Below are 144,179 nucleotides of genomic sequence, written 5' to 3'. Positions count from 1 at the left end.
CAGGAAAGCAAGGAACACAAGGACGCATCCATTCAATAATACAGTGTTGGTTCTTAAGCAGAACATGCATGCTGGTTGGGGTGATTTTTGTATGCTTTCCCACCCTGTACAAAAGAGCTCTTAATTTAAACACAAAATGGGAAATCAGAGGGCCTAAGCCTGAGCATCCAGTATGATACCACCTTGTTTACATGAGAAAAAACACAACCGATAGCTCTGTGCTCTCTAAATAAAGAAAGAAATAGATAAAAAACGGCAACGTGTTTTGTGATTCCTTTTGATCGCCAGCTATAAAACTTCACAGGAAGTTTATGCAACCCCCTCTGACTGGACAGATCTTATCTTCCAAATCCTATTAGCCAAGAGACTCGAAAAAGAAAATGTCAGCCTGGCGTTCATTTGGACACAAAGGAATGACTTCTCTGTGGGATAACTTCTGCAATTGGCTTCCTTTATTTCAGTCATAACTGGAACCTTCAAGTTGGCCTGGAGATGTTGTGAAGTGCTGGTAACGTGCTGGGGGTGTCTGTGAGCCCTGCTTAGCATCTCTGGGGAGGAAGGGTACTGGGACACCAGTCCAGTGCTCCCCCAGATCACCTACACCCCACAGAAACCAAAGCCAGCAACAGCATCTGTTTTCTTAGGCATATAATGAGTTTGTCTTCCATGCTCATAACAGCAGGCAGATTTTTCAAGCCACAGACAATAAAGTTATTTTCTTCTCTATTTTGGATAGAGCATATAAACAAAATATTACTTAGAATATACACAGCTCCTTTCATTCTTTCATTCGTGGCCCTCTGTGTGCCTTACAGGTCTGGGTAAATGCCACTGCTGTCTGGCTGCCTGGAACAAAGGCGTTAAGCGGATTTGTGCACGAGGCTGCACATCGCTCCCCTCACAAACAGCGCACAGCTGGGCTCTGCCTGCGAGGCTCTGCTGCCTCCCGTGAGGTTGTGTTTAGGCCCCGCAAGGCAGTCAGGGCCAGCCCAGCTCCAAGGGACATTGGAACTTTTTTTGTTCCTAGAAAACTATTTGTTTGGGCATGGGAACTGCTGAAGTGAGGCTTGCCTTCTAGCTAGCTTCCAGTGCCGCAGAGGAAATGAAAATCAGTGACAGCGGAGTGGCTAGGACAAGCTTGTGCAAAACAAAAGTCATCCAAAACCGTGCAGACAGTTCAAAAATATTTGGTGAGCTTCAGAGAGATTTCTGAGTACCTTAGTGCTTCTTGGGTTCAGCAGCGAAGCGTAGTATGGAGATGGCCAAATGAGCCTTAGCCACAGAACTCAGAACTGAAAGCAGCACAGCCCCAACTGCACAGGGCTTGAGCTATCACAGCTGCATTTTTTCAGGAAAGAAGCCGTGTCTCCACACAGTGCCCCCCTGCGCCATGGGGCTGTGCAGAGCTCTTGGAGTCAGCCCTAGGGCTCTGTGTGCCAAGCTCCATTGTGCAGCACAGACATCCCTGAGCAACACGCTGCAGACCACAGAGGAAGCATGTCCCAGCACTGGGAATTCAGCTCCAAGTGCCTGAGCTCCAGATGAATGCCTTAAAAGCAAGGTCATTCTTCCCCCTCTGGCTCTGTGCATTTTTCCAAAAAGAGGCGGGGAAAGCTGCTGAAGACAGCCCCACATCCATGAAAGGTCTCTCCTCAAACCCTGGTTCAGTCTGCTGGGGAATCACACACCTACCGGTCTCCTCTTCCTCACTAAGAGTAGAAGTCATTATTTAATGAAAAAAAAAATTATATGTATATATATATATATATATATATATATATATATATATATATATATATATAAAGTAGTAATTTTACTTTATTCTCATCAAAACAGATGCTTCAGAGATAACGTTGCCTCTTGCCACTAAAAAGCATAATTTCTTCTTTTAATTACAGTATCTCCCATTTTAGAGACAAAAGAAAGGCAAGAATCAATGCTGTGTGTGGGTTGGTTTTTCTAACATCTAACTGAAAAGGGTGGAACTTGGGAAAGTACCAGTACTTTTCTTCCAAGTCTGGGAAAACTATACAGCTTATACAGGCCAGGACACCGTTATGGATATTTTTTGTTTAAAACACTGGATAAGGTCCATGTAGTCACGTGGTGTTCCCCGTTGCTATATACATTGCTTTAAGGGGACAGACAGCTCCCAGGAACTGCTGCTGCTTGCTGAGGACTGCTGAAACCCTACAACACCAGCTGGGCGGTGGCCATTCAGTGGGCAAAGACTGTGCATCAGAAAGCTTGCAAAAGATCTTGGTACCAGTGAAGAAGTGTTGGCAAAAGCCCTGCTGTAAGTCTAGATTTCTGGCGCAGCCCTGGCCTGTAACGCCACGAGCACTGACCACCACACCAACATCCTTAGCTCAATGCAGGGCCAGACATCTAAAGGCACTGACTATGCCCGATTAACAGCTGAGACTGAGACAGGTAACTTACCCTCGCAGCTGGGTGTGTGCATGCTCGTTGCAAACACAGGTTAGTGCCCATGATGCTGGAAGCAGCCTATGGAAAATCTGAACCATAAGATTCAAACCATTAAGAGAGTGCATTATAGCTTGCTTCGGGGAAAATTCCCCATTCAAGAACAGACATGCTGCTTACAACTTTAGTTTTCTAATTTCCTCATGTGTGAAAGTCTCATCAGTAAATATGAGAGCCATGTGCTTACTGGAAGTACAAAGCAATGCTCTCCATTTGCCAGAAAGATCTGAAAGGGCCTTTTTGCACATATATATGGGTGAAATCCATGCTGTGAAGGAAACAGAGAAGGGACCCAACAAGGAGTCAGAATAATCAAATGCTGTTCTTGATTTTGACCCCATCCAGTTAACTGACTTTGGACAATGTCCTTTACCTAGTAACGCAATACCTCTTTGGCTTTCTGAACCTCTGGCAACTCAGAAGCAAGCGTTACTGGAGCAACACAGTAAACTACAGTCTCACCACAAACTTCAAACAATATACATTGTTCTTCACATTTTACAATTCTGTACATAAATCAACCTCCAAGAAACTGTTTCCAGTTTCTTAACCTGTTCCACATCTATGCATTTTTGATACTCCCTTCAGCCTGGAAAAGGCCAAACACGTAGAAGTTTTCTTTGTCATCCCTACCACTGAAATAGAAACTTGCCTCACAATTTACATGGTCCCGGAACACAACAGAAGTGAATGTAGTCCTGAGGGAATGAAAGATTTAGACCATGTTTTCTCCTGCCTATGCATGAAATTAAATCACAAGTTTGCACCATTTTTCTTAGACAAAGATTTCACCTCTGATCACTCTCTAAAATATTAGTTAGTTACACTGCAAAATTAAAAATAATAATAATAATGTACTGTAGGCCATTTTAAATATCCCCTCCATCCAGTTGCATTCAGAGTAAGCTGTACCGCATCTGTCTTACAAGCACCTCCACAGTGGTTGAAATCATCCTACCTAGACTGGTGTTTTATCACCAATTTCATCTCTGATTTACTATGGTGTGACCTGGAGCAAATAGCAGCAATTCTAGTACCTCACCTCCTTTCGAGAGGCTCCCAAGTGTAGCTAACATGGCTTGCAAACAAACTCCAACCTAGACAATTCTGTGACTCTGTGAAGAAAAAAAAAAAAAAAAAAAAAAAGGTCCCGAAGGCTCTATTCTGTCATTCTGTGAAATGTTCAAAGCAGGATCTTGCATTCCCAGTTCCTAGACATCCAATGACACTCCTGGAAAGCCAGCAAACCAACAAGGTGGAAACGAAGATGTTTCTAAAGCACAATCCCATTTTACATCCATTTGGAATGGTATTTAAAATACTTTAGGAAATTTAACTCTCTGCCGCAATTCAGCATGAGCCACAGGTACCTGAATCTGTTTTCTGTCTCGGTTTTCTCATCTCTGAAGACCTGGTCATTAATGAAGTTTATTAGAAATACTGTTAGTAAATAAATGTATTAAACTTCGTAAGGTGGCCTAAGATTGTTGGAAGGAAAGCACTGCTGTATTAAGAAAGAGGCTGACTACACCCCCTTTTAATTTAACCACTTTCCCACTACTAACCCCATTTAGGAGGCTGTATTAATACAATCCTCAAATATTTTCACTATACAACTATAAAATCACAAGCTGGGCTAGGGAATGGAAAAGAAATGTCATGCACAGCCAGAGAATGAAAGTCAGCTGCCTGAACACTATCTCCTGGATAAAAGAGCAAGCCCATTAACACGCGAGGGTGATAACCCCCCCCCCAACATGCAGCACAGCACCTCTGAAAGCAAAAACAACAACAGCAGGCATTTGAGATGGAGAATGGAGCAGACTGCTATGACTCATATGCTGTATGTCTAGTCAGTGAAAAATCTGGCAGAAGTGTTCTGTTTGACTATGTCTGTACATTCCCAAGAGATTTATAGCTGCTTATTAAATCATCTGTTCCTGTTAAAACCAAAGAAACTGTATATGTTTCACTGGATTTTACATCTGGTAGAAAGACCTATTAACCATTAATACAGAGTAGAGGCTTTTCTATTGGATGAGCCACTCGAAAGCTTTTAAGACCTTATTTGTGACAGGAAGTAAAATCTACCAAGGGATGGGCTGCAGGAGGGGGTCTGAAACCTGCTGCAACAGTGGATGGGTCTCCTTTACTGGCATCTCTGTTCTGCCTCGTTCTTCAAAATCAGGAGGGTCTTTGGAGTGAAAAGTAGTTTCTAATGAGGAAAGAAAAGAAAACAAGTAGTTTCCACAGAGAAAGCAGTCATGCCTTCAAGAAAATGCCTGGCTTGAGACAGGGTTTGTAGAGTAGTTTCACAGAGCACAGTGACACACACACACACACTGTTACAGGGCATCTGTCAAACTGCAAGGAGAGGACAGTGGTATCAACCAACTAACTCTTCTTCACACTAAGCTCAGGAGCTGGAGGGAAAACACCTCTAGCCCTGAAGTTTCACCTTAAAACCCAGTGAAAGGGGTCAATTTCAATCCACTCTGTTAAGCTGAAGCAAGCTGTTTGTTATCTCAAAGTGCTCTGCAGAACATCTCCACCCCTACCCTTCACACACATTCTCCATTGAAAAAAACCTGCACAGACAACACACTTTCCTTCTCCCCTCCCCAGTTCTTACTTTTTGTTCATTTTTCACCCTTGGGCACATCCACAGCTTTGCTGTCTGAGATAGCCATCTCTTAACAGTAGTGTATAAAGATATTATTAAATAGGAGCTATTTTCTGAGGTGTACATGGGCTGAACATTCAGAATGCCTAGAAGGTAGGAAAATTCTACACACTTTATATTAACCCCTTAAAAATAAACAAAAACCTAGGCACATTTGCTAAGCATCTGAGAATGCAGAAATACTGCTTCAGTGCCGAGACTGTAACAGGGATATGCTTTAAAAACGTCCTTCTGGCTCCAACAAATGGTGCATCTAGCTCAAACTCTGCCTTCAAATGCTAGTCAGAGCAAGTCCATGAACCCAGCGGCTTTCTGTCCATTTTCCTTTGTCCATTTGAGACTGCAGGCTGTGGGTAAACAGAGCTGAAAAGCAGCAAGATTTGCAAAATTTTGCTAACAGTGCATTTGTTACTCTCGCTGTACAAATGAAACGTTATTAAGTCTGTAAAGTGAAACATGACAGAAAGCCATGTCTCAACTCCCATACTTAGCATTAAAGTCAGCAACTTGGGAGTTTTGCAGCACAATAATAAAACCAAGACCCATACCAGCTCACGCATAGAGAATGCCCAAAACCCACAAGCAAGGGAGCTGCGCACCACCACCACTGCCCGCGGGTGCGGCTGTGGCAGATTTGCCAGCACACCCTGGATGGGGGGACACAAAACGACGGGTTTTCTGCACATTTCTCTTTCATGTTTTTGAACTGCTGCCTTGTAAAAGTCAGTTTGCTAAAAAACATGACAAGATAATGGTAGGTCCTGCTGGATCTGCACAGCCTATGCTATGCCAAACTGATTTCTGCAGTAAATCATGTGCATTCTCAAAACACGAAGGCAGGGCTGTACAACTCTGGGAACAGCTCTATACCATACATTTATTTTTGTCCAAAATGACAAAAAGTCTGTCTGCCCTTGTTTTTTCTCTTTCTTATCTCTCTGTTGAACTGTCCACAATTTAGCACACTGAATCAATGAAGGAGGAGCAAACATGCATGGTAAATGTGAAATCCCGGGACTCTATGGAAGCCTGAGTCAGCAGAGCTACTCTTGCTAGTAGCAACAACCCACAGCTGCATGGATCCCCACCGTCACTGGTTACTGTGACAGGCAGGAAGCTGACCCTCTGGGGTATCAATTGGTCATTGACAAATTAAGGCTGATTTAGTATTTTTCCTTTTTAAAAAGAAAAAAAAAAAAAAAAAGGGAAACAGACACACAATAAAACAACATTGCACATGGGAGAAAAACAAGCAAACACTGAATTATGTCAATATCTATAATGGGTACAACAATACCACGGCTCAGCCCACTCAGGGTGAGACATGATGACTAAGGCAAACCACCCCAGCAGCACACTGCCCGGCAAGCCTTGGGCTAGTCAGACATTACAAGTCTCAGATGGTAGTGATGGAAAATCAAGGGTGTCATTTGACCCTGAATAATCTTCTCCATATCTTTTGAGTTGGTTCTCCTTCCTTAACGGGAAGGCAGTTAATTAGCATAACTTAACTTTCTTGCTCTGTTTCAACTTTGCCCTCTGCCACACACGCATTCACGCTGGAACGCACAATCAGTGAACTTCGAGCGTACGTGAGCCTGGGACAACTCATCCCCCACCAACACCACAGTATCAGTGGATGTGTCACCCCACTCCCACCCTCAGACACACGTCCCCAGTGATCCAGCCACGTAAAAAGTGTTTTCATAGCATTGCAAAAGAGAGCTTCGCACTGCTAGGGAGGAGGACTGATCGCTGTATTTCATAAGCACAGATAGTGCTGCCCCCTCTCACTGGGGAAAACAGCATACGAGAAGAGTCATGAGAACTACTGCAGCCTTCCAGACCAGCGTGAAACCTGAGTCAGCCCTTAAGCAAGCTGCTGAAATCAATGCTTAGCTTTCAAGCACACGGTCAAATATTTGGCTGAGCTGGGACCATCCTCAAGTGTGGGATGCAGAATCCCACTCGATGGCTGCTCCAATGAGAGGCTACAGAAGTGCTCCTGATATATAATAATGCAGTAATTTATGGGGGCGCATTCTCCCTTAACCAGAACCTCAGACTCATCTGTTCTCCACAAGCAGTTGTTTCATGAGGACTGCTGCTGTGCCCCACATCTGCAAACAGCTGCCAGCCACAATAGGAAATGGTTTACACTGATTGAGTATATTTCTGAAACCCCACCAATTCTGCTCCACAAGAAGAAAAAAATACACCAGTAATAAGAAAACCCAAGAGAATTTGATCATCTTCATTCTGTGCCTTCGCTGAGAAGCAAGGATCTTTGTTTTCTTTTTCAGACCATCCTGTTATTCATGCAGGGAATTACAGAGCTAACCAATTCTATAAATGGCTCTGCCCTGAACCTCATGGTTTAAGTTTAGGTTGAAAGATCATTTACATGTGAAGCATGACTCTTAGGTGGCAAAGGAAAGCCATTCTGATTCCCAACAATTTCATGTTTAGCTTGTTTTAACTGTACTGATCTGCTGCCTCACAAGTCCTTGCTCCTCAAAGTCATTGAGCGGTGGATGTCAGAAGAAAGAGATCCTGGAATCCTTAGTTAGAAAGAAAGGTCACCTACATTTATGTACAAGCACAGAGCTGAGGGCCAGGCGCTCCCACCCCCTTGGCACCCAGCTCACACTGCTCGCCTGTGAGCACCCATCACATCCACACAATTGAAGCCCGTTGCCCCTGGTGAGTGTGTGGGCAGGATAAGCCTTCTAAACCCTAAATTTAAGCACTAATATGGTACTGCTGACCTACCCAAAGTTACACCAAACTCTCAATGCCACGGTACAGGATTATAATACTTACTAATGAGTCGGATTATCTCCTGTAGGGGACTAACGGCCTCCTGATGCCCACACAGCTGTGAGTACTACTTGCAGACTAAGACCACTGATGAAAAAACTGCCAGTAGAAGATTTTTTTCAAACAAAACATATATAAAGGCAAAACAACATTAATCTTATAACCTGAAGGTAATGCAAGGTAAGTTGTGTTAGATGTCTGCAAAGGCACTGCAACTACCAAACAGAGGCAGCTTCATTAAGTAGGCAGTAGCAAGTTTTGAAGTTACTGTTCATGCCTACAATTAGCCAAGGCTTCAGATGCTGAAGTACCTGTTTGAACCTGCCAACTGGTTGCTGAAATGACTGATAAAAAACCTCTATCCACAGACACCTGAAGACAGAAGATTGCTCTTGTCATTAATGAGTCCACAAAAATGCCAACATCATACCAGGGGCTGGGCTCCAAGGCTGACCCGCAGAGCATTCAGCCATGGAAATATAAACACAGCACACTGGTGACCTGCCCTGTTCTAAAGCTGTGATGACACAGTCAAATAACAGGCTGTTGGAAAACCACCACCAGAGTGACCAATTACACCCTTCTCATTTGGTTATTACTGATGCAAAGACCTTCTTCCTGCATGCCTTATTGTCTGAATCCACATGCAACTTTCTATGAACTTTGTATCCTGGAAGGCTTGTTTTTTTGGGGGGTGGTTTTGTTGTTAGGTGTTTGTTTTGTCTCTCTCTCTTTTTTTTTTTTTTTTTTTTTAACAGTTCAGTGCTTTCAACTCCAGCTTGCATTCTACCAAATAAAACTGGGTATCCATTGAAAAGCACATGAAACCTCAAAACACTTTGCTCCAGTTAAAAACTTGGAAAGCAAATTGGCCTAGGCTCATGTGGGTAACTGGCATTAAAAAATAATAATAACAATAAAAAAAATAATAATAAAGAGGACTCTATGCACAATCACATCTGACTTCCCACAAAGTTTGACTTTAGAGCTACAGTTGCAGGCAGGGAGTGCCTGGGCAGCCAACAGCCCCGATCAAATGCCCCTGCTCACCTTCATACCTCAGAGCACTTACTGGAACAGGAGCAAAATGGAGAACATGGTCAGAAAAGATACATTAGACTGAGGCAGGAAAACACTTCCAGCCTGTGAGCTAACGCCTCATTTTAAATGGAAGACAACATCAGTGAGAAATTCTCTCTGAAAAGTTATTCCTCTCCTTTTTGTTTTTTTTCTTCCTCCCTTCTAGTAAAAGTATGCTTTAGACAAATTGTGTACAGTATGTGCATTCTTCCTGCATGGAAATCTTTGCCTGTTATTAAAATCAAATGCAAGACAAACAACAAAATATCCACTTTTGATGGGTCTGCTTGTCATGCCAAGGCCCCCAGCTTCCATTCTCAGGGATTTACTGAAATATTTGTTTAGTTACACAGAACTGGAATTCTGGACTACCAGCTTCTCCCCTGGCAGGATCTTTGGCCTTGCAAGGGGTTGGTAGCAATATTAAATATATTTCCAGTGACATCAGTAGGAAAGTAAATATGCAGTAAATAGTAAGTTATTCAAAGCTATGAGTTTGGCTGTCCCTTGTAGCTACTCATCTGTGTTAAGGACAATGAAAGACATCACCTCATTCCCCCCAGGATACAAGGCGCTGGATCCCTTCCATTCAGGAAATGTCACTTCTTCAACACTCTGCATAGATGCAGTTACTCTCCTGTAGTGCCCATCAACAGCTGGAAGGAAGGCTGAAGCACACTTATCTCCTACTTTCCTACAACACACTAGAAAGTAGACAATGAGAATAAAAAGGAGTTTGTACTACTAGGCTTAAGTATTTCCATGCCTTGAGACAACTTTTTTGAGAAACTTATTTGAGAAAATTATCCAAACAAATAAAAAAAAAATAGGTACAGGTAAATGTTGATCTCCTCCTACTAGCATTGTACATTGCAAGCCTTTGGGACTCACGTTTCCAAGTTTTTCCTCGTAGGTATAAAAGATAAAAAGAGTCAAGATTTTCTAATAATCATTGAACTCCAGGAACCTGGGCCTTAAAAGAGGAAATAAAAAAAAAAAATCACATTGAAATGAAAAAAAATTTTTCCTTCTTTATTCTTGCCAACTCCACCAATTTTATTGTGATTTTTTTTTTTTTTTACATCACCTGCCATCTCCCACACAACCACACTATGTAAGAGTGCACTGTGACAGAACAATCCTCGCTTGAGCTTTAAATGTTCTTAGCCACTGTAATTATACACAGAGCAATCATGAACTGCTTCACTTGCCAGCTAAATACAACAGCATGTGGACCACAACATGGCAGCCCTTAAAGGATGCATAAAGATGAAGAAGAGTGAAAAAATAAATCAGCTAGGCTGGTATTTGAATACTGAAAGGCCAGACCAGCACACTCCAACACCAGTCTCCACATTGCTATATTTAATGACAAAAATGAGAGACTTTTGATAACCATGTGTAGTTTCAATGACAGCTTTCTCTTCCTGACTGAAAGCTGACAACTACTTCTTGCAGGCTGCTGCCAGCATCCTGGGGGCCTGATGAAGCCACAGTCTGCCAGGAGAAACAGGCATTCAGGATGCAACAAACCCCATGTTCTGCAGAGACCCCACATCCAAACTGCTGAGGGTCAGCTCTTCCCTGTCCCACACCTCCTGGGTTTGAGGAACCACAGGAATCCATACCCTAGAAATGGTATTACTGGAGATGAAAATCAAGAACTTAGAAGGTTCTTACATCTTAGAAGGTGCATGAGGTTTCACACCATCAAAACTTACTGGTATCTTCCTGTAGCAAATATCAACATATTAATCTACACATCAGTCTGTCCTTGATAGGTTACAGTTTTTGAGAACATCGACTTTCCAATCACTAGTTCTACTCATAGCCGACTCCACAGTCATTCCTGCACTTATTGTTTCCAAATAAATCATTATGTGCTGCTTATAGTTCAAGCTTCACTTCCCCTAAATATCCCTCTTGACTGCCAAAATGCATGCAACTGAAAGACCTTTCTTCCAGATTAAACTGCAAGCAAGCAAGCTGCTCTATGCTCCTGAACTAAACAACCTGATCAGGACTCTTAAAAATAGCCACACAGAGCCCCCAGAGGTGGCACCTTCAGCCCCAGGGAAGATCCGTGTACATCTCACGATCCCAAGGGACCAGGGCACGTCTGATGTTCCCTTCTCTGGAGAGGCCCCACACTACAGCTGGTGGCTGTGTGAAAGTGCGCTGCCGAGGCACAGATCAGCCTATGAATATTTCTTTTTGGATCTATAGCTCCCTTTGAATTCTCTCATAATTGCACCAGCCTTGCGCACACATGTTCATTGCCTGAGCCGTGGGTGGGAGATGCATCTGGCGCCTGCTCTATGCAAGCCACACAAGGCTGAATTCTCCAGACCACTGAAGACAAATGCAGACCTTTCCACGGGCTTCTCCAAGAGTGGGACCAGACCCACGTTCCTCCATTTTAAAGAGCATCAGGACCATGCTGAATATTTCCAGTCAAACACAGTCAAGCAGGCTAACGCTGCAAGCCTAGGAGAGGAGCCTGCTCAGCAGGGTTTTTCCACAGGCTCGCTAGGCAGAGTTCACTCCCTGTACTCAGCACCAATTTTATTCTGATTGACTTGAGAACAATTTAGACAGAAACTAGCCATGAGCAATCCTAGGCCGGAAATTAGAAGAATATTTCTAACTGGCAATACTAGCAAAATACTCAAATGGCTTTCCAACAAGCAGAACTACAGGGTCAAAGCGGTACCTGCTGTGTCATTTGTAAGGGATACATCCACCTCCCAATAGCAAGGCATCGGCCCTAATGGCCCATGAGGACCCTCCTAGGGTTGCCGACACCTGGGGCACCCCAGCAGGGCTGTAGGGCAGGCAGATCACCTCCCCACAGCAGGAACCTGCTCCCACCACACCCCAAGCCCTTCCTGCCAGCACAGCTTAGGAACACCACACAGCTCGACACCCATCAAGAGGAAACTGGAGCAAAGAGACTCTGTTTTCCGAGGTGTTTGAGCTCATGTTGCTTGGAAATTGCGATCCCTACTAATTTGCTACATGCCAGTGAAGTCAGTGTTGGCACTGGTATTGGGCTGGAAAGGCTGCCCAAAGGGGTGATGCTTGGGTCAGCAGAGCACGCTCCTCCCTCCTCAGCTCTCATCCACAGGCATGCCGCTGCACCTGGGCTTTCAGCAGCTCGATTTAATATTCAAAACAGAACCACATGCTGAACCAGATTTATTTTTATGCTCCTATCTCATGTAGGCAGAATGTCAACTAGCCCTAAAGAAACAGATTTGGGAAAAAAATCTTTTCTCCCACCCTTCCAAATCTTACATTCACTCAAACTCTTTGTTAACATGGCAAGAGTAATGGGATAGCAGGGACTGGTATTAGAGGTGGATTTTGGAGAAAGAAGAAGTATCAGAACATACTTTTCAGAGTCATTCAGCATGTTGCTTTTGACCCATGGAGGAGCTTAAGAAGTAGCAGCTATGCCGGCATTAGAGCAGCTTTGGGGAACTGGGTCACTGCTGTTCCTGATGATTAATTCCAGGCCAAGATACTGATCTGGTTCAGACAAAGTTCAAAACATCCCTGTTTACACAAACAGATGTAGCGAACAGGAAAGACACTCTTGCAAGCTAGCATCTTTCCTTTGAACAGCAATATTGCATCACAGAAAAATATGATTTCCTGCTTACAAAAAGGGTTGATGGTAAATTCAATTATTCACACTTATCGAGGCTCTCAGCTATGTAGATTTTCCTAGATAACCTGAAGTTAAAAAAAAAAAAAAAAAACAGAAAACATATTTTGAGTTTGCTATCCTTGGGGAAACAATTTCCAAAATCTTCTGCCAGTTTCACTAAATGCAACGTGACAGGGAGGTTATCTGCTGCCCCATGGTAAAACTGGAACTTCAACAGAAATCTTTGCTCAGGATGCACAGCAGTCAGTCCTTGTGAGCACTTTGGCCTGACGCTGCTCTGCCTGTTAGGAGCACGCGCTGGAGACGCTGCAAAACGGGAGCCCAGCTTGGGAGCTTTTTTATTTTGGTTTTTGAAGATTCACTCCTCTTCCTTATAAACCATCCAGTTAAATGGAAGAAAAATACTTTCTTTTCTCTACATAGATAGAATGATCTAAACATTTCCATGGGTATTAAAATGGACAAGAATATTGAAGCAAGTTGCACTGCTTTCAACATTTTGTTCATCAAAAAGTAAAGATTTGGTGATACAAAATACATGCTGAAATATTTTACTTGTAAATAATTAAGGACACGTTTTTCCACAGCATTTTCTAAAATGAAGTGTATTAATATTTCTTTTCAAAATTAAAACAGTACTTTGAAGTTTAACTGAAGCTTAATTTCAAAATAATAATAAAAGAGACACAGTAATCCATGTTATAATTCAAGAAGAAAAAAATATACAAATTATACGTTATCCTGAAATGAATCTTCTCTTTTCCAGTTCAGACAGGGAAGCCCCCAAAACATCAGTTAAGTCCTTGCCTCGTAGCAATGTACATGAGTGCTAACCTCACTGCCTTTCCTGTGCTTGGCAGTAATGCACACATGCAGAATCCAAACTCTAACTTTTAAATATAGTATCTTTCTGAAAAACAAAATACCTTATGCAAGTAACGATCTTTTACTTACTCAGTCATGTAAAGAGGCAACACCTTGAATGTTCAAATGAAAGAACCGGTCCATTTGCAGCGATCCATATCCTGCACAGCAAACACCACTTCTCAAAAAAAGAAAAGCCAAAGAGAACCTTGTTCATTAATATAAAACAAACTATACTCCACTTCCCAGGTGGCAACATTGCTATTTCCTATGAGCTTGACCCAAAGATCTACTTATTCAAACCATTAGAACAACAGCCCCCTATCTCAGCAGACTTCAACTCAAAAGCTGCTTTCAGCATTACACACAGTTCTGCACAACAGACTCATGTGACACCAGAGAGTTTCACTGTTGCCTGGTAAACCTGGACAATTCATATTTTCTTGCTGAAGTGTAGATAGTAAAGACTACCACTGATTGTCTTCAGAAATATGTTGTTTCTTCAAATAACCATGCAAAACGTCTTACGGTGTCACTGCCTGAACATTCTGGTTTGTGACATTTTTTCCCACATAAGGTAATGAAGGCACTTTGATCACCAGCCTCTAGAGCCTTGGGTGGTCACCCTGGTCACCTTACCTACAAAATACGTGCTTATTCTCTGTGTGAGGAAAACGAGAGAGGCAGATAGTAATACACAGTAACAGTGGCTGGCATGGGTGCCCTGGGAGTCCAGGGTGAAAATCTTGAGGACGAAGAGATATCTTGTATGTTCTCTCTATAAGAAAGCTTTAAGATTGCAAATTCTGTCTAATGTTGCTTTGTTGCAACACTAAATGCTTGCCCGAAGAACCTAAACTCAATTTCCCCGAATGATGCTCTGTTCTGCAGATAGTGGTACATAATAATTCAAAAGGTCTTTAATGTAATAAAGAAAATACTTTGAGCAATGCTCAGCAACAAGCCCAAGCCATATGGGACTGTAGGTGATATGGATCAGAATCCAGAAGTTTAAATCATTAGATTTCTGGATGTGGTGAAATTAGCCAGGGCCTGTCACTCAAGCAAACCTTCCCACAAGGTTCATAACACAGGAAATGTTGGGGCTAAGAACAACAACAAATGCAAGAAGATAAATATTATCTGAAACTGATCAAGTACTAACCATCTGAGAAAGATTATGTCAGCCTCCCACGTGTGGGTTCTTTATCAAAAAGGGTGCAGTGCTATACTCTCAAATAACAGATGTGAGTGGCACATTGATTTGAATTTAAGATGCGAGCTCTTTGATTACTCTGCTCAGTTTCCTCAGAGGGACAGTGCAAAAGGGTTCCCAGTGCCAGAGGAACTCCTACTGAGGGCTGTTTATACATGGTCCACCTTCCGTATGTAAACAGGATCAAGTGCCTTGCTATAAGCTTTTCCAAGGAAGCAGCACCGTTCAAGAAATAAAATAACTTTTAAGAACCCACAGGTGTTCCCCTAGAGCCCTCTTGCAATCACATCCAAAGCTTTGGATCCCAAAGGTTGAGACATGACTTTGGCACAAAAGCCAGTGAGCTATAAACACAGAGACAATGAGAATGGTGCAAGACCAGGAGCATCTACTATGAGGAAGACTGAGAGATGAGGCACACACCACCTCTGCTTTCAGACCACCTCCCCCTCAAGCAATGATTTAAGAGTGTCTGAATACATTTAGTAATATAGAAACAGCCTGCTCTACTTCAGAATATTCCACAATATTTCCCGTTGTTTTCTGCAGAAATTCTGGTTTGCTGGCTGCAACTAAGGATCTTGGGATTTTGCTCGACACTTATTCTTAACGAAGCATCAGCTTTTCAGGTGCTCCCCTGATACCTCTGACGTTTCCAGTGTCTGTCGAACACCATGTCCCTCAAGTCCCACCTGTCAAAGGTCCATTTGTGCTACAAAGCCACAGGGTGGCTCCAGTTCAGGGGAAATTTGCTGAGGCATTAGCTGTATAGCAGAAAGCTGCGCTGATTGCTTCCCAACATGAAAATGAAGGAGTTTCCTGTCCACATGCATGGGGTTGTTGGAAGTAGTTGCTGTTGAAAGGCAAAAGCTTGCGGTACAATCAGTTCGGTGCCAGTTACACGTGATCATAACTGATGGCCAGGTCCTTCAAGGAGCTTAATTTCTTCAGATCCTCCATCCTCAGGATTTCAATGGGCAATCCCCCAAAAGAACCCACAAATATCCAACCCCACTATGTTTTCTCAGACCCACAGACAAAACAGGTATTTCAGCTGTTTGAGGGCAGCTCCAAAACACTCACCCAGACAAAACTTGAACAGAATAAATACAGCTCACTAGTATGAACACTATTATTTCCAGCTTCACTCAGCATGACACAGCTGCCTGCAGAAAAATCATTTGATTGTTGTGGGGTGCACAAGCCCTAAGGCAAACAGTAACTCCAGGAAGAAAGAAGAGCTGCCAGGCTTCTCTCTCTCTCTTTTTTTCTTTGTTCTAAGCAATGTAGCACATCCTTCAAATACCAGAGACTTGCGTCCTTCTGTCCAAATTAACTTACTTACCAGCTCCTCTGACTTTTGCCTGTAGTCTACCGGCTGTCAGGTTCAACCTCACTAAGAACAGTCGCAATGCTCTCCTCTTCCACCCTGTATAAGCACACCCCCATGCCAAAATGTCACAATTTAAATAATGAAGACAACAGCAGTGTTCTACCTACAGCACAAAATCCTAGTGCTTCTTCAAATTCTGCTCATTTTTCCTTTGGTCCCTGTATTGAGGGCAAGTTTGGGGAACATGTTCCACACAGTAAAGTCTTTCCTACATACTCAAGCATGTGAAATTTTTCTCAAGGCTCTTATTTTGCACCTTTCCTATCTATTTTATACATTTTCCAAGCAAGCATGTTTGTATTCTATCCCCTCTCCCCAATAAAATCTTCAAAATTACTTCATTATCGTTCTTCAACTACTTCTTCATTATTGTTCTACTTCAACTACTTCATTATCATTCTTCAACTACTGTGTTAAAAATATTCTTTCGTCACGGTGATAATACCACAGCTAGAGTACCAATGTGCAGCCCAGTATTTTCCCCTTTGTGAATCTTTCCTCCCTCAATGTGATTAACTTTGTAGAGTCATTGGAGCAGAGAACGATTGCTTTACATTTTCATCAGCACCTAGAATGGCAGACTTTGAGGTGAAAACCAGCATCAGGAGTTTTATGAAAACAGACACAGGAAGTATACGTCTCTGTATCTTCTTGAAGCATCATCCTCTCATGAAATCAAGCATTGAGATTTTCACTGGATTCGTGTTTAAGGATAAGGATGGAAAAAAAGCTATAGCAGGGTTTTGCTCTATCCTCATAGGCACTCTTAGGCCTCATACACAACAGCTGAGACACACTAGCTTTAACCTCCTGAAAACTATTGCTGTTGATGCATTTTCTTCTGACCAGGGAGGTCAGGGATATTTTTTGGCCAAGAACCTTAATGACCTAACAGCACTAGAGGCAAGCTAGAGACAAACCTTTTTCAGCTATTCGTCTGCATTCTTCAGGCATGAGGAAAGAAGAGAAAGCACTGAACTATGTAAAGCTATGAAGAAAAAACAGACATTCCAAGCTACAAAGCTATTCAGGTTAGCATCTCATTTAAGTTCTGGGATATAAACAGTTTCTCATCTATATGTGATAAGGATTCCCATATTTAATTAGATCAATACTCTAATGCTTAGGGCCCAGTCTTCCCAAAACGTTAGAGAACTGCTAGAGGGTTGTATATTGGACCACTTTTTAGCATACATGGATGAAGGTTAACATGTATTTCTCCTCCTCCTGTCCAGCCCTTATATCTGCCTTTTTCCAAAGGAAAAGGTACCTTTGTTATTGCTTCCTCCCATGCACAATTTATGCATGCAGAAAAAAAAAAAAAAAAAAAAAAAAAAAAACAAGAAATCTGGCTCCAAACACTAGCTGGTGCTTGTATACAATGCTGGAATATTAATAAAGGTAATAAAAGTCAGCCAATGGAAAAGACTTCCAAAGATACTGTGGGCTTGCTAGCAAACAGCAAAGCATGGATGGTGGAGGTAGGCACAGAGACAAAATGTAAAGATAAGTAGGAGATGAGGTAAGGGGATGCCATGTCACCCAGACTCCTGTCAGTGCTCTCAGCGAGAGCGATGGGTCTAGATAGACAGACAGGCCTGTTTCCAAGCTAAAATCCCCAAAGTTCCCAGAAGAAGATAGGATCGCGTTTCTCTCTCTTACTCACACATACTTCACAAACCTCCGGAGACTGCTCTGCAAACTGGAACGATAAAACAAAATGTCAAGACAATAAATGGGGCATTGGATCTCTGCTGTTTGTTAGAGGAAGGCCCTTTCTGACTTGAAGGCAGTAACTTATTTTCACTTCATAAACAGCAAAGCAAGGCAGAGTAAGCTTTGTCTTTCAGAATGACCTAAAAGAAGATAAAACAGTACAGCCTTTCTTTCAATTTTTCTCTCAATTTTCATGTCACCTCTTCTTTAGTGTCATAGCATGTACTATTCTTACTTTTTTATAATGAGAGGAAACTCATTACAGTTCAACCTCTGCTCCCAAACTCCTATTAAAATCCTAGAAAGCATGACTGTTGCAAAATATCAGCAGTAAAAGAGTTTATCATTTTTTTCTCATTTACAGAGTAGCATTTAGGTCTACCTTTAGCCTTATTTTCTCTTTTCTTTGAGCAGGAGAAATTCACTATTATTTATCTACAAATTTCATTTTGTTTAGAACTGTAAGCTTAATTTCTAAAAGAAACTAACAGTACTTCTGCAAAAGCAGTAGATCAAAGGACTTGGTAAACTACAGCAAAGTTTCACAGGGGACTCAGAAATCCAGCTGCATCTTTGGTGTAGTAGGCAACTCCAGTTATTGTATGTCATTTTATTTCCCTCTGCTTTGATTTTTTAATCTATGAAATAGAGATACTGGCTAAAGTCATCCAAAAAAAACCATGAAAATCTTCAAAGTTTCATTCTTTGGTTTTATGTAAAGTTTGAATGAACCAAGAACCTTTGTGTTACACACCAAGAATCATGCTGCTGTGTCCATATAAAGCAGTTGCTGGGTGTGTTTCTGCTTCAGTTGGGCCTCCGTCCCCCTCTGACTCTTAAGAAACTCTCCTAGCATAAACGTAATTCCATGAAATATTCAAGACTACCAGAATACCATATTTAAACTGTACTTCATTTAATCAAAATGATTCAATTAGCTTTAGGAGTGGCTTTGATCAGCTTGTAAAGCACTTTGGAGAGTTGCAATGAAAAGCACTGTGTTGGAGCTACGTATGATCACTCGCACAAATACAGACTGAAAACTTTAAGACACGTACAAGGAACATCTGTAAGTTTGTTTTCTGTTGTTGTTTTTGTTGGTTTATTCAAACACTGCTCTAAGTGATGATATTCCACATCGAGGGATTTCAAAGTCTTTACAATTCATAACTAAGGACTTTGCGAAAACTTTGAAAAATAAATAGTGAAAAGTGGGCAGTGACACGAGTAGCTTCATCTACTGCCGAAATACAGCCATCTCTGGAGTGAAGCATAAACCTCATTTAGCATTAAAAAGCCACAGAAGTACAGAGGGAAAAAATGTTAAATGTAAAACAAGTACAAAGGAAAAAATATTATCGTCTCCATTTAGAGCAAGAGGGGAAACTTGTGGAGGCAAAAGTGCAGTTCACCAAACTGGAGTTTAAATAACACCTTGTGCTTGATGCTAAATTGGTCAGAAATACCCATGTTCCCAAATTTGGTAGTCTTCCACGGATGAGTCAAAATCGTTGCATCCAACAAGTCTCTGTAGGGGCTGGTAAGGGGAGAAGAGAGGTTTTTTTGGTTTGATTTGTGAGCTAACTTAATCTGTACTGTTTACAATTGTTTAACAGTGTTGGTGGGCTGAGCTTTTGTTATCTTTAGACGACACTTTAATGTTGCAGGGCAATCGCTATTACATTCTTGTAAGCCCAGAGTGCCTAGAGCAGTTGTTTAAATCTGAGAGCTGCAGAAAGGCAGGAGTGTTAAGTCACTTCACGTCCAGCACCTGATTCACATGTCGTTTGCAGACCATGGTCTCCAACAGAACTGCACTCTCGGCTGCCTGCTGTACCACTGATCGATGTCTTCTCCACCCAGGGGGCAGATGCCATCCACTGAATCACAGAACTATGAGTGCTCTTGGGAGGTCTCCTACCCACACAGAGAGCCTTTCTCAGTGCTGTTTAGCTCATGAGAAAACACTTAGCCAGAAAGTCTTAGAGGACCTTGCAAAAACTAGTTTCACCTCACACGCCTTGCTTTGCCAAACCCACCAGTCCAAATTCAAAGCCAGATTTCACACTGCTTCATATCCTGATGAAAAATTTACATTCTTCTTTAAGCAAAGGTGAAACGCTACAGAGGTGAAACAATACTACTGGGATTTTCTCACCCTTTTACATTCAGCAGAGTAAGAAAAGTTGTGTGAAGCAGGGGAGTAGGGTGCAGGCTACTTTCCTAAATCAGTCCCTCAAACTCTATAGCAGCAAAGGCTGAGTTCAGCCTGACAGTCAGGAAGAGCACTGTAGGTGGTCATCCACAAATTCCATCCAGGAGCACGCTCCTCGCAGTGGAGCAATCCCTCAGGAGCAGCTTTCTAGACAAATGGAGTAGAAACCCACACCATGAAAGGCACTTACAACTGCAGTCCCAAATGAACAGCAAGTGAGCATCTCTCAGCCCTAAAGACAGATATATAACCCTGATCTTGTGAAGTATCAGCCATGGAGGAATGTATGTTTGTCTCTGCTTTTCAGTTCGCTCGGTGTTACTATTGAACATAGCACAGAAAACTATCAGTAGGTCTGATTTCCAAACAGGAAACCGAAGTCCTGGGAAGATCTAATGTCTCTGTCACATTGTCATTGCAGGTTTTCCCCCAACCATTACTTCAATATCCTTGTCTAAGAAGCACGATATCATTATGTTTGTATGCACTTGCATTTTGCTGAGATAAAATAAATATTTATGCAGTCCATGGTTTAAATTTCTATTTCCTCTATTTTAAAAAACATACATTATGAAATGAAAAAGAAAGTTGTTTTTTTTTTTTTTGACTCAAAAAACAGATGTGATTTCAGTCCCAAATATGCAGTTGGCATTTGGCCTGGTGTAAAGGATGTGCTTACACTGCCTGAGGATGGAGCAGCTGTGGGGCCAGGGGGCAGGTCACAAACTGCCTAAACCAAGGACACTTTTCAGGAGTGACTGCCTTGGGCCAGAGAACAGCTCTGAGGGAAACAAGCAGCTTATATACTAAAACCAATCTAGTTTGGTCTCACAACATGCAAGCTGAGAACACTTACAAAATTATCTATCCCTTTAGCATCCCATTTTCCCCCAGCTGAGCTAGAAACCGTCATCCACCCTGGCCTCTTGTTTAAACTATCCCCTGCCACCAGCTAACAAGGAAAGGAGAGTTTCTGGAGTAGCGACAAAGCTAGTATGGTACTGAAAGAAACTGTTGGCAAGCACAATAAAGTGTTGTCATGAAAGATCGGCCAACTCGGCTTGTGTGCCAGGCTCTGTGGAAGTGTCCACATGAAAGTGCAAAAGGACCCAAAAAACTGCTAGGGGAGAAAAACCAGCAGCTCACTTTGCCAGCCTGCATCCCCTTCACAACAGAGAGAAGAAGCTTACAGTTATCCTACTGAGCACAAGTAGAAAGCCACTGCAGAAAGCAAAGCACAGCTGAGGACATAAATAAGACTTCTGTCATCTGCTCCTTTTTTTCTTTTATCCACATAGGAAAAAATATGACCCAGGTGTAATCCATTTACACAGTAAAAAAAAAAAAAAAAAAAAAAAAAACATGTATTTTGCAAAAGATGCAGCTAGGTTTGCTGCAGACATTGCTCTAGCAAGTCAAACTGGAGGCATACGTAAAAAAAAAAAAAAAATATGAAAGTTTCTACAGAATTTAAGGGACTGAGAAAGAAGTAACGGTATGTGAGAGGTTATTACAGAGAAAGTGTTATCTAAAACCCAATTTAACCTGAAAATTTTAGAGCACAATAAATGTGCAGAAGAAACCTATACCCTGTTTCCTATTAGGTAGCTGCCAAACAGATTTGTTACACATTTAATATAGCAGTGAAATAAAGTATTCACAGGGCATGTTCAACTATAAAGGTATCCGTACTGTTTTCTTTAAATGAAAGTGTAACCTGATAGAAGCTACAATTACTGGGCAGTGGGAAATACCATGAGAAAAAGCAAAGTCAGAACTGCTGCTGCATCACAGAAATAATATAACAGTGCCCTTGTGCAGTGCTGCTTTACTAGGCCTATAAAACCTATGTGCTTTGAGCCTCTAAAAAGAGTGTCAAGCTGGCAGCTACTGAATTGCCAGGTGCCTTGGAGGGTCCAGAAACTCTGAGGGAATAGTCTTGAATACTCTTTGCTGGGTCATACATCATTGCTATTCCTTCCCTTCAGGGCTTCACCTCATGTTTTGGCAAAGAAGTGTGGCTGCAGCTGCTTCCAACATCAACACCTTTTCTTTGCTTGGCTAAAGGTGTCAGTGCAGAACAAACATGAGGAATTGCCTGCCCAAGTTCAGAGCTCCCTCAGTCAATCACACTCCTCAGGCTCAATCTTCTGCTCCCTGAAACTTTACAGTAAAACTGAGGGCGATTTCAGGCCACCACATCTTTTCCAGGTTAGGAAAGAAATGCAACAAAATGCAAAATATGAGCATTTGGTAAGTTAAGCTGATTTAACATGCAGATCTCAAGAATATGAGGAGAGACATCAGTTATCCCTTCAAACGCCCAGAAATACAGAGATTGCAGGTAATGAAATGACTTAGACAACCTCCTAGCGAGCCAATAACAAAGCAGGTAGGAGGACACAAGAGGTCTGAAAGCTAGTATCTCTTTACCTGGGGTCAGATCTTTCTACGGACATTGTACTTAATAGTAGGTGCTTCTGGAAAAGTAATCAGTCTCTTCTGAGGAAAGATGAACACACCTTTTTATAGGTGATTATTCCCAGAGTGGGTAAAACTCAATGGGATAAGAACATAAAAACACTGACATCACAAAATAAAGCTATTCTCTTTAATAGCTTTTAGGAAATAGGAAAGCAGGTATTTTGGAGTAACATTGTTTTAACAGAGAGGTACTTTTCTGTTTCAGCAGACATATACTGGCATATATACATGGATAAGCAAATATCTTTAATACAAGGAAAACACTGAAACAGTAAGTTGCTGACTTCTGCTTGCAACACTTGATCATGCTCCTAATGTGAAGATTCTGAGTTCCCTCTGAGAAGAGCATGGGGATGGTTTATTGTTAAACAATTAGGCCAAAGCCACACTGAGGATTTTGGTATCTGGTTCAAACTGACTTTAACGGGAAATGAACATCTAATTCTCATGAGTGACTTAGCAAATCTCAGCAGGGTGGAAAAAAAGACAGAGCATTTTTTAATCTATTTCAATCTAGCCCAGTGAAGGCTTTGTAGAGCTGAGAACCCATAATTAAAAATAGGAAATTGTGAAGATGGAAAAGATCTTTGTCCGTCACCCCCCCACACCCCCCACTCCCTCCCCGCTCAAAATAAGTGTTAGGGATAGCTGAAACATCCATGTACTAACTTGCCTATCAAAGCTACCTCTGTTTACACCAGTAAAAAAGGGGTTTATACCTAATTTAGTCAGCATATAGAAAACACTGCTTGGAATATTTGTGAAATTATATGGCTAGGTTATTATCTTCGGAATAACTGATAAATATAATCCACATAAGAAGTAAGCCTGTGCTGCACATTGATGTACATAAGCACATCTTTGCTTCTTCGTAAAGCTTTATATAGATATACTGGGGGGAGGGTGTTTACATCCAGAATCACTGCTGACTTTTAACCAGAAAGAATGGCTATGACTATCTCAAAATATCAAACATAAGAAGATACAGAACAATGCACACTTTTCAAGAAAAAAAAAAAAAGCAACAACAACAACAAAAAAAACTGTTAATATCATATCTCTATATATCATTTCGTCCATTATTATATGCTTACTACATATCTGACATTAAGAAACATGGTATTAAAAGCCTAAACTATCCTGGCTAGTCTCATCACCTAATCAAACAGATCTTGAAATTAAGTAACCTCACTTTCTAGCTGAAATAACATCATTTCAATAATTGAAGGGCAACAGCATTATTGCCATCTCAAAAGCACTGTTCTGGGTACGTACATGTATTTGCAGTTCAAGATCAAAGAAGATAAGATAGCTTGCTGCACCATATACCTCTAATTTTCTTTAAACTGAAAGTAGAGGGAAAAAGGTTTTTTCTGTTTCTATTATTACCCTCCTGAACTTTCTCTTATGTATTGATACTTCCCTCATCTACCAGGGCTATGTGGGGTCTTTCATTCATTAACACTGCTAAGTGCTTTGAGATTTACAAACGAAAGATACACGCATTGTGTTTTTTAAGAGATGCATGCATTGCATATGTGAAATAGAGTATTTCATAATATTTCTGCCATTTTAAATTGTCTGAATATAGCTTCTGTTGTTTTTTTTATTATTATTGTTAATTGCCCTACTCCATAAACCACTAACCCTAATTTGCTTGAGAAGCCCTCAGAAGCCCTCATCCAGTTTTTGGAAGTTATGGAGGTTAGTCCAATTGTTGTGTATTTGGGGGGGAGAACAAAACAAAACAACAACTAAAAACTTATATATGTCAACAAGTCTTGGATCAAAAAGTCTCACACTGACCACTCAACATTTAACATCATGCTTAACCTCCATTAAAAACTTTCTTCCAAAACAGCTGACATGTACTTGCCTTTTATTATTTGGCTAAGAGGAAGGGAAGAAAGAAAAAGAAAACTGAACTCAGAAGCAATTTGAAAAGTAACAGCCAAAAGTACAGTGCCAGGTGAGCAAGAATTAAGTAGACAGTGCCTACATGCTGGGATAGCTCACCTGGTCCAAATCATACTGCTTTGTGTGGTCTCCACCCCAGCTAACCTTCTGACTACATGTTTTTCTGGGCTGGACGCGCAGACACGGTTGCCAACCTGTTCTGCTGCAAAGCATATGGGAAAGGGAAAAGGAAGTTTTGGTCCAAGACAAAGCAGTAACCCAGCCAGGATTGGATTCCTGCTGTTTTATCCATTATCTGTAGGCTCATGAATATGCATGAGCTTCAAAATTCATTACATATTTTAATTTCTCACATGAATGTGTCACTGAACTTAATCATTCTCTTTCCAGAGCATACCTGCAGCTTGGAAGCTCAGATTCACTTCTACAGGGCAAAAGCCTCTATCAACTCCCAAAATTTAAGAATAGGCCAGATGCTTTCTTCCATCATATCACAGTCTACCCACAGTAGTTCTGGGTCAACGCTAGTATGCCAAAAATTAGTCTCGTTAAACTCATACTCTGCATTATTAAACTGTCTGCTAAAAATAATGACAATAGGTTGAAACATTAAGCTTCAAAAGAGAAGCCAGGTTTACCCAGGGCATAAGGTAAATTCTCTTCTTTCTCCCAGGGTGTGCTGTTATGCTAGTTACTAACCTCTCCAGTGTTTCGGCTGGCAGAAATAGCACAATATATGGCGATCCACCCAACTGAAAGATGAGGCCATCACTTCCCCTCAACCATATATCCTGGTCCCCCTGCCAGGGAGCGATCTAATCTCATGGAGGTGGAGGGATGAACAAACAATGTCTTTTTACACTCTGCTGTTATTCTCTCTCTAAAAAGTGCTTGCCACTGAAAATTTCTCTTGCTGTTTCATTCTGAAGACACCATCTTAACTCCACATCCATCAGCTTTATTAGTTTCTCAAACTCAAAGGTAACTGCCTTGTTGGGGACAACTCGATAGCAAACAACGCCAGAGTTAACGCGGAACCATGGTCAGATCTGTTGTAAGATGCAAAGCACGGGCTGACATCTCTCTTGGTTTTCCAGTAAATACAAATCCGAACATCAGAGAAACTGCCCAAGCAGAGGAATATGTCCCCAGCTGACATCTTGCAGCTCAAAAGAGTTGATGTCAGGGAATATCTATGACAAACATGAAATCCCAATGTTCATAGGTGACTGAAGAATCTGTTACCATTTATCCCCTTCATAGATGCTAACAAACCCCAAGTCAAAGTTTGAATGGGATCCACAAGATCTAGATCACACACCCATATACAGCCTGGATGCAGCACAGCTAGAGGGTATGACACATGCAGGTTGTTAAAGCCTATCTGCTAGGTTTTGAGAGGGAGAATCAAGGAAAAAAAAGCAGAAAGAAGAAAATAAACATGCTAAGAAAGCCAAATTAAAAAGGAATGGTGATTATTTTCCTAGGAGATAGCAGGCAAATTTCCCTGAAGCACAAGGTCTTTTGTATAAAATGGCAAGAGTCTGAGGGTCCTCATCTCTCCTGAATTTACCTTTTACAGAGCGTTACCTGTGTTGTACAAGTTACATGGCCACAGGAAAAGCAGGGCAGTCCAGTGAAGATTCATCCCCAGCTCCCTGTGGCGCTAGATGAGAAGATAGCTCTGTCACCTGGCAATGGTATCTCCCTTTGCCTCCCATGCCTAAGGACATTCCCTGGAGAGAAAGAGCAATTCTTCTGCTGGCTGCTCTGCAACTAGAGCAGCAAAAGCCTCAGGAGGTCCTGCTGCCAAGTTGTTGGCAGACACGAGCAACCAAGGGCAGCTAGGGCAGCCCAGTTGCAGTCACAACCTCCCCGTTCAAACAGAGAGCTGTGTTGTGTGAGATCTTAACCTACACTTCTACGAACAGAAGAACAGAAGCTGGAGCAGCTCTCTCCCAGAGCAGAGGGGCAAGTGGGGTAATCCAACCCCTGCAAGTGAAGCAAAAAGGTAATTTCCAAAGAAGTAGTCCAGGCTGTTATGAATAATGAACAAACACCAAAGAATTACTAAGCAGGTGAAGCACACACAGCAGTGAAATGCTCTGTCCCAACAGCGCAACAAAAAGCTGAAATAGTAGCACACCTTGCACTTTCCCACATATAAAATGGGTGGCTCCTCGACAGGTACAGCAAAGAACAAAAGAATCCTCTTTAATTTTTCATTTAATTTCAGGTAGCAGCACAGCGTGGCTGCCCTTGTGGGCCATCATTCATTGAGCATCCCCTATTGCCTGGGCAACAAGGGGTACAGCGACGGCTCTTCCAAGCCACCCACAATAAGCCAGAGCAACCATCTTGTCAGAGCTGTATAGCTGGGCTTTGAGTGAGAGACCAAAGATCAGAGCAGAGCAAATCATGAAAAATACTTACATGTGGAATCACTCCCTGCAAGGAATACTCTTTAAACATTACGAGAGGTGTGGGATGTTTTCTCAGTCCTACAGGAGAAATAGCAATAGATGCTTCCACACCAGCTACAGTGTGGAACTGCTGCCCAATTTGCCACTTAACAGTGGCAGTAGTCAGAGCCTGCCATCACATCACACAGGTGGTTACTGGTAAGCTCTTGCACTCTGCTGATCTGTCGTACCTTCAAAACCATATTCTCAGTTAATGAAGCTCATTTAAACAACACTGCCTAAGGGGATCTTGTGCGCCTAAAGCCAGGATTAAGAAATGAAACACACTGGAAGCCACAATCATTACAATCTTGTAGCATAAATGAGCACTTTCACACGTGCTGAGTCAATAACCTCCATTTTTCGTTAGCGCACTGTGCCCACTCGGAATGCAGCATGACACCAAGCCAAATATATTTCCCTTTCCAGTGACCTCGAGTGAAAAAATTTCCACCAGGACAAAGGACCAAAATCATACAAACTCCTCAATTATTTCATCCTGCCTTGCAGAAACTGTTTGTACTCCCTCAGAGTAGTAACGATGTTGAAAGCAAAAATGTCAAGAGGCAGATCCATCTCCTGACTTGAAGGACTTCTCAGAACAATGGAACGAGTCCGTGTCTGGAACATCTGCTCCTCACTAAAGCAGGGTTGCGAGATCATCCGGGGCAGCTCTCCTAAAGCACTTTGGTCTCTGCACTAATACTTAAAATAGCAGGCCGAGCAGGGCCCTTGGCACAATGCTAGTCAATCAGCATCTGTCCCCTGTGATTGTGACTGGATGTTGCATGAAGACAACTAATTCTTCTTTGAAGGGGGAAAAAAATGCAAACCATTAACTCAGTGTGACGACCCTGTCAGAATGATTAAATGAATAATAGTATTAGAACTTTGCACAATGAGTGTTTTTAATAACATGGGAGTTAGGGAATAATGTTAAATGTTTCAGCTCAAAGACCTAGTTTCCTGTGTTGGCACCAACACTAACAATAAATGTTCATATATCAAGCATTTCTATGGCTTCATTTTAAAGAGAAATCGGGAGACTGATACACCAAGACCAAGCTGACATCCTGTTTCTGTGCGTGTGAACACAGACGGGGTGCATTTCCGACAAAACCTCACTGCACTGTCAGTGTGTCCTTGAGGACATTTGCACAAATTCACTCAAGTCTCAGCCCCGTTGCTGTGGCTGACAGGCCTTCAGCAGGACTAAATGGCTCAAACGAACACATCTTCAAAAAAATGCTGAAAGGTGGCATTAAAACGAACACCTCTTATCCTATTTTCCTCAACCCCAACGCATCCCCACGGTCAGAAGCTTACAGCAGAGCACATGGACAGCACTGTCCCTGTGAAGCAGCATCCATCTCCCCGAACAGCTCCAACTGAGTACATGCTCCAGAGGGAAAGCAAAGTTAGGTTACTCTACATATGTAATTCAACTAATGCAATCTCCTTCAAAGCTCAGTTGGCTACGGATACAACGTTATTGACCTCAAGTGATGAGCAAGAACTCAGACTGTAATTCTTTGCAACCCAGTCACCTCCATCTATAGTCACAAGCTTTCTGCAACTAAATTATCATTTCAAACTTCAAACCCAAACTGAAAGGCATATCGGAGCCAAGAGGGTGGTTTGGCCATAAGGCGTTAACTTACCAGTTGATCCCTACCTCTACAGCTTGTGGTAACATGGACTCCAGAAAGTTTAATTGATAATGCAGAGCAAAACTCAGAGGCTCAGTCCCTAGCAATTAAAAAACTTCTAATGAAGTGACAGCTGTTCAACACGTAAATGAAGGAAAAGAGGGCTTAAATCTGATTCTCCACGAGCAAACATCACCATTGTTCAAATCTAACCTTATTTGAGCCCGCCTAAAAAGCGAGGACTGGGGAAATGGCAACCATGGAGGGAGGAAGATCTTCGCTGCAGCCGCTCCCTGTTGGGGCAGAGTTCAACAGCAGCCCAGGAGACAAGGACTGACGGAGTCTGTGCTGCCCCTTTGGGGCAGTCCTGTCTGCTCTTCCATGACATTTTGAGTTTGATGTATCTCACCAGCATAAAACATTTCCGTGTGGGGAAAAAAATAAAATAAAAAAAAATACACGACAAGATTTTGCAGTCAGATTAGGGGTAAGAGCGAGAAATACTAACTCTCAAGCTGAGATGCATATACCCAAAAAATACATCCGAAACCCTTCCCAGAAGCGGGAATTTCAGGTCTTGTAGGGTGTGACTCTCCAAGGCCTGCTACAGCCACTTATAACCTCACCAAAGTTCAATGTGACTATGAGTGTTTACAAGCAGAAGGCCTAGGCCAAATTGAGAATGTAAATATTTGGATTCAGTTCCCCAAACTTGCCTCTATCCACACTGCCAACTAAATCCCAACTGCAGACCAAAAAATGCGAAAAGCAGCAGTTGCATGTGCTTTACAGCATGGAGACAAAACTAACACACATGGCATTCAGCATTAAAAAAAAAAGTAGACTAGTATAGCAGTACAGTAGAATAGTAGTAATTCATAATCTAAACTGAACTAATGTTAAACAAGAAATCAACAAAGTTTGGACCAAAACTTGATTTGACTCAGCTATCATTTGATACATTTTGAAGTCTGATCGGTCCAGATTTTGGTTCTCTGCCCTGCAAGATATTTCATTAACCATTATATTAGGTCACTCACAACACACCATGGACGACATGGCGGGTCCAGCACACAGTGGTAGCTTTGACCACGTTCTCTTAAACCATTATACTTCTATTTTCCGGTCAGAGGAGCTGAGGAAAACCTTCAGTGAATCTGAAGTAATTTATTTAGCAACCTCAGTCCCACACTCAGAATTGAATTAGGATCCCAAGCTGGTTGGGGTTCTCAAGCAGCCACAGACTTCTTTCGCCCCAATTCTTTTAGCTATAGGTGAGGATGGCAGCCAGGGATGCGTTCAGGAGAGCTGTGCCAGACACAAATCCCGAGGGGTACATGCTGCTCCCAGCTGCCAGTTCCTAGCCCTTCTCAGAAAGCACTAAATGCTTTTCAGTCCCACATCTCCTCTGCAGACATGGGTTGGGAAGAATCAGAAAGCTAAGCATCTCCCCAAGACCAGGATTTTTTATTTATTTTTTGCATGTGTGAGGTAAGGATTCATGCCTCCTCACTCCCACTACTGTAAACTCACAAGAAGCCCATCCTCTCTCTCTTCAGCTAAGTGGGAAAAGTACAGATCTGGTTCTCTAACTTTATTCAGCTGTGGGAAACTTGGTTTTGCTCTCCAGTTAAAAGCAGGCTCTCCGGCGCACTTAGCAGTGACCTCTCCACAAGGGGCTAGTATCATTTCTTTAAATGCCCCTACACTAAAAATAGTCCTGCTTCCTAAACATGAATGTTTAGCAGTTCCAGGCATTCTGAGATCCTGCATACCACTATTTTTTTTATTATTTTTTTATTTTTTTTTAAACTGGCCACATTTATTTAACCAGCAATTAAAAAAAGGAGGCCCAGCCGCCCCAGTGATTCTTCCCAGAGGGTCTTAGATGTTTATGAAACACAATGAAAACAATAAAGTGGATAAAATCGTGCTATTCCATCAAGTCCTTGGCAAGGCTTCCCAACCAAGAATGAATTGCCATGGTACATTACAGTCAACCGATTACACAATGGTTTGCAGGGTCACCAATAATAAGGGGTCACGCGCTCCTTTAGATGCTACAGTATATGTTAAAAGTCAGCTGCCTAAAGGGAAACTGCAAGGGTTTCTGGCAGCCACAGCACAAAAACGCAGGATCAGAAAGGACAGGAGGTGCCTCTCCTTCCCAGCACTAGGAGAGGCAGTGACTGTGCCGAGCAAGCTGGCTGGGGAAGTTCATCACCCCGAGGAGAGCAGAAGGACGCCAAGCCAAGCAGGATTCCCCTATTTCTGCATACGAGGCGCAGGTGGGAGTTTGCCAGTCTCGCAGGGAGGCCCAGCACCACCCATACTATCACCCCTACCCCAAGGAGCTTCACCACCCGCTCCTCCACACGCCAGGGGGAAACCAGGTCCACTGCAGAAGGAAGATGACAGTTCCCCATCAGTCTGGTCACTCTCAGGAGTGCATAGACTGACACTAGTCCTAAAAGGCACTTGGCTACTTGCTTAGGTATCTTGCTAAAGTAATCATAACTGCTTAAATGTGTTGGTTTTGCTTGTAACAACCGATCTTAGAGCCGGAGGAAAACAAATGCCCAAAGGCATACATCTTTTTCTCACCTTTCAGACTGGTAACAGATTTCTATTTTGCCACCTGCATAACCCAGTCACGAAAATTAATGTGAAATTTTGACATTCCTGAACACGCACAATTTTCTCAAATCTGATCTTAAATGTAAGACACTTACATCTCCTTTTGCTTTGTTAGCTTATCCATGCACCGTATGGACTTTTTTCACCTACTGAACGTACATCAATCACAAATCATCAAAACATCATCCAGTCCTAAAGGATGGTTAACCTCACCCCAACCCACCCTACTCCGCACGAGCAGAAATCAGACGGCAACAACTTCATCCCTTGTTTCCCAAAAGTTTTGGTCATTCCAGGTGGCCTTCGCTGGATTGTGCAGCGTCTGGCTGAAGTTAAAGACGTTAAAGACACTGAATGAAATGAGAAGAAAGACCCATTGCCCCAAACCAGTGCTACAGTGAAACGAGAGGGTAACAAGCGTTACTATCAACCTACTCCACGCTACGCGTCCCGCTCCAGTGTTAAGATCCAGAATACAGCTGAGTGCTAGGGCTGGGGTAAATCTGCGGGAGGAGGCTCTGTCGTGCAGCCGCTGCTCTTTGGGAAAGCAAACGCCGGGTACCCAGCCAGGAGCCGTCCTTGCGCTTTTCCCACCAAGCGACCTGCTGGAGCAGCTCCCCGGGGATCCCGAAACCTCGCACTGGAGCCCGGGCGGCTTCTCCTGCTCCCTGCAGCCTGCGAGCAGAGCCTGCAGCGGGCACGGCGATGGAAGAAAAGCTCCGCAAAGCCCCGCGGCTGCTCTTCTGCCTCCAGACCGGAGCCCTGCACGCCGGGGGCCGTCTCCCCAGCCCGGTCCCAGCACCGCGGTGCCCCCCCCCACCCCGGCTCCCCCCGGCTCTTACCAGGCGCGCAGCGGGGCGGCGGCTCGGAGAGGGCTGGGGGAGGAGGAGGAGGAGGAGGAGGAGGAGGAGGAGGAGGAGGAGGAGGAGGAGGAGGGAAGGGAGCGAGATGGGGATGGAGGGGGGAGAGAGGGAGAGAAGTATGCGCGGGCAGGAAGTGGGGACGGCCGGATTAATGGGAAGCAGGCAGCCAACAAAGAGACCTGCTCCCACAGCACAGCGCAGCCCCGGGCGGCCGAGGGGAGGAGGAGGAGGAGGAGGAGGAGGAGGATAAAGCCGGGGAAGGAGGGAAGCAAGGAAGGAAGGAGGGAGAGAGGGAGGGAAGGAAGAGCGAGCAGCGAGCTTCCTGCGCCCAGCCCGGCGCCCAGGGCGGCTGCTGCCCCTGCAAAACAGGAGGAATGCATCGAAACCTTGATGTTTCGGTGAAGTTTGCGAAGCGGGCGCTGCGCAGGCAAACACCGAGCGGCGACGGCAGCGGCAGCGCGAGAAGGGGACGGGCGGCACGCGGGGTGCACAGCCGGGTGGTTTGGAGGTCTCCTCCAACCCTAGTTGTCTGTGATTGTCTGATTCTCTCTGGTTCTCCCTAATTTTGCACTCCTTGAGCAAAAGGCGAGCTCGCTTTCATTGCTTTGACTGAATCAGAACCAAAACGGCGCTCGGGCAGACACCTCCCTGCACGGCGATGCTTGCCCGCACCCTGCGCAGCGCGCTCAGCCCCAGAGGGCGCTGCCACAGCCACGAAACCACTCGGACACGCCAACAGCGCCTTTACCAAATTTCACCTTTATTCCCCATTTACCACGCCCCCCCCCCCCCCCCCCCCTCCAAGCTGCGGGCGTGGCCGCGGCGCCCCCTAGCGGCGGCGGGCGGAGGGGGGCGCGCGGCGCAGGCGCGCACTGTGACGGCGGCGGCGGGGATGGACGGGGCGCGCGCGGCGCGGACGGCGGGAATGGCGCGCGCCGTGCTGGAGCGGGCGCGGCGGCGGCGGGAAGAGGAGGAGCAGCAGCGGGAGCAGCAGCAGCGGGAGCAGCAGCGGGCGCGGGAGCAGCGGGCGCTGCACCGCCAGCACCCGGCGCGCCTCGGCGCGGCCTTCGCGTCCCTGGGCGGGCTCCTGCAGCGCGCGGCGGCCGAGTGCGAGGTGCGGGGGGCGCGGGGGGCGGCCGGGGCTGCGGCGCGCAAGGCAAAGCGCGGCGTTTTGGGAGTTGGTTTCCTCCGGTCGAAGTCATTTGCTGAGCGCTGCGGGGACTGCAGGTGGCGGCAGAGCCGTATGCAAGTGCTGGACTCACGGCAGGGAAGGGAGATGCAAATTGCCTTTAGTCCGGAGCCCAACAGGAGTGCTCTGCTACTGCTGCGCTTCCCAAAGCTGCTCTGCTACAGGTCGCCAGCCCTGGCAGCACTTAAGCTCCTGCCCCAGCTCTGTTTTCTGTATTAACACGTCCTCTGCTTTTACAGTGCTGTTTCTGCACGCACCCTGCAAAAGCTCTTGCCTCGCATCTACAGCCTATTAAAGACCCATAAACTACAGCTTCTTCCACCTGCTTTGCTTGAAGGGCCCGGTCAGGTAGATGTTTCCAGAGCATTCCTTTTTTTTCAGGACAAAAAAAGCAATTAATATTGCTGCAGCCTTTAAAAGAAGCACGTCATTCAGTGAACACAGCTCTCACCTGAGAGGAGAATCTGACTGCAGCTCATTTGCCTTGTAAGCAGAGAGCCCAAACAAGGAGCATTTCGAGGCTAAGCAGTCCTTAACCCCTCTATTTGCTAGCACAAAGGCAAGAAAATGAGAGCCTTGTGCGGCCTTTAAATAGAAAGAGTGATCTAATTGCAATAATAACCAACTACAGTCCTTGCCCTCAGAGCATTCTGATTCGTGGCTCCCAGTCAGACAACTGTTTGAAAACAAGTGCTGCTCTGAACAGAGAAAAACATAAAGCACACTTCTGTGCTCAGTGTTTTCCTGCGTGCTGTATAGCAATACCAACTCCAGATTGGGCTGTTATCATGAGTTCGGCTCTGAGATGACAGAGTCCCAACACGCTGTGTAGGGAGACGAGTGTCTGAAAACAGAGCTGACAGCTCTGCACCAGAAGGCAGACGTCCTTTAGACATCTGGGTCCTATTTTCATCCTCACGTGAGATTAAGGCAGCTGATTAATACAGAACATCAGTAAATGTGCAGTTCCACCTTTAATTGCAAATGTGGAGTAGTTGTCAGCATGGCTGTGATGCTTCTCCATGTAACATTCTCTGTTCCAATTGCTGTCCAGGAGTACTACAGATGCGTGCCGGCCTGGAGATGCAACGAGCATGAAGTCAAACACATCTGCAGGTACCACAGCAGACAAGCAGGGAAAGAAGGGTTCAAGTCCTCTAAAGAAGAGGTAAGTGGGAATCTGCTTTAATTAAAGGTTATTCCTGCCCTCACCCTGGGAGGACTGTAGTCCATCCAGCATCTGTGACACTCGCTCACGTGAATTGATGTGGTTTGACATCATGGGCACATGAAACCGTGGACTGACCTGAGTCTTCGGCTGGGCAGGGCGGGAGGGCAGAGTACATTCTCGTGGCAACAATCATTTCAGTCATTTTGTGGAGAGGAAACCTTAACAGACCCCTCTCTCAGGGGCTAAATTTGCATTCTGTGAAGTTACCATTAGAAAGCAGCATCTTTTTCTTTCCAGAAAAATGCATCCACAGTAGAATCCAGTCAAGCTACAACTTGCCCTCAGCGCGTAAGTTTACAGAATACTTTGTTTTTTAATTGAGATACAGCATTTCCCTAGCATTTTGCATTGAGCTGGTTAAAACTTACAGTCAGGTGTGGAGATCTTATGATGGCACAGATTAATCAGCAATACGGTCATAATCGTAATGCACGTATAGATGGGCAAAAGAATGGACAGAGCCTTACACAATTAATTATAAACCAGATCATGACGTTCTGGCACATAACTGGTTAAATCTGTTTAATATTTTGGACTGATACAAAACGTCAGAACATTGTGAATAATCTTAGGCTGTTGTGGTTTGCATCAGCAGCAATAATCCAGCAGTCCTCCACTCTCACCTCATTTGTGCTCCCGACACATTCCCAACGCTGAAAAAAGGCAAGCAACACATGCGTGCAGCAGTTGCTTCGCCAGTTATGCTTGGCCCTGATACAGTCTTTCTGAAGACTCCTGTTCGCCCAGGAGAAGAAACCCTGATTTTTCAAAGCCAAACACCTCACCAAATCAATTTTGGGAACTTCTAAGCCACAAAAGATGAGAAACACGGAAATCTATACCACAGCACAAATTGATGAGAGTATCCTGGTGTATAGATGACTTCCACGTTTATGTTCAAAATTGTTTAGGTTGACAGCTTTCAGTTTTCTGAGGGAGAAAGTATAGCATGTTGATTATTTCACAGAATCACAGAATTGCCTAGATTGGAAGAGACCTCAAGATCATTGAGTCCAACCTCTGACCTAACACTAACAAGTCCTCCACTAAACCATATCGCTAATTTTCAATTTCCATTGATTTAATCAATAGATTAAATACCTTGACATTCACTAATTTTTGTGTTAATAGAAACATTTTGCAGTTTGGTCTGTGTACTGCTTGTGTACTTTGAAAAAACTTAATGTTTATGTAGCAGATTAAGTATTTTCACCCAAATTCAAAATTTATATTTTTATGGGAAATTCAAGATATCTAATGACATTTGTTTATTCTCCGCTCCCCACCCCTACAGACCAGGAAAGCTTCCAAAGACATCTACATTGAAGTTTCTCCTGGCACCTATTCTATCACAGCAACCTCCGAGGACATGGTGAAACAAACCCACGTGGTGGACATCAGTGCAGGACAAAGTATTGATTTAACTTTTGTTCTATGACGTTTGCTGGCGATCATGGGAATAAAATACTAGGGTTTTTTTAAAGCATGTAATGAACTATGCATTACTTGTTCATGTTAGCACTTTAATAGTATCCTCTTCTTGGGGACTATATTTTTATGGCCTGTATATCTGTTTTCTACTTAATGCGGCTATATACAGCATACTTTGTACGCTGATTTTATAAATATTTGTGCATTGTTTGCCTTAATTCCAATTATGTGACTGTGTAATTCCAGGCTCCTCCATTTTAAACAATTAAAGATACAATCAGTGGAATAAATACACGCTTTAGTCTTTGTGGTGACAGTTTATATTACTCTCAGACAGGAAGTCCATGTCACATTCATGGCCACGAAGAGCAGGATCCCTGTGGTGTGAATATAGATGTACGTACTAGCTTCTGTGGGCTGGCTCTGATTTTACAGCTGCTGCACCTCTGGCTCAAAATGCATCTCATCTGTGTACTTATTATTCTGATAAAGAAATAAAATGCCAATTAAATTAACTATCTAGGACCCCAGCTAAGGAAGGTGCTTGAATATGTCAGATGCTTTCACCGGCAGAAGCTACTGACTTCAAATCCCGTCTCTTCGCTGGCTCTTACCTAGGCTAAATACCGCTGCCTTTTTCAGTAGAAGGTATGATAACATGGACTGTCTCCTAGTTCCTGCAGGGGAAAAGTACTGCTGAGCGCCTGCATGTTGCAGTTCATTTCCAAATTCATATTCTTTAAACATGAACAATCCCACTAACGCAACTCACTGGGTGACCTCCGACAGATCAGATTCCAGAGTTAGAATTAGTAGCATGATCTGTATAGATCTGTTATCTTTCTGTAGCTGATGGTTTACACTGTTTCAGTTGTAAACTAGTTTCAGTTAATCTTGGAGGAGAATATCAAGTTCTGTGGCTTAAATGCCAAATCTCTGAGAATCTTGCTGTCTCTATCTTCATATCCTTTACTTTCTCTTCTGCTTTAATCCTGAAAAAAATATTGTTGGCTGTCAGCTTGTGTCGTTTCTCTATTCCTTCTGGCTTCCTACAAAGAGAATTTGCTATGCTGAATTCTTCTGGCTATCTCCAGAGGACTGTAGATAAATTGGAGGTTTAACAGACTCTTGCTTTGCATCTATTCAGGCTTTTAGTGCTAATAGTAGTTTACCTGATCTCTCCAGAACTGTAAAGATTTCACATCCAAATAATTAGGGACTTAATATAATACAAGCCTAACCCTAAAGAATGAGAATGCTGAAATTCCATGTAGGTAGAAATAATTTTTCAGTTATTAAAATAATAGTTATCCATATTCTATAGAGCAAGTGCTTAAATCAAAACTTTTATTTGCTCAATAAATGTAACACTGCTATAGTGTAAGCAGTTTACCTGAAATTTCAGCTCTTGAACTTCATCAGCTGTACATTTATTTACTGGATGCTGATTTATCACGTCTCTCTCTGCTTTGTTGTAAGCGAGCTCTTTGCTGTTTTTTTCTCTGTCCTCTTCTGTATCGTTGAGCTTGTCCCCCCCTGTGCAAGTTGTTTTGTGTTTATCATCACTCTGTCTTCTTTCTCACTCTTTTATATCTTTGTTTTCCTGACGCCACAAAACCTTCCTCCTGGAAGACAGAAAACAAATCCCTTGGTAGTCTATTTTTTAAAAAATAAGCAGCATCAGTGTGCCTGTAACTTCGGCTTTCCTGGCTCTAAGATAGATATACCTCTGCCTCATGTAGCTTGTAGAAATGGTATCATTTCTGTAATAGCACAAACTTCACTGTTGAAATACAAAAGTGTTACAGTAAGACCAAAGGGTTTTCAGGAGCTGTTAAGCTTTGACTAAACTTTGCTCCTTTGGAAGTTAGAGGAGTTTGGTTTTTTTTTTTGACTACAGAGGGAGGGCATTAGCCCAGCAGACAGCATCTCTTGGAAGCCTAGTCTCCAGCTTCACTTGTTTGTTGCAACTTCCTTTTGATGCAGTAAGACAAAATTCTGCTTCAGCTATCTCAAGGAGTAGCAATGCAACTTCTAGCAACGTAACGTATCTTAAAAAACAGTAAAGGCTATTTTACAGGAATAAAAGTATGCCATCATACTCTGTATTACCAAGTTGTGTCCACTATTGTGATTCATGCTGCTGGTTTTGAGCTAGAATGAAGCCACTCTGGTTTCTTTCTGGTTTTACCAAAGGGCAAAGCATGTCACTACTGCACAAATATGACATCTGACTACCACAGAGCATGTCTGTCTGGAGTTCTCTACTGGCATTAAAATTCCAAATTCCTAGGAAATTAATTACAAAAGTGTATAATGTGTGTATATTATGATTGTTTAAATAATAAAATATGAAAAATGCAGTTAAGTAGTAGGCTTCCACTAAAAATTACTGCATAAAACATTGAGAAAACAAAGTACATCCCAGTGTATTCTCTGCTCACTAAGACATGTCATTAACAGATTGATCTCCTCCTAATCATGCCACTTTATTATGTTTAAATTACAGTAGCATTTTATTTAAGTACATTTTTAAGTCCTTAAGTATTTTTATTAAGTACATAAGTATTTTTTTTTATTTTTTTTGAGTACATTTTATTTCTGATTATTTGTACCAATGGTGCTCATGTGCAGAGCAGTGTTTCTGTTCATCCTGCCGTTTCTTCACCTTCGCCTTCTTCCTGAAAGCTTTTTTATTCCTCTTCTCTGCCTGCTTTGTTTGTTATTCATGTTCTAACTGATTTTTTTTCTAAGTTTTTCTAAAGCAGGAGGGGACCACTGTAGAAAGAAACCAAGCCTAAAAAAAAAAGACTGTTGGTCCTTTGTCCCTTTGTCTTAGTTGTGATACAGTTTGCTCATTCTGTATCCACTACCTTTACAGTAGTAACTGGCCGTTTAAACTGCCTGCTTGTGAGGAAGTTACTTGCGAAGACTGTTTAAAATACTGATTTTTATCTTTCTGAGACAGAGATCATGAGTAACAGAATTTGACTAGAAGAGCCCAGCACTCTTCCGGATTGAATCCAGGAGTTATTGTACACAAGCTATCTTTTCTTGTGCTTTCACACTGAAGGTCAGAACTGTCCATTTTCAGGGACACTCCCATCAGCTGGGGCAACACGGAACATGTCCACAACAGAGATGGCTTTGGATTCCAGCTTGCCCTTTGTACATGTGCTGCTGCAGCTGGGGGGAGTAATATTGTATCTTAGCCTCATGAACAGTGAAACCAGAACTAAAGCTCTGAACATTCATTCAAGAAGAGAGGGAAACATACTTTACTAAACCTGAAAGAATTCTTTCAGGTGATTATTCTGCACAGATTAGCTGTGCAGGTTAAGGAACATATTAGCATCAAAAAAAGTCATAGGAAAATGCTGGGGAAGAAACTCAACGAGAGGTATCTGTGCTTCCACATGAGATTCAGTGTTCTGGTAGTTTTCCATTAGACAAGTTACCAAAAGAAGAGCTAACGTGCAAGAGGAGGGAGAAGAAACGTTGCAAAGGAGGGAATTTTGGATCAGAGGCTGATATGCAAAACGTATGATCCTTATTATCAACCACAGGCTAAGTGACTGCCCATACGAAGGGGGCACAGAGCACACTGGTTATTTCCCTCCTGCTGCTTCTTCCCTTTAAGGGTGTTAAAAAGTACCTGCATTGCTGGGTTGGGACTTGCATTGGCTCCTTTTCCAGTACTTCCACTTGGGTCCTGCAGCTTCTTCTAACCTGGGCTTCTGATGATGGCTGGAGTCTGTGTTAACAACACTGTTCACAACATCACTCTTAGCAGGGAATGACTCCAGATCACGCTCTGAATCAGAAGGGGAAGAAGCTGCCACAGCTGCTGATTCTCCTTGTTTCACACCTTCCAGTTCTAAACCACGTGGAAAGGATTTGCTGCTGGGCTCCACCTCGTCAGGTTTTCTCTGAAAGACCAGGGACCTGGGTGGAAGAGGCCACCAGGCATCAGAACAGGGACGGCAGCAGCAGATGCACCTGACACAGGCTGATGAACAGCACGTACAACCACAATGATAGGGGAAAAGTGGCCAGCAGGGTGGGCAGAGCAAGCTGTGCTTAGCAAAACCATGTACAGCACAAACAGAAATCAGGGCCGTTTTAGGACTGCAGGAAAAAACACAAGAACTAGTGTCAGGACTTGCTCTGGGCCTTAACCTGCTGGTGAAGGGCATGTGGATCATCTCCACGATTCTCCCACACAGGCTAGGAGGGATCCACAGAGCTACACCTAGAGGGAGTTTCACTGTCTTGTCATTCCAGAACTGGACCGTAATTTCTTCATCTTCTGAGGCTGTTGAGAGAAAAGGCAAGCAGCCGTAAGCAGCTGTTCTGCCTAGGGTGCACACACACAGCTCAGGCTTTGCAGCTTTATGCATGCTTTCTCCTCATGCCAGTGGCAGGACCAGCTATCGCCCCTTACTGTGACAACTCATCATAACTTTGTGGCATGTAGAGTGGGCAGCTGGGGGCACCGTCAGCATGGCAAGGGGCCTGACTGCATCTTTCCTTCCAGTTTTCCATCAAATGAGCACTTAAATGTTGGCTGAGTTACCTTTGTTGTTGCTGCCAAAGATAGCAGTAACACACTGAGGACATTTTACCAGGATTTTGAGAAGTCAGCAGAGCCTGTCAGGCATGGGAGAATGACCGAGCTGTTGAAATGCCATGCTTGGGTGGTAAGATCACCCTCAGGATGTACCATTCAGCACAGGCATGAGCACTCTAGCACAGATGGATGCTTCCTGAGAGTTACCACATTTAGATCTCTCAGGAAAATGCCATTGTCCTTCACACAACAGACACAGCCTTGTCTGAGCATACAGGAAATAACCCATCAGTGGATACGGAAGGTGACATTTTTATGGGTCACAACCTCCTTAGGGTCAGACCGGCGAGGTTACATACAGATCCCAGCAGCTCCATCACCTCCTGGAAGCCAAAACCAGTGCTAAACTACAGCGTGCCCTCAGTTCTCTGTCAGTACCACCACAACAGAGTTTATCCCAACAGTCTCGCCTGTGTTCCCAAGCAGCAAGCAAGATAAGGGCAGAATCTTTCTTACCTCGTACGGGGTCCCTTGTCTCAATGCCCGTGAGGACAGTTCCTGGGCCATACCTCCCCATATCTGGTTCCCAAGGCGCCAGCACTTTGTCTCCAGGGAGTAAGGAGTGCTTCATACCATTTGTGTACTCCAGGATGTCATCCTTCACTGTTTTTTGCAGGCAGACTGGATGCCTTCCTTGTGACCGAAATGGCTCAGCAAACTCTACCAGGAACACTCCTCTTTCATTCTGTTAGCAGGAACAAAACAGTTCCTCTGAAACACACACTGAGGTGCGTCAGGTCACACAACCTGCGTCAGCAGCCTTCCTGTGGCTAGGTCGGAGCACCAAGCAAGCCTGAACTTGGGCACGGTTTTAATTCTGAATTTAGACAGACACAGAAAGGGCCAGGAGGCTCACTAGAAAGCAGGCTGAGGGAAGCACATGTACAGATTCACTGCAGCTAGGACCTGTATCCCATCCCTGCCAAAAACCCTATAGAGGCAGAACACAACTGGATTTCACAAACCACACTCTGCACACACCGGGGCCAGTGAAGCTGCTCAGACCTGTTCCTCATGCACGCCCAAGTCCTTCCTCGTTATGTACATTAACTCACTGCTTCTTTGGGAAGTTGTTGGAAATTTTGATTTTCTTGTCAGCTGAGGCCGGTCAAGACACTTCCCATCAACAACGAAACGAGGCACTTCCTTGTTCTTGAGAAAGAACAGACATTTCTCTGTTACGTTTGAAATGCTTTCACCAGCATTTCTGAAAAGACACCGTGCCACTGGTCCGTAGCTGGCTCACGCTGCAAGTGTGTACATAACACACCAACACTTCTCCTGCGCTGTTGATGGTTCTGTGTCTATACACAACAGTGGCCGGTACGTTGTGCACAACAACACTGCCAGCATCCCCATCTGGCTCACTGCCCAGCGCCAGCAGAGAGGGAGGCCTGCTCCTGCAGGGTGCACGGCGAGGCAGCCACCACCACGATGCGAGGGGGCTGGGGTGCTTGCAAGTTAGCTCCTAAAGAGATAAAAAAAACAACCTTCCCAGAAAGAAAACACTGTTTGGAATAAACCTTGGGTTTAAAGGCAAAGATCTTTTAACTGAGCTCAGCAGGTAGGAAGGGGAACAGCACCACATCCAACCCCTACAGTACCCTTGGCATTACAGCAACACGATGAGCTCCCTGCAGGGAGCACAACTCACCTGGTGAAGGCACATGAGATCTTTACGAGGTCTGAAAAAGCAACATCTCTGGGACCTCTTTTAGACACACAGCAGCCTCCCTGGTGCAAGCAGCTGCTTGTCTGTGTACAAAAGTGGGTGGGCACCCATCTTCTGTACAAGATGGTGATCCCTAGCCCAAGTCTGATCACTTTTAGAAACAGGCTTGGTAAAGGATGCTGAGTAGCACGAGGATCTGATCACCATCAATATTACTGATGTCTGAGGCAATAATGCATGCAAAATGCTCAGCCAGCATACCACGAAAGCAGCAGATGAGGACGGCCTGGAATCGTGCATATTAGGAGCTTTAGGAATCAGCATAATCATGAGCATAAGCCGATCTTGTGATTTGCTCTCTAATTCACGCAGCGGCTGAGATGGAATGAAATGGCTACCCAAAACTCAGGTGGTGTGCAAAGATTGGTCCCTGCCACACACAGAGGGGCGTGCTGCAGTCACACTGACTTCACCCAACTCGTCAGCAGATGACCCAGCTGCTTCCTGCAGGTGAACAGATTTGACTCTGACAACACACACCCAATTACACATACCCACATGGCTGCAGCACCGCAGCTGTCACTCACCTCTATCTCCTCTTTCACTGTACCACGATAATAAAATCCATCACGTTCCCTTCTCACCAGAACAGGGACGTTCCTGTCTAAGCCCCCTGATCTCCCTGATACGCTCAGCGTCCTCCACACCGGGCCAGGGGATGGGAGGCAGTGGTTAATCCACTGGCACCTTGAATAAAAGAAAAATGGGCCAGCAGTAAGAGAAAACAGCTACTGTAGGTCAGGAAAAAGAAATCTTGTAAGAACGGGATCACTGCACCTCATTTTATAACACTCCCACAGGTCCAATAGTGTGGAAGGAAACAGAAAACTTGCCTGTGCTGGGAAAAACCCTCACTCTTGGAAAAAAAAAAAAAAAAAAGTGCTTGACCTACCCAATTCTCTTTGATTTGGGATCTAGAAATACGCTGGAATCCTATGCCAGAATAACCTCCACTAGCAGCTTTGCTGTTTGCACAGCAAGTCAATACAACTCTTAAGATCAGGCAAGAGAAAGGATACATCTCCAGTGTAGAACACAGTTCAGATGTACTCAACAGCACTGTAGCTGATGGTTTGTCCTGGGGCGTTCAAGAAACAACAGAAAAAGCAGAAAAGTAATTCTGCTGGTTGATGTCAGATTGAAGTTCAAAGCAGGAAAAATAATTCCCTGTCACAAAGCATTGGATCCATTTCACAGAAGATGACTGCTAGTGCAAAATGCTTTTATTTACCCAAATAAAAGTCTGTTTCTTTGATAGCAGTTTTACTCCAGGCTTTGCTTTCCAAAATCTCCCAGAGTAGCAAATCATTTCAGTTAATACCATCTAGAGACTGCCAGCACAAGGGAGGGGAAAACACAAATGACGTTGAAGTTGCTGATTTATTAACCTGACACATTCCAACGTGCTTAAAGATCACAACAAAAGAACAAACCATAGACTGAAACAAGAACGTAATTTTACCTCTGGGGGGCAGGGGGCTTGGTGACCCAGGTAGGATGTGCTGCAAAAGAGCTCCTACAGCAGGGGCTGACAGGAGGGATGACACTGAAGCACGGGAATTTGTCCAGAGCTGGCATCCCACTGCAATATCTGTGATCCATGGGCTGGAACCCTTCTGGATGAGCCACTGGTGGAAAAGCAGCTACCTGCAAGACTAAATCATGATCTGTTGGTAGCCGAGAAGAGACAATATATTTGCATTTTCCAACCCCAAGCAAACACTTACTGGCGTGCGCTAAGTACTCAGTAACTCTTATGAATTATTACCACCAAAAAAAAAAAAAAAAAAAAAAGGAATGAATTCAAATATCTGGTCTGGTACTTGATCAGATGAACCCTTATTACTGATCTCCGTGACATTTAGTCACTCAACAAATCCCTACCCAATAAAAGGGGCACAAACATCCAGGGGAACTAGAAACGCTGTGAAAATCGCAAGGAAAACAATGCCCTCACCCACCTCCAGCTTTTGTTCCCCTCTGTCATTTGGCTGTTTGCTTACACCTACACCCTCCTTTAAAGCTTCCTTGTGCACAGAGGCAGCCAGCCCTTCCCTGCTGCACAAGCTAAAACAGAACCTGCAGCTGAAGCTCACGTAGTCAAGCAGACATGACAGCTTTTGAATGTAATGCTAGAATACAGTTGCCTGTTACTTGTTTTATTTATAGTGATGTATGAAGAGGAAATATTTTGATCTTTCAGCTGTCCTGTCATGTTTTATAACAGTAGGATTATGGCTTGCCATGAGAAAGAATGAGATGCTGAGATTTGACAAGTGATAACTATTCAGAGGCTGTCACAGTAAGATACATGACGTGCTGCTCTCTCTGATAATCTGAGATTTATTAGACAAGGTTCGTTTTTGCTTTTTTTTTTTTTTTTTTTTGGCTTAGAAACTTTCAGCATGCTGAGGGTAAAATCTGCAATGGAAAGTCAGGGATATGTAAACTTCGAGTGGCTAATTTCCCTTATAAAACACAGTTCAGGCTTTCATGTTAGGCACTTAGAAAAATATTTGAATGTTATTGAGAGAGATACAAACACAGAATGCTTTTTGGGAGTTTCTGCAAACTCTTATTATGCATCATTTCAAAACCCGCACAAAGTCAATTAACTGCTGCAAAACGTGTCTCTATGAAAGCAAATCTACACATTATACTCACATATTTCACTCACGACTACACAAACTTCCCTACTCTAAGCCAAAGCCAACTGGAGTCAGTAACATTTTCCAAAGAAAAACAAATACCACTTCTACGCTAAGGCCCATTGTAACGCTTCTCAGAGCTGTCACTGCTGAGGAGAACCAGGTCCCCAATTTATGTACAAAACAGGGCTCTGACAAAGGCAATTGTGTTGTGATCTGTGAGATCCCCTGGACAGTTCCAGGAACTTGAACCCGGCAGCGTTTCAAACTTACCAGCTACTGATAACACAACCGTGTCAATTTGAATTTAGTCCCGATGCACAAACCTTGCCCTTTTCCCTGCTCGATGCAAGAAACATTTGCTGCCAGCGTTTTCCAGTTGCTAAGAAGGTTGCCAGCACCGTTACCACCAGGAACTGACGTGCTGACCTGACCAGCTAAAAACAGCTGCAACCCAGCTACAGAGCTAACCATTTGTCTGCCACTTACTTGCTCAACTTCGTACTCCTAAACGCAGTTCTGCTGATCTAGATACCGCGATGAAAGACTGCAGGGGCAGAGAAGGGATTATAAAAGGGCAAAGTGTCCTCCAGTCCTTTTGTGTACCATTATATGGCCAAAAAGTATCACATCATACAAAGCTACAGGTCAGATTCAGAGAAACCACCACAGGATATGACAAATATACTGGTTTGAAATGAGGATGGAAGGGCTGAAATTGAGACAAACTGAGATCAAATCACTTTAAAAACCTTTCCTTTTCACAGTTAAGGGGAAGAATTTGTGAATTCTCCCCATTTCCTGCAAAGCACATACCAAAAAATGCCAAAGTATGATGCAGAAATCTTCCTGCTCATCTCCACTGTGATCCCTAACCTTTGTTTTCTCCTTAAGAAACATTAACACCTTGTGCATTTCCCACCGTGCTCCACAGAGACATAATTAATTGCATTTAGTAGGCATTTTTCAATTCGCTGCTATTAAAACATGAGAACAGAGGAGATGACTGCAATTAAGGGCAAGGATACTGACAGCACTTACCAAATCTGTAGCCCTTTTCTCTATGTTCTGCTGAACCCACAGATGAACTGCTCTCATGCTGCCAGCTGAATTGTTAGTATCAATACAACTGACTGATGTACAGCAAATGTTAACAACGCTTTGCTAATTACAAGATAATCACCATCTTCACATAAATCTGTTCTGGACCAATTAGTTGAAACCACCAAATAATACAGAGAAAGAGACCACAGGACAGGGAAAGACTGAGTTATTCTTTTAAAGTAAGTTATCCTTTCTAATGGCTTCTAACAACGTTCCTGGGAACCTTTAAAAAGACCTACTTGCATTGTAACAGAAACACTGGCAATTAGAGCAAAATTCTTTCAAGGTGCCTGAGAGAGCAAACCAGTAACATTACAGAAAATGAAAGGAATCTCAGTCTCATCAGTGGAAAGATTTTATTTTATTTTAAAGCATGCAGTCTGTGACAGTACATACTGTTACTTCACATGCATATTTTTGGATTGGTAACAATTTAGATGTGATTTCCAATTTCCATGAATTATCTCAGGCCATTCAGATGAGATTTTTCAAGTCTGAGTGCTGTTAGTGTCTACAACATTAACACTCCTTTCTGTGGGTTGATACTGATGTGTATTACGATCTGTTCCTACACGCTCCAGGAATGTTCATTTTATTAACAATTATAGTAGTAGCTATCAGGTCCACGACAGGGTATCTTTTGCTTGGTTAGGGACAGTTTAGATAGTCTCCAAACACTGGTTTTATTTGTTAATTGTTTTAGGTGCTTGACTTGGCTCGATGACATTCTTTTCTGCCGCCACAGAGTCACTGTACAGAACAGACTGCAGGTAGCTGATGTATTTTATTGCAGCACGGAGCGTCTCGACTTTGCTAAGCCGTTTCTCTATGTATTCCTTAGGCAGGTGATGCCTCAGTTTAGCATAACCTTCATTGACACATTTAACCCTCTGTCTTTCCCTCTCATTCCTCTTTCTGATGAACGCTGGCCCATAGGAGTACTCACTTCTGCTGTAACTGGAATGGGGCACTTGGTAGGGAAAGCCGCAGGGCTCGCTGTAGAAGTTCTCCGTGATGAGATGCTCAGACATGAAAGGGAAGAAGGACAAATCTTCAGAGCCAGTGACCTGGTTTGGTGTTTCTGGGTACACGTGAAATGTGACCAATGGGTCTGCACAGAAAGGCCTAGCGAGCTGTATGCACTGAGTGTCAGCACAGATGGACAACTTGTCCATGACGTTACAGTAGCTTTTGCCATCCATCAGGTTCTGCACTTAACCTGGAAATGCATAATTACACAACAGTTTAAACAACTCATACTGAACAAGAGAAAAAACTACTCACCTGGACTTACCATCACTCAGCAATTTTAAGAATTTAAGGAATAAAGGCCACTAAAACTTCCTAAAGGACACAGCAAACAGTCTCCTTTCCTCTCAGCTTCAGAAATCAACATCTACCTTTAAGAACCCCACATAAGTGTGGCTTGCTTCGAATCCACCAAAACTTGTATCTTTACAGACAACAGACAAACCAGGCCAACACTGAAGGCATTCTCTCCACCCAATCCTCCTTTAAAAAGTTCCATTGATAATTCCTGTAGCAGACTCCCCAGCCATACCAAAAAGCTTTCAAAGACAAAATATTTTTCTTCTCCATTCAGTTGATGTCTCACTCACTGTACTATCATGACTAGATACAAAACTTATCAGGGAAGGAGGGATCTCAATCTTAATTTTGTGTGTCATGTATTAAATCCACTCTTCATAAAAGTTTTAGAGTAAGTTTAGAGATTTATTATGATCCATCCTCACTGACTGCAAGCAGTACTTGCAAACACAAAACCCATCCAAAAATGCTCCTTATTTGCCATCCTCTTCCTCACCTATATATGGCTTTCTGAAACACTTAGGTTATATTACACTCTCTATAACAGGAAAAGCACATGAACATGAACTAGGTTACTAGAAACATTGAGATTCCACTACTCACAAAAACCTTGCAAAGCTTCCAATGCTCAGACAGCAGTTCTGGAACATTATTTGGACTCTCTTCATCCTTCACAAGGATACGGAGATATTTTAATGTTTTCTAATAATTTCACACCTGCCATGTTTAATTGGGAATTTTCACTCATGAACCTATTCTAACAACGTACTCCATCAAAACGCATCTGTATTCAGTGTCATCTGGTTTTCTAATGAAAATGGATCTCACTACAGAAACCCTGTGAGTTAGGAATTCAATTATAGCACGCTGTTAGACAAGACAGAAAGTCACGTGCATCTTGAACAGGTATTTCTGTAGGTAGGCTGACAGCATGCACAGATTCATTTTAAATTAATAAACATGCTGAAAGATCACAGATGAATATATACACTCATTATAAAACGAAAGTAGTCGACAGTCATCTTTCTTTTTCCTAACAAGTTGAATTACTCTTAAAATTTTGTACTGCAGCAACTTAAAAACATTGTCAGAATGAAAAAGCCCGTTACATCACAAAAAAATGTTTATAGCAAAACAACTATACAGCAAGAACACAAAATCAACACAGCCCCTCAAGATGAGAAACTTGCAGCATTTATTGCTTAGTAATGACACTTGTACTGTATGATAGCATTAAATATAAAAGTTATCTGTTGCCTTACTGTCTGCAGATAGGGCAAAATTCATCTTCCAATTAGACTAGAGACTCACCAATCTTCAGATGAAAGTAAAATCCAAGGAAACAAGATGTGCTGATTTTAAGACTGATGAATAATACCTGAAAATACCTGAATATTAAAAAAAAAAAAAAAGTTAACGTTCCAGTTTTCTTCTATCTTAATGTAATAAGTGATCATATGAAACACCGCTCATTAGAAAGCTACAGAAGCACTGTTACTGACTAGCTGATAGAAGTTCTTTACAGAAACACCGAAATTCAGGGAAGACCTGTTGCTACATACGGCAATATGCAAGTCTCTTACCTGAACTACGAAGCTTGTTCCGCTGGGTCGATGACTCCTGCAATTTATAGCCAATTGACAACATGCAAAATAGCTTACAGTTAGATCTGCTCGTTTCTGGTTTGTCTTTTCCACCCACACCATAGCTATGATGACAACAAGACTTGGCATTAGGGACTAGGAATTTTGAATCTGTATTGAACAAAACAGGATCACTTGAAAAAGACAGGAATGTGCTTTGTTTACTCTCTATATGCACACTGTTGCAGTTTACTGAAGTAGTATTTTCATTTATTGGACTACCACACATTACTGTCCAATTAGAACAACCAGCTAGAATTTAGTTAAATACTTACCATTACAATGGGCACAGAAATTTCAGTAAGAGTATGGATTAAACTAATATTACATTTTACGGTCATCTCACAAGATCTGCTTTACTTCAAGTACTTTTAAATACACTTCTGCTTTTCTATCTCAAGTCCTCAACACTAAGCCCAAGTATCAGCCCTTATTCCCACATCTTTATGCTTTCTGGGGAAAGACACTGCTCAGATACCCTCTTGGGGGTTAAAAGGGAGGAGCAATGCGCTGCACTGGCCTTTGTTCTTACTCTCTAGGCAAAAGCCAGGAGTCAGGAAGCCCAAAGATGTTTCACAGCACCTTTGCCTACAGCTCTTTCAAATGGGTATTACCTCATGTTAACATCACTAAGATTTTGATACTTAATACAAGTAACACATTTTAGCTAGGATGTCAATGCATAAACACGCATTTTCTTAGCTTCCACTTCCAGTTCATAAAACAAATACTTATTTAGAAGAAATTTTTGACGGATTTGTCTCCAGATTAGAAGTGAGAACACAGTTAGCTTAGTACCCTCAAATTTAACCTTCACTACACCTGCAATTTTGGGAAATTCCCTTAGTGAATCTGCCAAAGAGCTGTAGTCAATGCAAATGTTGTTACAGAGCAGCTACATTTCTACCCTTGAGTAACATATACAAGTACAGTCTGTTTTTCATGCTACTCTGTCCCCATGTCTGTCAATCAAGAAAGCCAAACCTGTACCTGCCAATACGTAACAGTATTCCATGTTACCATTTCCTTCAACACTGGAAATGAAAATTGTTACAATACAATAGCATAACTACACATGCCTAGCTAAAATTGAGCCAGGAATTAAAAACTTTTTTCAATTAGCAATTTGGTGAGCCACTTCCCTTATCCAAGCACTGAACAATTTTATATTTCTACTCTGAAGCATTTTCAGGTAAGTGTTTTCATACGTGGAACCTACATGCAGGGTAATGAGGGAGAAAAATGATGACATACAGATAATGTGCATCTGTTTTTCAAAAATCCATTTTAATTGTTACATTCCAAAGGGGATATATGAAAGTTAGTCATCTAGCAACTGAATACCTCTTAAGAGAAATGAGTACAGAATCACAGATAAAAAAATACACCTAACTCCCAAGATGACAGGTGCTCAAGAAAGTACGTGCCTCACACCACCAATCCAGACAAACGCATAAAGATTTTTATAATAAATATTTCATCATATATCTCCTGAGACTTTACCCATGAAAAGAAAGGGAGAAGATTGTTTTAAAGAGATATCATACACAAACAATATATTAAACTATTAAAGCAAAATAGAACAAAATGCCAACACTGTTTTGATGTACACTGCATTTGAGTTTATCTACATCACAGTAATTCAAGTATGCAGCTCAACGAGTCAGTGTCCATTTAAATTTTGCCTTAAATCTGCAAGCATCACTTGACATACAAGCATCTTGAAAGTATGAGTGCAAGAAACCAAACGATGAATACAACCAATCAGGAGTTCATTCTCTGATGTGGAAACTACACTGCAAGATTTAGATTTCTAGTACCTAGCATTAGTCAGCAGAAAAAAAAACAATTATATTTACAAAAGGTCTTTACATAAAGTGATTAGTGAGTTGTAAGCAGTTAGTGTGTTCCCAGGTACTTTTTAATCACGTAGTAGATAAGTAGTAGAGAGAAATATATAGTTAAAAATCACCATAAAGTCACAACTGTGAATAAGGTACCACAGTGGCAGACAAAGCTACCTCACGGTTTGTTTTCTCTTCAGTTTTATCAGCAAGAGCCATTTGAAAATGCAAAGGTTTTTAGCTTCTGATTAGCTAATCTTTTTAATTGCTTCCACTCTAGTACATTCTCTCAAAGTTTAAGCACTATTTTTATTTTTTCAAATCAGTAACCAACCATTTATGAAAACTCCTCTGAAGTGGTAGGATCAGGAAGACATAAGTCAGTTCTTTCAATTAGTCTGCTGTACTTCCTTGGAGTTACTGCTGAGAGACAATTAACTCAGCACAACGTGACGGTCAAAAACAGATTTGCGTTGCTCTTGGACCTGCAACTTCCAGCGCTGTTGGGCGTATTCCACTTTGTTCAATACATTGGCACGGCTCCGAGAACGAGCCAGCACATCATGGGCATTTGCAAAAGGTTGGTGATCCTGGAATGACAAAAATCAATAGTTAGACCTCAGCAATTCCAACGAGCCGTGAAACTGAAGGTTTTATTTTGTTGGTGTTTTTTTTTTGCTTTGGGTTTTAAGGTAAAACAAGCTATTTTAAACAGCTAGTTAGCCATGATGACAAAGCAAGGTTTTGTAGTTAAAAAAACTATTCTTCAACTTCTCATTCAAAGTAACATCCACAAATTTATTCATTGCACAGTCGAGCCATCCATCATTAGCTGTTGAGGACAGAAATCTAGAACAGACCCAGATGCCAGGGACCTCCTGTTAATGTCATGAAAGCACTTCGTTTAACTTCACTTTAAGCATGAATTTTTGGTTCACTGCCACTTCTTGGCCTGTTACTGTAAGGTGGTTCAGGATGTTCACACAAAGATCCTATGTAAAGCCAACACACTCCAATGTTTACCAAACTAAAGCCATTGTACCAAGCTGTCCAAAAGCAAAGTGTAAATACAGCTGTTTAAGTGACAGAGCTCAACAATAACTGAGGGCTTGTTTAATATTTACTCTCTCTGTTTTCCAACACTACCTGCAAAGCTGTATTTTCTCCTAGTAAATAAAATAGGTTATAAATAGTAAGAGTTGGAACTGAACTTATTGGTTGTCAAGATGTTTTGGACAAAGTCATGGTTCTAAAGCTATGTCAGAAAGCATCAGGTATACAATGACTAATGAAAAAAATAACTACATCCCATGTTAAATAACCGATTGCCCTTTGGTGCATATAAACCTCATATAATTTTTGTTGTTGTTGTTGTTCCAGAATGCTTTTGAAGATGTTTGCATGAATGGATACTGTATTTGTGACATGATTCTGTGCCTAGTAGCTCAATGATAATTCTTAGCAGTACAAAGATTATCCATTAAAGTAACATCTACAGGTCCCAAAGCCACACAAAGGCCTCTCTGGGCTAGGAAATACACTAAACCAGAGCAAGAGCCGATCCCTGACCCAAGCTATGACCTTACATAAAAGACTACGCAGCTGGATATACCTAGAATGGTAAGTTTGAAGATTAGAAATCACTTTATTCACAGGGAAAAAACATCACAATAGCAACACACTTCCACCATAAAACAGACAGAGGAAGGGAGAGCATTCAATAAGCTAGACGGTACTGGATAGTCTGATAAGGATCTCAGCTCAAAGGCTAGCTACTGTCAATTTCTATGTTAAAAAAAAAAATGAGGAAAAAAGAATTTAAAAGCAAAGAGGTCTCTCAAAGTGGCTTACATTTACTAGTTGCCACTGCCACCAACGGGCAGTAAGAAAAAGCAAGCACATTAGCTCAAAATTGAGCAACAAAATCGATGCAGATGATATTTCCAGAGCGAGACAAGGATGAATATTTGAAGAACTTGCAAGAGGGAAGGCAAGGAAACGGCTAAGCCATGAACGACCTTCACTTATTTCACATTCACTGTCACAGACGGGACGATGTGAAATGAGTAACATGAACTAAGCAAGAAGATTCAGTGCTTTTTGTTCCAGGCATTGCTGCAGTAAAAGTACAAGTGACTCCACAAGCACACTTACGAGTCACGGTACATTACAGAAAAACATAAAATTGATTAAGATGGATCGAGAATTTAAGATAATTTCATTCTGCAGTTAACGTGAGCTCTGCCACTGGATTTATTTCATGTCCTCCCTCCACCTTCAGTCAGAATTCTAGCCCAGATTTGGAGGTATTAAAATAATTTAACTAAGGTATAAAATAGAAATAATTTGTTTCAGGTATAACATACAGCACGTTCATTTAACTCAACTAGGAATCTGCCCAGTTTTCTGTATGGATGCAGGCAGAAAAAGGGGTCATTCAAACCCCTCCTTTCCAAAAAATGCTAACAGCCTCTTACAAGTGACTGGGAAAATATTAAGATGTCAACACATACAAAGCATATCTCCATGTAATACGTGGGGAAGTGCAGACACAGTGGGACTCAACAACAACAGTTTACACCTCTGTCAGAATAAGCTCTATTTCAAAAAACATGAGGTGACATTTGGGTAATCACATATTTTTGTTGTGAAATCAAAGTACATAAAGGTGGCAGAGCTAACAAAGGCTATTCTCTTGAAGGAGTGACAAAACCATCCTTCAGGATCCTATTGTACGACACTAATAAATGCTAATCGTTCCGATTAGCTCACATTTATTTCAACAGTACTTACTATGAAGTGCTCGTGTCTGCTGAAGGACTTAGGTTAAGCAGATGGAAAGCCTTCCTGTTTCATAGGCTGGGTTTGGTTTCAGAAATTCTTTCTAAGGCCATGCCACATCTGATGTGTACTTTACCAGCAGAAACAGCACTGCTTAGGGGCTCAGTATAAAAAGTACATTGATGCTGAGACTTCTGCACTGTTTTAGCATTTCACATGGTTCAACACTGACATTTAACCACCAACCCCGCTGCTGTTTAGAATACTTTCCCTACATCATTTTACAGCAATAACTCTCCCAAGCAAGCCGATTCAACAGCTTCATAGAACTACGTACAGTTAGAGAGCGATAGTCTGTATTTTCATACTACTCTAATGCCCTCTTCAAGACAAAAATAACCTACTCCCACCAGTCTTCCCCATACTGAAGCATCTCACGGTTTCCAACACAAAGTTTCCCAAGTTCTTGCACTCCCTTCCTGTAGTGGTACTAAAGAAAATTTTGTTCCATTTTTATCTGAAGCCAAAAACAGTGTGCTGAAGGTGGGGAAGGACAGTAAGAGACAAGAAACCATGCCCTCTCATTTGCCATGGATGGACTACTCTCCTTTTCCTCACAAGAAAGGCTGCTCTGATCTGTGAGAATGTATTACCACATTCTGTTTTTCAGTTGTAATACAAAGAAATTGTTTCAGCATCAGTTACTATATTCCTTTTATATATATATATATTTATTTATATATATATAAATATATATATATATTTATATATAAATATATATATTATATATATTTAATATATTTTATATATTATATAAATATATTATATTTTATATAATATATTTTAATAATATATTATTATATATTGTATATATTATGTATATATTATATATTGTATATTATATATATATATTATATATATATATGTTTTTTTTTTATTTTTAATTTTTTTCCCAATTATTCCTTCTTGAATTTCTAGCATCAGCAAATCCAAACCAGAGCAACAGAAGATGTAATCCCTCAGCATATACTTTCCTTTTGTAACCAATTTATATAAAATTTGATCTCTAAAGAGACTGTATTGATCGGCAACACACCAGAACTCATACCTCCTGTATGAGCTTACTTCCATTCCTCTGTTCCTTCAGTTAGGACAGAATCTGTGTATAGAGGCAGGATAATAAAAGCAGTCCCCTTGACTACTTTTTAAGCCCAGTGAAAAATGAAATAGTGGCTTCCACAGTCATCATACAGATTCCTGACTCCTGTGAAGACCATCCTCTCCCTTCAGGGAAAGAAATTTATACTGCCATGCAAAAAAAGCTGTTCAGAACAGTTATGTAACAATTAATCATTCCAATCTTTACACTAACCCAAACATACAAGCAGTCAGGTGAACTCACCCCAATGTCTTCATCACTCTGTATGAGCTGTGAATGTCCAAAGAGACGTCTCTTCAGGATAGGTTCCACCAGTGTGAGGTACACCATGTACAGAAGAAGCAGGCCCAAAATAGACAGGTATATGATGATTGTAACCTGCACAACACAAACACAATTTATGCCAGAGTTGTGCCATTACCTCCACAATCTCTCGAAAGGCTGCAAGGACCGAAGGAACAGTACAGACAAAGTTTGTGATGAGCCTGTTGGCTTTTACTAGTGTCACAAGACGACTTAAAACCCATGAACAGAGAAGAGCCATCAATTTATTAAATTGGCATTACAGTTTTGGGACAGACAGATAAATGAGCTTGAAATAAAGCTTCTCTTAATGAGGCCTTGCTAAAATCCTGCGTTTTCACTCTTAAAATAATTTGGTGTTATCTCACCTCAATCAGACCACTGTTCCTAAGGGGCATTAAACTAGGGTCACAAATTTAGGGGTTCCTGCATGATCTCCGTTCTCCAGCACAAATCTGCCGGGTTAGACTGCAAACAGTCACAGAGGCCAGTAAGAAAAACAGAAAGGAGAAAAAGCAACAAAATTCTAGAATACCAAAAAGAAATAATATAATAGAAGATGCACTACAAAATGTATTCACCCAGACTAAGGCTCAGTGGTTCTAACAGAATAAGAACGTGAATAAAGAAATCCCCTGCTAGAGCAAACATGATTGATTTGGATGATTTTGCTCTTTGTTAGCTTGCCAAGATAGAAAGAAAATTTGTATCAAGCAAGATAGCTAAATAATAAGAGACCTTCTAAAACAGTAACAAAAACATCAAGTCCAAAGCTTGACAAAATGCCCTAGAAAACTGAGAATTTCAGCAAGGTATAAAGCTTAATTTCAAAACTGGAGATCTTTGATAAAGGTTCGTGAGCCTACTCCTGCTACAGCTTGATATTATCGTTATTGCTCAAAACAAATCATGAACAGCTATCAAGAAAAATAAATAACTCTTAGACTGCTTTAGAAAAGTTCTCCCTTCATAAAGGGTGTTTCTCTAAAAGACCATAGATATATTTACTAATCAATTAAAGGATTTAACACATCCCAGCAGAATTACATCGTTTACCTTAATTGTGACAGAGCTTCTCTCTTCATATTTGCATTCACAACGTAAGCAATACGCTTCTACATCAGGTCCAGGGACAGGCATAGGCTCAACCACATGAAGACAGTCACTGAAGAGAGACAGGAACTGCTCAGTCAGCTCTGAGATGGTTTTACCTTACTTTGCCCCTATGTAGGCAGTTCTCACATCTTCAGATGCATGCAGACCCGTTATGTTGGCTGAGAATTCACCTTTGCTTAAGCACAGCTGTTCTAAATTATAGATATTCAAGATTTTTTTTTAATCATTACTCCACTATTATTTTATTTAAACAAGAAATTCAGCTATTGACAAGCTGCTAAACAAGTTTTTAAGATCCTTCTAACTAAACACAATATTTTGACTGGAAATAAAGCTGTCAGCATAACAAATCCAAGGATTAGAGTCCCAGCACACATGCATCATTTGACACTGCCATCTCAGATTGAAGTAAATTCCAACTATAATGCACTCTTTTTCTTCACACTTAAAGAGCTTTACTCTGGTCTTCCAGTGTCTAAAAGAAGATTAACCTCCCCTTGGTGTTCATGAAGAGAAGTTCTTTTTTCTTAACACTGGGTCTTACAGTCAATAAATAAAATTCACTGTCAGATGAGTTGTTTCTTTAAGCAGTGAGATACTGAATAAACAGTGTTCCGTTTTAAGCACTGGAACTGGATGTGAAAATCTACTTTGACTTAAAGACTACAAAATGTAAGACATTCCTCATGCCAAAAAGTGTGGTTGACAATGTTACTGACAATATTCTATACCACAGCACGAAAATCCAGTTGCCATGAGACAACTCCTTCCACCAATAACTTCAAATTTTGCTCTTTTTGATGACTCAGGTTGGTTGTTCAGTTAATATTCTAGGCTCTCAGCAGAGCACTTAGGGAACAAAAGCATGTTTCGCTTTCACCCCTGTCAACTCAGTGTAGCAGAGTCAGAAGCAGGTAATGAAACCAAATGCCTGATATGACAGCAGCAGCCTCTGATTTAACACTGCACTGAGCTAAATTAAAATGCTGCAAATCCACACGGCCAGATACCAGTTCATCACTTCGGTTCGGTTTGTATTTCCTCCTCATAACTAAAACTGAGGACTGTTACGTCACAATCTCTGGAAAGGAATGGAGGGATTTGTTTTTCCTTTTATTTGTCATTAGAATTACGATCTCTTCTGTGCAGTACGTAGGATGCAAAACCACAAAATATGATAAAATATGATAAAATATGATACAAGTTATGATCTCATGAGATTGAAAGTTTACATCAATATGCTGTAGAATAAAGCCTGCATTTTGCTTAGGTACAGTAGGAAGTTTGTTACTGTAAATATATCCTATATTAGCATCAGCGAGTTTTTTCTCTAGTTCAGCGTCTCAAGTGGAAAAGGCTTATCCTTTCCTAAAGGATGTTCCCACTCAGCTGCCTCTGCCTTACCACATTCTCCCCTGTACCCGCAGTAACAGCATCAAGGAGGCGAGGCTACTCAGAAGTGCAGCTTCTGCTGATTTCCAGTTGATCCCACTAGCAGACAGGGTGTCTTCCCTCCCACCATGCTGATGACTACCACGGCAGCTAGCCTCCGGTACATGAAATGCCAACACGTTTCTTTCAACGTGGGTTATTTAACTCAATACCATGTACTTGCCAACACATTGCTACACTTCTCTAGTGCATCATTCATCGGGACTGGACTGCCTGAAATGGTTCCATGGCTACAATGGTGAATGCTTTTAGTGGTGTCAGAGCACCCTCAGCCCGTCCTGATGTTAGCACAAGGCCCTGTTTGCGGGTCTGTGGGGTGGGAGGAGCAGACAACTCCACTGGAAGAAATGAAACACCTAAATAAGAATATCATGATGCAGGCTCCAGGTTCAACATTAAAAATTATTTTGTTATTTTATGTCTGGGCAAGCAGGCGGTAAGCAGCCATCATAATGTGCATAACTCACAGGGACACTAAAAATTGATCTGGCTCTTGTGTCATGAGTGACAGATCTAAATGCCTAAAGGATGGTGCAGTTCCACATAATAACAAGTCACTTGCAAGACGCAGACGCCCAAGTAGAGCACTAAATTTGTCAATCTCATTGCACATGAACCAGCAGTCAAGCCTTTTAAAAGCAGAGAGAAGGCATCTCAAATAGAAGATCAAAACCATAAAACGTTACCAGGTGGTCTCTTAAGAAATCATCTCAACAAAATGAGATTTAAGATAAGAAAATAGATTTCTGAGATTCTGTAAGCACCAGTATCTGTCACCGTAAGATTACTGAAGAGTTCAAAGGTAACTTCAGTCACTGCCAATCTTGATTTAAAGGGAAACGGGGTCTTTTCTGCTAGTAAGACAAACACTAACAACACCCACTGAAAAAAAAAAATCTATTTCCATTTGCAGAGGAGTAATAAACAAGAAAGCCAGTAATGGTGCTGCTCTGCAATGCCTGCTGCAGATGCAGTTCTCTCGGTACGTCTCACTATTGCATCTTAATTTGTCCGCAGGCCTAATGTTGTTAAGGTAATCATATAGGACAAAATATTACTTTAGACTAGACAGTACGTTCAGTGTTCATTAGCTTAGATTGAAACTTACAGCAATGTTTCTTACGATTCTTCTGTAAGTAATTTAATAAGTTAAGGCATGGCTCTGTACACATTTGTATCCTTAACTTTATTCCTGTAGCTATTTCAGTAGGACTACTGAGGGGCATGACAATTTCATAACGAAGTTTCTAACCCTCTGCTACTCAACAGACTGAAAAGTCGTTTATTAATTCTTAATGTTTCTGAAGAAGAGTCAACGTATCAAAACGTACCTCACATATTTATAGGCTGATCCAAGAATTCCTGAGCATGTCAGACATCAATGCAACTTCAAAATACGCTGTTATAAATGACTGTCATCCCTCTTCCTTCCCCAGCCCCTCAACCCTGGCCATGCACAACAGTGCTCAACTCAAAGAGGTCTGGCAAATGCCATAGCTGGCCTAAACACTACAGCAGGGCACACTGTTGTGACAGAGTAAAGCAATAATACTCTTCGTCACAGGAAGCATAGGTTATTAGATGGCTCAGGCCACCTCATATAACTGCATTCTTTGTTTGTGACTCTGAGGAACAAATCTCCAAAACAATCCCCACATAATAGTACAGGTTTCAAGAGAGAAATGAAAGAAAGAGAAATCAAAGAAGAGAAAATGCTTCTGAGTCCCAGTTCTATGCACATGCTTCCTCGCCACGATGGAATTTCTTATCACTGAACGCAAATCCAAACACCCCTTTTCCCTTCTACGATAAACACACGAGAATGTAAACAAGCGACCTGAAATAGAAGACAGAGAAAAATTAAAGATTTCAAGCCTTGTCTCTTGCTACAGCTGAAGTCTGGAATACTTTTAAACGTAAAGGCTCAATATGTTAGGCAAGAAATGTAATTTCTCCTGGCATCACGTGTAAGCACAGCAGAACACATCTTTAACCACTAAGATTCCTTCTAACTTCTGATTACCAACTCACCAGTCTTTCTGTGAAACATTTTTGTTGTAGATATGGCCCGAATGGTCTTTGTAAGGAGGGCAGATGCATTTACATCGGACGTCCTCGGAATTCTGCGGAGAAAACAAGGTGCTGAGAGCAGACCACCACACGCACAACAACAGGGCAGCGCACAGAAGGCATTGTGTTTACGAAATACATGAAATGTTCAACACAAAGTGCTTGCGGGTATCTTCGAACTGTCTAACTCGGGATTTCTGTCACGTTTAAGAGCTGACTTCCAACGTTACTGACGTGGAAGCAACAAACAATAATTTGTCAAATAACACATTTTTGATAGCAAATACAATACGTTCTTCATAAGAAAAATCACACTCTTATTTTTTACGAATTTAGAAGCCACCCAGCAAGAATCTTGCTAATAAACCACTGCACCGAGCGACCAACTCGGAGCAGCCCCACACGGCCAGCAGGAAAACCCCGACCGCGCCACCCACGCGGCGTTTCAGGACCCCCAGATAACGAATCCGAATCACCGCCAACAAAACCCCAAACCCCGACCCAGCGCCCACCTTGGCCTGCGCGCCCAGCGCCGCCAGCGCGGCCAGCAGCCAGCACAGCCACAGCCGCAGCCCCAGCCCCGGCCCCAGCCGGCCCCCGCCGCCGCCCGCCATGTCGGGCCCGGGGCCGCTCCGCTCCGCCACCGGCACCGGCACCGCCGCTTAGCGCCGCCGCGCCGCCGCCATCATTTCCGCCTTCCGCACGGCCGGCGGCGGGCGGTGTCCGCGCTGTCCCGGCCCGCCGCGGAGCTGTGGCGGCTGCCGGCGGTTCCGGGCCGAGGGGGACCGGGAGCTGCGAGTGAAACGCGTCTGAAATAAACGCGGTGTCTTCTGTACGCGAGAAGCGGGGGGTTTAGTAGTAGGAAGCACAATCAAGGCGAATATATACGAGATTTAACAAATACAAAAAGAAAAAAAAAAAAAAGTATAGAATATAAGCTATTTTCATTTCAAACCATGAATAAACAGTCTCCCCTTCCAAAAGCACTCCCCAGTGTCTGGGACGAACAGTAACAGAGCGTGCATTTACCTGTGTCTCCCAAGGGTGATGGAGGTGCCCAAGGGTCTGCCTTTGGCCAGCATTTTCACAAACACCAGATAAACCACCCTCAGCACAGAACAATGTTTGAGACTTTATTTATAAAACGTGTCACAGGGCCCACTGACCCAGCCTTCCTCCCTCAGTCCTTATCACACCAAACACGTGCAGGTGGCGGGGGCTGCCACATTGTACCACCTTGCTACCTAAAATGGTGGAGGTGAGGGGGAGAGTGGCCCTGATGTGCCGCCTTTTACCTAAGATTGCGGAGGCAGAAGGGCTGCCATGCTGTGCACTTTGTTACCTAAGATGTTAGAGGTAGGGTGGTTGCCATGTTGTGCCCCATAGTACATAAGATGGTGGAGGTCGAAGGGTTGTCGTATTATGCCACTTTTTTACTTAAAATGGTATAAATGGGAGGCTGACCATGATGTGCCACATTTTACCTAAACCACATTGATACTTAAGATAGTAGAGATGGGGGGTGGCCCTAATGTGCCACCTTCTACGTAAGATGGTGGGAGTTGCCATCTTATGCCCCTTGTTACCTAAAATGGCAGAAGTGGTAGGGTTTCCACGTTGTACTCCCTTGTTACCTAAGATAGTAGAGATGGGGGGGTGGGGGGTGGCCCTGATGTGCCACCTTATACCTAAGATGTTGGGAGTGGAGAGGTTGCCATATTCTGCCCCTTGTTACCTAAGGTGGCAGAGGTGGAAGGGTTGCCATGTTATGTACCTTGTTGCCTAAGATGTTGGAGGTAGAGGGGTTGCTGTTTTGTGCCACATTTTACATCAGATGGTGGAGATGGAAGGTGGCCCTCATGTGCTACATTTTTCCTAAAAGGGTGGAAAACAGGGGGTGGCCCTGAAGTGCCACGTTTTACCTAAGATGGTGGAGGTGATGGGAGTTGCCATATTGTGCCCCTTGTTACCTCAAATGGCAGAGGTGCCATGTTATGTACCTTGTTACCTAAGATGGCGGATATGGAGGGGTTGCCATGTTGTGCCCCATATTACTTCAGATGTTGTGTCCCATTTCACTTCAGATGACAAAGGGTTGCCATGTTGTGCCATGTTTAACCTAAGATGGTGGAGATGGGAGGTGGCACTGATCTGCCGATTTTTACCTAAGATGGTGGAGGTGGTGGGAGTTGCCATATTGTGCCCCTTGTTACCTAAAATGGCAGAGGTGGAGGGGCTGCCTTGTTGTACTCTATACTACTCATGATGATGGAGGTTGAAAGGGTCTGCAACATTATGGCACTTTTTACCTAAGATGGTGGAGATGAGTGATTGGCCCAGATGTGCCACGTTTTACCTAAGATGGTGGAGGTGGTGGGAGTTCCCTTATTGTGCCCCTTGTTACCCAAAGTGGTGGAGGTGGTGGAGTTGCCATATTGTACCTCTTGTTCCTTAAGATGGTAGAGGTGTTGCCATATCGTGCCCCCTGTTACACAAAGAACAAAGCACACAACCCTGAGGTCTGCCTGCCTTTTGGTGTACCAACCCCAGCTGCACCCAAGATTACCCATGCTTTTGGAGCATGGAGGGGATTTGTCTCAGTTATTGGTAGGAAACCAAACCCAAACTGTGTGTCATGCAGATGCGTGGGCCTTCCATCTGTTAGGATTTCGAGCAAATCATGATTACGAGCCTAAAATCTAAATACTGTTTATGTATTCTTAACAGGTCAAATGTCATCACCATGTAGAGTTTGACAGCGTGACAACATGCTGGCAATGTGTCAGGATAATCCCCTCCAACAAACACACTGGATGCTTTCCAGAGTAAGTGAGGAAACCATTTTGCGTAGGTCAACAGACACAGGCAACGTTTTCTAGAATGCCTACTGCAGGATTTATTTTTTTTTTCTGAATAACTTTCCCCATAGTTTCTGGAGCGGAGAGTGAGGAAACAGATCACTTGCTGACAGAGAACATATGGATTACGTGTAATGTAACTCATACCCGTTATCCTAGCTCCTTCTTCTCTTTAAACACGTAAAGCTTGTTGTATCCGTGCATGCCAGTCAGTGGCACTGAGAATATTTTCCTTGTTTAAACAGCTTCTGACAAATTGCAAAACTTGCTAAATTGGTTCTGTTAAAGCTAAGCTTAAAAATAAAGCTCATGTTACTCATTCCTATAAAGCACATTATAGGGACACAAAACCACAAAAGTATTAAATTGCATTAAAAGTGATAATAAGGGGCATTCTAAATGAGACATTCAAGTTACAGATAACTATTTTTTTCCATAACTAAACGCACAAGAGCAATTTATTTGAATCTTAACTTACTTTATATGTAGATACTTCTTTGGGAAAATTTTACTGAAATACAGCAATTTTCCCTATTTTTCACATGCTTGTGAATTATTTCCATCCAAGATCAGTCAGTGTTAACCTTTCTTCAGAAGGGAAATATATGCTCTTGAGAAGCAGCATTTTTCAGCTGCAATTCCTTGAGACCTGGAGATGAAGCAATTTTGAGGTTTTCCCTGCTTGTGTAGGAAAACTCCAAAAAACACCTGATGCTGCTAGGACTGAATCCAGCTTGCCTTTTGCACAGGAGCCAGTGCTGAGCCATGGAACCCACTCACATTTATTTCAGATTCTTTGGCACATTTCACAGAGGAATAGCAGACCACGTGTTTTAGCTAATTTTCATGTCCCCATTCCCTTGCCTGTGTTTTGTATCTTTCTTACATCCATTTTCTGTCCCAAACTAAGTAGTAATACTTAGTGAAAAGTTATTCTATTTTCTCTCTCCTTCCCCAGCCTCTAGTACGTTGCTGTAATTTCACAGGAACCAAAATAATCTTTTACATATAGTTTACTCCTCAATTGTACTGTTATACTTTGTTTTACTACAGTGAAATTGTCTAATGCTAACAGTGCATCAGGCATCTTGGTAAATGAGCTTGAGTTACTATGGAAACACAAAAAAACACCTTTATTTCAAATTCAGATAAAATTTCCCCTGAAGTTGTATAACAAGCCTACATCGGATTTCAGCATTAGCCAAACAGTTATTCTTTTTAATGATCGTATCTACAATGAAAGTGTTTTGAAGCATGAAGGTGGCTCTCTGTCTTCTTAACCACCCACGCTCATAGTCCGTGAGTGGCAAATCAACTGCTGAGCTGAAAATTATGCTGAATATTTAGAAAATCATGGATCAAGTTTTAAGCTGATGTAAATAACATGCAGCTTCAGAGGCATCAATGCAAATGGAACACCTCTAACATGCTCAAAGATTTCTAACACATAGTCAATACAAATCCTACTTTTGATGGCTGAAATAGCTTTTGGGACCTTCAAGACCTGTCTGGGAGCTTCCTCGGGCTCTCAGTGCATCAGGGAGTAAAAAGCTTTTCTTCTAGAAAAGTCTGTGCTTTCCCTAGGAAACAGTAAGAATTGAATTAGTAAGCAAAACTGCTGGACACATTATAAGAAAAAAAGTGCTGTAAGTTTTTCTTGTAATATTTAGATTTTTTTCATTTTTTTTAATTTATTTTTCAGCATACCAGTATCAGAAGCAACGCTGTTAAATCGCTGTAAAAGAAACATTAGAAATTTAAAGAAGGAGTGATTTTCAGGGGAAAAAAAATGATTGCCCTGACAGTAACAGCCCTATTTGCAGCTGCTCTTCAGCTATGTAATCTTCCAGAAGGGATGAGGATAGGTTTCTATCTTCAAGAGAGCTCTCAAACGTTTATCTGTGGAGTCTGAGCTTTAGTGGAGTGCAGTCTGCTTCCTGCACTCCTGACTGAGCCCTTTCCAGGTAAACCCTCTTCAACTTAACGGATATGAGCTCTCACATCTATTTTTTTTTTATTTTTTTAACATAAAAATAATAAGATCTGTTTTGAGAGTTGCAACAACGAGCTGGCCTCTTTAAGCTAAACATTGCACTTACCTATTCATACACTATGCTGAGTTAGAAGTAGGCTTTTTCTCATTTGTAGCTTCTGTCATATTTGTCTTCATCATCAAGACTCCACAGCTAGCCCTCACCCCAACAGCTACTGGCACTCTCTTTGATAATTCCAAGGCTCTGCTTCAGAGGTTTGCTCCAGGGTCATATCTTTTCTGCTCAGTCATCTTACAGAAATACTTAATGCAGAGCTTTGTGTTTCCAGGCAGTGTACGTGCAGAGTGTTTGTCTGCTCTTCCTTTCCCATTGCAGGATCCTTTCCAGACCTGCATCATCCCCACAGCAAGCAATACTCTAAGCCGTGTTTTTACTCCTTACTGTGCTGCACTCATTAACATTCAAATAAGAATATTTTAAAAACTTTTACCTATAAAATAAATTTATGCATTAAGCGATAATAAAATTGGTCTCAGCTGTGCCAAGCAATGGGTGCGGTGTTTGTTTCACACTGCAAGCAAATGGACATTTAGTGTCACTGAATGTTCCTCAGGGCAGGTAGAGTAGTCAGTATTTATGTTAATTTTTATCATTTACAGTGTGATTAGTTCGTACTGATGCGAATTACCATCTTCTTATGTCAGTTCAGCCTGTTCATTTTCAGAACTGGCCTGCTTGCTTTCCTCAGCTAGGAAATCTTTTCTGTATCATCAATCATACACAAAATGAATCTGAAGGGATTATGTAAATAAGTAATTGAATCAGCACTGTTGCAGTCATTGCCAACATGAGAGCAATGTGACATTCGCACAGAAAGAAAAATAAAATAAATACAGATTTCTTCTATTCCCTATATTCAGTTAAAAAAAAAAAAAAATGTCAGTACTTGTTACAGGAGCCTTTACTCAGCAAAGAAGTATGGGGAGCAATTAATTACAATGTCAGTTGCTCTAGGCTAATGAGAAATTCACCTGTCAGCAGGTTGGTCATCAGTGTCCATTTGAATATGTTCTGTCTCTGGTGCTGAGTCTCTTTAAAACACACAGCACAAGTTTGTCTCACGGGTTTCTGACTGGGGCCAAAGCCTCTGTGACTTTGCTCAGGTTAGCTGATATTCTGGTCTAATGGTCTGTGGTCTCCGCAGAATACAGGGAGAAATCAATGCCAGCGGGTAGATGGGGCAGAAGGCTTACAATAAAAGCGAGCTTTCCAAATATAGTTCATCTCCGAGAGCCATTATGTTGCAGTAATGCAGTGTAATGGCTGGTGGCTTCCCCTCATAATGCAGGCATTATTTTGCAGTCTGCCGGTAGAAGTTACGTAAAACCTTTCACAACATAAATATATGCATATGGAAAGGACAGACTGGGCAAACTGTGTTTACTTCTGCACTTCTATATTTGAGCTGATATTTGTGATATGAAGCAAATGGAGGGAAGTGCTGAAAGAGCTCCGCATCTATTTTATCTTTCCGTTTCAGTGAATCCACTTGACTTTTCTGCGGGCTGTAAGAGTTCAAGGTCCTTCTCTATTAATACAAGGTTAGTCTGTGCTCATGCACCAGAGCATTTTGTTATCAGCAGCTGGTTCCCCATATCACACACATGGGGAACGTGCAGCGTTCTGCATGTAATTTCAGTCAGTGACATAGCTCGTGCTCTTACCAATGTCATTACTGGTGCGTGGCCCTTCCTTCAGCACAGAAGTGCTGCAAACACAAGCAACATCAGCTTGTGGGTGAGAAGGAGGCTTCAGCTGGTTAACTGCAGTCTTTGTCCATGACTCAGACATCAGCCCTTGAAGCACAAAGAAGAGCTCCTGCATTTGTTTATTTAATGCAAACTTTCTGAACAGCCTGCACCGCACCCCACGCGTCGGGACTTCGGGCAACCTGCATGGGTCGTCCATGAGAGAGCCAAGCTCAGCACCACTCCATACACTTGGTATCATTCCCCTCTTCTCCTCAGGAGAGGCACGCAGAAGAGCTTTCACCAGAGCTCTGTGTGCAGGGAGGCGACCATGCCCCAAAAATGAACCAGTTTCTTGTCCATACAGAGTAATACATTGGGATTACTCTCATGACTCCATGCTGTCTTAGATTCCAATGGATCAGCACTAAAAGTGAGGTCGCTGTGAATCCAGCACAAGCTCTACCCAGCGCTGGCCATTGCATTCAAACCTTTGCAGCAGCAGGCAGGGGAGCTCCACAGCCAGTGAGACGTGTGTGAAAGGCAAGCCCTGGATGGACGCGGGCCCCTCATTCACACCGCAGCATCAGCAGGAGATGAGGACCTTGCTCAGCACCTTGCTGGCCTGGGCCAGCAGCAGCAGCGTGGTTACACCACAGATGCCTGCTTTAATTAGGAGCTCTTCACTTTGTCTGCAGACCTGGGCAGGTAAAATGAAAGCTTGGAGGCCATGAATTGTGTTTAGCTTTTTTACCTTTTTTTTTCAGTTAGTATATTCACCCTTTTCAGATTTAGCCTGAGAATACTGCATATTCTTCTATTTCACTGAACTCTGCTGTAACATTTCTATTATTATAGTATCAATTTTTTGTATAACTGCCAGAGCAGGAATCTCTGCATCTTCTTCAGCCAGGAAACTCTTCTTAACCGTTGCTTATCCCTAGCAACTACGGTGTCACACAAGGTATTTCATATAGGCGTAAAGAAATTTCTAGTAACTCCATATACGTAGACCTGTACGGGGAGTGTATGTTTACTACCATTATGAATGCCAAATTAACGGGCTGCTAAAATGTGCACAGACAGGGGAAATCAAGTGAAGTCATCCAAGTAAACAAGGGCCTCAGTAACTGCTTGTTAACACCACCTCGTTTCAATGGGTTCGTAGATGAGGTTGTGGTTCCACTGCCTATGTTTAACGCCCGTCCTTTCCCTCCGAGGGCCACGTCTAAGCGCTCGCTCAGTCGCCTTGAAGTCTGCCTGCAGTCAGCTCAACAGGAGCGCCACCATTTCCACACGAATAGAGATCCTGGCCTTTGGATTTCATTCGGGTTAAATCTCTGCTAGGGAAAGCCGAATAGCTGGCCCCGCTAGCCCTGCAGAGCAGCATCACTTCTGCGCTACCACGTTGCCAGAGCTCGTGCAGAAGACGAGGGTGCCCTACTTGCACCGTTCCCATGACAACGCTGCAGAGCAGCTCCCTGCCAGCCTTCCCCGACCGCTTCATTGCGTCTGGCAGCCGTGCCCAGAGAGCGACTGCCAGCCCCTGACAATCCCACTTCTTCCGATTAACAAAAACTCTTCTACATGGGAAAAAAAAAGTCCACCCGAAAGAGTGGTGTCTGGATTGTCAGAATACAAAATCTTAAGCTCGCCATCACCCAACACTGGGAGAATGGCTGGGCTTGGTCTGCTGGTTTATGCTGTGTGCTGCTGCTTTGTAAGGTAATTAGGAATGACTTCTGGTTTTGCTCAAGGGACTGAATTTGTTTTCGTTAGTTCTGGGTACAGTGTGCCTGTTTCTCCATGTATGCTGAAGTGAATTACGCTGTAACAGCACTTCAAGGAGCTCCTGATTTTGTGTAGTAGGTGGCAGGGACTTGCTGGGACAAATTGTGGTGGAGAGGAAGCTCTGGTTTTGTTAGGGGCGAGCGTCATCCCAAAACCTGCATGCGTCCTGGCAGTGCTGGGGTGAGGGCCTTTGTTAGTGCAAGAGGAGCCCAAAGGGCCAACAGGCGGGTCAAGCCAGTGGTTCTCTTGTGGCTGTACAGAGGAAGCATGGTGGGAAACATACAGAGGAGTTCAGGGCACTGAATCTGGGAGGCAGCAGAGAAAAGGGAGCAATTTCCTGGCTGCCAGTCCTGTGCAGTACTGTAGTGTGCTGGAAGATTATAGTTATTTTAGGTTTAATAATTTAAATATTTTCAAACAATTCTCTGGTACAGATTTTAAGGTCATTTTACTTTCCAGATGTAGTCAGAGGGCCCTGTGGCTCTGTCTGTACTCTGTTACTCGTTATTTCTTTCTACAAATGCGTGCTGTAATCCAAGGAAGGCCAGGAAAGGGAACAGATTTTCGGGGCCCGATGTCCTGGAGCAGACAGTGCCTGTAACAGCAGCTGCGTCAGCAGGCCAGACCCTCCACACACTGCCTCCCAACACAGCCCTCTGAGCATCCTGCACCTTGCACCTCTCTGTGAGCTCCTCAGGTGACTCAAAAGCCTTGCTCAACCCCAGCCGTGGAGCTGGCTTCGCCACTTGCAGCTCAGCACAAGGTGCTGGAAGGCCCCTAGGTGCCAGCGCGTAACCTGTCCTGGGCATTTCACTCCACCCCCAGCATCGTGCCCTGGCTGCTGCGACTGAGTAGAGAGAAAGCAGCTTGTGTGTCCTGGGCACCCAAGCTCAAAGGCTTGGAATGATGCCTCCTGCCACTTGCTGACTACAGCACGCACGCGTTGATTCACTACACAATTTTGTTCAGCCTCTAAAGCTCTCTGTGAGCTCTGCGTTAGCCCGCACAGTACCTTTCTCTTCATTCAATTACTGGTTAATCTGCTATTCCATTTTATTTGATCCAAGCCTCAAAGACCAAATCATATGTACAACAAATTATATGAGCTCCATCTTTAAGTTCAGCTGCTTCAAGCAGGTACCAAGGAGCAATTAGATCACTGTCCGCAGGAGCTGCCACTTAACTAAGAAAGAAAAGACGACTTGAAATAAGACAGATGCAGAGAAAGCCCAAAGATTGTTCATGCTGATAATGAAAATTAACCAAACATCATTAGCAGTCTCCAGAGAGCACGGTACATCATGTGCTTCTTGTCTTCCTCTGCCTGATGAGAGCACCCACTTCCACTAAATCGAGGGCAGAAAGGAGCTTTGTGGCATCAAGAAAAGGACCAAAATTTGGAGCCTTTTCTGGAGGGAGTGGTGGGGCTTTTTTTGAGAGTGATTTGGGACAGGCTACAGCTTAGCAGTGCTGAACAGCACCCGTGGTCTCTGGGGAAGGCAATGAACACACACGGGAGATTCTGCTAAATACACAGGCTGGTTTTTCTCCTTGTAAAGTGGGAAGTACAGAGAGGTCGTTCATTCTGAGCAAAACTCCTTGGGAGGTTTCTTATATCTGCACCCCGGTACAGCTGGGATGCAGTTTCTGGAAGGCACCACTCTGCACACAGCAGAGGGCACGGCTGGTCGTTGACACCACTCTCAGGTAGGTTGTTTTTGCATGCAGTTATTTCTTCTCAAGCCTCTTTGTCTCCTTATTTTTGCCCTCATGTTTGCCTTCTTCACTAGCCAAGTTGCCCTAATTTTATCTCATCAGCCTCAAAAGCTGGAGCCTGAGTCGGTTGTGTTTGTATCACGTTTAATGTACAGGAGCCCTGACGGGAGCTTTTAGGCTTTACAGCAATTAATGTTTTATGTGTGTGTGTGTGTGCATGTAGGTGTCTTTGGGGTTGGTTTGTTTGCTTACCCAATCACCATTTCTGTTTGTAGCTCAGTGATGTGCAAGTAGTGGGGAAACAGAGACCCTGTCAGCTGCAGCTGTGTTGTTAAAAATGAAGAAAACCTGAAAGAGTGAAAGAAGTTCAAGACTGTGGACAGCACGTGAAGAACTCGTTGTGCATTGCTGCAGCCTTTCCACAGGCCCATCTCCTGCTCAGCGCATCGCATCCCCGAGCTGTAGCAGACAGAGCCCTGGGCCTTGCTCCTCAAAGCCACGCACCAAACGCCTGCGCCAGGCCTGTGGGGATAGCCCCTGACTTCAGTGATGTGGCAGCTCGTATCACTGCGGAGCTGGCTTTAAATTTCCTGTGCCTGGCCTGTCTTGCATGAGTTACCTGCGACTGTCAGGAAAACAGTAAGATGTTCTCTCCTACAGCAATAGGATGCATCTGGAGCACCTTAATTCAATTCCAGTTGGCAGTGAGCGGAAGCACAGGGAGAGCAGCTGATGTCAGCTCAAAGAAATCAGCAGACTCTAATACGATTTTTGAATGAAAGCATCCTGTTAATCCCTCCTCTGTTCAGGCTGTGGGGATGCATTACCCTAGTGCTTTCCCCAAGTGGGTTTTATTCACCTGTATTCAGTTGCTCTCAGAATAGGTACAAGTGAACCCCTTCTCCCTTTTTTGTGATAACTGCTTAGACAATGCTTGGCTTTCCAATAGCACGGGAGGGAAAAGCTGCAAGGTGGCCATGCAGAGGCTGTGGCAGAGCTGTAAGCTCGGCTTCTCTCACCGAGCAGGAGCAGCCCTAACCACGCCAGTTAACCCGCTTATGCTGCTGCCCTTCCCACGCCGGGTCGCGGTCCCACCTTCTCTGGCCCCGCACTGACACCCCAATAACCCCTTTGGCTTGAGTTGCCAGGACGGTGGCACTTGCACAGGGAGCCCACCACAGGTGTCAGATGCTCTCCTGCCAGGGTGGGAAGTGAGCCTGGCAGGAGAGGGGTCTCAGCCCTCACAGCTAACCCCTATGCAGGATCCTTGCTTCACTCATCACTTAATTGGAAGGCTCTGTGCAGGGCTCATGACCTTAACAGCACAGCACACAAAGCACCAGGCGGACAGGGCTGCTATGCAGAAGCTTCCTCGCATCACAATGTGATCTCACTTGGAACAAATTTATCTCAGGAAATGCTAAACTGTAAATATCAAGCTAATTAGCCCTCATACGTAATGTGTTCTTAAAACTCCACGGCCATCTCCTTCTGGAGGAACAAGATCTCATTTTCGTAAGCCTGAAAAGTCAATCCTAAATATGTCAACTGAAGCCTAAACCAAGAGGCATCGTGATGCTTTCAGTGGAGAAGCTCTCTGTGAGTCAGGAGTTTAAAATCCACAGATTTATTCTTTAAACACACCGACCCAGAATGCCAAACAGGGGCACAGTACACAGCAGCCCTACTTTACCAGAGTCACAGCCGCCTGTGCCATCAAGTCCTGCTTTCCCTGTTGCGCCAGCTTTAAGTCCAGTTTTGCCCCCTTTGAGGCATTCTCCTGTCCTCTCCATGCCAACAAACTCCCAGGTGTTCCCCACGAGTCAGCGCCTGACAACTGCCCTGGCTCCATCTGAGCTGCTGGTGGAGGAACAGAGGACTGGAGTTCAGAGTAACACAATTATTTTTTCTCATTGAGAACATCATTCTCAGTACTGCTGTTTCACTTCAGCAGTGCATTCCCATGTTGTCTGCATTGCCAGTGAGATGCTCTCCAGCTGGCAGCCCCTCGTGCCCGCTGTGTTGGTAGGGCACGGAGGGGCTGCAGATGCCTGGGCAATGCATGAGCAGCAGAGGTGATGTGCAGGGCTGAAAAGGGCTCCTGCAGGCACAACACCTCTTTCTGGGGTGCCTGGGGGGGTCACATTTAATGAGCGTGCATCTTCACACCTCTTTCTCTTGTGTGAGCCAAGGTGGTTTTCTGGAGAGGTCAGCTGCGTGTCCTGGTGGGTGGCTCTCACGGAGCCCAGATACCCATCCTGCCACATCAAAAAAAGAGAGAAAAAGAAGAAGAAAAAAAGGAAAACTGGGGAGCGTTCCACGACTGGTTCCCCTGCTGGTGCGACATCCTGTTATTTCTGAACTCATGGTATTTTTAGGTTATTGACTGCTTTCACTCCCACTTTGAGAACGATGGAGTCTCATCCCGGGGAAGTGGCAGCACCACTCTAGTAACAAAATCATTAAATCAGTCACCTTCTCAGCAACACCATCTCTAGTGAAATGTCACCGATACCTACAGCGTTGTCTCTAAGAGGCTCGTTTTTCATCAGCAAATTAACAGAGGAGGAAGGGATCAGCACATGGCTGCAGTAGCACCAGGGCCGCACAGCCCAGGGGCTGGCTGTGGAAGTCAGGGAGCAACACGGCCTGTCAGGAACCAGGAGCCGGCTTCTGAGGGAAAGGTGCAACATCTGTTGAAAAGCCAAACACTGACACGCAGAGTATGTGAAGCTAAAGCTAGCTGGAGTCTTTCATACTGGAATTAGACACCAGTGTATCCCTTGTGAGCCCTGGTGTTTCAGGGCCCTTCACCTGATAGAAACCCAGTGCCATCCCTCCATCTTTTAAGCCAGCAGGTGATAAAGAACACAGACCTGAGCTGGTGCTCGCCCCATAAAACAAACCAAGCAAGGTACAGCCCTGAGACACGTTTGTGTTGAAATGTCACCTGGTTGTTTGCTTCTGAGGCACTCAAATCAGCTTTGTTTTCACAACACATTGAGCATTGCATTGTCATCAGCAAAACAATAATAGGAAAGCCTATAAAAAGGGCCTCCCCAGAGAACTGTTGGATAACAGATTACCCTGCAGATAGTTGTGGAGAAACACTCCTGCAGCTTTCGGCCCATCAGCTGTTCTGCTGGCAGAGGCTACGAAAAAATCTGTTGGTGGAGCTCAGCAGGATGTGAAATGCCTGTGAATAACGTCACTTCTGAGTCCGTCTCATCCCAGGCACTGCCCTCTTCTCTGCCCCTGGCCCCTCACCACGAGGCGGCAGGGGAGAGGTTGCCCCACGGGGACTGGAGGTGAGCAGGAGCGAGCACCCAGGGAAGCTGGCGCTCTGAGAAAGGCACCGTGACTCACCTGGTGTCTTTGCTCTGATCACTTCCATTTCCCAGTCTCATGAAGTTTAGGCTCGTCCATCTTCCACTAACCGGGCTCGTACTGCCCCGATGAGCTAGATAAACATGGCAGAAGCAAACTCATCCTTTCAAAGGGCAAATCTCAAACAGCACAAGCTGGCTTTCAGGCATCCCTTAGGAGGGAGAAGCACAGCAATAAAGGCTGCGATTCCAACTGCTCGCATTTTACCACGAGCGTGCTGTGTGCCATTTAGCCTGCTTGCTTCGTGCGTCTCAGCTGCCAGTCTCTGTACAGCGCGAAATCAATTCCTGACAATCACAAAGGCACCGTAGAGCCCCATCAGGGTAAAGATTTAAATGAACTCCTATTCTCAGTAGATAAGTGCACTGAAAACAAATAATTGGCATATCCAGGATACAAGGAAATAAACAGCAATAACAATTAAACTTTATTTAGATTTAATTTGACATTTAGCACAGCAATGAGCACAGAAAGAAGTACCAAAATACCAAACTCATAGCTTATAAAATAATCAAATATATTTCATATTTAGTGAAATCTCTCTACAACACGTCAGTGGGACTGCTGTAGGCAGCTCAACCCTGTATGTATATACATACAGCTGTGTTATATAAAATACTATATGTAGAGAAAGCACTGAAACTTAACACCAAAATAGAAAAGAGCTCAAAACTCAAATGCTCCGGATTTGATAGTAATACTCATTATCGCAAAGAGGTTCAAGCCCGCTGCAGGAAATAAAGCTCCAGCTTTGATACCATTGCAGGCACCAGCTGCGGTACTGAGCATGGGCTGGAACTGGCACACGGGCCGGGCTCCGGACCCTGTCCCTGCTCAGGCACACACTGCAGGAGCTGCTCTCCCACCGCTGGCTATCGCAAACCTGGCTGATGCGGGGTTGCCAGCTGGCATCATAAGCCAGCAGCGTGCCCTCGTGGCCAAGAGGGCCAGTGGGATCCTGGTGTGCATTAAAAGGAGCGTGGCCAGCAGGTCAAGGGAGGTGATCCTCCCCCTCTACTCTGCCCTGGTCAGGCCTCACCTGGAGTCCTGTGTCCAGTTCTGGGCTCCCCGGTACAAAAAAGACAGGGATCTCCTGGAAAGAGTTCAGCGGAGGGCCACAAAGGTGATACGGGGCCGGGAGCATCTTCCCTATGAGGAACGGATGAGAGACCTGGGGCTGTTCAGCATGGAGAAGACTGAGAGGGGATCTCATCAATGTTTACAAATATCTGAAGTGTGGGAGACAGAGGGATGTGGCCAACCTCTTTTCAGTGGTCTGTGGGGACAGGACAAGGGGTGATGGCCACACAATGGAGCCCAGGCAGTTCCGCACCAACATGTGAAAGAACTTCTTCCTGGTGAGGGTGACGGAGCACTGGGACAGGCTGCCCAGGGAGGTTGTGGGGTCTCCTTCTCTGGAGATATTCAAGGCCTGTCTGGACGCCTACCTGGGCAGCCTGCTGTAGGGAACCTGCTTTGGCAGGGGGTTGGACCCGATGGTCTCTGGAGGTCCCTTCCAACCCCTACAATTCTGTGATTCTAAATCAGTGGGTACAGAATGTCACAAGGGTATTACTCTGAATTTCAAAGATGCCCCTTCAGCAGATGACTAATTAATTCCAATTAGCTTTTAAAAATCTAGAAAGCTGCTTTTGTACAAGGTCAGGTTCCTCCACGCAGTACCATACGTTTGTTCTGGCCTGCAAGCAAGCAGCATGTGAAGCAGCAACCTCGCTGCTCCAGGATAGCAATGCCAAACGAGGTGCTGATCCCAGTGAACATTCCCACTTGCCCTAAGGGTGGACAAGGTTAGTGTTGTACTTTAAATCCCTGGTGATTTGGAAATAGGTAAAAAATTGTGGCATTCCTGACAGCACCACTAAAGTACAACCGGAGTCCAACCCCCACACGGGTACAGAGCCCCGGTGCTGCTGGTGCTGTGGGTCACAAGCTGGAGATGCAGGCCGAGCCGAGGCACCAGTCGCAGCAGCAGGGGAAAAGCAAGGGTGCTTTGAGGGCACGTGATTCGCAGTGAGGCTCTGTGTCTGCTCTCGTACCCGAAAATACCATTGTGCGCTCATTTGTTTCTTTTTGGCACGATACAGCGAGTAATTTCCCTGCCTGTTCCCTCTAGGGAGACAGCCAAGAGCCCTCTGGGGACTTCCCTGGAGAGGGTGAGCCCTGGCACGGCTGCAGGGGTCAGCCCGGGAGCCCGCGCCACGCCGCCCGAGGGGGAGCCTAACCCATGAATAATTCTCTAATTGCTCTTTCTCATCAAGCCAGCCGTTGCGTCCTCAATTACACAGCAACAATACTATGGCTAACAGGATGAACTATAATTCATGGCCGATATTAGCGTTGTTATTTTACTATGAGTAACTTCCTGGTAATGGCCATTTGAATGTGGCAATATCAATTAAGTGAATATAAATGCTTAGCCTCTGGAAAAATCATTAATAAAAATTTCATTCTGATAGCCTCTAATCACAGCTAAATACAATTACTCTTATGAGGCCACTATAAAAATTGTTTTTTCTCATCAGAAGAAATTCGTAAGGTTTCCCAACTGTTCGTAATAAAGAGAACACTATATAGAAAAGTCCAGAAAATAAGCACACATTTGTTTCTCAAACCCCATAGATAAACATGACAATATCTCTAAGTTACTGGCTACTGAACAGATTTCATGTAGCTATACTTAAGCTGTAGCCTAGTATAAATGTTTTCAAAGCAGTGCGTTGCTGTTTCGTCTGGAACAGCTGCACGGAATCTCTTTGATGTCGAGCTCTTGTGGAGGGACGGCATTTCAATTCCTCTTTACGCCTCCAAAGTGCTGAAACAGGAAGGAAAATATATTTAATCGGAATTGTTACATGGAAAAAAAAAATAGCCTTGAATGCAGTAGCAAGAAATAATTCATAGCTGCAGTTGCAGCAGAGCTACAAGAAGCCATACTCATTTGTATTTCAAAGGAGAGAGGGAAAACAGCCCGTGTTTCACCCTGCAGCACCCCTCCCTGTGGTGCCGTGCAGGGCATCGCGTCCCTGCCATGCTGCAAACACGGCCGGCGGGTGTCATGGGCTGCCCGTGCGCTCCTGTCCCTATGGAGCATGCTGTGGGGTACCTGAGAGGTGCCCAGCCAGCCAGCAGTGCCCATATTTGCACCCACCCATCGTGTGCCTGGTGCCTGGGTCACCCCGGACCCCCTTTGCTCAGGAAATACCAACTGTAATAGCAATCCCGACTGGTACCCTGCCTCCCTAACCTGGTGTGCACATGCCCAGTGCGCTCACTGCCCTGATAGTTAAATACAGTCAGCTGTATTTAATGTTTAACGCCAGCAAACATTTGCCCCCAGGACATATCAGGGAGTTATTGCATGCATTAAGGAAGTACCAGAGCGGGCAGCACTGCCTTCCCGCGGGGACTTAAAACTGAAGAAGCAACAGCAGCCAGGTCAAAGCAGGAAGAAGAGGCAACACAGTTATCTCCAGGCAGGATCTCTCTCTCCCGCGCTTTGTAAAATAGTCATGTGGATTTGTTTTCCTTGCTTTGCAAATATTTTCCAGGAAAATGTTTGTTTGGGAATGCTCTCAAAAAGCAATGCTCAAGGAGTCCTCCTAATGACCTCAGTACATTTTCTGAGGTATTTCCCTAAGTATGATTTTTGCAGACATCCCCCTTACCGTGCAACATTTACCAGAGAAAAAGCAGAAGCTGAAAAAGGCTTCTGAAAAATCCAGGGGCTCTGCTTCAAAACTCAACAAGTCAACACACACAGTTTCTGCTTGTGCTGGTGAGCCCCATCTCACCTGCAGCAAGGGTCTGCCTGCCCCCTGCCCGCCAGCCTGGACAGCCCCACGCTGCCCCGCTGCACAGCAGACTTACTGCTCTCCTGTTCCAGTGCTGATGCTGTCCACAAACGGGATTTCTTCCCTGTCTGTCTTCCCCAGAACAAGCTGGTGCTTCTCCATATTTATGACACACTGTAAAGAATAAATGTATTCATGTAAGAGGGAAAGCTGCAATTCACAGTGGTCCCAGCTTCTCCAGCATGGGTAAAAGCCCTACTAGAAAACTTTTACCTTCAGGGATTTCAGTGTTTGCAGGCCAAAGGAGAAGGATTTCTCATTGTCTTCTGAAAAATAGGAACATTTGGATTTATACATTCAAAATGATCTCCCACGGCTTTCTGTAAAGTACCTACACCCTTCCTCGATGGCTGCTCTGCTAAACAAAACCCAGTCTATAAAGGGGTTGAATTACTCCAGAGGGGAGCATAGGTAAACGAGGACAGGCAGGGGAGACATGGACCCATGGCAGAGAGCAAGCTCGGTGCTATCAGCACAGCCCTGCCGAACAGATCCTCTCTCCCTCCCGCACTCACTGCCCAGGCAAACGGCTGAGCACGGCCCATGCCAGGGAGGTCAAGGTCCGTGGCCAGCCTCGCTCCAACTTGCTGTGGCTGCTCTGCACATAAGCCCAGAGCATCAATCCAGGAATTAATGTAACACACTGTCAAGAACAGAAGTAATTCTATTTGAATTTTAATGTGTTTCCTGAAGGCTCGTGCTTTCCCTCAGGGTACTCCCAGCGGAGCACTCACCCACGACGAGCGCGGCGCACTCCACGCGGACCGCTCCCACCGTCAGGACCAGATGGGCAATTTGGCCGATGACCCTCTGGTTGTGTGGTAAGGAAATTGCCTCCTCCTCACTGGGAAGCACTTCAAGATGCTCCTTTAACCTGCACGTTGAAAACAATTGTGACATGAAACAGCCACAGTTCAGCCCATCTGGGGAGGAGCAAACTGCGTTTGAAGGGTACTCAGACTTGAAGTGCTCTTAGCTTGTTCGTGTTATCCGGCTGCTAACAGATGCTGCTTTCCTGGCAGGTTTTCTGCAATGTCCTGTGTGTAGTCTGCAGCTCATACCCACTTCAGTTCACAGCACCATCCCAAGATGCAGCCATGGGGTTGAGTCAGGCCTTGTTTGAAGCGAACTCTGAATGTAACTCACGGCTTGTGAGTTCTTTTTACCTGAGGAATCTTTTGTTTAACATTTCCCCAAGCCTTAGAAAGCTCCTGATCTAAAATTGCTTCTAATTTAGTGTTGGAGGAAGCAAGTGATGCTCTACGTTGACTTCCATCAGCTGAGATAACAACATTTTGTCTCCATGCCTTAAAGCTAGGGCAATGTGTGTAATGCTCGCTTATTAGCAGATACTACTGCTGGCTGTCTTCAGAGGAAGCTGTGACATATAAATCACATTCAGCCCAAGAAAAGAAAAAAAGGTGTCACAAATATCTCAAGTACAGTAATTTCTTCTGTCTGTGCTCCAAGAACTATTCTGACAACGCTGATTAATTATTTAGCTTTAATGCGTCCTTTAAACCGAACTAGAATCTAATAGAAAAGCAGCCAGACAGTAATGTCTCTCTCAGGTAAACGCTGCATTTATTTTTGTCCATTCAAAGACGCAGAGATGCCAGTGCTGAGGTTAGGATTGCCCACATCATTCAGCACAAGTACAAAGACCAGGAGAGGCAACAAAGAGAACAATCTGGATCCCCTCTGACTCTTTACTTAGAGACTGGCCTTGAAAATGCTGTCAGGAGCACATCAAGTCTATTGGCTCCTTGACCCTGAGCTGGCTTGTTCTGCCCCAGAACTGCTCTGGAGCAGGCATTTCCCGGCGGCTTCTCTAGTGACTGGAGGGAAGACATGCAGGCTTGGGTCTCTCTTCCCTTCCATAAGCCCCCAAGCACAGCCTTGCTGTTCAGTTCTACACCCAAGGAGGATTTATTGCACTGCAGTGACTTGAGAGCTAGCCTTAAAGGCAAGAGAAAGACCTCAAAAGGCACAATGACAACACACAGGTTTTTAAAAAGCCTGTGCCTCAGGCACACGCATTCTGCCCAGACCCCAGAGGAGGCAGCAGGAACCCAACCCCAGTGCCCCCAAGCCTGACCTGCAGGCAGCAGCATTCGGCACAGCATCCTACCAGGCCCTTCAGCCCCAGCAGGAACAAGCACGCTCAGTAAGTCACTTCCCCACTGCTTTCCAGGGCTGAATTTAAACAAAACTCGTGTTTTATCATCGCCACGTGCACTGGACTGCTTTGAAGTGAAACGTGCTGGAGCAGTGCCTGTTGTTGCACAGGGCCTACCACAGAGAAGGCAGAACAGGCTGGGCATCAAAGCCCCGTTTTTTAAGCTGCTTGGTTAATCTGGCTTTAGCTTTTGTCACGGCAAACACAAACAGCCAGGGAGCTGCAAGAAGCTGGTGGAAAGGCAGTCCTGCTGGTGCCTGCCAGGTCAGTCCCTGGGCATGTTCCTGAAGCTGAGGAGTGCTGCAAAATAAATAAATAAATAAATAAAAATGCAGAGGAGCAGCATGGGTAACATGGGCAGCATAGGGACTGTCACAGGCCATCAGTGTACAGCTAGGACGCGTTGAGCAGCCAGTGTAATATCTTGCAGGATGAAGCCCCTCCACATGCGCTGTTCTAATCCATAAAGCAGGCTGCGTTGCTTCACAGCGTGCCCCAGGAAGCACTGCCAGGCACCACGTTTCTGCAGGACAGAGCCCAGCCCACCGGAGCACACTTACCCCAACCTGTCCAGGCAGGCGGACGACATCAGGTTGTGCTGCGAGCCCGTGTCCACCACGGCCTTCAGCTCCTTCCCAGCGCACTGTGAGGAGCAAGCAGAGAGGGGAGACAACACGTGGGGGGGGAAGGAGGAATGCAGAAGCACCGGTGTTTCGTTACATCAGCCCACACCTTCCTTGTCCCCTCCAAGCTGTCTCAGGGCACACCCTACCACATGCACAAGCCCCACAGGACCACCAGCATTAGCACATCACCTTGTCCATCCCAGCTGTTAAACTGCTTTTTGAGAAAGCTGGGGCTATGAAATAACACAGTGCTGGGCACTGAGGGGCTCCAGCTGCAGACGCTGGCCTTGGCATCTCCTTGGCACCCTATAGCTGCTAGACCTGGTGTATGGTGCAAGAGGGTGCTTTGGAGCAAGAAAAATTTGGAGCATTTCAGTGTGCTCCCCCAGCCTTGCTACTCTCTACAGCCTGACGTCCGAGAGAAGGCATCCATCAGACCAGTTTTCTCTGTGATGCTTGGGTGTTCATGCCATGGCAGCCCCAGGGCTGTGGGGGCAGGAGCAGTGCAGCCCTGGGCAACCCATGAGCTGCACGCAGCCGCCTCTAAGGCTGCTGCAAATCTCGGGTGATGCAGAGCTGCTGTCATTCCTCACGTAGGAGGAGATGGCTGCTAAATAGCAATAGGTTTTTATTTCGCTGATGAAAATGACTGCTTTTTTCTTCTAGAACTAAACAGGGTTTTGTCAAAATAATGCCTTAAGCTAACATCCCTAATCGAGAAACAAGGAAAGCAAGAACATTGCGTGAGGCTGTCAAAAATAAAATTTGGAGGAAAAAACAAATAAAACTGAAGGCTGTGGAATATTACCTGGCAGCTCACCACTATGAACTCCTCATCCTCCACTTTCCTGGAGCTGCCCAGTTTGGTCTGATTCAACTTATTGGTCTGTGCTGAGATGTCACTCTTCGGAGTCCAGCTGCCCCGGCTGCTTCGCAGTTTTGATAAATTTGTCTCCATTAAGCGTCTCTGCAGGATATTGTGTGGTTGCTTTAAGGGAACACAGAAAGAGAGCAGGGTGAAGTCAGTGGAAAGCTCCAAAGTGACACACGCTGCCAGCCTGCTGCATGATCCTCCGGTGCCCCTGGGTCAGCACGGATCTCACGGGAGGGCTGCCCCCAAGTCTTCTCTCACAGTGATCAGAAAATTTCCCCTGATTTCCAGACTGCATGCATTCGTCCTAGGCTGCACCCATTTGTTCTTGTGCTAGCTCTGAACATGGCTTTGATTAAAGAGAACTACTTGGCATTGGTGAGGGAATAACCCTTTTCAAAAATATTAAGCAGACTTTGGAGGCACGTCTTTCTTTTTCCAAATTCAGGATTTGACTTCGTATAGGAGTAAAAACAAATCAGGCTTTTCAAGGTGTTGTTTCCACTCTGATTGTCGTGATCTGTTGATAAGAGTATCAGGAATTCTGCAAAACTGGGAGAAGAGGTAACAAAATCAATTGGAAAATTATGTGTACTAAATAAGTATGGAAAAGGCTTGTGGAGGTGCTGAATGAACACATGCTGATACTTGGCTCAGCACTGGTGTTGCTGACATGCAAAATAGCTGAGTCCAATCTCCACCGGTCATGTTCTTTGCATGGATCAACCCAGAATTTGAAAAGATGATGTGGGTGTTTGTGTGTTGGTTCTTACATGTGCGAGTGAATAAGGCAGAACTGCAAGGAGTGAGCTTAATTTGCTGCCTAGTGTTAGATCTGGTCTTTGGATCAGAATTTGATCAAAAATAAGGCTTTTGCCCTGGGTCTCTCTTCCCAGCACGTTTCTATTTAGCAGCTGAGGTAAGTGGGACAAGTCCTAGGTGTCACGCCATGGGAGAGAAAGGAGAGGAGAGGAAGCGGTAACACGGCCTGCGGTAAGTTCACCCCTACAAGTCCCCGTGCATCGTATGGCTGCCTCTTGCTTTCCGTGTCACTTCCATTTGCTCTGCGAGAAGCACGTTGCCTCTCAGTATCTCCTCTGACTGCTTTCCCAAAAGCCTTTTTATATTTAATGCTAGTCATGGACGGATGCACACACGCTGCTGGAGGTGAAATGACTCTACTTGATTATCTGCTCTTTTCTCTGCCTGGCTAAGCTTCCCCCTGCCCCCCGACCTTTTCTTGTGATTCTGATTTGTCTGCAGTAAGAGCTTTTTACTGTCTCATTCTTGAATTTCTTGCATTCGTATTAAATACACTCGTGTGTCTGCAAAGGCATCTAGAACAGCAAACCCCTAGTTCTGAAGGGATTTCGATGGGATTGGGATAATTTTGAAAACTTCGTGCTGTAGTCCTCCAAGCTAGCCAGCACGCAGCCTCGCACACAATGCCTCATCTTTACAAATATTCTGGACGACATGTTAAATAACAGCACTTACAGCAGGCTAATGCAACTTGGCATCATCCTAAAATAACTGAGGCGGCGTTGGTGCTTCACATCCTGCTGTGGGCAGAGCCCTGGCAGTTCAGCTGGATGTGAGTGACAAAACCAGGTATATGCTGTAGATAGCCGTGGCCACAGGGACACGTAGTCTCCTTTTTTCCCACACTTTTCACTGCTCTTCTGCATACAACTTGTCACTTGAAATAAAATTTCATCATCATTTCCAGCTGCAGGTGCTGTGTCTGACACTTGAGAGCACATCCTGTGCAAAGGAGAGACCATGGCTGTGCTCCCAGTGACAGGGAAACATCAGATCCTACAATATGCCACCTCCTTCGTGCACAAAAAGTAAGAAAGATCCATCACTGCACTGGTGAGCTACAGCTCTCCTGACAGGATCCACAAGACTAAACTGCAAGAGCCAGTACTGCTTAGCTAGCTGCCAGGTAGGCAGACTAGCTCCACTATCAGTGGTACAGACCCCATGGTGAGGGATGAAGAAATCGATTCAGAAGCAAGCACTCTCTTACAGGAGGTGGGAGCAATAGGTGCACAATCAGCACTATCCCCACCTTGAAGGCTCCACATCCAAGCAGCAATGCAAGACAGTAGCTGGCACATCTTTGTTATCCTTTACGTTTGCCCACCACACAGACACACATCAGGAGGACTAAAGCTTCACGGCATCAAACAACAAATGGGGGCAGGGGCTGGAGAAAAACAGATGAAGTTCCCAGCTGGATGGAAGACTGCCTATCATAAACTGGTCACCAGCTCACATCCAGCCCTGGTCCACTGTACCTAGGACTGATAGGAACTCATGTGGTCATAAACCAGAACAGTCAGGATGCGCTCTCAATGTGCCTGGCCTAAATTGCACTGCCAAAGCCTTTTGAAGGGACACCCTGGAGAAGAATAAGTCACCAGTGCACACATCACTGCTATTTTGGCTGTCATCTATCCTTGGTTTCAACCTAAAAAAATTTCACAAGTTCACCTACAGATCATTAATTAGTTACATGCACGGGTTTTCTCAGGCCCTGGTTTTATGACTCCTGTATGGGATCCATAACCATAACAAAAAAATACCTAGCGTTCAGCAAACATTTACCAACCACATGGGACCATCCCTTGCTGATGCTCGTTCTTTTGGAAGCAGCAGCGCATCCTGCCTTCAGGGGGGGAGGGAGGAGAGGAGTGCTGGAAAATGTTGCTTACTCGTGCTCCAGTACATAAATAATCCGGCAAAAGGGGGTTGAAAGGTTCCCTGTAGCACCATTCTGTCTCAGACTATTAATTAGTTTGCTTTAGCTTGTATTTCTCGACTCTCGTGTGCAACAGAGTGAGGGATGTTAGTCACAGAGATGACTCAAGTGATGGATACATACTTGGTAAACAGATAATGTGCTAGGGGACATGTGCAAATGCAGTTTTTGCTGGAAAACTGCAAGCAGACCATTTATGGAAGGGAAATGGGGAAAACCTCTTCAGCGACAGATCTGGAAACCAGCAGTGTTCTCTCCTCAGCTCAGGTTGGCAGAGCAGCCAGGACCGATGTGCACAGTAACGCAGGTTACTGGGTACTGTCTTTCTACACATCACACAAACCTGATGAGAGTTTTATAAGAGAATAAAATGTTACATACCACCATGAAAGTGGGGAAAAAATAGTCTTTCCTACTATTAAATTGCAGTAGTAAAAAAAATATTTCCTGCTATCGTTCAGAAGAATGGAAGTTCCAAACAAGCCTTTTTTTTTTTTTTTTCTCCATAAAATATCTCCATTTCCATCCCTGCAACTTTGCAAAAACCTACAATCTTCTAAAAAAGTCAGAGTAGAAAACTGGAAGAAATGAATGGAGACATCAGGTATTGCTGAACCTATTCACCGGGGTCTGTCAAAAATACAAATAAGTCAGTCCACTCTGTTCCTCTCTGATTGATACACAAGTACACACCGCAGTTCCCAGTACGCATTTCCCTGGCAGGTTTCTCACTATTTTGGCTTCTAGATGAGGGGATAACAAGACCTGTCACAACAGTCTCCCTCAGGTGAGAGCTGAAGGTCAGGGCAGATGCCAGCTCCTCCCTGCCCCTAACCAGCCTCACAAGGTTTGCCCTCTCTTTTGTGCCCAAATAGTTTGGGGGAAAAAATAAAAATAAAGTTTTAAAATACCAAGAGAGCTCCTCCCAGGAAATAACCACATTCTCTCTCTTCTTTGCATCCCCCATTCAAATTCTATCAGCAGCCTCTTCTTGAGCATCACGTCATGGGACAAGAGATGCCTTCTGCTCACCCGCATGCCCCCGCTCTCCCTAAAAGAAGGCAACTATCTGGGTCAGCTGAATGGTGGTGTCCACACTTGAAATCAACTGGATCACTGCTGATGATTAGGGGGGCTCAGACACGTGCCTCACACACAGGTAGATCTGTGCGCCTGGCCCTGGGGCCTGACGGCCTCTGTGCTTTCCCCCCAAAGCGAGGAGGAAGCTGCCAGCTTCTGCTAAGCTCCGTGGGAAGGCAGAAATCTCCTGCGTCAGAATTAGCTGGTGCCTCTTGGACAAAAAGCAGATGGGCTGTAAATCAGTAAATAATCTACACATGTTGAAAGGGCAGTGAGGAAAAACTCAGCCTGGTGTGGCAGCAAAATAAATTACACGAGATACTAGAAAAGCAACTTCTCCTTCCCATCATTTTCTTCTGGTGTTCCTTGCCTTTCCCTCGTCCCAGGCTGTGAGTTGCTGGGCCACCCATCCCCAGCAACTCGCTCTGCTTTGGAAGCCAAGCCTGCATCTTCAGCCTTCATTGCTTGGTGGAAAATGCAGTATGAGCTGGTGAGAGCAATGCTGAGCACATGGAGGATCTGGTGGCAGGCAGCACACCGTCCACCTCAGGCAACAGCTCACGGGTACTGCACTGGGAGGCCCAAATCCCAGCTACTGACCACCTTGTGCCAGTCCCCTGAGCTTTGGAGAGGTGGCTGATAGCAAAGCATCAAAACAAACCCAGTTTCTGCTCATAACCATGCGTGTTATGAGCAGAAATGAGCTGGGTTATGTGTCATAAACCAGCTGTGTGTTTGTCAAATCCAGCATGCCAACCTATGGTTTGGTCTCGTATCCTACAAATAAAATGAAATACATACAGGGAGAAAGGAGCTAGAAGAGTTTGGTTCAAACCAGAGTAAGATACTAAAACATATGGGGCTTAATACGGACGATTACAACAAGCATTTACTGGGGAACACCAAACCTGCCCACGCAGGGCATCACCAGGAGAGCACAGGCTTCCAAAGAGTGGGAGCACAGCAGCTGGAGGTGCCCAGGCGATGTGCTCCCCTCTACACGCACAGCACCGCCGGGGGGCCCAGCCCGGGATGCAGCCAAAAGGAAAAGGATTTATCCCTGAAACAAGAGGAGTCACCGCCAGCTGCCACTGAAAGCAGTCACCCTGGAGACAGGTTTTGTCCTCACCACCCATCCCCAAACCTGAGGAGCCATTATCTCCTCTTTTCTCCTGCCGAGGCTGATGGAAAACCCCTGCAGGAAACCCTGCATTAATAATGTCAGTCACATCAAATGCTCTTCCACCTACGTCAGTACAGCTGTCACACAGTTTTAAACATGAAAGGACGCTGCTTTGTTGGGAGATGTGTGGTTTTTTGAAAAGAAGGACGTGCAGGTGTCCTGAGCAAGGACCCCTGATGCCCTGGGCCTCCTACCTGTGCTGTTCGAGGCTGTGCTGAGGTGGGAGTCCCACCTGCCCAAAGCAGCGCCAGAGCACGACGTGTTTCAGAGGCTGTTGTGCTTCCCCAGTCTCGGAGACGTGCAACCTCCTGCTCCTCCCGGGGACCAAAGATGATCCCTGCTAGTTCCAGCAAGCCAAAAAGGTGACCAAAAGATGATCCCTGCTAGCGTCAGCAAACAGGTGCAGCCCTGGTGCTGCTCACACAACACCAGCAGTCCATCCCCAGCCACATGGCACCACACGAGCTGGGGCAAGAAGCCACGCATGGGGTCGGGCACAGCCCCACAGAGGGACCCCTGTGGGACCCCTCCTTCCTGCTGCCGGGGGAGCAGCAGGCAACGATGCTGCACGTGCAGCTGCCGCTGGCATGGGAGTGAGGACAAAGCCTCAGATGACATCTCAGTGCCCAGGGGAGTGAGGAGCCCCGTGCTCTGCCCACAGCCCGGCCCTCAATGCTGTGGGAAAAGACACTTCAGCTCTCAGCACCCCTGGCTCTGCTACCTGTTGTCTCCCTCACCGGGGCAGAGGGGAAACCCCTGGTTTTCTGCCATGCCAAGTTATTTGGTCTCTGCAGATCACAGTGATAACCACGCCAGCATGCTCTGAAAGTCACTTTGTAGCTCCCTAACAGATAACCACAGTTCGATGGTGACTTAGCAAAGCTCCTTCCAAGCCTTTCCCCAGCCGAGAGACGTGGCTGCCTAAAACTGCAAAACATTTGGAATGTTAAAAAAAAAATAATCATTTTTGTGCACAATGCAGAGAACGGCAAGCTCGTTCCACTCGTCTCACCCAGACGAAGCTGACCCTAAGCCAGCTGAGCAGGAAGGCTGTGACAGAACACAATTAACTCACTAAAAATAAAGATTAATATTTTTCAACAAACCTATATGAACCATTGAAAAAAGTAAATATGAAATCTTGCAAGGTGCAAGAATTTTGCAAAAACTGAGGGGAAAAAATAAAGAAAAGATTTCCCCAGTAAGGAATGTTTTCTAGACTTTGCTTCTTACATTAGGACTTTTTCTATTACATTTAGGTATTTTTTCCCATTAAAGAAAGCTCAAACATTTGTGCACATTATTCAGAAGAGCTCTCCAGCCTTAGAAATGGAGGATATTATGTGTCAGCTGCAGAATCACATGGTTCATTACATATGTATGTATTTAAAACCTAGCATTAAGTTTCTTCGTAAAAATTACCACATATGCATAAGCCTTTATCAAAGCGTAATCGTGACAGCTTTATATTGTGAAGTCCTGCTGGCTGGACTTCGCTGAACCTTTTGTGATCACGTTACGCACACATCTGCATCCCAGACAAACGTGTACATATGTATGTATTATATGAAGCCATTTTGGTTTACTCTGATTCTGAGAGGGTTTTTGTATAGAAAGCCGTATCCAATTTTCTGACATCTGTATCAATGAAAAAAAAGCTCTTAGATCCAAGTGCCAGACATGTGAAAGCACCTACTAGCAAACAGCAACCTCATGTGATCCATAACATCATATTTCCACTTTCTTTCCTTTACATACAAAAGCCTCATTATTATACCAATTTCTACTTAATTCCTCAAGCAGCCAACTCATTCTCTTAACAGTAAAATAGCATGAAAAAAAAAGAAAAAAAAAAAAAAAAAAAAAAGACACTGCCCTATCAGATTCTTAAATCTCATTATGTGCTGTGAGTAAACACAATAAACCTTACAGTGTCTTTCGAAGTCCCCAGCTTCTTCAGCCCATCCAGAGGAAGGAGATCTGCAGAATCCTTGTGAATAAACTGAACCGCCTGCTTCATCCTCCTCTGCTGGCGGAGAGACGCAGCTTCCCTTATCTCCACTTCTTTTCTACTCGGCTCTGTCAGAATACCTGAATAAAACATCTTTCTGCCTGCGCAGAGCTTGCTTCTCAAAGATGCGCCTCTTGGAGGGACAGAGCAGGGGGAAGATCCACTGCCTGTGCTTTATAAGCGGAGCCTCGTGACGTTTGGAGACCAGCAGGTACTCCAGCCAGCGCCGCGTAGTAAAGGAGGGGTTAGGCTCATTGCAGTGCGTTGCACAAACAACACGGGTGAGCTCAGGCACACTCTAAGGGAATAATGAGCACTGCTCCTCTTCGCTGCCTCTCCTGAAAGGGAGATTAGCCGCAGGCGCCTGCCTCCGGCACTGCTCCCGTGCCAGGAACCGATCTCGGTCAAAGAAACGTCTTGCATGGTGACTCTTACGAGCGGAGCCAGTCTGATTTAAATGGGCTCGATCCAGGAAAAAGGCAGGCAGGCATCAGCCTTCAGACACACCTGTGGCTCTCAAAGCCCCCAGCAGCATCACTGGCAGAAAAGAGAGTGAGTGCCAGTGCTTTGACAGGGCTGCCAGCAGCCTGAGAGCCAGCGCAGCTCTGGAGCACAGCCTTTTGGCCTGACGCCGGTGTTTGAAGCAGCCCAGCTGATGACAGCTGCCCAATACCAATGTGGTCCTGCACGGTGAAAGATTTCACCAGAAACATTTTAATTTATTGTGTTTTCTTCAGAAGGGCCCAGACGCTGCAGCTCAGCAAGCAGACATTCATGTGAACCTTTCGAGCTATTTGTTGCAAAGAGAAGGCGCATGATTAAATACAGCCCTGTCTCAGGAGATACAGCACAGCTCCGGAAACATCCCACGTGGGATTGGTTTTTGTTAAGCTAAAGGACACTTCTGATGTGATAGCAAGCATGCACAAGAAAAGCAGAGCTTAGCCCAGGATTTATGTCAAGCCTGATTCCCAGGGCACTTGGAACCCCGAGGAGGAACGACAGCTCCTGATGGTGTCTTTCCTCTCCCTGCTGACGGAGCCCAGGCTCACACTTGCTGCTCACAGAGACACCACCGGCATTCGGCCAGTTTGGCAGAACGTGCAGGGGGGGCACTGACAGTGCTGCCCAGACCCGGTGGCCCCGCAGGCTGGCACACGGGAGCTGTGCTGGTGCAGAGCCATGCCTGGAGCAGGGCAGATGTGAGCACCACCCGGGCTGTGCTGATGCCAGAGCAGCCACGTGCTGCGGGCAGGCATTTCACCTGAGCTCCGCAGCCACAGCCGGCCCAGCTGTGCTCAGCCCCTCCTCACATGACCTCGCAGAGAGGAAAAATCAGATGAGAGTGCAAAACGCACTGAAACGCAAGCCCATTATTCCACAGCCTCACAGAAAGGCCATTACGCGTGAGCCAACTCAAGCATTCACTGAGCAGCCTGTGTGCAGCAGGATAATGAGGCTGACAGATTGAAGGGGGATATAGTTTTTTCTCCCGTGCTGACTTGGTTCATTATGCAACGAGACCATTGTTCCACTATGAGCAAACATGCCTGAGAGGACAAAAGCACCTTATTTTTCACCTTGGGAACTATTTGACACTTATTCACCTGATTAAATAAAGATACATGGCTACATTTGAGCTCTCCCAGAAGGAAGGAAGCACACAAGAAAACCAAAGGACTTCCACTGAAACCAGGCGGTGACTGTAATATAAAAGCTCCCTGGTGGAGTGGCACTCTGCCTGGTTTACCAGCAAATGCCCCATCAGCCCTGGTTTATGGCAAGAAGAGTAAAGCTGCAAGAGCAGGTGGAGCATTTAAAGCAACCCACGCACTACAGCTCCAAGACCACAGGCTGGGTATTCATTTAGCAGACAAGCATTTTGTCTGAATCACACAATTTCACTTTCACTGTGTGTTATAAATGCACCTGATACCAAAAGATAAGAAAAAAAAACCTGTCCTATACTTAAGGGTAATAAACAAGATAAAGGTCCTAATTCCCATCCTGATTTTTAATCATGGGGAAGAGGAAAGTTGGAGCAGCAGCGTATCATCTGCCCACACTACTTAAGATCCACAGTACAATAGTCGTTTAGTTTGGATACCTTGAAAACAGTGGCTAACTCCTGAGTTGGTTATTCGCTTGCAACAGATTAGCCAGGGGTATTGATGGCTCCCTCCCAGTGCAACGTCTCTGAAGGAGAGCACACTCAGAAAATGCTCATCCTGCTCACTGGAGACGGGTCCGCACACGACCATTGCCTCTCACTCAAGAAAAGCCCAACAGACTAAAATGCCTTTCTTACCCTTTCCCGACTCCAGCGCAGCGTGCACACATCTCTGCACAACACAGCATCAAGGCTGATGTCAGCAAGAGGTTTCAAAAGGCTGCAAAACCCCTCCATGCTGGGGGTGCTGGCCCTGCCTTCCAGGACAGGATGGCTCTGCCACCGAGCTCTGGTACTCACCGCTGCCGGCACGGACAGACGGCATGCACTGCAGGCAGCACGTGCTGGGGAGAGGAGTTAGGAGAATACAATAAAAGAATTTACTAACTTTCTAGAAAAGGGGGGACTGAGAGAGGGAGTCAGGAGAATCTTATCAAGTATTGATAGAGCGCTGACGGCATTAAACTAGGATGCTACTTAGTGTCTTTGCTAACTATGGTGCATTGTGCAAATTAACTACAGCAAGAAGCCATGGGCCCCTTCCCAAGGTCAGTCTCCTAACGAGAGTGTGAGCCTATCTTAAGAAACTGGCAGAAACTGGTCCTGCAGATGGAGAAGAGCCAAGGAGCAACTAAGTCTGTGCAAAGACAGGAGGTCAAGGAGCGGTGATGAGGAGGAGTCATCAATCTTCATCCCTACGACCCCCAACAACCACCACCAGAATACACTGCGCAAACCCAGATGGGAGGAGTTTATGGAAATGACTCCTTGGAACTAATTTTAATACGAAGCGGGGACAGGTTATGAATATGTATACGCATATTGTGAAACTCCATGCGTATGTAACTCTTTGCTGCATATAACCAAGGCAAGTTGCTGTGTCAGGTGCACATGACTTTGGTGGGACTACCCCCCGTGTTGCCCAGCGCTGAATAAACATACCTACTGTACAATCCTACTGACTGGGGAGCCCGTTTTCCACAGCTCAGTGGAGGCTGAAGGCAAATGGCCCCAGAGGCTCCCGGCAAGGCTGCCTCACAGGCCCTCCCCCATGCCCAAGGTATCTGTTGGCCCAGCAAAGCCGAGGACAGGGGCGCTTTTGTCCTCAGCACCCAAAGCTGCTGCAAGGAGGAAGCATGAGGAAATGCTGCCCTTCCTGGCCTCTCAATATGGGCGCTGGGGCACAAGAAGGTGGTGCTGAACAGCAGCACAAGCCCCCTGCAAGGCAGGGCAGAGGACATGCCGCACTGGGGAGCTCATCTAACAGCCTCCCTGCAAGATGGAGCGGCATGGCTCCTGCCTGCAGACAGAATTTGCTTTACATTTGATGTAAACTCATTGAGCTAAACACCAGGAATTTTATACCCCACTTTACAGCCATGCTTTATTGGCATACTACCCAGTCACGCGTGCAGGCTAACCAGTCTAAGGAAAGAAGAGCTGCTGAGGTTGTTTACACCCTCATTTCATCTCCTCTCTCAATGGAAAACAAAGAGCAAATCAGCAAAGCGGGAAGTGGGTCAGTCAATCCTGGTCCTCCCCCCCCCCCCCCCTTTTTTTTTTTCTGATCTCTCATCTTATCTTAAAAATAAGTGATTTTTAGTACTTGCCAACATATCCTGAAAAGATGCAGAGATGCCCCAGAAAACTCAGAATAAGAAACAGATAAAGCTGTATAATTCAACAGCAACAGAAAAACAGACATGAATCCCAGAAAAAAAAATAATAATAACAATAATATAACCCAGGACAAAGACAAAACTCTACAGGAAAGAATTTCCAGAAGACAGACTGTGGAGGGCTCAAGAGAAGGAAGCCACAATAATTACCGTAGAAAAATAAATTATGCTGTCCAATAATGCAGTCTATATAATGGTCAGCTCTAGCACTTTCAGACAAATTACTGGAATAATTTGGAGACTTAAAAATTGCCTTTTATCAAAAGTTTAGATGCAGGTATGGCTAATGTGTCTTTCAAAGTTTTTCATGGAGCTGAAAACACAAGAAAACTTTCCTCACCTGCAGCTTCCAAGCAAAAGCACATTCTCATCTCTTTCTCTCCCTTAATCTCCCTTGCACAGCTTTCTTCAGGAACTCTACCTGAGCAGCTGGGCAGGAAATGGTGGCTGTAGAAGGGCAGGTGACACTTCTCCCTGGCATGTATTACACTAAACTCTGTTCAGTGCAATAAGATTATTCCAGCACAAAACTTTCAAAATGGTTAGTTTTAAGAAATACCAACACATGCTAGCTCTCACCCTCTCACATATATGCTGGAGTGGAACTGCAAATATTTATTTTGAAGCAAGCTACATATATATTTCAAAGTGCCAACCATAACTACATCATTCATACTTCCAAATCTCAGTGGATTTCACTTCCCCTCCTGCCCTGCAAAAGGCAGCTTGTGTGCTGATGGCTTCCTCTGCTGCTGGGGCTTTCCACGCCGTAAATTTTATATTCAGGTCATTAAAGATATAGGAGGGATCTTGTCAAGGCTAAACCTGTGCAAGTCATTTCACACCATACAAACACGATATTCTCTCTCCTTCTCTGACTCACAGAGACCAAGGAGCAGCAGAGCCAGGGCACGCAGGAATGTCACTGCTGAAGATTTGCTCAAGGAGATTTCTGAGCTCTGAAGCACGGGAGGAAGAGGGCGCTGCTCTTCTTCACATCAAGCCCTGTTCTGGTCTGGCAGCAACTGCTGAGATCTGAGATTCAGCTGGGAGCCTCCCTGAAAGGAAGGGTCTGGCAGGACAAGACACTGACTCTGAGGGCCAGGAGGAGACACGCTGGGTGGCACAGTGAGGCACCTGCCACAAGCAGGCTGCAAGAGCCCAGAGGCAGCTTTGTGCACCCGTTGTGGGCACAGGAGCATATGAGGCTTTCCCCAGCAGCATCAGGAATCCTGGGAGGGTGGAAAGCACAGAAGACAGTGTAGCAACACCTTTTGTGGTGACCCTCTCAGGCGCTGCAGCCTGCTGCTTTCAAGCCTCAGGCAGTCTGCCTGCAGCACCGAGCGTCAGAAGGGAAAGGCATCTCCAGTTGCAGGTGAAAACGGCTGACAGCTGGGTTCATGCAATGTGTTTAAGATTCCCTGGCTCATCCTAGAGTCAACCAGAGATGTCATGCAATAGCCAGATTTAGTCTCTTCATGCAGAGCACCTGGCCAAGGCAAGGCCTGACAATACCCTGTAACAACCAGAGCTACAGACTGCACCTAAGGGGAGTGACTGGACCGAACCTCCCCACGAGCCTGCTGCATTATTTTGCTGAGTCTGTTTCTGCTGACTTCTTGAGAGAATTCACAGCCACCCCTAACAAAGGGGCTATGGACTCCTCACATCAAGGGAGCCCTGGGATGCTTCCCTGCCGTTAGCCATTGACACCTAAACAGCCCAGTATCTAAGATGCTGCTAAACAGCTGCTGCAAGAGCAGGAACTGCAGAGAATTTTCCCCAACAGAGATGTGGCTTCTTTTCACCCCCACATATTGTCCTTGCCCAGTCAGCAGTTTTCTTGCCTTCTTCAGCCTGAGGGACAAGGGGTCTGCACAGCAGCCATTACAAAGCCCCAGTTATGCTAGCAGCCAGCAATCTGCCAGCGTGTTGTGGACACAAAGGAGTCCATTCTTGGTCTAAATACTTTGATACAGCAATCCATTTTCTACCCACCAACGCAGTTAAAGCACCTGCTTAAATACTTTGCTAAAGGGGGATTGCAAGCAGATGGCTCTCTGGGCAAAACTCCTTCCCAGCGTGGAGAAAACTCACTCCTTTGAACATGAAATATCAGCATGCACACAAAACCTCATGGGATGTTTGTTAGAGCAATGGTACTGAAGCGAAGCCTTTTCAGTGCTTAATGTATACATTACCCTGGGAAACTTATTAGATCAGTGTTTGCTTTTAGATCTGTGTGGCTAATTAGTCATAAGGCAGCTGGCCAAATTTTTCCTTGAGTCAACACCTTGAACATTAGTGGAGATACATGACGCCCCAGAATGGCATCTATGCCTAGCTACAGTAATGGAAGTAGTTTACTAAACGGATTCAAACTTGGCAGCAAGAAGTTTTAAATATTTACCCATAGATTTCTGCAAACATGGAACAACAGTTTGTCATTTTCTCCCTCTTTCTTTCTTTCCAAACTAATATATTATTCTCAGAAACAACTGACATGGTGGGGAGGTGACCACAACGGACCAGGAGAAGATTACCTCAAATTTATTTTCTATTGTGATCTGAAAAGTGCCTTGCTTCCTGCTAGCTAAGGTTGTTATATCTAGGGTTATCCTCCCCATAACCCTGTCTCTTCATGGGTTTGAAATGCAGGATAAAAAGTAAATAAATGTTGCTATGGAAGTGTTTGCCTGAAGTCATTGTTGAAACTTGACCTGGTGGATGTGTGTAGATAAAGGAGGTCTAAATAGAAATATCATACAAAAAGCATAGCAGCTCATATAGCAGAAGGGACCTTAAATCTCTTGTCTTTGGGCGACTGATTTAGAATGAGCTCTGAAGTGCCCGAGCATGGACACTTGCACAGGCTATTTGGAAGCTCCCAGCCACACGGGGGAGCTTGGTCCTGAAAGGAGCTATGCAAATCTTTTAAAAGCTCTCCTTTTTTTCTTTTTTTCCCTACTAGAGAATTTTCCTCATCTTAAGTATAAATCTACAACAAAGGTATTCTCATTCTAGATGCTTTGAATGCTATCAATCCCAAACAGCAGTATGCAGGGAGAGGGAGGGGGAACTCCTCAGGCAAGATCTGTGAAATATGCCTCCTGGAGAATACAAATCTCAGAACATAATTTAAAAGCAAACAAGCAGAAAAAAAAAATACTTTTTTTTTTTTTTAATTACTGTTTCTGGAACAGGACTAGTACAGGTCAGCTCTGAAACGGTACTGCTTTATTATTATTTTATTATTGCTTTAAAAAAAAAAAAAAAAAAAAAAAAAAAAAAAAAAAAGGATTCCTTTATGGCATACTTGATTTACCAGGTGACTGTGACAAAAATGACAGGGTATAAAATAAACCCAGTGATAAAATAAGCAAGTTCAACAGAATTAGATTTTCTGAGCTCTTTTGCAAAAGCCCTAAAAACAGGTGCTTGTTTCAACTGATGCCGATGTGGGATTCACCAAGGAATGTTCTTACTACATGTTTTAAACGAGTGACTGTGAACCCCTTCTGCCTCTACCAGTTAAAGAAGTATTCACATAGAGACTTCATTTGACAAGCATTTCCACCTTCTTATGGAGCTCATATCAAAGACAGCTTTGCATTCCCTTCTTCAGAAGAGAGGAAGAGGATGGGAGAGGGAGTTGTTTGTTTGTTCATACAGGTTCTTTATCAAGCCTGGTATTCCTCTAATTTCCCATCAGAGCAAAAATCAATGAACTCTGGATTTGAGTGCTTTAATTTCTGAAAGGAAGAAATTTTATTATTACCCAAAATAAAGATAATCTGGAAGTTAAAAAGTATTTAAGTCCTGAGTTCATCATTTTTATCTAAACAACTTTATTTTGGAACTTCAAGACAAAAAAAAAAAAAAAAAAGGGAGCCTAAGGTATTTTACAGTATCCATTTAAGATAAAAATACGATTTATATCAGCATTAGAGAGGAGGTCACCACAGTGTTAGTCAAACACAGGATCTCTCACCTCTGTGGCGCTCTTATGTTTATTTTATGAAGCCAAGACTCCTACACTCTCAAGTGCTGCAAGTATAAGTGAGCTACCATTGTATCCCCCTCCACAGTGCCCGTGCAAAATTGCAGCAGCTCATAACTGGTAAGATTTAGTGAGACATGTTACTGGATACTCGGTGCTAATATTTGCTAATGCACAGAATCGTCAACAGTACTTCAATGTAACTCTCCTAACACAGAGGTTGTGTTTGCCATGTTGTGGTTTGGTTAAATATCTCCACCTTCAAGTCTAGCAAACTGAAAGATACTTCAGCTCACGCTGCATCGGCAAAGGAAGCCAGCTCCCTAGGAGAGCAAGAGCATGTGCACTGCTACTGATCACCAGTGCTTTGAAGTATTTCTGCCCGACCTTGGGTATCATTCACAAGATCGTCTGTCCCACCACTAAAATAAGTCAAGCTGCGATCAAACTGAGCAACCTCCCCTGAAAAGAGGGATGAAATCAGTAGCTGATTATACATACAATTGTGTATTTCCAAAGACAAATGCTCAAAGTCCATTACTGACATCTGTAAGAACTGGAGGGATTTGGTTTTGCCCAGATCAGGCAGAGTGCCAGAATCTCCTACTGTTCTCAGAATTAATACAAACTGAATTTACACATTCACAGCCTATTTCCTCCAGCTTCCTCTGAGGTTTATTCTACCTGGAAATCAACAACTTGCGACCTGCACATTTTCTTGCTAGTGATTTGGAAGAGGAAAGGAATGGCTCTGACTAAGAGTTCAGTTCAGAAGAGGGTCTGCTCCCACTGCAATCTGAAGGAATGGCAATATCTGGCCCAGTGGCATGGGTCTTTCCAGGCCCCACATTTGCATTTTGTAAAACCATGAAATAATGCAAAAATACGAGCTCACTTACAAAATCAATCCCTCTTCTGCAGAAAGTTTGGTTGCAGTGGTTGGAACCAAGAGCTGCTAAATGGAGAAAATCTAAACTGGCTGTGGGTGACAATGCCCTCAGAAGAGCAACCTGGAAGCTTCTGTTACAGTTACTCAGAACATCATTTCATGCTTAGGGGCACGTGCCTCGCAGAGAGTTTTCAGTGGATAAGGAAATAATCTTTTCGATTCCACCGAAGCCGCTAACGCTAACCCAGAATAGCAAGATGCTTTTCCTTGTTGCACTCACAGATCTGTGCAAGAAGTCAAAAGTACACCACGAGCTGCTGTAGTAACAAAGTCCCCACGCTTCAGCTACAGAACACCTACATCAAAAACAAGACCTATCGCTGTTTGTCAGCATGGGTTTTACCTTTTTTTTTTTTTTTTTTTGGGCAACATGCTGCCATCTCGTGGGGAGCATTGTGGCTGGTACCACAGGGCTGGCACAGCTCTGATTCCCATGGCATGAATGGCACAAACAGGACTGATAGCACAGGGGGCTGCAGCAGGCTAGCACCCCCAGGAACAGTAGTTACATACAGGCCACTACAACTCATGCCTCACTCTCAGAGCTCCCCAAAAATCCTCAAAAATCTCCTTATTCTCTGCCAAGAATGGACCCATAGAAGTGTTTGAGGGAGACGTGAGGCTGTAGCTTGTTAAATGAAGGTGTGCCAGAGCACGTGCTTACAGCATCTTAAGTCAGACCTGCATCAGGATCAAATTTTACTGCTACATTATTGCACGTAGAAACACATCCTGCTAGGCAAGAGAGCTATGGGCCAAGAGCAAACGGTCAGGCTGGACGTGTGTGTGTCTGTGCAGAGCCAGGGCAGGTATTTCAGAACGGCCGTGTCCACCCAGTGCTACAGGCGCTGGCTGGGGGCTCTCTGGACTAGCCGAGAAGACAGCAATGCCTGCAGTGTTAAGCATACAGTTCCTAGACCTAAGTTTCCTTCCACTGAATGAAGTTGCTGTTCTCAGCATGGATGAGCCTTTTCAGGGTTTTATTTTTGTAAGTTTGCTGAGAGAATTAGCACCTACGGGAGCCAGGGCACAGTAGTTATGCTATGTAAGCCAGACAGGCCCCCTGAGCACTTTTCTGCCAGTCCTGTTTTTACTAACCGGTACCTCTCTGCTTTTCCACACAGCCCCTCACACCAAGCATGACACCAGTCACAGCTAACCGGGGGGTGGCGGGGAGAGGCACCCTAATTCATGAGCAGGGTTGTGTCTTACACAGGCTTGTCTTATGGCAAACTCCAAATTCCCAGTTTTCTGAATTCCCACATTAAATCCCAGATATATCATGATCTCCAGTCTTACCCCAAGCTGCTGCTCATGGCTAGCTCATTTAGATCAAGCAGTTCTGGATTTTGCTCCAGGCAGCACCTCCAGCAGACAGCTGGCATTTCGTAACAGGCCTTTCAACCGGTGACAGGACATGTGTAGCTCCTGGTCATGAAGGGGGCATGAGGTGGATGCTAGTGCCAATGCAGTGACAACTCCTAACCCTGGCTGTAAATCCAGAGCGAACTCCCTGGCTACCTTTTGTGCCACACTGACGGCTAACAGTGCATTACAAAAGGATGTTCAGTACCTCCCCAAATGCAAGTGTGTGTCTGAAATTTCTTTTGCTCTTTCATTTAACCCCAACTCTTTCCCATTTGTTTGTGGGCCAGGAAATAGCTACATAAAGAAATCTGCGAAATAATACACCCAGAGCCTTGCAGGTCCTACAGCAGCCCCTTGGGGCTGCCAGCACACCAAGGACAAGCCAGCAGGTTCCTCAGCTGCAACACTGGCCAGCAGCAAGTGCTGCATCATGTCCTTGCCCTATGCTGCCTGCTCTCTGCCCCACATGCCCTTTTACACACCTGTAAAGCTCCCATATTTGTCTCAGAGGCTTTACGCATTCTTGCCCAGCACACACTCCCTGCAACAAGTGCAGGGCTGTGGGGAGCCCCTCCCCTGCCCACCCTCATGCATCACCCCAAAACAGCAGCCTGCTGCCAGGACAGGGCACGGGGGGCTCCCACACACAAAGCCTGCTGCACCCACCCTGACAGCAAACCACTCCTCCCAAGTTTGCAACCCCGACCAGCTTGTTTCCTTTTTTTTTTTTTTTTTTTTTTTTTTATTATTTTCACTCATTATTCCCTCTCATAAATTGCATTTTTGTGTGCTGCTTTCATGACAGCTGTTTCATCCATCTTATTCTCATCAAATGGATATGTACACTGCACACACACACAAGAACACACACTATGTGTGTGTATGTTTAACATACCTCTACATTCTTCCAACTCCTGAATTTATTTCCAGATAAAGATTCTCCATTCAATTCACGTCTCAGGCTCCTGTCCATGTTTAGTAATTTGTTCCATACCTTCCAGTGCAGCAAGCGGGAGAGAATGCACAAAACATGTTCAGGCTACCACTGCTGTATTAGATTCAGGCACAGATGAAACTTTCCCTAAAGCTGGCCAAGCATAAATGCACACTATACTTAAACATCTCATGGATATTTGCAGTGATCTTAGTATAGTATGAAATACTTGATCTAAGAAAAAACAACAAATTGCATCTCAAGTGACTGTTTCAGAATATTTCTGTTTCTAGTGTAACTTTCTCTCACCTTAAAACTATGCAGCCCTCATTTCCTGAGCCTCAGGATCACCACAGATAGGATACTTCATGGCACGTAATTAAAATCCACATCTGTAAGGCTACAGTGCCTATTGAAGAAAAACGTTCTAGCAAAAAATCAGGCTTCAGTTGTGTTCGGTCAAATATAGCGGCCAGCCAGTGTGAAGGAGTTTCCTTAATAAATTCTGTATTTGTAGACACATTCAGTTAGGAAAAAGATTTCAAGGTTGTGCTCCTAGCTTATTCTTTTACGTTGTGCACATGTACTAAATGGGCTTTGCTACATACACCTCAAAAAAACTTTATTACTATACACAGTGTTTAGTCAGAACAGCTTTAGTGACAAATACATACCTGAAGCATTTCCCTTTTTGTTTATTGTTTGTTGTTTGTTTTTTTTTTGTTTGTTTGTTTAAAAAAAAAAAAAAAAAAAAAAAAAAACACTTTTAAACTACTTTACTAAACCACCTTCAAAGAGCAACATACAGAAAGTCACACAGAATTTGCACTGATTGGAGAGAAACTGGATGAACTTACCTTCTGAAGGTGGAATCTGTCCCCTGAACACTAACTCCTGTTTTCCCCACAGCTGCTATACTTGCATCACTACTCATAAGTGTTTTACAGCAACAGCAGAACATACGTTGCAGAAAGTAGAGCTCCACAGCAGAGCACAAAAATCTGCCCAACAAGCAAAAGAATTGTTCAAACTAAATGTGCAGCAGCAAGATCTGTTATAGGACTCTTTGGCTCCAGCGATGCCTAGAAACAAACATACTTGTACCAGTCTTCAGTTTGGCTCAGGTTCTTTAAAAGTACTAATCTGACCCCTCTACCAACAGCCTTGCACATGCACTTTTGCACATGCAAAGTTTGAATGGGGCATTTTTAAAAGGACGATAGGAAGCCTATGTACATTTAAGTCGTAACAGGTTTTACATTCAGCATCTATTGCATTTACAGGATGTCATCTATATAAATGATAAAAAAGCATTTGCATTTCTAAGTTTATTTAATGCAGAAATATTTGCAGACCACTATCCTTAAATTCTCTTTCCAAGGATTATTATAACATCATTCCTTCCTGCTTACCCACATCACACCTCTTCTGATTCCTTGGATTTAAATAAGCTTCAGATCTTGTTCTCTATGTTCCGTTATTACTTATTTCCATTATGCAAACATCCAGAGGTCCCAGTCAGAATTTCAGCTCCTCTGTTCTGAGAATTTCCTGGTGGTTCATATTGATCTTCCCTGCCCTGGTGGCTGTCTGAGCCCTCATGTATCCATCACTGCAACCTAGCATATGGCAGCATTCACAACATCATGCAGAATATTTGAATGACACTGGTTTGGGCTGTGATTAGCCTGGAGTCATCATACCATGACCTCTGTATTCTTGTATGTCATTTACTTTGCTGTCTTTTCACTTCAACTGGTGTCAGCTTCCTACAGCTAACAGCTGAAATATATAGTTCTATCTTCCAAAACTGCACCAAACAAACCCAAATAGTTACACTCATTAAAAAAAAAAAAAAAAAAAAATCAGTCCTTGTGCTGTGGATCAAACGAAGCTGAGGATCAAACAAACAATTGAACAAATTAATAAGAAGACACTAGGATTGTTTTTTTAAAATATTTGGATAGTTTGAGTACAACTATAATCTCAATGTAATATCACAAACAAATACAGAAAAATAATATTGAACTATTATTGAACAAGTCATTTGTAATTTCATATGATCTATTTTTTAATTATAAGAACAGTGAATTTAATGAAAAGCTCTAATGAAACAAGGGTATAGTCAAAAATATTCTGGGAACTTGTGTCTTAACACATGTTTTCACCTTTTTTATTTTTAAGTTTGAACAAGTTTTAGAAAATAATCAGATTTATCTACAAAGTAATAAAATATTGTGTCAGTTTACTCTGTCCCGATACAGATAGTCGCAACAGGCCACTTGATTCCAACTCATCATACAGGATTTGTTTTTAGTATAGTTATTAGAATTAATACCAGGATAAATCTGGGCTTACACCAGCCAGAAATACGTGCACCACTAAATACACAAAGAATCATGTACTTGTGGGGTAAAGATGCGGGCTAATAATATGCTACAGAAAACAGAATGCTATGGTAAGCAGACGTTCCCAGGATATAAAGTCTACCTGGTATGTGATAACTTGCTGCACAACCTTTCATTTTGTTACAAAACTATTATTTAGCACAGCAAAGACAACTAAAAATATTACCCAATGTTTTCATGCAACTAAAAGGCCACTGGTTTATTTCCCTTATTAACACACTAAATCTGAAACTTTTTACATTAATTTACAATGAATAAAAGATCCTTACAAATATCTCATGTAGGTGACATTAAGTCATCCAGTTAATGCTAATTATTTCAAAAAGTTAAATCCTGTTTTATAAGGTTAAACATTTGGAATTATTTCTTGCCAAAAAATAACATGTCTACAATCACACAGAAAGTAGAAACTCAGATTTCTACAGAGCCACTACCATTGCTAGGAAATTACAATGCCAAGTGTTACAACATTCTGTAAGTTACCACTCTTCCCAATACTTAAGATAGCAAAAATTCCCTCTCTACTTTCTACTGCATACACAGGATCTGAAGTAAAAGGGAGAATTTTCATTTATAATGTTAGGTAACAGAAGTGCTTCCAAATCATTCACTATTTATGTAGAAAATGAACACAGCTGTGGAACAAAACAGATTTTTCCTCAAGAAAGGGCAGGTTCTTCTGCTCAGTCTTGGACCATATACGACATTGATACGCTCCTCTCCTTCTACATGCCTGAAGCTTCTGCAGACAGCAAAGACAATGCCCCATGCACATGCAGGCAACAGAGAAGCAAAGCTGAGATCCTCTGTACGGACCAGAGGTGAGACACTGGTCCCAGAGCAGCTGTGCGGAGCAAAAACGTCAGTGTACCTAACAAGATGAAGTGCAGTGGAACAAACCCAAAGCTCAAGTGCAGAGCAGGAAAGTCCAGTTTCACCAATGAACCACATCTGGAAGTCTGAAAACATTTTGTTTTCTTGAAACCTTGCTGAAAGCAATTGCTCTGATTTGCAAACCATTCAGAAACGTGAAACTGATCTGCAGCCTTCTTGTGAGGGAATTCAGCAAGAACTGGCTTGTGCCTCTTGTCAGAGAGCCCCCAAACCACAACAGAGCCACGCTGCTGTCTTGGTGAAGGTGCCCAGAAGCTGGCCTCTAACTCACCCATGCACTCAGGGCAGCACTGCAGCATTTCATGCATGTCAAAGTGTTCTGTTACCATATAGAGATGGTTGGTGGGTCACTGCAAGTCACTGACATACTGCATCTGGCATGCGAAGCCCTGAACAGTAAAGAAAAGGGCTTTTCAGCCAAGGGGAAGCTAGCTTGAAACGCCTCACTTCTATCTCACCTCAACAGCACACTTTTACCCCAGAGGTAGCAAGCCTTTCCCATCATCCTTCCTCTCATCTTGGCATCCCTTAGCCACTCTTCACTGTCTCATAAGCACACAGACCTGCCTTCCTTTCCTCCCTTCTGCTAATCTACCCCCTGCCTCCCTACTCATCTCCCAACCTCTTTTGCTCTCCCTTTTGCAGGTCTGGCAGTCCCATTCCTGGAAAAGGCACACACAGGCAACACCTGAGCCAGGGCAGGAGCCCCAGCGCAGCCAGCAAGGACACAGCTCTCCCTCTTTGCAGCAATTTCCCTTTTCCTCCCATGAGACCATGGTAATTCCTTCTGGGCAGTACTAAGAGCAACACAGTGTCAGTGGCATAAGGCCACTGCCCCTTTCCATCACGCCATGATCAAGATGTGTCCTTACCACGTGACAGGCTGCACTCCCATGTGCCACAGAATGGGGCTCTCACAGCACGACAGTTCAGCGAGGCTGTATTTGGTGGTGCTCATTTACCCCGAACAATGCAGGCAAAAGACTCAAACCCTGGATGTGCACGGGAGTTTCATCTGTCACACTGTGGATATGGTATTATTCACATACAACAGTTAAATACCACATACCAATGTAACGAAACCCAGGGAGATACAAGCCCACATCTAAAAGAGGGAGCATTCATCCCGGCTACACTGCAAAATTTCAGTACCTTTCCTGAGGGGACACACAGAAGACAACCAGGGGCCACTGGGCTTCTCAGAGCACTTCCAGGGACCAACCCAGACACATACAGGTCTACCTCCAAAGGAGTGGGGCTGGGGCCATCTCCCTTCAAGACAGAAGGCCCAGAAGATATTTTATGCTGAGGAAATGGTTTGCATGGCCAGAGAACAGTGACGTAACATGAATGTGGACAGAAAAGCATTAAGAAAACAAAAAACATTCTGGTCAACATCGTTCTCCCTTTCAGAATACCTTTACCTCAAATGGGAAACACAACCAGAGGAAAAGGACCTAGAGTTTGGGAATCTTAAAATGGCATTTTACCATAGGCGGCTTTCATGGCTATGGTCTGATTGAGGAATATCTTTGCATATCCACTTCTCTCCAGCAAGAAAGAGAAAGCAGCCCTTCTCTGCCTAACATGGTCACTGCAAGGTGCTCAAACAAGATAAGGGATAGGAGGATTGGGGCTCATATAAGAACCTTATACAGTTTGAAACCATGATGTACAAGAACATAATTTATCCAAAGCCTGCATTTAAAATGGTGCTTGCATGTTCAACTTGCAGGTGCTCAGGGGACAGAATTTTGTACTACTTGGAAAAGCCAATGTGTCATGCTGTCCCAGGGCTATGCACACAGAGAGCACTGGGATTCAGCTGAGAATCTGTTCTGTTGAAGCATTTGCACTCAGCCCACAATAGTAGCATCCAATGTGTCAGGGTCTGCTTTCCATTTCTGTGGTGCCCTGCTATCATTCCGTTTAAAGCAGTAGGTGTCATTAGCATGACCACAGCGTGATACAGATGTAGAGTGTTCAAGCCAATATTCAGCCCTTTGCTTATTCATCCATATGCCTCATACAACACATAATTCAAAGAAAAAATACATGTTGTGCAATTCTCAGATTCACTGGCTTGGGTTAAAACCATTTCAAACTTAGTTCTGAATTTTCTCTGCAACAAAAGTTAAGAGAGACATCAAATTTGTTCCCACTTTCAGTGAGACTGAACATGATCCCAGTTTTGTTGAGGTAATATGCATTAACAGCAGCCCAGAGTTCAACCAAAACCACACCACTTAGCCTGTCTGTCCTCGTTAACTTTTAGAGTTACTGATGAAACAACAGGGTAGAGCTCTACAAACTTCTGCTTGGCACCATTCTGTTAGAGAAATTATGGTTAGTCTCTAATTCACAGACCCATGAAGTATCCTTGGTACCCAAAAGGTATTATCTGGAGAGGAATCAAAATTCTGTTCACCAAAATATTTATATTAGCTAAGAAAGCCAAACTCTGCCAAGAACACAGCTGGCAAGCTTCCCCAGAGTCTCTCTGCCAGTGTGTAAAGCACAGAAAGTGGGCCCACCTCCCATAACCCCTCTGTGCATACCAATGACTTGTTAGTATTTTAAGTACAGTGCCAGCTATTTGTAAGGCCTCAAAAATCTGGAAACTTTAGAGCGCAGCAGCCGAATGAAGGATCTTGGGAACATCTCTCTTGACTCTTGGGCTGTGTACTTGAAGTAGTTTTGTGGATGCGCCAACACATCAAACAATGCTTTTATCAACTTCTTATCCTAGAAAAAGGAAAGCAGATTTTTTACAGTAATTCCACAGAGAAATTAGGGTCAGTAACACCAAAGTCTAATGACCAGTCAACTGACAAAAGGTTATGGGCATTTTACTTCTCAAGTAAAAATGTCTCAGGAGTTCAGACTAGCAGAGCAAGGCTGACATTGACATTCAGGCCCCAGGGAATTCACTGGAATTTCACATTTGTTTTTAGTAGTGCCAGGATTTCTCCCTTTCTCATACTTCCAAGAACAGCAAAGAAAAACAAAAACAAACAGACAAAAAAAAAAAAAAAAAAAAATGAAAAAAAAAAAAGACCCCAGAGCCAATATTCAGCAAAAGAAAAATCTGCTTGAAATGACATCCACTCATCTTGCCTATATCTCCTAACCAAGGTAGAACCAAGTGAAATCCACCAAGAGATTTTTCACACAAGAAGAAAAAGCCCTTGCTAATCTATGGGACATGAGTAGCAGCACCAAGTACTTCTCCAATCCCACATTCCTCAGTTTGCTCACTGACTCCTGCCAGCACAGCCTACATTAGGTCCAAGGGGCTACCTTTCTAGGAAAATCTATAGCTTTTTATGATAAGGTCTGATTCACCTTTAATATCCCTGGGAAAAGGGTCTCTAATCCACTGCTCAGCACAGTCAGGATGTGCTGGTTCACCACTTCCCTGAAGTAGCATGTGTCTACTGCACCAAGGAGCAGAACAGATGCAGAGCAGGAGGCAACCTCACTAGCACATAGTAGCGTTACTTTCAATCAAAAGCAACATTTTAGTGGGAGGAATATACCTTGAGTATTTCTTGATGATTTTCAGATGCATAAAGTCTACCATCCCGAACGATGTCTTCTATTAGTTCTTGATAATCCTCTATTGAGAATGCACAAGAGAGTCATTTGCAGGTTCATTTCACTTACATATTCAATACCTCCCTTGTTTATACATGAAAGCCCTACCCCCAGAAGAACCAATAGTATCTGTCTCTCATATTAGCAGTTGGAATGTATTCCAAATACTTTTCTGTAAATAAACTGCAAATACTGTGTACTATGAAAACAAAGTTTACTCTGCTGAGCTGTTCTGCATCTGTCAAAATCAAAAGAAATTAAAATGCACCTAGGATTGTAGCACACGTTGTAAGAGAGTAGCCTGCTTTAATTCAGTTGCACTACTGAAACTTCTCTGTAAATACTCACAATCCATTCTTGACTCCTTTCTACAAGAGGAAAAAAAAAAAAAAAAAGTAAGAGGAAGCCTTCTTAAAGGGCAACCCCCTTGGTCAATCCAAATTTGAAAAGCTTCAAAAGGAGTGGTGTTCCCTGAAAAATGATCTGCTCTTGATGAAACTCTGCAGAACACCGTGGAGGGCTATTCCTCCACAATTACCCTAGTGTAAACAAATGCTCCACATTATTTTCACGTTGCTCATGCTGAGGGGCAAAGCCTCAGCTCCAGTCTTTCCCCAGTGACTCTGACAATGACAGTTGAAAAGAAGCCAGAATGGCAAGAGTTTCAAACATACTTATTTTTCTCCTCCACTACACCTGCCACTATTTCACAAACATATTTCTAAGTTAGCCTGTGAGATTCAGAAGCAAAAGACTCAATGCCAGCAAATATCCCAGATCAGTTCCTGCACTGTTGTTCCTGCTGCATCACAAGTAGCATCCTTGCTCTAAGACTGTGGAACTCTCCTCCCTTCCCCTACAGACTATTTGCTGTGGCAATGCAACCTCCGGTCTGCCTAGCCCTCAAAATACCATTCTAAAACCTGGTGGCTGGAGCTTTCCTACCTTTGTTTTAATATTAGAGGGAAATAGCTCTAAGTATATAAGCATTAATCTGCCTGGTTAACACAGCTCGTAGGCATGACAGAGCACTGGCCTGCATGCACAGAATGACCTGGTAATAGTGGGTCAAATAAGCATGTTTCACATAAGTTTTCCAGAAAGGGTCAAATGCAGTAGTGCAGGAATCACCATTTTTGAGAGGTTTTATTCTATAGTAAAGTCTCTACTCTAAACAGCTTTGCAGAGCAATTCCCGGAACTCCCATCCCACAAAACTCTGTGGGGGTGAACACCTCGAGGGGCCTGGCCTGAACAACACAGCTCTGACACTAGATTACAGCTGGTAGCAGTCACATGGTACACCACAGAAGCACTTGGGCTCTGCCCAATTCCTAAATAGTGGTAATCTGCCACCTGAAGTAACTCAAAATTGGGAAGGCATAAAGATGCATGAAAAACAGATGCAGGCTCTGAGTTCTGCATTTTTCCTTTGCAAGTCAGAGCCCAGAATCCCAGCTGTTTGTTTAGGTCTGTGGAGGACTGGAAATATGATTACACTTAAGACTGCAGCGCAATTGAGAGATCCTTAAACTATCTATAAATGAAAACAGCTACTGGAAGCAGTCTGATAGTGACACTGCTGAGAGTGCTGGGTTACCCCGCTTCTTAGCAGGGTCAAGGAGCCCACAAGGAGTTCTGCACTGCTACAGCTGCACTAGTCCACATATGCTCAGCTGTTCACATCCGCTTACCATCATACGTTACGTAAGGAACCTGGAATCCTTTGGCACTGTTCCCTTCATTTGACTTGAACTGGATCCACAGCTTCTTAGACCTAGAAGTGAAAGCTATAGGGCGTTCGTAGGTTTGACAGGTTTCATAGGTGGTCACTGAATTGGAGGAAGCTTTCAAAGAAAACACACAATAGGCAGTTATCTGACAATGCTTCACACTAATTAATATTTAGAAAATATGTTAAACTAGTACGACAAGAAATACATGTTGTTTGTTTTTTTTTTAAAAAAAAAAAAAAAAAAAAAAAAAAGGAAAAACACAAAATGTGGCAGGCCATCAGTAAATGGCAGGCCATCAATGACTGACTTTTCAGTCCCTGAATATTTTCCCTGACTCTAAAAAACAGTCTACTGCTTGAAAGATGTGCTTATACTAGAAACTGAAGCTGTTTATTCACAGACCAAACACCTGTAGAGACTAGCAAGCATCCCTTCTTTCCTAATCCAGGCTAGCATTGCTTCACATAATTCATGACTAATTAGCTTGAACCATCTACCTGTTCTTAAGAACATTTCTCTCAGAGTTCACTGACACATTATAGCCTTGCAACCTTGTTTCATCTGAGCAGCACTGCCAAACAGGATTTCTCAATTTGGCATAAAAAGAAATCACTACTCTTAAGCACAGTACAGCTGTGGTACATTTAGTTTTTGCAAAGAGCAACACATATGAGAAGCCTGTGTTGAATACTGAGATAGAAACCCTATGCCTCAGTAGGTATTTTACACTTACAGCTTTTTCGCATCACCAGGTAGTCTCCACACTCATCTTCTATTGGTAGAAATATCTCAGGAACCACAATTAAAATACGGCGTTTTGGGGGCGGGTTAATATTCCAGGTACATTCAGCGTTTGCAGGATAGTCCCCAGGATAGTTTGGTGATTCAATATATCCAGTGTAATCTCCCAGTTCACCTCCACACTGCCTATCTAAAAAAGCAATACAATATACAAGATTAGGTGAAGAGAGGGTATCCTTCAGCCCTTTCTACAGGCACTGCCACAAATAGTACATGAGTGACAGGCACAGAAACTTCTATTTGCATCTGAGGCAGGTACTTTGCTAGTTTCAATTCACATTGAATTGAAGCATGCCTGCTTCTGCCTTTATGGTTTAATCAATGTTAAGAAATATAAATATATATTCTTCCCTGTTAACATAGCAGGTCAACCAAGCCATAGCCAAGTAGCAAAGCACTTGTAAAATGACATAAAAGTGGTCAAGCAAGGATGCTTCACTTGCTTGTACCAGACAGGATGGGTTTTGTTTTTTTTTGTGTGTGTGTTTTTTGTTTGTAAAAGTATCAGCTGAAGTCTAACTGGAGTCTGCTCAAGTACTATGTCTGCAGCAACACAAATAGGGAGTACAGCAGGCCTTTTCCTTTCACAGATCAGCACCCCAGCAGTTAGAGAGGGTGTGCCTCATGCAGAATTCTTTTTCTGCACTCCCCAGCTCTGTGTGGCCACACGGGTCTAAGCACTACAGAATCCTAACAGCAGTGTGTGGGTGTGACATGCTCAAGGAGCAGAGTCTCTAATAGACACGTATGCAGCTCCCACAAACACGTTTGTGAGTGTATATATATCTGTGTGTTTATACGTGTCTGAGGTTCTTCTGAGGAGTTGCCTTTCTGCCTCCCTTTCTAATTTACCCTCAACTTCCCATACTACAGCTACCATAATCTAGAACAGCGGCTCTTTTTGTAATTGCCTCTTTCAGAGATTGTTATTAAGAGGAAGTGCTCACTAGATGTAGTAAAGTTTTGTGAACCAACTTACATTCCTTTTATAGAAAGGAAAGAAATTAGGATGCAGAGAACACAAATTCGGTCTGCTGTATCTTTGAAGAGAGGATTTAATAGCAAGACCAGAGTGACCAAGTACCAACTGGCAAGACACAATCATCACTTACCTTAAAAAGAATGATGAAACCAGTTTGCAGAAATGGTCTCCCATGAACCTCAATAAGCCATGTGGGATGAGATGCAAGCGGGCAGCACACTGCCTTCTCTCCAAGCTCCCTGGAGCAAAGCTAAATTTTGCCCTTAAGGCCACTCCGAATATTAATGGCCCGGTCTTTTTATTTATAACAAATGATCAGAATGATCTTGCTATACTTACTTTTGCACTGTGTTATATTTGTGGACCCATCAAAATCCGTAGTGGTGTTTCCAGGGCACGAAATGCAGAAATTTTGTCCAAATTCAGGTTGGTATGTCCCAACCATACAGCGAATACACCGATGAGTTGTAGTATTATAAAAATGGCCAGGTGAACACTGAACTGGAGGGTATTTAAACAGGCAGCACAGTTTAAAAAAAAAAAAAAAAAAGGCATTAATATGTTACAAAGTAATTTTATGCATTTCTATAGGACCTATTCTAATTTTAATAACTGAAGTCTCATATTTCTCAACTACTAGAGCAATAAAGCAGAGGTAAATGAACAGATTTTAATTTACATGGTCGCTCTGCAAGTTCAAACGTCCCAAATGCAGTAACGTAGAGCAGTTCTGTGTGGAAGAAGTAACAAAAGATATGGGAGACTGAGTATAATCAGCATGATACTGCACAAAATAGTGTCTTACCAAACAGTCTAGCCACCAATATTTACATGTAAAATGAACAGCAAGTTCATCCTTTCTTCATTGCTAGCTTATGCCAAGCAGCACTTGCACTACAGCCACATGCCAGTGTACCACTGTGATTAGTTCACCAAAAGCAGAGGTTGAAAACTTTTGTCCTCTACAGCTGGCATGTTGCATCAATAGTAGCAACTATACAGGTATCTTGCCTTCCTCTCTCATGATCACACTGTCTTACAACAGCAGGTCAAGACTTGGGGTACAGCCACCTCCACCAGATCTCTTGCTACTTTATTTCATCACATCACTCAAATCATCACAAAACCTAGACATGTAAGATATAACCCAGACCTGCAAGTACCTCCTGCATCACCAAAATGGGACCCCACTCTGATTTACAAATGATTTTATAATGGTAAAAGATTGTATGGGGGTTTTAGACATGAGTGAGGGGAAAAAAGTCCTTCCTAGCAGACTTGCAACTCCTTATTCTTGTTCCCCAGAACACAGGTAGGAAGTTTTTCTTCACTGCATAGAAGAATACAGAACTCCAGACATCTTCCCTATGTCTCCAGTATGCTCTTTTCACTTGATTTTGCTTAGCTATCCTAAGACCACTGTCATTTGTACTGATACCTAACAGAAAGCAGTCAAGAGCAAGAGCCATACATTACCTTTGCTCTCACCTCTATCCCCACCTTGTTTGTTTGTGGGACTAACAAAAATATTTTCCTATTCCTTCTGCCTTGCTTGGCAACTTTACCATTCTCAGCTTGACTTCTGAATGATCTACTACATTACCTTTCAAATGTAGTTTTCTACGTTGTACAGTCCCTTTTTTTCCCCCTATTCCTTTCAGTCTCTGCTTACTCCCAAATAAGTACTGTTGTTAAGACTTGTATTCAACTAGCTCAGTCTGGAGTCCTTCCCTACATGCTCCACCCCCACCACCTAACCCAAACACTTCAGATACAAATTCCAAATTGTTCTCACACCTGTGATTTCAGATCTCATTTGGCCTCTTACACAGCAAATCCCTGAGGTATTCATTCCAGTTAATACAAAAAATTCCTTGAATCTCAATTCTTATTTGAAAACTGAACCTCATTTACAGACCTATTTTTGTTTGTGTTAAGTGAAACTGAAATCAGTTCCTCTTATTTTGATCCAAGGTATTTGACCACTTTGTGTAACTTCACAAAATTAAGTATGAAAGCATTAACTATTTGTGGATTCAGTGACTCTTTGCTGAAGAAATCTGTTAATTATCACATTGCTACCACTAGTATTAATTCTTCAAGCATACTGCGAGATTTGTCTATTATATTGCAATTCTCAATAATAGACATACTGACACGAGAGAGATCTCTTTATCCAAATCACCACCAAATGCTTGCATCATGATCTTACTTTTATCCCCTGTTTTTACTTCATGACAATAGATTTTCTATTAACATTTTATTTTCTCTGCATGGTTATTTTGATACAAGTGATATTCTTTTATCCATGCTTTAATACATTGAGTAAACCCCTATACCGATTAATACTTCCTCTCTCTCCATTGGCACACACTTTATCAGTGTTTTCAAACACAGCTTCATAGCTCTTTCTTTTTTTTCTTTTTAGATACCTAAAATGCTAACAAGAAATTTCTTCATTCATAGATGTTTCATCTCCCCTCCCGATTTTTATTTCTGTGAGGAAAACCTTGGGAACTGATTGACCGCCGATCTATTGCAGTCAAGTTTACAGGACCATCTGAGGTACTCCACAGTTAAATCAAATGATGGCTTTTTGCTTATTTTTTTAGGCATTCAATCCATTACGAACATGAAAAAGTCATTGATTATTTTTTTCTGAGACTTTTTTTTCCCCCTTGTCATTCCTTTACATAGCTCTTCACAGATCAGTCACTTCACTGAACATCTTCTATGCATCTCCAGTCCCTCCTTAAGAATTATATAAAAATCAGTTAGAAAAAGACTTAAGGCTTTATTGAGCTTCCTTGCAGCTGGGCCGGGCCAGCCAACTGTTATACCCCTGGAAGGAGACCCTGGGAAGGAACACAACCATTAGAACACCCCACTTGTAGCAGCAGCAATAGCTTTTCCTTCAGAGCATTACAGTTCATCATATCTTGATCTTACCTTTGGTCTCACAGTCCTGAAACAAGGATGCACTGGTGTGTCTTGTCATTAGTCCTCCTCCACATGGAAAGCAGGTTACTCGACCAGCTTCAGGCTGGTATGTTCCAAGGGGACATGGCAGACAGGGTTTAAAGCCATCAGGGGAATATTCACCTGGTGAGCACTGATCTAGAGGAGGAAGAACACACTTGCTTCAATGTGTACATTATATGTGAAGATACGTTAACAAGCCTGCCCAGAACCCAAAACCGCATGGTGCAAATGATTTCTTTTTTATTTGGGAAGCGTGGGCCAGGGTTTCAGAATTGAATGCAAACAATAGATAAAACTCAATAAATACACTGCACTCTGTAAACTTGAAATAGGTACAGATAACCTCTGGTGCTGGTGAGCTCTTCTGTGGACTGGAATGGATTTGACACTTTATTGCAAGGATGCACTGGACACAAAGCCTGTCAAGTACTCTGTTAATCTGTACAGAGTGGTAATGTAGTGATTAGCTCCTCTTTCTAGCTAAATATCACTTCCCTACCCTCCATCCCCCTCCCAAAAAAAGACAAACAAACAAAAAAGTACTGAAATTAAGTCATCAAAAGTGTACTTCCAAAATTCTAAAAGTATTTTAATCTTAGTAATTGGTGAATCATCATACTTCATAGCCATTAATGTTACTGAATTGTCCTAAGACCTCAATCACAAGGAACTGTGCAAACTCAATAAACATTAAGCACATCTCAAAGACCTTTAATGCAGAAATATTATTGCCATTTCTCCGATCCCCCGTCTTGGATAACGATTATCCGTGCTCTGTATGGTGCATGGATAGCATTAACTCAATCAGATTGGTTTTACTTGAGCACACCCTAATACTAACTGACAAACCCAGGGGTATTTATGGATATCTGAAAAAATAGCTGTTTTTCAAACTATTCACAAAAGAACTAATTTCAGTGCCAGTATTTAATAATTACCCTGCTCTGGAAGGCACAAAATAGTGTTGCAGTTGTTCAGCTGCACTGAAAAATTCTGTCCTTTTAAAGACCTGTTATGATAATAAACTGTTAGTTTTAGTTTATAGCTCCAATAAATCACCCAGTGAATAGCTGTTTTGTTAGGAAGTTAAATTGGCCTTGGCTTCATTTCAGGATATATGACTAACAACAAGCAGGGTATTAACTACCGGTCATGATCAATGATGAAGAATTTTGTTTACTGCTGATTTCACTGAGTGGAATAGTGAGTGTTCCTCCTCAACTTAAAAATAAAATAGAGCTGAATTAAGCAATGTTCTGTAGCTTATCAGTGAAAGCTAGTGAGGAATGAGACCATCTTAGCTCTTGATTCTAACTTTTTCCACCACACATCACTTTTGCTTTCATAAGTACACACATTCGTTTGCTCCCAAGCTTTTCAAGTCTTTCTTCATTTTATAAACATTTCTACAGAACACTCATCTCTGTACTGTTTATGCAACTTGACAAACATGACCAAATTAAAGCTTTCACTGTAACAATCCTAGTAAAGTAAGGAAATACTGTTTACAATTCTGCAACAAGGAAACACAATCAAGGTTAGTAAAGGTGATTCTGAGAGGTGGCTACCGATTTCAGGAACCTAGAAGCAACGAAAAGATAGTGCAAATCTCCTTCCCCACAAAAGAGCTATGGTCAATCCATCCTCTAAGCAGACTCACCAGGGGCTGTCTGCCCTCTGCTCTGCTCACTTAACCTTTTTCCCCATCATTTTCACCACCATTATGTGAAAATGTTACTTCTGAGAATCTATGCCATCTGATATCTTGACAACTTTACCATCTGCATCTCACTTGCCTTGAAAGCTCATGTTGTAAAACTGAAAATCTCCCTGTGGAATAAAATGGAAGTGATCTAAATATTTCAGAATTATTTTTCAAAATCTGCAATTTTTGGAAATTCGCATTAAGTAGATAAGCACTAGAAGTTCTCCTTGAACATCACTCAGACACTGACCATGGGGCATCTTTTCAGGCACTGTGCAACTCAACTCTAAGAGCAAGAGAAAGAAGGGGCAGAAGCATTGGATGGTCTGTTTCTGTGCCTTACCTCCACATTGAGACACACTGTGAGCTCCAGCTAATTTTTGGTTTCCAGGATTCTGAGAACTGGGGCAAGAGTCACAAGTTATTTGTCCTTCCTCATCCTGGTAAGTTCCATTAGGGCATAAAACACAGCTTTCTCGTTCCCCATCATAGTATGATCCCACACTGCAGCTAACTAGCAACAAGAAGAAATATCAGGTCACTAACATTTTGAGTTTGTGGGCTCAAAGCCAAATCAGATGGTCAAGCAGCTAAACTACTATCTCAAATACAAGGTGATACAAGGACTACGTTTGCATAAGCATTACAGATGACCAAGTGTCAGAACTGCAATTTGGCAGTTTCTGTGGCACAAAGAAGGCTGACATTTCATTTCAGCTTTGTTGGTGTTAACCTGACGTCCATTAAGCAGCACAGGAGCTCAACTTCAACTGCTTTCCTGCTATCTTTTACCTGCACAGGGTGCCCCTGTGATGCAGGAACTGTATCTCTGACTGTGACAGTGCCCACAAAGCAACACAGGAACAAGACAGTGAAAGGCAGAACTGCATAAAGTCAGCCTGAGCCAAAATAAAATGTTTCTATTTGACCTGTACAGACGAGTTCAAGAATTTAATTTTGATTTTCCTAAAAGGTGGCAACTCCCGAAAGAAAACAGCAAGAAAAAAAGAAAAGTCCAGCTAAGGTACCCCACCAACACTGTAATGGGGTATCCAAAACCAACTTTAATAAGCTTTGTAGAGTGGTGGCCTACAGTTGTGAACTAGTTGAAGAGAGAAAAGCCTGATAGCTAAAGAGTAAGGGGAGGAAAGGACACTCTGGTCCAATGTGGAAAAAAAAAGCCATGTGATGTCTACCTGTCTCTTTCAGTAGGAATTACTGCTTAAAAGTAAGAATCTGTGTTCAGGCAACAGCAGCCTGCAGGAAGCAAACCAGACTAGCAGAGGAGTCCAAGTGGACAAGCAATTGGCTTGTGCGTCCACGGGCTTTTGGTTCGTAGGATACAGATTTAGTTGTTTGTGGTCTAAGGAATATGTTGGTTTCTTTTACATGACTACATCACCAAGCTTTTCTTAGCAGCACAATTTGAGCCAACAACACATTCCCTGTAAACTGCTCCCAGTTCTTCTCCAGAGAGGGGACTCAGAGAAGTTCCAAACACAGACCGCTCATCTATAATCCCAACCCAAGCACAGAGCAGGGGTAATGAGGAAAGCATGTTTGAAAGCTCACAGCACCCACCAGGACCCAGTTTATCATAACAAACAGACCTGGTGTTAGGCTCAACTACAGTACCAATAGGCTCAATTATAGTACTCAATTAATTATAGGGACAGTGTAAACGCAGAAATCATCCCACAGAAATCCATAGGACCGACCGTGCATGAAATTAGGATGACACAAATGAACCCTCTCAGAAAACAAAACAACAGCTACAACATAATAAAAAACAGAACAAACAAACTAAACCACCAACAACAAAATTTTAAGAGTTCAAACTTCTCCTGTCACAGCATTTGGTTAAGTGAAACTAAAAATGTTTATGGGCCTTGTTTCAAAAAACTAGAAACTGAACTGTCCTTCCTGATGCATGGGAAATACCCACTCAAAACAAGATCTGAAGATTTGCAAATAATGACATTAAATCAGAATTCCACTGGCTGTCTTGGCTCTTTTTTCAGAAACCTGATTGTTTTTCTCCAAATGAACAAAAGAACCAATTGCCTCTAGTAGACTTGATTTCTGCTGCCACTGTCTTTGTTTGTCCTCAATGCCCATTAAAAAGAAGTCTTGAATCTCATGCAGCTGTTTTAGAAAAAAAAAAAAAAAAAAAAGAGGGAAAAAAGTGAAAGCTTTTCTGATGCAAAAACAAGAAAAGAAAAGAAGGGGGCACAGGGAACAAGGATTAACAGTTACAAAGACACTTAAAGGCTCTTCCTCTCTTTTCAACACAGTAGCCTTTGAGTATTTGCTCCTCTAGACAAATGCTGTAGTATCGCAGTGGCTAAGAAGGTGAACGTTATAAAGGAGGTCAAGATCCACCATTTTACCATTTTCTTAAGATTCATGCCTTGACTTTACAAGGATAATGACCAACAACTCATGCAAATCAATTCTGAAGCCGCATCCTTTAAGTTATTGTAATTTAACAGTTCACACACTTAGGTTACATGAGATGGTTACACATCTTAAGGATTTGCGTCTTAAGTCTATGGCTGCAAGCACAGTATCATACAGATAGCTCTCTCCCACATTTGATAATTTATTTCTTCTTGTCAGTTTTATAAAAACAAAAAATGTGACTTACAGTTCTCTGTTGTGTGGAAATACAACTAACTGTGAGAACTGCTAGGCAGCATTTTGATTTTCTGTTTCGGTATGTTTTTATGTGCTTTCATAATGCCAGTATCATACTATATCTAAACTTTAATAAGACTATTTTGTATGAAATATCTTTTATTTACATCCTCTAAATTAAGGGGATAACTACTGAGCAATGAAATGCATCAACACCTCTCACAGAAGGTAAAACTGCTCAGCATTTACATCAGAGCAGTACCTATACTAGTGCTGCTCTCCTGTTTACTGTTCTCGTAAGTGACAGCTCCATGAATGGATGAATCCATTTGTAACTCTGCAGCAAGGGCATGCTTGTATGTCTTTGTATACAGCAAGTTCAGAGAATGTTATTTCTGTTTGCCTCCCTTCATGTATGAAAATATTCATGTATCTAACACAAAAAATACCAAACAGAGCAAGGTGTACTTTCAGCTCCTTGAGGCATGATCAATGTATGACAGTGTTTTAAGTGATGGAAAGCACAGATAACTTGCGTGTTGCTTCTCCCTTAGTGGAAAATGCCTGTGGGCAAAGGGCCCCAGTAGATATCTATTTCTTCTCTTTCAGCATTTATGTTAGTAGTAAAGCAGACTCTGAAAAGGAATCGTCAGTATTTAAACAGTTGGTCTTTGGCTGTTATACCTGCCTGAAGTCTAGCTCATACTGGAGAATGAATACCTGTAGACAAGATTAATGAATGAAATTGCATTCTCCCCAAGATAAATCTTCTCCTCTTGAAGTAGCATGTAGCTTTATATATAGTAGCATGTAGCATGTATATTTTTAAAGATAAGATTTACTTCAGTGTGGAAAGATCATACCCCTGCTGCAAGAATCCAGAATTCTCTGGAAAGGTTGATGAAGTTTCCATTTTGCTACATGCATTTCCTGTGATATACGTGAATAGAGACCCACTGCAGGCTGCTCCATGGAAGTCATTCTCAGGACTTCAGACAGTGAAACAATGTGAGCGGATACTAAATGTAATTACTCACTTGCACAGAGCTCACACTTCACAAGGTAGATAAATACAACATTTGGACCTCAAAGGCATCAGAGAATTTCATACAGAACTGTATGTTAAATAGCAAATTTGAAATAAAATACACCAGTGCCTGGAATCCACTGTGAATTCCCTTTTACTATCAACAAATGCTTAAGGAACAGCAGACACACATGCAACCATTCTGCCTATGAAGGATGATGAACTGCCTTCGAAATCATGCCTAATCTGTTCCTGGTGCCTCTCTAGGTCTTTTATTCAGCAGTGTGTCCCACTGTAGTCACTAGGAGTTAAAGCGGAGAAATCAGGCAAAGTACTACTTCACCAGAAGTGCAAACCAAATGCAGTTTAGCTTCCTGCTTTGATTTCAGGCCAGTTACTTATGATAAAAGATGTCAGAGCATGTGCAAGACTTCTCCTTTTACACTGCTAAAATACAACTAACATTTCAGACAGTGCTGTACCAGGAGAAGTTCACCACAGAAAGAGGGCCTGTCCAAGACTGTCTGAATCAATAAAACTATACCTAGCCTAGCAAAATTCCAAGTATTTTGCTTTAACATACATACTTGAAAAAAGTGAACTGAAACCTACACTTCACTTACTATCCGTATCACAGAAGATTTGTAAGTTCTTAAACTTACTTATTCCCCCTCACTGTTTTCTGCTCCTCTGGTCAGACTGAGCAAAATCCTTTTGCCAAAGTTCTCTGCCTGTCCTGAGACCACATCCACCAGCTGCACTGAGTCCATCTGCTGACCTGGTATGCCTTGCTATGGAGTCACTTTCTCACCAGAATCATTAGCACATCTAGATAAGCAAGGCCACACCTGTCCAGAAGTTTTCAGCAGTTCTGCAAAACAATCAAATCAAAACAAAACGAAAAAATCCTGCTCTTCCACACACATCCCTGAGCTAGCTTCTTCCTCTTCTTCCACACTGTTCCCACTTCATTCTCATCTCCCCAGTCTGTTTCTTAGCTCCTTCTGACTAGCAGTCAGAGCAGCAGCAGCAGCCACCCAGTGCTGCCTTTACCATACACACTGGGACAATCAGTTTTTCTAAGGAAATGAGGCGTATGTAATAGTGCTGCTTCTATGTGTACTTTTATGTGCCCTCAGCAACCAGTGAACTTTCTGTCCAGCTTCCAGCAATTTGACAAAGGATGTAGAGAAGTTTTAAAGGTATTAAGTTTCTGTAAGTTTAATGTAAATACGTGAGGAACATTAAAGTGGAGGAGAAAGATGTTAGCATCTATGCAAGTAAAAGGTGTGGTGGAATTGTTCGATCAGAGCAAACCTGCACTAGGATATAGCCTTAACAGTTCAGCTAAAAAAAATAAGCTTCATTTGGCAATTACACCTTTTCAGCCATAAGTAAATTGAACCACAAGGCATGATACACACTGGCAATCATAGCTTTCTAGATTCACTGCTCTCACCAGTACTTGTTAAGATGTTTAGGGTCAACTGTGGCACCAATCTCAGCAAAAGAAGAATCTAGACTTTTACAAGTTCCTCTTCAAAACAGTTATCTTCATATGCTCAGTGTCTCTGATCGCTTCTGCCATACACAGGCTATTTGTGCTGACCTTAAAGTTTTCCAGGCATTCTCCAAAAGCTCTCTTTCTCTCTGAACACAACAAAAATGCCACATAAGCTGTTCATTTGTAATAAGAAAATAAATTTGCTCTGTGGCTACCTAAAAATATTTTTTGTCATTTTCTTGTTGGTCCGTTTCCTAATTGCAACTCACATTAGTTGACGATGAAAGCAAATGGACCCAGAGAAAAATTTGTCTCCTTTACCTGCACTATTTTTTAGCTTACACATTGCTGTTTTTTTCAGACAAAATTACAAATGGGCTTGAAAGCATATTGTGCTCTGTACAACAGACAGAGAGAACATTTTTCAAACGATTCCTCCAGCAGCAGATACAACAGTTTGAAAATATCAGTGTAAACACAGCCTGATGAAGTCTCTGAAGTTTTGCAGACTTACTATGCTACAAAAAAAATATCAAAACTTACAACTTTTTCTGACAGAATTCCTGAGTAATTCCTTATGCCTGCTTGCTCACACAGATGTTTTAAACACTAATTCATTTTTCTATTCTATGAATCCAAGTTTCTAGAGTTAGCAAAACAAAATTTGAAAATCTATTCTAAGCCTGAATGGGTTGCAGCTGGAAGACGTACTAATTCAACCTGACAAGCATTTTAAAGGCTTGCCGATTCACAAAACCACTTACATGCTATGTACCCTGTGCAGCCTGAATTAGCTGTCACGGTTGTTAGGTCCCCGTTAAGATAACATCTGACCCTTCTCCTTAACTTTTGTGATTTAGAAGCATTTGTTGTGGGCTGCACTATGGTGGTGCCCTTTAGTGCCATGATAATTAAGATTTTTCTCTGTACTGGCCTAGAAAATCCCTTTTCTCCATGAAGTTCAAACTTTATCATGAAGACTCAGAGCTCAATCAATGAAGAGAATTGTGGCTGTATCAAATTCTGCTCAGCTTTTTTATTTGGAAAGAGCAAGATAAGAAACTTTCACAAGTTCAGAAGCACAGTGTTACACTAGATATTAAATGTGGTGTTCTATAAATAACACCGGTGATCTCAAGGCACTGATGTCTGATGCTAACACCCCAAGTTTACTCCAAGGGAAAACCCTTGGAGTGTACTGGAGACTTTGTGTCATCCATATTAAACTGTTTACTGAGCCCTTATTCTACGCTATCATACAGCAATTGCCAACAATACATAGAGAGAGGCACATATCAGCTGCACAAACAGTTAACTTAATTACATCACACACAGCCCTCCTCTCTCCTGGAGAAGCTTCCCATGATCCCCTCCCTGCTCACCAGACCTGGGCAAAGCCAAAACACATGTGATGGTTTGTTCCTAATTTACATTTACTTACCACATCTGTTACCCACATGTATCTGTCCTACACCACATGACTGCTGTGGCTCTGACAGCTTGAGAGATTTTCTGGCCACTTCGTGGTCCATGCCAGAGACACGAACACGGAATTGGTCCCTGTTGACTGTCTTCCGTAAAGTTCGAATGGTTTTACGAAATCTCTTTTCAGTCTTTTTTCGTGCACAGCGCACATCACATGTTTCTGAAAAGTACCAAGGGTGCAATCTGCTATTAGTGACCAGACACAAAAGTCTACCCAATGCAAAATGTCAGTGCCAATCACTGAGAAAGTAACTTCTTTGAACAAGTCTGAAATCCTTAAGGACAACACCATCAGGCTTCAAGAAAATTAATCAGACCAGAAGACTTTAATCCATGGACAGCTTTTTAATCTTAGAAACTTTTCCCATCTCTCAACTTTTTTGGAAGCAGAAAAATTAACTTTCAAAACAGGAGATACTTTTTATTATAATTTTGCATAAATGAAGAAGTGAAAAAAAAAAAAAAAAAAAAACAAAACAGAAAAGAGCAAACTGTAAGAAGCTTCAAATCGCACCTTGGATTATTTTCCAACCAACCTGTTACCTCCTTTTGGTTTGTTTCAAGCTCAAAGTCCACAGTGATAAAAATCTCTCTAGTTGCTGGCAGTCTACTGACGGCTCCATGAACTTTCTTGCCAGAGCTGCATGTTAGGTTTACATAGTGGAATCTCTCCATTAGTGAATTATGTCTTTCTGTATGAACAAAATTAAAGGAAGCAAAAGCTTGGCCAGCTACGTTATTAGATATTCACTAGTATTCAGTGCATATTTTGTCACAAAAACTTCAAGGGGAGCAAGTGATTCACTCCACTTGCCAGTAAACAAATAGTTTGTCCAGTTTCTCAGCTCGTGTACCCTCACTTAGAATCGTGATTCCAGTGCACCCATGGATGTACTGTCAGGTGAAAACTCTACAGCTGCAGTGGTCAGACGCATGATTTGCTGCTAGGATTAGAACTTGGCTGCAGTGCTCAGCCTGCTTCCCCTGGATTTTGCTAGCTGCCATTGAATTGCTTCAGCACTATCTAAAGCATCTTAAAACCATGATGCTACCTGCACCAGACAGACCACCTGAGGGAAAAAATTCTGCATTCATACAAACCATGTTAAAAACATGTTAGCTTATAAGGGTGTTTAAACTAAGCCATGGCTGCATCTAAAGGATGTTTGAAGACCATTTGCAGGGTTTCAGTGATGAAACAATATTTATTTGGAAAAAAAAAAAAAAAAGATCCAGAATAAGCTCTGGTTCTGGATCATATACTCTTTAGAGTATCTAGCACAGTTTATCACTGTTCCTCTTCTAAGGACAAACAAACTGACATGCTGATTCATAGTATTATTTAGTAACTTTTTTTTTTCAAGTGTATATATTCCTCATTTTCTGCTGACTTTGTAAATTCTCAGACTATACTTTCTGTCTTGGAACAGACGGAAGAGCTGACCTCACCATCTGGGGCTGCTGAAGTATAAGAGGAAGAGAACAGAAAAGAGGAATAACCCTTTAGCAACAGAGTCATCATAAGAGGCCCAGAGGCATCAGACAGTAAGCAGCAGGGAAGAAATAAATGAAGTGAAAGAAAGGTTAGAGAGAGAGAGAAAAAAAATTGAAAAGAACAAAACGTATGTTTGATTTTACTGACAATTTACTGGCAGTCAAACAAAAAATAAAAATAAAAAGGAGAAGGACCTTCATAGCAAACTGTTAGGTTGTCACAGGGAAGTCCTTGTCACCTGAAGCAAGTACTACAAAAACCATGGCTGGGAAGGAGTATGATTCATGAGGCTAATAAGGAGAAGAAAGTCTGCAGCTCTCTAAGCTTTATTTATGGTACACTTCACATCAGGAAAGCACTTAATAAGCCCTGAGCTATGGCTCTAACCTGCTTACCTGCATTTTTATATTCATACCTGGTATCATCTGTTCCAGACCTTCTTGAAACATCTCAGTCTTTTTCAAACTACATTTTCCTTCATTTAATTTAAAGGTTACGCTTATCTTGATGGCTGAAATATCTTCAGGAAGAAACAATGAAATGTTATGTTAAAAAGGAGTAGAAAAATTGGATTACCCTAATGTGACGTCATAACGATGTTATCAAAAAAATGTGTATATATAAAGTGAAAAGTGGTCATCACAGAAGACCTAAAGAGATGCCAGCTTCCTGCTGCTGTGAAGCTAGTTCACAACTGGAATGGGAACAAAGTGTGATAGATTTCAAATATGGACAGAGATCAAATCCAGATGTGCTTCTGTGTAAAATCAAATAAATGTTGGCTGAAATCAAAAGAGATACTTCACATCAAGAAGATTCAGAAGAGTAGCTTACGTTTATATAAAATAGTACCTTTTATCTCTTTAGCTTCAAATGCTTTCTAAATTCCATTGACCAACAACTCAACATAGAACCTGTAAGTTGCCAACACTGCCCAATTTGGATGTCTAAAATGAGGCATGACACTCCTAGTCTTGCTGTTCATCTCACTACTGATCCTTTTCTCTTCCATTATTCTTAAGTTTTAGTCTGGGTGATGCTGATGAAGCAGTACAAGAGGAATTTTCTGCTGTAATCATGAAGAAGAGGAAGGAAAAACAGAGGGAGTAAAATGGAGAGGAAAAATAGAAGGAAAGCCAACAGAACACACTTATTTCAGTTACCCAATGAAAGAAATCAGTCAAATCATGCAACAGTAAATCTAATTACCCAGCCAAGTGGATGCATTTGTACTTTGCTGCTTTTTCTTAAGTTGAGATGAGCTGCCACAGGTGAGGGTGTAAGCATCTTGTGTTCCTAACAGACAGACCATACAGACAGTAAAGACATAGGCTTTGTGCACAGACTGAAGACCCCCATAGTTTATAAGACATTCATTTGTTGATCTGCATCATCTTCACCTTTTTCAATTATGTTATTCATAGAGTACTCCACATTTGAGTTTGTCTTTTCCTAAGCAATCTAAAGGGTTCAGGAAGAAAAGAATCATCTGTCTAACAAGCACCAGATGGATCTGCAGGCTGTGTCCTGAGGGGTGGAAGGGCTGTGCAGGCAGAAGCTCAGACCCCCTGCAGGGCTGGAATGCCTTCGCGCCATTCAGCAGCAGCTCTCAGGGCCAATTAAGGAATGGCCCAAGGAGCACAGAGAATTCTGCCCTGTCCTCTCCAGATTCAAAAAGACAGTTGTCATGAGAAGGGAATCTGAGGGCAGAGTGTCTATAATGGATATGAAAAGGGGGGCTTCCTGGAACACTGACAAGGATATGGTCCTTTATCTATAGTGCAAGAGGAATAGTCCCTATTGATTGTCTACTTCTTGGGGCTTCCATGAGGGTTACGAGCTTTGCTACTCTTGCACTCTCTATGGAATCAAATGCTCGCGGGTTTTGTTTTGGTTTTGTGGTTTGTTGTTGGGTTTGGGATGTTGTTGTTTGTTTTGATTTGGTTGTAGGCTGTGGTTTTTTTTTGGACTTACCAGAAACTACCTGAACATCCGAAGTGCAGCTTAAGAGGCATCTATCACTCCCACCACTCTTAATACAGTGCAGCAATACCTTGGGTGACACATTAGCAGGCAAAGGCCCCTTTAATTCTAAATAGGATAAAACAAATACTCATGGGAGAAGTAAGACATCTACATATGCAATACTAAGAAAATGTCATGCAGCTTCTTATGTAGATGGTACCAGAGAACACCCATGAAATTAATATGCTCTTTAGACAGAAAAAGAAAGCAAAATCAAACCACTGGAGGATCCCACCATGATCATCAGCAAACTCTCATGCAGGGAAACAAAAGGACATAGATAAAAGCAGAGGAAAGAACATCAAAGTCCCTCAAAGTATCTCCTGTTTTTTGTTTGGTTGGTTGGTTTTGGTTTGTTTTTACCAGTTTAAACTTCAGTACCATCATGTCTGATTAAAAAGTAAAGCAGAATACAGAGAACATTGACTCATACCACTTAACTGGACAGATCAAGGTTTCAGATTTGACTACAACCATGTGGCCTTCAAACATTTCAGGAGTGGTAATGTATCTGCTAGGCACCTTACCAACACAATCCTTTTTATTCCAGTGTAATTTGTAGTTAGAGTGACACAGGCATTCATAGTCTCCCAGTGTGTTCACACACAGCTGTTGGCAACCACCATTGTTGATGCTACATTCATTAATGTCTATAGAGGAAAGGTAAAAATAGTTTTTAAAAATAACTTTTACCAAAGTCCTGCATTCTTACTAACACAACTAGATAAATCTGTACAAAAATACCTCTTAGTAGGGTCTAGAAAAGGTCTTTGGAATGCCATCTGGAAACCCACCCTGAAATAGTTTTGTTTTAATGAAAATCCTTCAATGAGTGTCAAAATCAATCAAATGTTGTGGGAAAGGCGATGTCAGGTATGTCCCTGAATGACATATTAGAAAAAAAATATCTCCAGCCTCAGCAATATGTTAACAAGTTAACGAAAAAAACACCAGATCAAGTCTGCATTGCACTGCAACTAGTTAATTAATATTTCCATTTTGGAATAAAGACAGACGATGCGGACAAGATTCACAGTGGCCAACCCTCCAAAGTGCTCAGATAGATACATCTATCATAGAACAATATTTGATTCCAAGTGTGCAAATAACACCACTGAATCACCACAATCCCAGTAAGTCAATTTAGCCAATTTCATGGGCCTTGCCCAGCCCAGTAATGGCCAAGAGGTGGAGAAACTAGCAACACCACTAACTGCCTTTGGTGCACTGTTGCTTGCTGATGCAGAATACACTTTCCATTGCATTATCCTGAGCTCTGCTGAACAGCAATAAATGGCAGTTCCCTCCCTTACTACTTCCAGGAAGACTTCTAGATCTTTGGCTGAATTTCTGGGCTGAAAGTGTTGTAAACAGTAACACAAAGTCCAGATGCAGGACATTCACCAGTGGTGTACCACAGGGGTCAATACTGGGGCCAAGGCTATTTATCCTCTTCATTAAACCTGGATGATGGAACACGAGTTCACCCTCAGCAAGTCTGCAGCTGATACAAAACTGGGAGGAGTGGCTGATACACCAGACGTTTGTGCCACTATTCAGAGGGACCTCGACAGGCTGGAGAAATAGTGTGACAGGAATTGAATCAACGTCAACAAAGGGAAATGCAAAGTTTGATGTCTCTGCTTCTTGGATCCACCCTGATAGCTGCTTGTCTCCCTCAGCTTTATGACAATTACACATAAACCTATAAAGCTACCACCAACGAATCCCTTATGAGACTCAGTGAGTCCCAGAAAGTTTGTGCAACTGAAGGTATCCAGTTTTCTCAGAGGTAATTGGAGTACTTGTCAATGCTTTCTCCTACCACTTGTTTCCTTCTTGACACAGATAATCATTTGGAGAAAATGCTGTGAAATAGATGACAAAACTGAACTGGTTTCAGGGGAAAAACATTCTACTAGCAGAACTGAGATAGCAGGAGTAGGAATGAGCAACAGAAGAATGATGAAAAAAGAAGGGAACACCTTAAAATTGGTACTACTGCCTAAGATACTACAAAATCAGCTCAAATCCTTACTTTTAACTGACTTTTTGGTAGGATTATGCAGGCAATGGCATCCTATTATCTCCAGTATTTAGTGGCTTCTTCCATATAGCTCAGGTGTACACTCAGTACACCTACCAGCTGTGACAATTGTCAGCAAATGAAGGAGTTACTGTGGTACAAGGATTAGCATCTGAACAGTTTATATGTTATGAAGAGAAAATTAGCACCCAATCTGTCAATATCTTCCTCTCTTTTCTTGAACTTTTTGTGTAGTAAAGTAGTAAAGCATTTAGGAATATCATTCTTGGCCAATGTAAATTAATGGTACTGCATCAGATAAAGCTCCAATCTAAATCATATAACAATCTGCAATATGCACAAGGCTAACCTGCAAAATTGTAATATTCAAAATCATCCAGAGCACCCTGCTCTTAAAAGTCCTATTCAACTCACTGTTCATTGAAGTCAATGAGACTTTTGCATATGAAAAATAGGTCGAATCATAGCTTTCACGTCTAGGTGTAAAATGAATCTGTTCTAATAGTCACAGGTGCTTTCTGAATGCGGGCTGGGAAGGGAAAATAATTTGAGCACAGACAGAAGTGAGCTAGGTTAGTTTTCACTTTTGCTGTGTCTCCTTATTACAGTAAAGATTTAAATTTACTGTGAATACCTTATGTATATACATAGGCACATGTCCTACACAGACACTAACTAGACCTGTGGCAATAGCACTCTACCAGTGTGGCCTGCAGTATTCCTTTATAACTCACCTCCACAGTGTGTGAAGCCATAGAGAGCGTATCCTTTGTTACAAGTACACTCAAAAGTGCCTGGATGATTGATGCACGTGTGGTCACATGTCCGTTCGAAAGAGCATTCATCAATGTCTGCAAGTTTTAAAGGATGCATTAGTATCTTTCAGCCTGAAAAGGGAGCACTTATGAGATAACCAAGTTGGACAGAGAGATGTACAGATTTAAGTAAACTAAGCAAATTCTTTTGAAGTAAATAATGCAACACAAGAAATGACAACTTCTAAGAGACCAATTAGTTTGCCAAACAAGCTTTCTCTTGGCAAATATGAAAACTGTTGCTACGTTTTAACAATTATGTTTAAAAGACATTACTTCTCTGCTTTGAAGGAAAAGAAATGCTGGCAGAAACTCTTATTTCTTTAAGAAAAGTTGGCTTATCATTAAAAGCACCTAAAACTTCTGTGACAGTACATTCAGCACGCTATATAGCAATGTTCCCAGATATAAAAAAGTTCCCATCAACATTATTGGCACATAATGTCATACTTCTTTTCATTAAGGTCTTGGGTGCACTTCAAGCTACCACTTTTGAAACAATCTAGGGAAAGTAACAGGAGTGACAAACAAAAGGGAGATGTAAATCTTTAAAATAAACTCATAACCAATTCTATTTTAAAAAAATCCAGAAAATCCTTTAGTTTTATACTAAGTTTGGTATGTCCTACATCTAACCTAAAAAGGACAATAACATGCCAAAAACACAGGTGAATTTTTTTTTTCTGTTGGTTGGTTTAGTTTTCTGAAATTAATCATTAAATGTCAAATAGTTGTCTAAGAAACATAATTAGAAACAGAATTACTCATTTGCCCAGCTCACTGATCCACTTTATTTTGTTTCATACTGTAGCTTTGCCAAAGCCAAAGACCATTTTGATCATTACTTTTTAATGTACTTAACCAGCCTAAACAAGGTTGCTCAATCTGTATGTATACGCTATTATACAATAAAACAAATATGTTCTGTAAATCTCACAGTAGAAATTTATGTCTTCCTAAAAATCAAATGTTTCCATAATGGTTTAGGGAATAGTTATTCCCATCTATGTCTACAAGCTTCTGACTTCACAGATCAGATGACTTACTTTTTTTCTTTAAATAAAGAACACATAGCATTTAAATGTCCCATTGGGAAAAAAAAATATTTTGCTGCAATGGTGAAATAGTCTTTAGGATGGATTCATTTAGGATTGGCTTCATTTCTCCCTGTAAGTTATTTTAAGATCATTAATAGAAGGGGGAAAAAAAGCATTATCTTCATCAAGAGATTTTTAATATGATGCTATCTGCACTGCTTCCAGATAATATCTCACTATGACACTAAACATACCTCCTACAATAGTATCAAGACAACAGCATTAACTTAACAGCTGCTTCAGAAATTGAAACACACACACACACGAAAACACAAGGCATGGAAATTCTGGAGTCCATTATCACTTCATCATTGTGGTAGATGTCCAAGCCATGCTGATTTGTTCTACTTTTATTGCCTCTCCAGTGCACATACCTTGACAAGATTTCTCATCTGTTAACAATTTAAATCCTTTTCTGCAGCTGCAATCAAAACTGCCAACAGTGTTTTTACAGAAATGATCACAGCCTCCGTTATTAGATTGACATTCGTCAATATCTGTAAAAACAATAATAATTTAAAAAACTTCAGTGAATAAATAGAATATATTCAACATACTTTCACTGACAAAGCCAGAAAATAATCATACCCAATTGGCTGGAGAATCCCAGAAACAAAACATAACAAATCTGCTACAAATCTTGAGGCAGTTCAGGTCTAGATCTTAAGAATGACCTGGCCCATTCTATTCCATGATTGTGCTAATTTGCTTTCAGCTACATTTGAGTACGTGTATTCACACGAGACCTTTTCCCTACCTTTTGTTTGGAAACATTTTGACTTAAACATTCTCTAAGAGGCTTCAGCTTTTTAAAAGTCCTCTGAGTTCCCTCTTCCTAAGCCCTGACAAAATCTCAGGCAGAATAGACTTCCTGAGCTATCCTATCCTTTTCATGCCAACATTAAAATGAGTTATCTAATATTAATTGACTCAGGGATGGGGATTCCATCATTTTTGCCTAGCAGAACAGTCTGAATATTTAATTATAGGAAAATATGTCCCAATATATTACCTAAACATCCCCTTTCTCCTTACCAGTACTCTAGTTACCCTTAGAGCTGCTTAGACCAGCATAAATAATTCTACTCAGTCTTCTCTGAAATACATTCTGATATTTACTTACAAATATCTACAGCACCCAGTTGACTGGGGATAATATAGTCAAATATGGGACTGCATGCTTTTAAGAACCGACAAGCCTACATTTCCCAGTACTGAACTCTACTATACCACAGACCTACTTATATTGCCTCTTCTCAACCCTCAAAAATGAGGCCATCTTGGTGAGGGAATGGAAAGTGGTGAGGAGGGAGGGCAGAGCAGCAGAGACTTCTGCATGTGATACACCGGAATGTTCTTACAAGGAAGCCATGCATCTCCCATGGCTGCACTGCTTCCCAGATCACATTACTCATACCAGCTTCCCTCTGAATACTGTGTTACTTTCATTAGGAGATGAGTACCTTACAGCACGGTGCTAGAACACACATGTCCAGGAGTACAAAACTCACCTTTACATGTCTTCCCATCAAACTGGAGCGTGAATCCAACAGGACAGCTGCAGTGAACTCCAGTAGATGTATCCTTACACGTACGATCACAGCCACCATTATTAACTGCACATGTTTCTAGCCAACAATAAATAAAGTTTGCTCAGAGACATTGTAATGGTAAGAAATATCGCATGATGATACAAGGTACAGTTCCAAGAACACTGTTCAGCTACATTTAGCCTGATATACATGAGCAACTGCTAAATACATGTGTTGGCAAGATGGGCCTACACTCCCTATGCTCTTCTAGGTGTAACCCATCACTGAAGCCAGTTCTCTTCCATGCACAAGCATACTTTCAGTTCAAGAGAAGCAGGTAAAACTCTATTTCCAGTTTCAGTTTCAGAATGCAGTTTCTTATACATTGTGGAATAATATTCTGTCCTGAAAAGGGAGTGGGGCATCTCAGGAAGGATTCAGTGCAGAACTACGATGGTTGCATTAAAAAACAATTCTTCAACATAAGAGGTTTGAGCAAACAGCCAAGTTATTTTGGATAAACACTTTTTACCCATGAGCAACCGTCGCTTCACCCTCTTGTCCACATCAGCTCCTGCTGTAGTGTTTCCCTCAGGAATTTCAACAGCAGCCTCTTCCCTCTCTGTAAGGAGCATGAAAAAAGAAATGAGCAAAAGTGCCTTGACCAGAAATCTCATCTGATATTCAGTATATACAGAAATGCAAACAGATATATCATGCACTAAATTATTGGAGACAGTTGGAGCTAACTAGGCAGAAATAAAATTTAAAAAGAAAAAAAAAAAAAAAGAAAGAAAGCCATGAAGAACCTCCAGTCAAAGCCACGAGAGTATTTTGCTTTTGTTGCTTCCTTACAACTCCCACTCGTTTCAGTATTCTCAAGATTAATAAAACAGAAAATGCACTACTGATGTGGTGAACAGTAACAAGATGAAAGAACTAATTGAATTGTCATAAACTGCTCTGTTAAGAGCACACTGTCATCATCTATCACAGACTAATGCACGGACAGGCAGTTATGCCTGAGCATTTGATTTCAATCAACAGGCAACAAAGTCTTCCAGAGACTGGAAGACTTTATAGGTCTTAAGTGCTTTCTTCACTGGATAACTGCCTTACAAAAACTGTACTCTAATTGAATTCAGAGTTCTGGTTTTAATGCATGCACAGCTTGGTTACACTCTCTGGCTCATGCTATACAAAAAAAAATGAATCTAAAATGTCGTAGAAAGAAGGAAATCTTCTTTGGTTGGTAACAAGCCTTGTGTTTCAGAGGGACCAGCACTAATTACAGGCTGCAGCAGTATGAGGTAGATACCTATATATGGAAGCATAAGTCACCTGGACCCAACAAACTCACTTGTGTACTAGCAGGTTTCTTAGTTTGGGATTCCTTGGTGTTTTCTAGCTCTGCTATTAATAGGAGTATTAGTCATACACACACAGCAATGTCAAACCACACTCAAGTTAGTCATCAACAGAAAACTACTACTCTGTGTACTGACCCAGACAGGTTTTCCCATCCATATGCATGATGTACTTGGGGTGACACCCACAAATTGGCCCATTATCAGCATCATCACATGTATGTTGACAGCCACCATTTCCATGATTACATGTTACTAGGAAGAAAATATATGTTAGATCTCACAAGTACTTCTAGCATCTTTGAAAGAAAGTGTCCAATTTTGTCTCCATCTCCCAATACACCTTCCTATCATGCTCCCTTCCTCAGAAATTCTGTGGGACTGAAACAATGCACTGCTCTCTTGGGTAGCTGAGCTTACAAATAATGGTACAACTCCTACAGTACAATTTTTTTTTTTTTTTTTTTAAACAAACAGCAGATCTGTGCAATAGTGTCCTGCAAAGTCATTGATTCCAGTTTGGCTCAAATGCTCAGAGTCTAGGCATGTCATCCCAGCTTAGTTGTAACATATCATATCCCGTATCACTGCAGACAGAACACTATTTGTTCACTTTTGGAAACCATAAGCATATGCAGAATGTTGCATACAAATGCAGCTCCTCTGGTTCTTGGACAGCTCAAATCCTGGTCGGCATTCACAGGCAACGCCTCCTTTGGGTGTTTCTCTGCAGATGTGGGCACAACCATGATCTTTATTCATGCAGCTCATGCCTTCTGCAAAACAGGACAAGTGCAACAGCATCAGCATCCTCAGCATCTCTGTGTGCAGGCAACAGTCAAATCAGATTAGCCCAATATACACACAGCCAACAGCCTGCTACTTCTGGGAAGGCTCCACAGCATTAGAACAAAATGTATGAGCTTAAAGACTAGAAAGGCAGAAAGTCCAATCCTGCAAACCAGTGGCCCCCAAGGCTTCTCCAGCTATAATCTTTTGTGTGCCCACATTCTTTGATTGCAAGGTCAAAAAGCAACATCCCTAGATTTCTACAGCATCCGCATTCTCATCCCTTGCTCTCATTTTACATCAGCATTTATAAAACCTTTTATAAAAAACACAAGCTGGCTGGTACCTGACAAGATCAAAGCTTAAAGTGACGTTAATTCTTTGCTTATCCACCAGACACTGGAATGTCTAGGATGACACAGAAAAAAAATGGCATCCCCATTTCAACTGCTAGTCTACAAAGCAGATTCTCAAAGTCACGACCTACCTCAGCAATGACCAAGTAATGACCACGTAAACATGCAAGTGGTATCTATGCTGTATGTCAGTTCTTTCTTGTCAACTATTTTGTTTTCATGTTTTTCAGATTTCAACTAATCTCTTTCAAAATAACCCCACTGGGAATTATCACGCTGTTCTGTACTTCTGCGCGCCTCCCAGCTGGACAGAACTTGATGCCAGTGTCTGCTGAAACCAAAGGAAAAAGCAAGGTGCCACTAGTGACTTTCTTCCTTTTGGTGCACCTCTCAAAAAACATTGCACCATTTCTGTCTCTGACAGTTACAAGCTGTTCACGCACCAGCTCTCAATGACTGCCATAGTGTTTTGTCTGGCCTCTGCAAAAGGTTCAGGTCAATTAAACAGGTAGGAAATGTTCCTAGAACTGTTGTAAAGGCTTTTTCACCTTAACCCTCGCTCAGCTAAATCAATGCCAGGGCCATTGGCAAGACTGTAACACAATTTGTATGCCCACAACTTAAAACTACATGTCAGCTGGCTGAGTTATCAGAACACCACAGAGCGTTGCTGAAATCTTCTACGTTGCTACACAAATGAGAGGAAAGAAAAAAAAAAAAAAAAAGAATACTCTCCTTGGTTATTCTGAGAACACATTTTTGCCATCAAATGCTCTGCCTTGGTGTATTTAGCTTTTATAAGACAACACATTACACCAAAATGTTCTTTTTTCTTGGCAAGAACACTTTGAGAAGACTCAGTGTATACTTCAGCTGCAAGGGCTTATCCCCCTGAAGGTCTGATACCACATTAACCCAGGGGACTTCTACTGACTTGAGCAAATGCACTATCAGAGAAATGAAAAGGGTGAACATGTTGCCAGAAAGGGTCAGCATGAACAATTTCACAGCCTATACATGTATATTTTTAGAATTTATGCAGCACCTTTTGAAGCCTCATACCTAAAAGAAACAAGAAACACTATTGGCAGTCAGTGGCAATCAGAGGTCAGCTCCTCACCATTATTCCATTACTCTTCAGTTAGGTTCTTGCTCCAACTTGCACACAACTGTTTTGGCTATCTGAAGCACAAACTGTGGTACCCTTTCTCTGTTAAGAAAGATTTAAGCAGCAGCAGAATAGATGCTGCAGAGCCTGGATTATTCTGCTCTATTGGTTTTTCCGCTCCTTTCCCACAGTGAGGACCCTGTAGAAGTCTAACAAGACAAGGATGCTGCAGATCCTGCAGCACAGAGACACAGCCCAAGGAGCCCACATGAAAGCTGTCATCCATTATTGTGCTGTCAGTCAAGGAATGGGGCAACCCATGAGACCACAAATTAGCCTTATTAACTCTTGTGTTTTCGTGACTTTTCTGTTCCTAAATATGCAGTATGATTTGGTCTGTTAACTCAGCATTGTTAGACAGCATTAAGGGAATCAGCAGCTTAGTTGCTGTTAAAGTTTGTTGTTTGTCTGTGTCTGTTGAGCTACCAAAGGGAAAACCATTCAAGCAGGTACTTTGGTAAAGTTCACTGACATCAGACATATGGTGTAAATGATGAGTTGGGAATTGATCAGTTCTGAACAAGCAGAGTTCAGTCAGGTCTCCACAGAAAGCTAAAAATGCACTTTCCAAATGAGGGCACGCTATTAAAATAAGAGTATCCATTGTGTAACAAAGCACATGATCCAACCCACCAAAATCCAATCTTCTCCACAGTAAATGTTGGGACATCATCACCAATTTGCTAAGAACACTAAGGCTCCATTTAGGGCACTTCCAGGCAGACACTCAGTAGGACAGAGTGAGGGTGGGAGGGGAGGCAACTGCAGGAAGAACAACCCAATATTCTCAGAGGCAGCCCCCTAGGAGCCAAGTGGCAAAAAGCATCAGCACAGACAGAACAGGACCTCCCAGGAATGTTTGCGACCATTTGCATGCTTTCTGCAGCTCTGCATTAAGGCGGATTTTTCCAAAAACTTTCTAGTTATCACTGCTGCTCCACAGAAAGAAAGAATCTTAAAGCTGTAGCTAACACGGTCACTTGTGCACAAGCTTTCAGGACAATACAGTGGTTTCAGATGTGGCCTTCAAATCACAGGTCCAATTAACTCCCACTGACTCAGCACAAAAAGTAGATAGCTATGACCCTGTGAAATACCACAGGAAAAAGTGGCAAGATTCGTCATCAATAGCAACAGCAGCTACAAGATGTACTGCAAATTCACTAGTGAAAATTCTACATTTTCATTCAAATTTTCCACATTCTCTTATATGCTGCAAATGAAACAAGATGTGCAATGCTGCCCTGTCAGCCAGATAACAGCACCCCAAAGTGAATCCGTTCTCCTACATATAGATGAAAAGTAGCTCATTCTAAGCAGACAGTCCAGGAAAGATTACGGTTGTGCACAGACAGAGTTCATGTGATTCAAGCAGAGGCTAGGCAGAACCACCAAGAACCTCAGAGGATCCCTGTGCTCCAGACCTACACAATGTTATCAGATGAAAATCAGCTTTAATTATCAAACTCTCCTCTAATAGCTACCTTACCTTGAGTCCCACATTACTGTCTTGGAATAGGTGACAGGGAACCCAGGAGATGAGAGTAAATAGACTTGGAAGGGCAGGTGAGTCAGAGACTTCCCCGTTACTCTAGTCATCTGAAGGAACACAACATCCTCAAGCCTCTGTATTTTTCCAATTTCAACTCCAGCTCACTCTTTTTCTGTGCATGTAAAGGCCAATATTGCAGACCACTAAGAAGAATGTGCCCTCTTAACTGAGCTGAGAGACAGGGAAGGAAATTCTGCCTTATATTATAGATAAGAAATGAAACTGAATAGGTGGGCTAGGCAGCAATGTTTAGATCCATGCTGTGATGCCTTGAGAAAGGACTACTAAGGGATATACAGAGAGATAAGTACATAAGGCAGAGACCTAGCAATGATCAGAAAAGAGGAGAACAAAGTGAGAGGAAAGAGACAACAATGAGATCTGGCTTAAAACAGACCTGCCCACCCAAGAAAAAAAAAAAGTGGGGAATTCCATGCAGTGCTTCTTCACAGTAATGTGGGAAGGGGAGGGAGGTAAACAAACAGAGTGATGACACGAAAAAAATGGCTTTAAAAACACCAACAACACTTCTGTATTTCAGTATCAAGAATTCCAAAGGTACAATTATTAGTAACAGGATATGCTGCTGCTGTTAGTTCAGGAGAGTTTAGCATACTCAAGAAGCAGCAAATGAGAAGAATTGGAAGCTTTTTTTCCCTTGGCATCAGACAAGACGAGAAGTTAAAACAACTGATCTTCATTCTTGGATTCATCATCCATGCACACAAACACACATCACTGCTGGCAAGGAAACGTGAAGGGAAAAACCTTTCCCTGCCATTGCAGCCTGCTGCAGTAGCAAGCTGAGCAATGGCCTGAGAAATCACCATGCATCACCAGATCTCCATGAGACCAAGCACAATACCAGAGAAGCTGAGAATACAGATTCGTAATTCAAACAAAAGATCAATTCAGCTACGTCAGATGACAGCCACCTCAGTGCACTCATCTCAGGATGGCCATATATGTCTACAAATGCTGATCTCTTCAGTATGGGGAATTTTAAAGTGAGATTTGTTTATTCATGCTCAGATTCCTCTTATAGTCATGCCAACGATAAGCCTTAGATTAAAGAAAGCTTTGCAGCCTGAAATACTTCTTAGGAAGATATTCACTGTACAGTTCAATGGACAACTCCCTGATCTGAGTAACCACTTTAAAGTATTCCCCAAGGGCATCCAAAATAATTTTGTTCAACCCAATGTCTAATTAGACATCCAAGGCTCTCAGATCTTTTAAAGGTAGTTTCATAAAGGTTTCACTCAAAACAAAGAACACTATTTGAATACCTTTGGGGCTGACAAACAATAAATCTCTTAGCTGAAACCTAAACATTGTATGGGGAATCTAAAAGGTACCTAGAGGTAATGTAGCTTTTGCCTTGTAACTGAAGTCGGTAGAAACTGTCAGAACTCACTGTCCCTCAGTTTATTGCCATTTCCTGGATCAGGACACAGCTCAGCTGCACAACAGAGCATAAAGTACACTGGGAGTATAGCAGTACAGCCTTTAAAAAGCATAACGCTGCAGACATACGGGTGGGATCAAAGGGGCAGAAGGGATGCAGACAGTCTTCAAAGTCACTTAGAAGATCCTGACACAGTGCTCCTTTTAAAAGAATTGAGGACTTCAAGATACTTCACAGCCTCAAAAAACTCAAACTAAAAATACTTTTGAATCTGCTATAGAGAGTTTGCAGTGAGGAGTTTGTCAAAAACTCCTGCTTGGTGCGTGGAGGGAAGCAGCCAGTACCTTCTGAGCGGTGGATGCATGTGTGCTGGTTGTCACTTAGAAAGAATCCTTCCTTACAGCGACACTCGTAGCTCCCCACAGTGTTGACGCAAACGTGCTGGCAACCACCATTGTTGAACGTGCATTCATCCGTATCTGAAAGAGAGAGAAAGAGATCAGCTTCGTACCTGCCCCATCTGAAAATCACCGCTACAAATTAACACCGAGACAGCTATTTGGGTTAGCTGCTCAATATACAGCACAGACACCAGGTCCCTAACCTGCAGGTACCCACCCAGGCAGCTCAGACAGCCGGGGCTAGCCTGTTGTTCTGTCAGCCTTGCACAAGTATATTTCTGCCCCCCACTCTTCCCGTTTGCAGTTTGGCCAGTCAGTCACAGGGCTCCCAGGAAATTCTGGCCAACTAAACAAGAAGGCAGAGCAGCTTCAGGGAAGACAGAAGCAGGGTACCTGCACTAGGCCCACACTTCATGTAGGAGAACATCACCTGCCTCAGCTCCCTACTCCACATAGGAGAATATACACTGCCTCTCAGAGCAGCCAGAGAGTACTACCACTAAGCAACCTAGCACATTTACATCTAGGTTGAGCATCCATGCCTGGTCCTATCTTGCTCCGTGATATACAGCTTTGGTTCCAAACCCAAGCAAGCAATGTATGGTGTTTTTCAGTAAGATCCCCATTCTGAAGCAAAGGTGGAAGAAAAACACCAAGTTCAAAATAAGATTGGCTTAAATATAAAACCTTCCTCTTCTTCCTCCTTGCTTTTGCTCTAGCTACAAGTCATACATCACATGTTCTGATGCTCAGTTTGGTTTATTATCCTCCTCCCTCAACTCTAGGTCATCATCACTTACCGTCAAGGCTGCTGTCATGTTGCCTGACCACAGTCAAGGACAAGAGCAGAAGTTCTGGAAATAGGTTCAATGTTGATGTTGCAATACGTAGAGCTTCAACAATACCAGAGATTATAGAAACGTTCAATTTGCAAGATAGCCAAGAGAAAAGAAGAGTAGAAAAACCTTCAGATATGCCTCTGAATACAGGATGTTCATCCCAGTCTCCAGTTCTTCTGAATTTCATCCTTTAATTGCTGGAGACTTCTGTAACCTCTGCCAGCAAATAATTTTCTTACCCTAATTTTCCAATTTTTCAAATGCTGGTTTGAACAGGAAGCAAAATGCTCAGTACCTTAGAAAAAAAATTAGCAAGACAAAACATTGCTTAGGGAAAGCACTGGTCTCATTTGCAAGTTCAAATGGGACACTATATTTGCTCCCTGTTCTGTTCATTGTTCCTGTGATAATTGTACAATGTTTTTAATTTAACACTTTAGCATTTCTGGCATAAAACAGCTGCCTTCCAAAAAATGGGGAAAAAGAAAGGCTTTTAGTAAAAAGCATAATGCGGCATTACACCAGATTTAATTTCTACTGAAGGCAATGAGTAAGCCAATGGGATGCAAAGGAATGTGACCTGCTCATAGCAACAAGAGCGGCTGACATATCTCCATCACAGAGAATCTGAGTATTTTAGAGAGCTACAGTGCTGTGAATGTCCAAACAATCGTGAATAAACAGCCACCATGAGCCTGCAGTACTACAGATTTGAACTCCAGCAGATGTTTCTGCCTTACGGACCTTGGAAAGATTACAAAATATCATCTCTTTCCAAAAAGTAATTGTCTATTTGGCTAAAACCCAGACACACAGCTGAGATCTTCAAAAATGAGTGTGAAAGGAGAGCAACCATGGTGTAAAGACAGTAAATAAACAGATTAAGAGAATCACAGAATCACAGAATTTTCTAGGTTGGAAGAGACCTCAAGGTCATCGAGTCCAACCTCTGACCTAACGCTAACAGTCCCCACTAAACCATTTCCCTAAGCTCTACATCTAAATGTCTTTTAAAGACCTCCAGAAGATGTGATCCAATTTGCTGCTGCATACCAAAATATTTATTTAAAGTTTACATCATATCTCAAAAATTGGCTGGTCAGTAAAAAACTTCACCGTATGTCAATGACATTTTATTTTAAAAAGTCTGCCATGCAGTACTGAGCAGCTTCCCAGTACTGTAACAGGTGGCAGATTTTGGTCAATGTTCTGTCTGTCTTTCTGATCCCAAACAAGTCAGTGGAATTATGTTCTAGAGGGGCTACTGGATACTAAGAGAACGTACCCTTTGGTGGCATTACAAGAGGCAATGCGTTAGCTCACTTTCAGCCCTTCCTAATAACCTCAGCTGAACTCCACTGTGTGTTTACACAAAGGCAAGAGAGAAAAAAATAAGATGTCCTCAATATGTTAAAGCATCAGCAAATAGTTTGCTTCCCTCTCTATTTTCTTTAGTGAAACACTTGAACTCGGTGACTTCACCCTCTCCCCTCCATTTACGCTATAACGAAGTTAATCTGTGGGCATGCACCAGACTCACAGCCGGTAAAACTCAACACAATCCCCAGTGGAGACTCCAGAGCTTTTCTAATTTGACCCAGAAGAAGATAGAGCCCAGGGATGCACATCCACACACAAATGGGCAGCAGAAGAGAAAAAAACTGAGCTATCTCTGGAAAAGCAAATGTGACAGTTTCTGCAGCATGGGGTGGTGGGGAAAGAGAGAGAGCGTGCAGGGTCAAGGGAGCACTGCCTGGAGTGAACATGTTTCCAGGGTTGTGTACTTTGCTTCACACTAACTACCCAGGAAAACCCTGAGCATTTTGTTTAGGCCCTCTTAACTTCAACACCCCTCTGGCATACACAGCAACTGCACAGCCCTAATTGTGTGCCCTTTCCTTATAGCTTGCATGTCAGGAAGGGCTCAGACATTGGAAGAGTGAGAAGCCCATACGTTCTAGACCTCGCAAGAGAAAAGGTTTTAGGTAAAGAAATACACGTGAGAATTGACTCTAACTTTGGAACAGAAAAGAGGATGACAGCACGTGTTCTTTTAAGGAAATCCATTTAGTATAATAATAGGCGCCACTTCACACATTTTAATCCAAAACACTTAACAGAAACAGAGAAGCACAACTACCCTCAAACGGTGAAAGCGCAATGACCCCCACTCAGACGGGGAAAGCACCACACTGGGATGCCGCATCGGCGCCTGCAATTCCCCCTTCCCATCAGTGACCTTCTCCTCCAGCCGAGCTGATTAAGCACAACGGATGACCACGCGTTTCCCAGGAACGCCGCTAACACGTTACAGCATTCCCACTCGCAGTGCTCACAAGCACACTTACCCAAGCAGTTGTGGCCGTCGTGAGCCAACATAAAGCCGTCGTAGCAAGTGCAGCGGTAATTCCCCGGAATGTTGAAACACTCGTGGACACAGCCTCCATTGAAGTCGTTATCACATTCATCAATGTCTACGGAATAAAGCAAAAGTCAACGTGATGGATGCTTGCCTGAGTGTTACAGACACTGCGCGATGAGACCGTGTAACTGTGAACAGCAACTGCTGGCCTAAATCGTCATTGTCTTGCAAATAGGCAACACTTAACGCATTACTTGCTAAATGTTTCCAAAGAGGGGCAAAATACCCTGAGATTCCCACAGAGCTTAGCCTTATAGGCTAAGGTTTTTAAGGCTGCTGATTAAACAAACTAATGATTAGACCAAGTGGTATTACTAGGCTAAAAGCCATGCAATTGTTTCTCTTTTGATTTTGTAACTGAGAAAAATCAATCAGATCTTTTAAGATCAGCCTGAAAAACAAATCGTCCCCTATCTTTTAAGGCATTATTTCTTATTTTTCTGCTTTGTCTTCTCAGAAATATCTCATGTTTTCACATGTAATATCCCGTTACATTTTAGTAACACCATCTTTAAAAGGCCACCAGATGATGTGGGAGGGGGTGGCGGTAAAGCAATCAGTAGTCAGAGGTTGTTTTTTTTAGGTTCTCTGCAACAGACAAAAGTAAGATGACGCAATCAAAGGGTGACAGCACGAAAGCATACAAAGTAAAAATAAGAAAGTTAGTATCCACAGGTCATTGTCTGCCCTTGTCAAGGCAGAATTCAAGTTGACTAAAAGCTTATCTGAACACCTTCACACAATTCTTCTGTGGAACTCCGTGCTGCATGGTATCGCTCACATCAAGATCTCTGAAGTGTTCAAAAAACATCTCAGACACATGTAACATGGGCAATCCACTTCAGAACAGCAAAAAATTAAAGAAGAAAATATGCCACCATTTGGGAAATCACAGGAAATTGCTCATAAAAGCCATGTTCCACCTCTATGCTACTGGCAGGAAATTTTTCAGTGGCTACGCATTTGCATACTACAGTATTTCTTTCCCCCTCTTTAGCTTGCTAGAGACAATTAGAAATTAATAATAATAATAATAATAATAATAATAAATCACTGTTTCAACCTCATAATGTAGTCCCTGTGTTCCTCCAGCAATTACACTGTGAGCAGCTCCTAAACCTGAAGGTCAGCGCCTTCACCAGTACCTAGTATATTTGTAAAACCCAAAGTCATAAGCAGCAAGTAAGGACTACAGTAAAGCATCAAAGCCTCCTACTTCTGGGTACCAACCTAGCTGCAAACAAAAGTTGAACGAGTCCCATATACTTGGCCAAGGCCTTGTCCCACGCTGGCCAAGGTGAAGGGCACTTGGTGCTGACCAGCCTATCTCATGCACAGTAGCATGTGGGACCTCCAGAACATTTTTATGCGAGATTTCAGTCCCAGTATCCCAGCTGACATTTGCTTTACAGAGAGAAGAAACTTCCTACTATGGACCTGCCCTTCCCTTGCTAATTCTATCAGTTCCAAAGAACACTCCAGGACCTTGCAGGAAGGCAGAGAGGTGCAATTACTGAGACGAGGCAGAGCAGAGCAATTCCATCGTTTTACCTTCACATTTCTTCCCTTCGCCAGTGTAACCCACTTTGCACATGCACTTGTACAGCTTCGGGGTATTTTGACATATAGCATCTGGATGGCAGTCGTCAAGCCCCAGGGCACATTCATCCACATCTGTGAAAAGATACCAAATTCAAAAAAGGATGCCAGAAGACGGAGAATAGGGCATAAGTCCTGTATGTTTCACAGGCTAGATGATAAAAGGCTGCAAGCATGCACATACCAATTTTAAATCCAAGACAAAAACATGCAGAGAGAGTATCTAGACTGAAACCTGTACCTGTACCAATGGCTGTACCCGCACACGAATACACCTGTATGCAGTTCAGATAAGCTTGCACAAAGCTTTTGTGCTCACTTAGAAACGCATCTACATTAATCTATTATGAACTAGATCCCCCATGAGATTTAGCCGATGAAGTTTTACAGCAATTTGTTTACCCCAGAAGGAGCTATGACTGTATCTCTTCGCAGAACTGTTGAGAAGAGCTGCTGTTCATCTTTCTGGTTAACATAAAGCTAATACTGGAAGAGATCTCCGTCGCATCCATAGTATCACCCTTAGGAAGCCCAAAGTCTCTTAAACTAAGAATGTGAGTTCACAGAAATAATGAAATTTCCAAGCTGCCAACCTGCAACACGTTAAAAGACTGGCTTACCATTAAACAGACGCGTAACCTATTAATAACACATTTTTATTGCTTAGTTTTTTCGTTTTAATACAGAGATAGCGTCTGTTGAGCAGCACTGCCAAGTCACCTGGCCGGCCACCCCGAGCACAGCACGCTGAAGCAGCTCCAGAGCCGGGGAAGCGAGGGGAAAGAGAAACGCCAATAGGCAGGAGCCCTGGAGACGGAGGAGCACAGACAGGAGAGGAGGGAAGAGAAGTTACGGGCAGCGGCGGTTTTGCAGGCGGCGGGGGAGAGTCGCGAGGCAGGGACAGGCAGGGACAGGGACAGGCAGGGACAGGGACAGGGACAGGCAGGGACAGGGACAGGCAGGGACAGGGACAGGCAGGGACAGGGACAGGGACAGGCAGGGACAGGGACAGGCAGGGACAGGGACAGGCAGGGACAGGGACAGGGACAGGCAGGGACAGGCAGCTCTCCAGCCGGACCCCGCCACGAGTTGCCGGCGCGGCTGTCAGCCGCTTTGTGCGGCGGGGACCGCGCCGTGCCCGGCTCCGCTCCCGGCCGCAGCCGCAGCGTTCTCCGCGCCCCGGGTCCCGGCGGCAGCGGCCGCCGCGCTGAGGCGCCCGGTGCCCGGCCCGCACCTGCCCGCCAACGGCCGCTAACGGCCGGCGCGCGCCCCGCCAACGGCTCCCCGCGCGGCCCCGCTGCCGGCCAGGTGCCGCCGTGGTGCGGGGCTGCGGCACTCACCGGGGAGGGGCAGGGCGGCGGCGCCCGGCGCGGGCAGCAGCAGGAGCAGCAGCGGCAGCGCCCGCGCCCCCGCCGCGCCGCGGCGGCCGCCGGACCCCATGGATGGCGCTGAGGCGGCGGCGGCGGCGGCTGCCTGCTGCTGCTGCTGCTGCCGCCGCCGGGCGGGAGGGGAGGAGGCGTCTGCGGGCCCGCCTCGCACCGACGACGGCGGGCGCGGGGCGGCCGGGGCTGGGCGGGCCTCCCCGGGCCTCCCCTGCCCTCCCCGCCGGCCGCCCCCCACAGGCAGGTGTGGCGGGGAGCGGCGCTGCCCCGGCCCCGCCGTACCTCACCTCAGGAGCACGCCGGGTGCCGGCAGCAGCTGCCTCGGGGCCGCAGCTCCCGGCGGGGTTCACAGCGTTGGTGAATCTTCAGAGCGAAACTTGCCCCCGGTCTTTGTTTCCTTAATGGCAGCTGTAAATTAGCGCTGTCTCACCGCAGCATCAGGCTTCACTGCTTTTGAAATGATCAAAGTTGTCCCCTTTTAAAATCCAGTGAGAAACGACCCATTGTACGGCGGGGGCAGTTCCAGCCCCAGTCCAGCTCGTCTATAAATGCATAAAGCTGCCCATTAAATGCTCCAAGGGCTCTCCAACAAACCCCACAACAAACCCCAAAGCTCCCCTTACTGTCAAGTAATAAAGGGACGAAGGCTGTCTCCCCCGTTTCCACGCTCTCTCGTGCAGGCAGCCACATTCACGGTGGGAATTCACAGATCCTAACCTAGCATGGGACTTCACCTCTCCCCGGGGATGCCGTGAAGGTGTCTCTTCAAACAACCCCCCAGATGCAGACAAGCCACTTCCCATTGAAGCACACGACTACAAGCTACCTTACAGGAAAGCTGTTACACATTTTCAGCACTTTCCACTCCAGGTTCCTCAGGGAGCCCGACCGGTATTAATTCAGTTAAAATTCATCACCAGATGTGACAACACAGCATCTACATGTGCGGTGTAGCAGAAAAACAGAGACCCCGAAGAGGCAAACAGCCCATACAACCAAAGCTTTCTGAGACACAGTAAAAGCAGAGCTGCTTGTTTACTTTTGTAAACTAAAAGAAAAAGTGACACAAAAATTTAGGAATGCCCCAGCTAGATCAAAAGATTTCAACACACAGCTAGGAAAAC

The 144,179-nt window shown here is 43.3% G+C and overlaps 6 protein-coding genes across 6 annotated transcripts; 1 reads left to right on the top strand and 5 right to left on the bottom strand.

Annotated features, from left to right (window-relative positions):
* Positions 1 to 33,051: 33,051 nt before the first annotated feature.
* Positions 33,052 to 36,017, top strand: AKIP1 (A-kinase interacting protein 1; the record flags this gene model as incomplete). The annotated part of the gene is made up of 5 exons (XM_084287239.1): positions 33,052 to 33,120; positions 33,202 to 33,273; positions 34,403 to 34,516; positions 34,817 to 34,867; positions 35,874 to 36,017. 5 exons carry the CDS (start codon positions 33,052 to 33,054, stop codon positions 36,015 to 36,017), a joined length of 450 nt encoding a protein of 149 aa, XP_084143365.1.
* A 3,067-nt stretch (positions 36,018 to 39,084) lies between these two features.
* On the bottom strand, positions 39,085 to 46,118 carry LOC311209726 (uncharacterized protein C11orf16 homolog; the record flags this gene model as incomplete). Its single annotated transcript, XM_084287238.1, has 7 exons — positions 39,085 to 39,196; positions 39,710 to 39,955; positions 40,190 to 40,325; positions 41,097 to 41,325; positions 42,900 to 43,059; positions 43,835 to 44,019; positions 46,062 to 46,118. The coding sequence occupies 7 exons, from the start codon at positions 46,116 to 46,118 to the stop codon at positions 39,085 to 39,087; spliced, it is 1,125 nt and encodes a 374-aa protein (XP_084143364.1).
* A 590-nt stretch (positions 46,119 to 46,708) lies between these two features.
* Positions 46,709 to 47,329, bottom strand: ASCL3 (achaete-scute family bHLH transcription factor 3). Its single transcript, XM_084288394.1, has one exon. The coding sequence runs from the start codon at positions 47,324 to 47,326 to the stop codon at positions 46,808 to 46,810; it is 519 nt and encodes a 172-aa protein (XP_084144520.1). The 5' UTR covers positions 47,327 to 47,329; the 3' UTR covers positions 46,709 to 46,807.
* Positions 47,330 to 50,362: 3,033 nt separating this feature from the next.
* Positions 50,363 to 60,519, bottom strand: TMEM9B (TMEM9 domain family member B). Its single transcript, XM_084288229.1, has 5 exons — positions 60,334 to 60,519; positions 59,783 to 59,874; positions 56,240 to 56,348; positions 55,124 to 55,258; positions 50,363 to 51,530 (listed from the first exon to the last, which is right to left on the bottom strand). Exons 1-5 carry the CDS (start codon positions 60,433 to 60,435, stop codon positions 51,375 to 51,377), a joined length of 594 nt encoding a protein of 197 aa, XP_084144355.1. The 5' UTR covers positions 60,436 to 60,519; the 3' UTR covers positions 50,363 to 51,374.
* NRIP3 (nuclear receptor interacting protein 3) lies at positions 60,484 to 87,997 on the bottom strand (the record flags this gene model as incomplete). Its single annotated transcript, XM_084287237.1, has 7 exons — positions 60,484 to 60,613; positions 77,204 to 77,301; positions 77,401 to 77,453; positions 77,922 to 78,061; positions 79,927 to 80,009; positions 80,801 to 80,980; positions 87,824 to 87,997. The coding sequence occupies 7 exons, from the start codon at positions 87,995 to 87,997 to the stop codon at positions 60,484 to 60,486; spliced, it is 858 nt and encodes a 285-aa protein (XP_084143363.1).
* A 16,901-nt stretch (positions 87,998 to 104,898) lies between these two features.
* Positions 104,899 to 143,113, bottom strand: SCUBE2 (signal peptide, CUB domain and EGF like domain containing 2; the record flags this gene model as incomplete). Its single annotated transcript, XM_084288192.1, has 22 exons — positions 104,899 to 105,051; positions 105,846 to 105,925; positions 107,597 to 107,749; positions 108,372 to 108,569; positions 109,761 to 109,922; positions 112,371 to 112,538; positions 120,718 to 120,921; positions 121,298 to 121,453; positions 122,672 to 122,776; positions 123,466 to 123,552; positions 124,231 to 124,347; positions 124,809 to 124,931; positions 127,063 to 127,179; positions 128,615 to 128,737; positions 129,752 to 129,868; positions 130,305 to 130,394; positions 131,278 to 131,394; positions 131,790 to 131,915; positions 136,757 to 136,891; positions 140,001 to 140,126; positions 141,626 to 141,748; positions 143,014 to 143,113. The coding sequence occupies 22 exons, from the start codon at positions 143,111 to 143,113 to the stop codon at positions 104,899 to 104,901; spliced, it is 2,880 nt and encodes a 959-aa protein (XP_084144318.1).
* Positions 143,114 to 144,179: the final 1,066 nt, after the last annotated feature.

The sequence above is a fragment of the Netta rufina genome (assembly GCF_964035555.1).
Source record: "Netta rufina genome assembly, chromosome: 5".
NCBI classification, from domain to species: Eukaryota; Metazoa; Chordata; class Aves; order Anseriformes; family Anatidae; genus Netta; species Netta rufina.
The sequence above is the reverse complement of the archived record's forward strand: the minus strand, read 5'-3'. Positions and strand labels throughout refer to the sequence as shown.

Excerpts from the sequence above, each read along its gene's own strand:
- TMEM9B (XM_084288229.1), bottom strand. The coding sequence starts at position 60,435 with ATGGCGGGCGGCGGCGGGGGCCGGCTGGGGCCGGGGCTGGGGCTGCGG. Across the intron at positions 56,349-59,782 it reads AATGTTTCACAGAAAGACTG|TGACTGTCTTCATGTGGTTG; the intron begins GTGAGTTGGTAA and ends GTCTCTCTTCAG. Across the intron at positions 55,259-56,239 it reads GAAGCTCTGTCACAATTAAG|GTTACAATCATCATATACCT; the intron begins GTAAACGATGTA and ends TGTGTTGTGCAG.
- ASCL3 (XM_084288394.1), bottom strand. The coding sequence starts at position 47,326 with ATGGATGGCAAAAGCTACTGTAACGTCATGGACAAGTTGTCCATCTGT.